Consider the following 144,179-nt stretch of genomic DNA (forward strand, 5'->3'; position numbering starts at 1 on the left):
CAGCAAGTACTCACCCGTTTGCAAGACTACGGGGTGCAAGTCAACGTCGACAAGTCTGTGTTTGGGGTCCCCTCCATCACCTTCCTTGGCCACACTGTCTCCTTGGAAGGCATCACTCCACTGCAAGAAAAGTGCGAGTCCATCCAGAACTTCCCCAAGCCTACAACACAGCGCCAACTCAAGCAATTCCTGGGGATGCTGAACTACTACAACCGCTTCATCCCCAGCTGCTCACTACTTCTTCAGCCGCTCTACGCGATGATCAAGCCTTGCAAGAGAGGACAGTCCATCTCCTTAGTCTGGACTCCAGCCACTGAGGAAGCTTTCACAGCAGCAAAACAAGCTCTCAGCTCCGTCTCACCTCTCAGCTTCCCCGCCCCAGATGCCATCATCTCTATCGCCACAGACGCTTCTGACATCGGCATCGGAGCAGTTCTACAGCAGTATGTCGACGGAGGTTGGAAACCGCTCTCTTTCTTCTCAAAGAAATTTAACAAGGCGGAATCCAAGTACAGTACTTACGACAGGGAACTTCTCGCCATCTACAAGGCCATCAAGCATTTCCAGTACTTCGTGGAAGGTCGCAGCTTCCATGTATACACCGACCACAAGCCACTCACTTCGAAGTCCCTGCACATCAAGACCTCCTGTTCACCGCAACAACTGCGTCACATCGACTTCATCTCGCAGTTCACCACGGATTTGCGCTACGTCAAAGGTGAACACAACGCCCCAGCTGATGCTCTCTCGCGCAACATCTCTGCTGTGTCATCTTCTCCCATCGACTACACTGCCATCGCTGCTGACCAGGCCAACGATGAAGAGCTGCAGCAACTCCAAGACAACCCTGCACTACAGATGAAGAAGATACAACTCCTAGGAACCACAGTGCACGTCTACGCTGACACTTCCACCGATTCCTGTCGGCCCTACCTGCCGAAGACCCACCGGTATCGTGTTTTTCGTCAGCTGCACGACCTCTCCCACCCTGGCATCCGAGCATCTCAGCAGATGATGACCTCACGCTTCATCTGGTCTGGCATCAACAAAGACGTCAGGCTGTGGACCCGCACATGTGTCAAGTGCCAAGCCTCCAAGGTGTGGCGACACACACGCTCTCCTGCGGCCACCTTCACTCCAGTCTCTTCACGGTTCGACCACGTGCATGTCGACATCGTTGGACCACTACCCTACTCTGACGGTTACCGGTACCTTCTCACCTGCGTCGACCACTTCACACGCTGGCCGGAAGCTGCACCTTTGGCTGACATCACAACGGACTCCGTCGCACGTGCCTTCATCACTACTTGGATCTCCAGGTTCGGTGTCCCTCTCAGCCTCACTTCTGACCGTGGCAACCAGTTCGAGTCCAGTATGTGGAACAAGGTGATGTCACTACTAGGCATCCAACGCTTCAGGACAGCCAGTTACCACCCGCAGGCAAACGGCACCGTTGAGAGATTCCACCGTCAGCTGAAGTCTTCCTTAGCTGCCTCTGCCACACGTGCAGACTGGTCCCAGGCACTTCCTCTCGTCCTCCTTGGCATACGGACATCACTAAAGGAAGACCTACACCACTCCTCCGCCGAGCTCGTTTATGGTACCAAGCTCAGGTTACCTGGCGAACTCCTTACTCCTGCACCTCGCTCTACTCCTTGCAGCGTTCAGGACTTTGCTGCCAACCTCTCTGACTTCATGCAGCGTCTGCAGCCTGTCCAGCCTCGCACGTCTCCCTCCAAGACTTTTGTCAGCCAGGATCTGGACACTTGCACGCACGTGTTCGTCAGGGTTGACGCTGCGAAGAAGCCCCTGCAGCAGCCCTACCAAGGCCCCTTCAAAGTCCTGAGCAGGAGGAGAAAGACGGTCACTGTGGACAAGGATGGTAAGGCTGACACCATCTCCATCGACCGAGTCAAGCCTGCCTACCTCCTTCACAGTGACCCGGCCGTCATCAACACCATCGGCCAGCACGTCGCCACCAACACCACTCGGCAAAAGAAGACGGTTATGTTCCTCCTCCCTCGTCACTAGGGGGGAATACTGTAGCGGGACACAAGTCACCTCTCCAAGCACTCCGTTTTCTATTGTGATATTCACCCTTCCGTTTTCACTCTCTCTACGGCACAGATTTTGTCTTTCATCTCTTCTTCCTCATTCTCTTACTTGTACACATTCTGTGCACGCTTTTCGACACATGTGTTACACGTCTTCTCAATACATCATATTACTCCTTTCTTCACACAGACATACACACATACATACGCTCTCTTTTCCATATTTTTATGTAAATCATTTTTTTATTTAGTAATTTCTGTATATATTGTTCATGTTTCTACTGAATAAACAGTCCCAGCAAGGGGGATCGCCCCTCACCTATCTACCTTCTACTTTACTTCATCCTTTCACCCTAACTACATCTTCCTTAGCTCTACTAGCTAAACTCTCTTTCACCCAACTGTCTATCCCCACAAAAAAAAAAAAAAAAGAATAAATAGTGAGAGAGAATACCCAGGCTAAATTTCCTTTGCCAGAGCTACACAGTTAAGACACTGGAAATTGTTACCCTTAAAGGACTAAACACTGCTATGACCAAGAGTCATAGTTGGGAGCCTGCACCTCTCGCTTGAGCAGCGAATTCCGGGCGGCCAAGTAGCACCTCACCTTCGCTACACCTTCATGTGCTGCAAAACATGTTCATGACTAAATTGTCCAAGTACTCCCACGTTCAGGCTATTCATGTTTATTGTGATGGATCAGTCAATGGCAGCAGGTCCGGATGTGAGGTGTTTATCCTGTTTATCCGCGACTACATTTCTGCCAATCACTACACTGACACTGAGATTTCCAGGTGGCTCCCTGCACACATGTCCTCCACTAGGGCTCCATATAGTGGCGCTCCATATAGTGGCGCCTCTCTTTAAGTATGTATACTTCTTTGTTGACAGTCAGGCTGCACTGTATGCTTTCCAGTCTACCTCCCCCATGGACATCTGGTCTTTCTCTTTCTCTTGCTTGTGACCTTTTGATCTTCTGTTTTACTCCTATCCTCTTTCTCTGTTTTCCCCTCTCTGCAATCTCAAGTCGTGCAGGCAGGATGAGGGGATGTATGGTGGCAGCAGTTTTATTTGCCATCCCTACTGTCGGGGTCCGCTTGATTATGGCGAACTTGCGGTTCCTGAACATAATTGCCTTACCTGGTGTGGCGGCACCTCCAGGCTCGACCTCGTAGTTCCGCTATTTTAACTTTCAGTTTTATGGGTTTTTATTTTATTCATCCTCTGACTGCCTTACTGATTTTATTGACCCTGGCGTTCTCATTGACCATGTTAGTTTTCTTATCTCTTGACCCTTATTCACATCTTTTGCTGCTCCGCTGTGGAGATGTTGAATTAAATCCAGGCCCTGTTAGATCACGTCGTCATACATGTAGGGTCTTGTACTCCAACATCAGAGGTCTCTTTGCCAACCTTAAGGACGTTTCTGTTGTCAGCCAATGTCATGACGTGATCATCTGCGCAGAGACTCTCGTTTCTGACTACCGACATGACTCCGAACTCATGATTCCCGGGTTCAGCAAGCCGCTTTTCATTCGTCGCAGTGTAGCTAAAAGGAGACGTGGCATGTCGGTTCACATTCGCGAAGGCTTCTCAGCTCATCGGAAAACGAAATACGAGTGTACCTGTCATGAAACTGTCGTCATTCGTGTATGTGCGCAGCTCCAGAATTTTTACATCCTTGGCTCTTACCGAAACCCTGACAGTGACGATACTATCTTTGACTGCTTGTTAATGGCAATGGCAATGATTCAAGATGAGGACCGAAAGGCAGCCTTTGTTTTTGCTGGTGATTATAATGCCCATCACCGTGAATGGCTTGAATCAGTTTCTCCAACTGACTCCCATGGTCGTGCTGCTCTTGATTTTGCGAATGTCTCTGGATGTTCTCAGTTAGTTGTGGGTCCAACACATCTGGCTGGCAATCGGCTTGATCTTGTCTTTACCGACGTACCAGAGACAGTCAAGGTAACCACTATGGCACCTCTTGGCACATCAGATCACTCTGCGATTAGTATTCAACTTAACTTGAGACAAAATATTCCCGCATACACAGTCACCAAAGAGGTCTTCTTGAAGGGGCGCATTAATTGGAGCTCTGTCAGAGAAGACGTTTCTCGTATTCGTCTAGGACCGGTCTTGAGCAACCCTGATCCTGTCTCAGCATTGAATGAGGAACTGAAGCGTATTATCTCTCGGAGGGTTCCTGTAAAGAAAGTTTGTTTGCGCTCCAACGACAAGGCCTGGTTCAACATTGATTGTCGTACTGCTAGAGACACTAAGCAAGCGGCTTATCGCAGGTGGTCACACTTAAGGACACGTGAAACTTGGGATGCGTACACTGTTGCCAGAGCTTCCTGTGCGGCAGTCTACAGGACTGCTGAGAGCGAATATTTTACCTCTGCGAAAGAAAACTATCCACTGCATCTGACCCGCACAAGTGGTGGTCCATGCTGAAGTCAGTTGTCTTTGGTTTGCGACCATCTCTCCCTGCTCTGCTTTCTGATACTGGACAGCTGATCACAAGTCCAAAAGGCAAAGCTGATCTGTTGATGAAACACTTTGACTCCAAGCTCTGTCGAGCTCCAGCCCCCACCAGCGAGTTGCCTCCCGCCATGCCAGTCTTGACAAAACTGGCTTTTAGGTCTAAGGAAGTCATGAGACTACTTTTAGCACTCGACTCCCATGGTGGCACGGATCCGCTTGGGATGTTTCCTATGTTTCTGAAGGAAACAGCTGCAGTTCTTGCTCCCAAACTGAGTGCAGTCTTCAGACGCCTAATCCTGACCGGTAGTTTCCCCATGTGCTGGAGAAATGCGAACATCACAGCGATCCCTAAAGGCTCTCCATCATCTGATGCCAGCAACTATAGACCAATCTCTATCACGCCGTTACTTTCTAAGATCTTTGAACATGTTATTTCTGGTCGTCTCTCTCGTTACCTTGAACACTCTCATTTGATACCAGCTAATCAGTTTGCTTATCGGAAGAACCTAGGGACTACGGATGCGCTACTCACTATCTCTCATAAGATTCAGCAAGCTCTTGACTGTGGGCATGAAGCCAGGGTAGTCCAACTTGATTTCTCTGCAGCTTTTGACCGAGTCAACCATGCCGGTCTTCTCAGGAAGCTGCAATCTTTTGGTGTCGGTGGCCCGGTACTGTCCATCTTGACTCAATTTTTGACCCACCGCACCCACCGTGTGTGCGTTGATAGTTGCTACAGTGACTGGTACAGCGTCCACTCAGGTGTTCCCCAGGGTAGCGTACTGGGACCTCTGCTGTTCAATGTCTACACTTCCGATCTACTACAAATCACTAGCAATCCTATTTACGGATATGCAGATGATGTGACACTTGTTGCTACTGTTGAGTCACCGAATTCACGTCTTGATGTTAGTACATCCCTGAATGAGGATCTCAGACGTATATCTGACTGGTGTCGCACCTGGAACATGAAACTGAATGCATCAAAATCAAAATGCTTGTGTATTTCACGCTCTCGCACGCTAAATCCCCTTCACGGCCCTCTGCTTGTTGATGGCGCGCCTCTGACAGTATGTGATGAGCTTGATATTTTGGGTGTCAGATTCGACTCAAAACTGTCTTTTGAACGGCACATCAGGCGTCTTGTCAGTTCTGCCTCGCAAAAGCTTGGCGTTTTGAGGAAGGCTTACCGGATTTTTGGTGACCAGTCTATCTCTGCCAGCTGCTTCCGGTGTTTTATTCTTCCACTGCTGGAGTATTGTGCTCCTGTGTGGTCTTCCGCAGCTGTCTCCCACCTCCGTCTCATTGACAGAGTTGTCTCCTCCGCTAGGTTCCTCTGTGGTGGCGAAGCAGCTTGGGATCTTGGTCACCGACGCAATGTCAGCAGTGTCTGCATGCTATATAAAATCCATGCCAACCAGCTTCACCCGCTGAATGCCTCCATCCCAAATGCATTTGTGCCCACCAGAAACACTCGACTTGCGTCAAATTCACATGCGCGCTGCTTACAGCAGGTTAGGTGTCACACCAGTCAGTTTCAGCAAAGCTTTGTTCCTTGTGCTGTAAGACTTTGGAACATGCTTGACGAGGGCACATGCACTGCGAGTGATGTGCAAAAATTCAAGTCTGCTTCGAACAAAATCTTGAAGAGTCTAGTCAATTAAACTCTGGTTGCTTTTGCAGCTATACCTGTGATAAATTATGTAACTATACCTGTGATTTTATTCCATCAAGTTTTAAGTAGTTATACTACATTTACTCGTGTTGTCTGACATATATTAAATAAGTCAGAATTGTTGATTTTTTTTGTTGAATTTTTTTGTGAGTTTTAATAATTCTCAGTTCGTTGAGGCGTTCTTTATAATTGTTTAACCTATTTTCTCCTCCTGCTCTGATTTCATCCTACTATTGTGCTAATTGCTTTTCCTTTCTTCTTTCTACGGTCAAGGTGGGTGGGGGTTGTCATCTGGCAACTTATAGCGTTTGCGCTCGTCCCACTCTGCCTTCTCCGTTATGTTTAATAATAATAATAATGACTGTGGTCTAGTTAATAAATGTCTTTATCTCATCCATTCCCTAGAAGGTGCTTGTGCCACGGTCCATTTCACCTGGATATCCCCTCATGTGGGTATCCCGCTTAATAAAAAGGCAGACTGCCTTGCTCAATGTGCAAGGGACCACTGGGTCTATCTTTGATGGACCCAGTGGACCCTGGCGCTGAGTATGCTCCGAGCTATGTTAAGAGTAGCATTAAGGACTTTGTATATAGTAGCAATAGTGATCAGTTGGAGCTTTGTTGTCATAGGGGCAGTGGCAGTAGTCTTCACTACGTACGTGTCTCCCAGAGCTGTGCTTACACTTATGGGAGACACACTGTGTTACTGTACATAAAGCATATGTACCTCACGTCATTATTCTTCGGTAATCATAAGTGAAATGTTCAATAGTTTTCTATTTGCATGAAGACGTGTAATATGTGTAAGTATCAGTATTCAATGCTATATTAAGCACCAAAGCCAATGCTCACTTGTTAGTAAAGTGTGGTCAACCCACTGCTCGCCTGCAGGCGTCACTCACAGCCAAGTCGCGCTCAGACAAAGACAGGCAGGATGATGACAGAGGTAAATACTTTAATTTTGTAGTAAAAAGTGATTGTTATAGTGCCAAGTTGATTGCATGTATTGTTAGTGAATACTATAATATGTTGAAAGTGTTTAATATCGGTGCATAATGTTATTTTGTAAGAAATTGAGACCGAGAACTTGTTCGCAGCTTTTACGGTCATGTCTACCTCATCAATAAATGTCAAGAGAGAGAACTGCCTTTCCTCGACCATCCGATGATGGGTGTGATCAGTAAAACATATCAGCTTAGAGCTAATGAAGACCTGTCGGTGCGGCTACACACTGCATCACACAACAGGGTGGTAATGTGGCTCAGATTAGGCTTTTAAATACTTTTGGGAAATCGGTGCTTCTCCTGGTGTATGCTGTGTGCTGTGTGCTGCACCAAGAGGACACACTCTGTGTCATTATGTCACGGAATGTCCTCCCATTGCTACATTTAGGCTGCAAGGTCAACATGACTTGTATACCCTCATTGACCATTTCTTAGACTCAGCCACTCTCAGAGATATACTCAAGGAATATCCTACGTTTGCTCCCAGACTGTAAGATATTTATGCAGTAAGATGTGCAATATCTGTATTTATTTACTTATGTTCTTGTAATGTATACTATATTTTTATATTTTTGATACTCTACCCTTACGTCTTTGCCCAGGGGGTGGGTGGCAAGGTCCATCCTCCTCCTTTGTTGTATTTCATTATTAATGCAACAATAAATGCATTAATCAATCAATCAATCATTTTGGAATAATTAAGGCAAAGGATGAGAGAGAGAGAGAGAGAGAGAGAGAGAGAGAGAGAGAGAGAGAGAGAGAGAGAGAGAGAGAGAGGTGTTCATAAAATTATGCCTGTCGACTATGAATGTGACACCAGTGTGGGACAGGAACGACCAACATCCCAAGTACCAAGTTAGTGTGGTTCCACTACAGTAGCAAGCACACTGGTAACGACACAATTTAAGAACATCATCGTCCATTGTGGTAATTGTTGTGACGCTGTTAGAAAAACAGAAACATAATCATCTCAACAGAAATGTTTGGACATGCTAGAACTCCTCTAACCCTTCACTCAAAGATATGGATAGATGTATGCCTTTTTCTCTAGCCTTAAGGTTGGAGCCTTAAAGGGGGTTTACACAGGGCAATTCGCGGCTGCTTGCAGCCGGGATTGTGCACCCGGTTGCATTTAGCAGCCGGGATTTGGTGAATTGCCGGAACAGCAGGGAAAGTGCTCGTGTGGGATCTGATCGGTTGCTTTCCTGGCAATTTTCCAGGGTCAAATGAGAACAACTATCGATGTAAAATTGAAAATAGGGAAAAATATTGTTGGAAAGTGTTTAGTAATAACTATTGATTGTACCATTATATACAATAAATAAATACAATATTTAAATTTATTTATAGAAAAAAAATGAAAAATAGACGCAGAATTGGTTTGTTTACATCGTCATTGAGGATGCAACTTCCCAACATGTATGTACCAAGAAGACATCACGAACACCACATCCTGCAAGGCTATACAGACCAGGAACGAGTCCACAATCATTTCTTTTGCTTTTTTAATCAAGCACAGCAAAATCGCAATTATAGTAACCAGCTCGGAGGAGGAGGACTCCATCTTGATTGCTTATTTTTCGATGCAGCTGGCTAGCGGGTTAACGGCTGCTCTCGAACGTGTGAATGCTTTCGACTGGAACCTGCCGGCTGTTACGGGTAGCTGCAAGCAGCCCCGTGTAAACAAGCCTTAAGGTTTCTGTTGACGAGTGTAACCGCGGCTTAAAAGAGCAGCTGAAATTCAGAATGATCCTGGTCAAGGATACTAAAAAATGCGAAAGAGTAGTGCAGCGATGTTATTTATGTGAAAAAATGGAACCAACATCAGAACTGCGACAAGCCATGACCATGCAGCTAAATGAGAGGCTCAATGAATGCACTCGTAAACTTGATGATGGTAAGCTTCTGGCTTTATTAAGTGGTGGAGATATGGTGGCCCTGGAACTTAAACACCACTGCTCTTGCATAACAGCCCTGTATAACAGAAAGAGGGCATATATTGCAGCGGAGAACAAAGAAAAACTTTAGTCGTTTCAAGAAAAAAAAACTTTTTCTTTGCTGTTCTCTGAACTTCTGACCTATGTCATTGAGACAAAAAAAAAAAAAAATCAATAATGAGCCCGCTATATTCCGACTTGCTGAATTAGTTAGTCTTTACAGGGAGAAACTTGAACAGTTTGGGACAGATATACCTGACGTGAACTCGACCCGACTGGCAAAAAGATGGTGAGGTCTGGCAAGTCCTCTGGACAACCCTTCCACCCATTGCTCAAACTTGTGAGTAGTTGACAAAATGCAGCTGCAAGACTGAATGTCAAGGACGATGCAAATACTATCTCTTCAGCCTGAAGTGTACACAATTGTGTGCCTGTAAATGTGAGGACTAAAAGAAGAACCGATCGAACTGTACAGCAACACCAAGTCGTTTCTTGACCCAAATAACACATAAGTCAATTTTTATTTTTTTTTTCACATTGTTTGCATACCATACACTATACTATATCACTGTGCCCGTCTGGTTTGTCAGATTGCTCTACCTTGAATGGGGGAGATTTACGTTCCTTTTTTTTGTTTATTTATTCATTCATTCATCCATTTTTTCTCAGTAAGGTTATCATTATCACTATTATTATAATCTTTGTTATTATTATTATTATTATTATTATTATTATTATTATTATTACATAATTATGTTTTCCTGGTTTTGTTTGTTCTTTTATTTATTCGTCCGTTTTATATTTTATTTTCCTGCTTCCCCATAATTTCCGTGATTTGTTTAGCAGTTTGTTTTATTGTTTATTTTCACTCAAAATGTCTGCGTTTGTTATAGTTTTCCAGTTATTAGTTTGTAGTATTTCATAGTCAATTTCTTTGTTGTTTATTATTTATTTTCTTATTTTCAGAATAATTGTAATTTTGATCCTCCCTCTTGGTTTAAGTGATAGATTTCTCTTCTGTGGTTTTCCATTTCTTTTCTTTAATAAGATTTTCTTTTTGTTTCTGTAGTTTTACGTATTTTCCTTTGCTTTGTTTTTATTTCTCCGCAGTTTCCACATTTGATTACTTGGGTGAATTTTCGCTATATATATATATATATATATATATATATATATATATATATATATATATATATATATATATATATATATATATATATATATATATATATATATATATATATATATATATATACTCGTATATATATATACATATTTTTTTTTTTTTTTGGTGTTTCTAATTTGGTCTGTTTCTTTTTTTTCTTTATAGTGTCTGTTCTACTTTTGCATTTGCCGATTGTCATTTTTATAATATTTTTAAGAATGTACTCGAATGTGTTACATTGTAAAACACAGAATCGAAGTTAACGTTACCCTGTATATCGGCAAAGTGTAATCCCCATTGTATCATCATAATATTCAGTAATTTTTATTTTCTAAAAGCAGAATTGGATTTCTCACACTCAAAAAAAAAAAAAACATACATTTCGATGTATAGACCATCAAGATAGAATTATTCAATCAAAATATAGTTCAAACACTTTTTAAACTCGCTTCAAATGGCGGCCATTTTGTATCTTCAAGTGGATAACGTACTTTTTTTTAAGAGAGTAGGTTTTGAAGCGCCAAATATGGCGCTTGTATCACCAAGTGAAAGATTGTTTGAGCAATCTGCCCCACTACATGTCTTACTAAATGTCCTTACTACATGGCCTTGTTGTGTCCAGCATGAATGGTGTCAGTAAGACAGCAAGATATTCGTATTTGGGTTTACAGTATTCAATGTCTGGTATATCGAAACACAAATCTTCTATATAATTCTCGCCTTAATTGGTTGCCAGTGCAGATCAAAGAGGACTGATGTTATTTTGATGTGATTTTGTAATGTGGTGAGAGACCTTTTATTAAGCTTGCTGCTTCGTCCATGATATTTTGCATTTTCTTAAGCTGATGCCTGGCAAATTATAGTACAGTGAATTACAGTAATCTGATCTAGTAATAACACAATTATATAGCTATGGACATCTTCATTGAGTGTTCACTTAAATATAATAAAAAAAAAAAAAAGAAAGCAAGAACTTTTGATAGAAATGATAGATTTAACGCTGGTCTATATGAATTTAGGCTCTGGGTATCCAGCTTACTCTTTAAGGTGGGTTAAACAACTGCCAGCTTTTCACTTTGAGGAAATATAAGTTCACTTAAATTTACAATACATAAAATGACCTATAAGAGCTCTGAGAGAACTTCCTCACCGACACAGGCATCGGGTCTCTTACATAATATACCTTTATAATTCCTTTCATTAAAGTACTTTACTTGTCGATGCTTATTTCGTTAAAACAGGATGGAATATCCGTATGGAATATCCGATAAATACGAGTATGCACGTGAAGCAAGTCTCTTTGTCGAAAATTATGTTACTGCTCTTGTTATTTTTTCATCAAAAAAATTCATAAATTTCTTTGCTAGAGTAGTGTCATTATAGCCATCAGGAAGTTTGTTACTACCCATCAAGGTGTTCAAGATAGAGTACAGTTCCTTCATACCCACACCAGCTTCCGCCATGGTTTGCTGATAATAAAGACATACCTTCTTTTAATCAATTTATTGACATTGTTTTTAGCTTTAACATAATCTTTGCGTGCACTCTGTCCGGAGATGTCACCATTTCTTCTAGTATTTTCTGATCCTTAATGCATTAACAATCTCAGTATTAAAACAAGGCGTTTTATCCTTCAGCACCACCTCGTCAAGACAGGACACATATTGTCATATTCGTACATCTTTATACAGGACAACCATACAGTTTAAACGGTCGTTCATCTTCACAACATTTTCATAGTGCACAATTCTTCATGTATCCCTGAATGAATTTTGTCAATTAAACAATTTTGTTAATTAAAGTATTGGTACCATTTACCAATACTTTAGCATCAAAATTTCGTTTCATTCTGTAGATAATGTTACTCTTATTGACATCTTTTCTATTATCAGTGATAAATCTTATCACTTTGTGTTAAGGTGAGACAGAGAAATCAGTGATTTATTTTATCCTCAACACTCAAAAAAAAAAAAAAAAAAAAAAAAGATAAATAAAATAAAATAAGATAACATAAAAAAAAAAAAAAAAATCTAGCATATGTGGCAGGATAGTGACGTTATCTGTGTCACTTTGAAAACTGATGGCAATCCATTATGGTCATAAACTCTACCACGTTGATCATTATCTTCATCCACTCAAATATTAAAATCATCACATATAAAATATGACGTTACATATTGAGGTAAAAAAAAAATAAATAAAATACAATGAAATAGAATAGATAGATAAATAAATAAATAAATAAAATAAAATAAATAAAAAAATAAATAAAATAAAACAAAATAAAATAAATAATAAAAATGAAAATAAAATAAGATAAATAAATGAATAAATAAATTAATAAATAAAGAATGAATAAAATAAATAAATGAATAAACAAAATAAACTAAAAAAGTAAAGGTGATGTGTGTGTGGGGGAACAGGTGAACAGGAATGGTGAAATGCTTGGAGAGTTTGTTGATGAACTGGAGCTGGAAAATCTGAACGTTACTTTGGCAGAGGGGCGTGTGACTTGGAGTGCAAGAGAACAGGAATCGGCAATTGAATACATGTTGGTGAATGGAAGAATGCGTGAAATTGTGTCGCACATGTGGATAGATGAGGATGGTTTGGTTGATATTGTGTCCGATCACAACATGCTGGTTGTGGAGTGCTTGATGCAGGGTGGGAATGAAGTGAAAGTGGCAAGTAAGAGAAAGAAGTGGAGACTGAGAGATGTAGGGTGGGAGAACTTTCAGGTTGATCTGAGTGAGAGAAGCTGGGACGACAAAAGTGTGCATGACGTGGAGCATCTGAATGAGAAACTGGTTGAGGACGTGAGGGGTGCTGCTGAGAACCAGATAGGGTTTGTGAGAGTAGGTAGAAGAAAGAATGTATGTAAACCATGGTGGAATGATGAAATCAGAGCGGCTAGGAAGGAGCGAAAGAGAATGAGTAGACAGTGTAGATGGCTGAGGAAAAAGAGGCATGAAAGCGATGAGGCAGAGAATGAGTATCAGAATGCATGGGCAGCGTATGTGAAGCAGCAGCGGTTGACGAGACGAATGATAATGAATGCTAAAGTGAAGAGTGAAAGGAGCGTGATTCAATCTTTAAGGGAGAAAGGTATGGAAGGTGGCCATGAATGGTACAAGTTCATGAGAGGTGAGAATATGTCAGGCAGTGTTGGTGTGGAGAGTCTAAAAGTGGAGGGTGTAGTTATAACAGAGAAGGATGGAATCAGGGAGGCAATCAAAGGGTTCTGGGAAGAAGTAGGTGAGGTAGGTGAGATGTTTAGTGTGAGAGAAGAATGTGTAACACTGGAAAGGAAGAATGCAGATGAACTGGATGAAAGAATCAGTAGGGATGAAGTGGAGAGGTGTGTGAGAAGGCAGAAGAATGGCAAGGCAGCAGGTCCAGATGATATACCCTATGAGTTCTACAAGAATGGTGGGGAGGTAGTGATAGACAGAATGACTGAGTTATTCAACCGAGTGTGGGATGAAGAGAGAGTGCCAAGAAAGTGGAATGAGAGCCGAGTGTGTCTGTTGCATAAGGGAGGATTTAAGAGTAAGAATGAGCTGAAGAACTACAGGCCAATTGCATTAGTGAATACAGTAGGTAAAGTTTTCAGTGCAGTGTTGAATGAGAGACTGTGTAAATGGATTGAGAGAGCTGGAGTGCTGGGTGAAGAACAGAATGGTTTTCGTAGGGACAGGAGAGCTGAGGACAATATGTTTGTGGTGAATGAAATGATTGAGAAGAAAAAGAAGGATGGGGGTAAATTGTACCTAGGTTTTTTGGATATAGAGAAAGCTTATGATAGAGTGAACAGAGAAATGTTAGGTAGAGTCTTAGAAAAGATTGGATTGAGTGCAAAGATAGTTAACGTAGTGCAAAGTATGTATGTGGACACAAGAGCTAGATACAGGCTAGGAGACATAGAAACAGACTGGGTGAAGAGTGAGAGAGGAGTTAGGCAGGGCTGTATATTGTCACCAACCCTTTTTAGCCTGTATACAGAGGAGCTAGCAGCCAGGATGAGAAGAATGAATGTAGGGGTAAGTGTGGGGAATGATAAAGTATGTGTGCTCCTTTATGCAGATGATGTAGTTGTTATGAGTGAATCGGCAGATGAGCTTCAAAGTTTGTTGGATGTAGTGGATGGCTATGGTAAAGACTTTGGAGTAAGGTTTAGCAGTGAGAAAAGCAAAGTAATGATTGTGAATAGATCAGAGGATGAAAGTAATGTGGTATGGAGACTTGGAGAGAATGAGTTGAGACAGGTGCAAGAATACAAGTACTTAGGGATGTGGATGAGTCCTAGTGGGTGTGCAAAGGCAAAGAATGAAAAGATAAGTATGGTAAACCAGTGGGTAGGTCGATTGGGAAGCGCGGCAAGGATGAGAGCAAGTAAGTATGATGTGTTGAGAGAAGTGTGGAAGAGTGTGGCTGTGCCATGTATAATGTATGGTATGGATGTGATTGCATGGAATGAAAGTGAAATTGATAAGTTAGAAGTGGGCCAGAACAAAGTAGCAAGGATGGCACTGAGTGCACCGAGGTGCACAGCAGTTGAAGCCTTGAGAGGTGACATGGGATGGAGCACCTTCAGAGAAAGACTGACAAAAGCCACACTTAGGTACAAGATTAGGCTTGAGAGAATGGATGATGCAAGAATAGCAAGGAAGGTGTACCTGTGGAATGAAAGTGGAAGCAAATGGAGGAAGAGATGCATGAGAATGACAGACAGGAATGGATTGCAAGTTGTGTGGGCGATAAGAATGGCTGGGAGGAATCAAAATGAGCGTGAATGGGTGGTAACAAGAGGAGGAAGAGTGGGAGCCGAATGGGATGTGAGAAAATGGAAGAATGAGATAGACAAAGAAGTGAAATGTGTGGGACTGAATGAATGGAAGAATGAGATGGAAAGAAAGAAGACCCTGGAATGGTACAAGGAGAAAGAGGCCCCGAGGTATGAAAGGTGGTATGATGGAAGCCTGGGCGGTGATCTTCTCTTCCGAGCGAGGGCACAGTGTATGGATGTGAATGCAAGGAGTTACAGGTGGTCTGAGTCCCGCAGCAAAGTGTGCCAGATGTGTGACATGGGAGAGGATGAGACGGTGGAACATGTGGTGCTGGAGTGTGTGCAGTATGCCAGAGACAGGAATGAGATGATGCAAGTGATACTGACTGAGTTAGGGCATGATAGGAATGAAAGAGTGGAGAAGACAGGAAAGGAATGGATGGTGTTGTTGCTGGGACTGGGTAGAGAGGCCAATGAAAGGATGATTGAGGCGGTGAAAGAGTTTCTGGAGAGAATGTGGCGTGCCAGGTGTATGAACAATTAGGATAGAGGATGCTGTTCGTTTCTCTTTTTTTTTTTTTTTCCCCTTTCTACAGGAGTTGCCGATCCAAAGGCCTGGCTCAGGAGTGATCCTGTGCCACCTGTACCATCAAGATCAAGATCAAGATGTTCGACCGCCATATTGTACAGGAGTTGCCGATCCAAAGGCCTGGCTCAGGAGTGATCCTGTGCCACCTATACCATCAAGATCAAGATCAAGATGTATGTTTGGGTAAAGAGGCTGCGCGGGAAAGCCAGTGTTCAGTGGTAAAATTATCACAGCATTGTGCCCGTGAAAGATTAGTGATTCATAATGAGTGATATAATGGACCCCAGCAAGCTGAAGGTGGCGGAGCTGCGAGCAGAGCTGCAGGCCCGAGGGCTGGACAGTAAAGGAAATAAACCGGTGTTGGTGGATCGGCTCCGGGCGGCGCTGGAAGAAGAGGCAGGTAAGGCAGACTGTGTTATGGTTATGTTTCTGAAGAAAAGTGTCCGAGGTGCGGGGCGAGTAGCTTTTAATGATACTTGTAGGAGACGGGAGCCTTAAAAGACAGGCAGCGCTGGGCCATTGCCAAAACCAAACAACCCACACTACCTGTAACCCCATGGTGCGTGGAAGGTTAGGGGGTGGGACTTGTACCGCGTGACTTAGTGGATACTCGAGAGACAAATTACTATACCTAATCACAGGTAACATTGCAGAAGTGCGATTAAGTTAATGTTTTGGTTACTCCATGAGTGCCACTAGTATTACCCTTTACATGGTAGCTTGTAAGGGGGTTCGACGTGTGAACGTGACCGTAGACCAGGGTGAAACATCTGCACTTTATATAAGATAGTTTAGGTTTGGTAAGGTTGTGCTAGATGCGATTAGGTGATTATTAAGAAGAGTCACACGGCTCTGTTTTCTATCTTTTTTCTCCTATCCTCTCTAATGTCAAACTGGTATTATTCTATACTTACTATATATTAATTTACATTTTCGTGACGTATCTCATTGGCTAGAGCTTCTTGTGCTCAGTATTTTGAAACCCAATGTTGCCAATTAGGGTTTTATTATAGTTTAAGCCATTACACACTACATGGTAATAACCTACCTCATTTTGTTCTTCTCACTATTCACTTAATTTCTAATGATTACACTACTTGTCGGAAATTAATAATAACGCCACAATAGGCCTAGGAATGCACAGCGCTCTCAACTTTTTCTAAGTCCACAGGTAAACATGAATGGTGTATTGTTGCCTGAACTTCAGTTGTTTAATGCTTTGAATTGTGGGTAGCTGCTGGATAGGATCACTGTGTTTATAATTCCTCGGGCCAATCACGTGCTACCACCACTTAACACCATGAGTTGCACCAATAGGAAGTCTCTATAAGTACCCATAAGCTGCGCGGGCAGGTTAGGTTTGGTTAGGTTAGGTTAGGTTCGGTTCCCCACAGGCCCCCAAGCTTGCTTGAGGGATTGGAGGGCCGTGGGTAGAGATTGGGGACATTGGCTTAAACTATAAATTTACCCCAATTAGTATTAATACCGTCAGCAATTTTTTTTAAATATTGGCTTTCTTTCAGATGTGTTAATGATAAGTTAGGTAGGTTTGGTGAGGTTAGGTTTAGTTAGGTTAGTTGGTTAGGTTAGATTAGGAACCCCATACATGTCGGAAACATGAAGTAATACTGTCAGCGATTTTTTTTATTTGTTTTTTATCAGGAGTGCTGTTGTGAGTGATCAAAACTGTGAACTGGGCAGTGTTGATGAGGTTACTAATGGTATTTACCATAGCTATGTGCGATAATGTAAAACATTATCGTAATAACCAGTAAATTAATAACGATAACCTTATTGGTGACAACTGACAATTGATAAGTGGTGATAAATTTATTGCTCAATAACTGATAACCAACAAATCGATAAATCCAAAATTCTGATACTAGCGCTAATGATACTGATATTTAAAAATAAAAAAAAAATGATAAATCCAAATCTTTATTTATATCTATATTAGAAAACTTAGAAAAAAACTTCAGATTTAATGTTTATCCTGTTTCTTCCTAATGAAAAACACTGTTTAAGTAAAGTAACTATATTTGATTTTGAAAGTTTAAAACTTTAATGTGCTTATGTTCCAAAAACTAAAATGATGAGTATTGCTTGTTTGGAACCTAAAGTATTGGCAGTACTGATAAATTGATAACACGAGAAAAGGAGAAAAATGATTATCAGATAATCAATGACCCAATGTCATTATTGCAATAATTTACCACAATAATATATTTTCTGATAAGTTTTGATGTTTTGACTAATTTGCAGTAGATTTTGTTGTAAACTACTCTGTTTATTATGGTAGGGGATGTAAAAAAAAACAGTAATTTGCAACAAATTGATGGCAGATTATTTAAAATTGCATCAAAATTTACCAGAAAATTAGTTTCATCCACCATATGGACTTTATAGGAGAAATGGAAATTTACCACTAAACCTAACCTAACAAATTTAACAAAACCTGACACAACCAAATCCTATTTAATTTAGGCATGAATAGTAGTTCATAAAAAAAACTTACTGTCCTGACAGGTCTGCACCTATTGTTTCTGGCCGCTGTCACGTAGGCTGTAGTCACCATGGCACCTCACACTCACGGCAGAACAGTGCTCACTTAAAAAAGCCAGGGAATCTTGGGTATTTTTGTGACATTGGGCAATTCTCACAGGGATAATTATTAAGAAGAGTAGGTTTAGTTAGGTTTACTCAGGTTAGACTAGGTTTGGTTTAGTTAGGTTTGTTTGACATTGTAGGTGGTAGGCTTTGAAAAATAGGAAATAGAACTGTGTGACTTCTTATTAATTACTGAGTTGAGGGTCGAATATAACCGGTCACCTGTTTCAGCTAACCCTCAGATAAAATTGTCTTGGAAAGCTACATCTTCCATTTCATTGTGTAAATCCTATCTCCAAATATTGTGATCGTTGAATGAGGTCAGCAAATTAAGTAATAACTATTGAGTTTTAAATATTTTGGGAGTCCATGGAGTGAAGCCCCTGATAAAGGTGTTTATTAAACTGGGTTTTATTTAATTTTTAATCCCTTCCCAAGAACAGGGAAGTAAATGAAAAAATAATTCTTGTATAGACTACCAACTCCCAGCAATATGTCCACCCATCTATGGTTTCCCTGCACAAGAGCATTCTAGACTGATGTCTGTATGGAGATGCCTGCAGATTTGAAGATCCGTGATGTCTTCATATATTTCCAGAAATGTTGCAAGATTCCTGTCTATTTGATCAAACTTACCTGAAATGCTAAGTAACAAATTATGGTAGTCGGAATCCTGCAAGTTGTCAGTTGTCTCTGGCTGTTTTAATGTAGGAATTGGCAGGACAATCCTGTACTAACCATGAACGTCTTTCATCTTCCCCTCATGGTCAGACTTCCTATTGCCACCTGTCTCTTATCCACATAGTTGTCTAACCTTCTCTTGAGACTACTTAGTGTGTTAGCGCTGACCATATATCTGCTAAGCCTACTCCACTCATCCACAATTCTGTTGATGAACCAGTTCATAATGATCTCTTTCCTAAATCTAAACTTATCTAGCTTACATCCATTGCCTCAGGAGTTCTGTCCTGATATGTTACCATGAGAATGTCACTTAAGTCATTCCTTTTACCAATTTAAATACTTCTATCATGACCCTGCACACCCTTCTCTCCAGGATGTGTGATATCTGTATGGTTTAATATATTCATGGATGGCTGTATGAGGGAGGTGAAAGCTAGAAAGGAGTGATATGGACTGTACTGCAGTCAAGATTGCTGTAATGTGTGTGAGGCGGCCCAGGACTCATCAGTGCTGAATGAAAAAAAAAACGTAATAAAAACAATATATCTTGTGGGGGAAGAAATACAAAAAGTAAACAAGTCAGAAATCAAGGAGAATATTTCCTCCCATAATTAAACAAAAAAATTACTGTACTATAGACACTATGCTCTACTCCAAGGTCTTCTCATATGCAGATGGAGTGGATTCACATTTATGCAATGATCCCTTATGTGCTAAGTGTTCTCACTTTGTGAGAAAAATTCATGTTGAAGCAGTGTGTAGGAGGCAATGTGACATTGCCTGGAAAATATACGGATCACAATTACTTAGTACTAGTGTAAGAGTTTCACTAGAATGGTGAAATAAATAGAAAAAAAAAACCTGTATAACAATTGCATCGAAAAGACTGAGTGTATTGGTGAAGAAATGGAGTGATGAGGGACGTAAGGATGTGTCTCATTACAAACGTGGTGGGGCACTCCAAATGTTTGACACCTTACAGTATCAAGAGACAGTTAAAGGTATATCCTCAGCTTACAACAAAACAACTACAAAAACAAACATTTTGGGATGGCCCACCACCTTGTTTGTAGTGAGGAACATCTTCACATCTCTCATTTCACCAAAACACTCAGTCTTTTCCCTGCAATATTAATACAGCTTGTTTTTTCTATTGATTTCACCTTTCTAGTGAAACTCTAACGCTCATGCTATGTAATCATGACCTGTATATATTCAAAGCATTGCACATCACCTCAGTAGAACACTGTTTAAAACAAACACAGCTGTTTTGTTAGCTGAAGCAGGGAGTGGTCACAAATGATAACTTTGCCTTATGTCAATATGTCAAACACTGAATCTGCTATTCTATGATTTCAGAAACATATGAGGGGCTAACCTAAGCTGCCATGAAGTTATTTTCTCTTAACAGATTTTTTCAAACTTAGAGGGGGGCAAGTTGCCAGTTTGTGCAATGTGACTCTCTCATCGGTGGGAGTTCTAATCTTGTATGTTGCTGACTGTACGTTGTTAGACTGGATGTTATGGAAATAACTCAAGCCTACTAATTTTGAGAAAGTGATCATATATTTCTGGGCTGAATTATGATGTTTTGTTTTTTAAATCATGATCTACACAATGAAAAGATTAGCAATTAAATTAATGAACTGAATTCATCTAATCCTCACCAGATCTAGTTCTCTGATGGAAATGGTAATGTGGTCTCAATATGATTCAATATTCCTCTTATATACCCAATGTGTATGTTGGGATTATTACAAGAGTTTGACCAAGGAGGCATACCAGATGAAATAAGGGTGACAGGTACTGAAGTTTTCATCAGCTAGAGTTCATGCTTCCATCCAAATTCTTCTTAAATTTTGTTATGTTACCATTATAGCTCACAAAGTGTTGCTGTATTGTTAAATAATTTTGATATATAATTTAGGAAATAATTCAACTACAAGAGAATTAGAACTTGTGCTATTTGCAAAAAAAATAAGTACATTGGTAAGCTCCTTTGGGGAAGCCACCCAGCTCCCAAGCCAGTGTTACCAAAGCCTCCAATTTCTGGTAAGGATAAAATCAACGTCATGAAAATGACTATGGAATCAGGATTGTTGTTGTTGGTGGTGATCACCACTCTTTGGTAACTATCACAACATAAGGAAGCAACTGTGAAATTGTCTGTAAATAACTGTCACAGCCCTCAGAGGTGTTACCATCGGACTCAGGTGATCTTGTTAAAGCCTTGGTGCAATGGTGTAGGAAGTGGGTTGTCTTCCATTACTGGTGGAAATTGATGTGAGCATGGTATGGGTCCTCATAGCCTTCCAGTCCCTTATGAATGTGGGAGCACCTTGCCTTACTGTTGATGGTGACGAGTTGCTCAAGGAGGTGCTCTTACCATCTGTTGCTGCTGATTGATTAATTTAATTTCAATTCTTTTATTGTCATAACATACACATTATATTACAAGGTTGAATTATATGCATTACATAAACTTTGCTTGACAATGAGGACTGATACCTTATTGTATATTTTTCCCTCCTCTGTACAATTTACTCAATTTATAATTTGAGGGCTAATTTATTTAACATAATTTTTAAATTTTATGCTACCTCCAATAATTTTGATTTATAATAAAGCTACCTGTTGTTATTTACATATTAATTAAATACCTTTTGATTCTATACTTGTATGTTGGTAAAGAACAATGATGATCTACCTTCCCTGCCATTTCATTCCACACGAGTTGCTTTAAATCTAACTGTTTTGTGCTTCATCGCTGTTCTGCCTTGTGGTAGACGAAGATTAACTCTATGTCTGGTATGGTAAGAGTGGATATCTTCACTGGTGGTAAACATGTCTCTCAATGCTCGTGAAACCAATTATAATATTTATAAATAATTATGTAAATGTAATTTGAATATACATAATTTACATAATTATATTTATTATATTTATAAATGAAATTGATATTTATATAAAAGATTATGTAACTTTATAAATTCTTGTAGCCTTTTGTTCATAATTTATTCCAATATTTTAGAGAAAACACTGAATATGGAAACTGGTCAATAATTATTCATCAGTGTACAGTCACCTCCTTTATATATATGGGAATAACCTTACCAGTTTTTATTTCCTGTGGAAATACACCTTGTAAAAAAGACTGGTTTATGTGTCAGAGCCTTTAAGAAAACTAGATATGTCCTCTTAATGATATCAGCTGTTATGTTATATCCTGGGCTCTTTCTCTCTTAGCATTTGTATTATGTTAGTGACCTCATGGTTGTCCATATGGTGCTAAAAAATTGAGTTGCGGTTTGGTGCTGGTAAATCAATAGTATGGACAGTATTATCCTAATTTACAGTATTACAGATTTCAAGAAATTTCTTTATCCTAGACTCATTAAAAATCTTCTCTGTTGTAGTCTTGTTTTTTTTTTTTCACTAGGTTTTCTCAATACAAAATATAGGAAGGTGATCTGAGATATGTGTACAACACACTATTAACAAAACTGTTACTGTGAGCATTATTACAAAATATATTGTCAATAAGTGTGGCTGAAGTACTAGTAATTCTTGTTGATTTATTGATTAATGGTAAAAAGGAGTAGCTTACCAAAGTATTTATGAGGTTTGACATTGGTTGATGTCTTTTATTTCTAAGCAAATCTAAGTTAAAGTCTCCCATAATATATTTCTCCTTTCGTTCCTTATTCACAATATTTAAAATTTCATTTATGGACTCAAGAAAGGGATCAATTGATGCATCAGAAGGTTTATAGACAACTCCAATTATTGTTTTTTTTGCCTTGCAGTTCTGAACTGCTTAGTTCTATAAATGATGATTCGACATTATTATTATTGATTGTTAAGTCATTTCTATTATTAAACACTATATCTGATTTGTATATGAGGTAGATTTTTAATGGGTTGCCAGCAAGAAATAAGGATTTATAATATATGAAATGTGTGTTTTATGATCATTATGGTGAATGACACTTCTTGATCTGCTGTGAGCGGCTAGGGCAGCCAATCACCAAGCAAATGGTGTACTGATATCGTGACCAACCATGGAGTAAGGATGCAGAGCCCCATTGCATGGGAACTTTGTATTTTTAGGTGTGCCATAGCTGTGATTTTGTGTGTGATAATGGTATTTGGGCATATTATTAAGTATGATAGTGATGAAATGCTGTAGCTGAAGTTGCAGGAGCAGAGGTGCACAAGATTTAGTCAAGTAAAACATATCTTCCTTCTCAAGAATTATCACCTTACATTTTCTTGCATGCTCCTTGATCCACCAATTTGAAGTTCTCTTTTACTCTCTGCAAAGAGAACAGTATCATATGCAAACAGATGAGTTATCACAGCCCACCGTCTCTATATATTGTTTTGTATTTACTTTGATGTTAGTGATGAAAGTAATGCATATTGTTTGTATATTTACAGCTTGTGAGGAAGGGGATGAGGTGGCTGGAGGAGAGGAAGAAGAGGAAGCGGAGGGAGAGGAAGAGCTTCAGGAAGAAGTAGCAGAACCACAAGCAGAAGTAGAGGAAGAGCATGATGTACCTGTTGCTGCCAAGGAACCAGAACCACAACAGGAACCTGAGGTGGCCAAGAGGAAGTCTGAGTCTCCTGTTAAGAAAACAGCATCACCTCAGAAGGAGTCAGAGCCTTCACCTAAGAGACCTGAGCCAGAACCTTCAAGAAAGGAACCAGAACCAGTACCGGAGGTCAAGACCGAACCTGAAGACTCAGCCAAATTGGGCTACGAAGATGCTCCGATGGAAGAATTGGGTGAGTTTTTTTGCATATTCACTCTTTTCTATTTACTTTGGTTACTGTAAAATATAGTGAAAGCAATGGTTGATAAAGTAGAGAGAGGGAACATTTACAAAATTTGAAATGTGGATCTAATTTCTCAAAATTTTATCCAAGGAACTATATTAGCATTACTGGGAGTCCTTTGGTAAATTTATGGTAGTCTTGAGCAATGCCATTTTGTGGTTATGGGCATTCTCCTTTGAATTTTTTTTCTTCAGTGCTACACTTACACTGCTCTCTAATACACTCATGTCTTACTTTTTGTGCTACATCATACATGTTACACCAAACACAATCTTTTACATATTAAATAAAGAAAGCAAACAAAAGATAATTATGTATTCCATTTTGATAAAAAAAATAGAAAATACAAAGAACTTGTCAGTGAGCATGCTGGAGGAATACACTGTCATGTGGCGATGGACTGAGGAAGGAAGCGTCAGTCAGTCTCATTTGTGTGCCATGTTAGATTAGTCCTTGTTCTCTAACTTGTGTTCCTTTTTTTGCCCTTCATTACAATTCTGAGGCATGAGGCTGACTCTTCATCTTCAGGTGGCAGTGCATTGAGTAAACAGAAAGCACTCTCAGTGGAAGTTGGATAAGACTTAGTGAAATGGTTGCAGAAAGGAGAAAGGCTGATAACACTGGCCGGTTGCTTGGCTTGAGCCATTGGACTGTAACTACAATGGGGAGTTTGCGGAACTATACCGCTAGATGTCGTTGCTGCTCATCTAACTGTAGGAAAGAGAGCTAAAATATTGTTGTAGTAAATCCCAGGTGTGTAAAGATGCATAGAACATTGATCATCATGATACTATTGAAATGATGTATCGACTTTTCAGTATCCGTTTTTTTTTTTTTTTTTTTTTTTTTTTTTTTTATGTAGGAAGGACACTGGCCAAGGGCAACAAAAATCTGATAAAAAAAATGCCCACTGAAATGCCAGTCCCATAAAAGGGTCAAAGCAGTGGTCAAAAATTGATGGATAAGTGTCTTAAAACCTCCCTCTTGAAGGAATTCAAGTCATAGGAAGGTGGAAATACAGAAGCAGGCAGGGAGTTCCAGAGTTTACCAGAGAAAGGGATGAATGATTGAGAATACTGGTTAACTCTTGCGTTAGAGAGGTGGACAGAATAGGGGTGAGAGAAAGAAGAAAGTCTTGTGCAGCGAGGCCGCGGAAGGAGGGGAGGCATGCAGTTAGCAAGATCAGAGGAGCAGTTCACATGAAAATAGCGGTAGAAGACAGCTAGATATGCAACATTGCAGCGGTGAGAGAGAGGCTGAAGACAGTCAGTTAGAGGACAGGAGTTGATGAGACAAAAAGCTTTTGATTCCACCCTGTCTAGAAGAGCAGTATGAGTGGAACACTCCCAGACATGTAAAGCATACTCCATTCATGGATGGATAAGGCCCTTGTACAGAGTTAGCAGCTGGGGGGGGTGAGAAAAACTGGCAGAGACGTCTCAGAACACCTAACTTCATAGAAGCTGTTTTAGCTAGAGATGAGATGTGAAGTTTCCAGTTCAGATCATAAGTAAAGGACAGACCGAGGATGTTCAGTGTAGAAGAGGGAGACAGTTGAGTGTCATTGAAGAAGAGGGGATAGTTGTCTGGAAGGTTGTGTCGAGTTGACAGATGGAGGAATTGAGTTTTTGAGGCATTGAACAATACCAAGTTTGCTCTGAAAGGTTTTGACATTTTCTGTTAATGAAGGAGTTTTTGGCAAGTTGGAGAACAGACTTGGCATGGTTCTGGGCAGAAATATAAAGTGCATGAGATTCTGGTGATGGAAGGCTTAAGTACCTTTTGTGGGCCCTCTCTATCATGTATAGCACGAGAACAAGCTGTGTTAAACCAAGGTTTAGAAGGTTTAGGACGAGAAAAAGAGTGAGGAATGTATGCCTCCATGCCAGACACTATCACCTCTGTTATGCGCTCAGCACACAAAGACGGGTCTCTGACATGGAAGCAGTAGTCATTCCAAGGAAAATCAGCAAAATACCTCCTCGGGTCCCCCCAACTAGCAGAGGCAAAACGCCAGAGGCACCTTCGCTTAGGGGGATCCTGAGGAGGGATTGGAGTGATAGTACAAGATAAAGATATGAGATTGTGATCGGAGGAGCCCAACGGAGAAGAAAGGGTGACAGCATAAGCAGAAGGATTAGAGGTCAGGAAAAGGTCAAGAATGTTGGGCGTATCTCCAAGACGGTCAGGAATACGAGTAGGGTGTTGCACCAATTGCTCTAGGTCATGGAGGATAGCAAAGTTGTAGGCTAGTTCACCAGGATGGTCAGTGAAGGGAGAGGAAAGCCAAAGCTGGTGGTGAACATTGAAGTCTCCAAGAATGGAACATTGAAGTCTCCAAGAATGGAAATCTCTGCAAAAGGGAAGAGGGTCAGAATGTGCTCCACTTTGGAAGTTAAGTAGTCAGAGGATTTCTTATAATCAGAGGAGTTAGGCGAGAGGTATACAGCACAGATAAATTTAGTATGAGAGTGACTCTGTAGTCGTAGCCAGATGGTGGAAAACTCGGAAGATTCAAGAGCGTGGGCACAAGAGCAGGTTAAGTCATTGCGCACATAAACACAGCATCCAGCTTTGCATCGAAAATGAGGATAGAGAAAGTAGGAGGGAACAGAAAAAGGGCTACTGTCAGTTCCCTCAGACACCTGAGTTTCAGTGAGGAAAAGAAGATGAGGTTTAGAAGAGGAGAGGTGGTGTTCTACATATTGAAAATTAGATCTTAGACCGCGAATGTTGCAGAAGTTAATGAAGAAAAAGTTTAGGGGGGTGTCAAGACACTTAGGGTCGTCGACAGAAAGGCAATCCGACCTGGGGACATTTATGGTCCCCTCCCCAGATGGGGACTCCGAGGCTGGTGTAGGAGTCGCCATGATGATTTTAAAATTTTTGAGTGAATGGTGTGTGTGTTATTAGATGCTTGTAGTTTTGTGTGGAGGAAGAGAGTTGTCTTTAGAGGGCAGGCTGTGACTGGCCCCTTGTGTTGTGAGACACAAAGGGAAACGTTCAGTGAGGTCACAGCTGGGTTTAATGATAAGTTCACAGCACCCCCTGAACAGTGCTTTAGACCTCACTGGGAGTAATTATCATTTCGGCAGGTGTCTACTGCCTCCTCCTGTTACGCTTAGGGCGTAGTGGAGATGGGCACCGCAGCAACATTCAACTTCTTATCCAACAATGTGTTTCTTAAGTTCAACCAGCGTGGCTGAGTCATGTGTTTGTTTTGGTTAGAGATACAGCATTACTATCGCCAGGACATTTAAGTTGCCAATTTTTTTATTAAAATTGCCATTTCCATAAACTAGGAAGGAGATCTATGTAATTTGGACTTTTGACTGTCACAGACATGTTGCCTTTATGTTTACTGTCGTCTAGATTAAGACATTTCCAATCAAGAGTGTATTCATTTGGAAATCTTAAGATGACCAAATAAATCTAAATGCCGATTCACTAGAAAATCAACTTATATACATTTGTGCATGAAAAGAGTTTGATTTTAATTGTTACTACTTAGAAGGGATTATGTAGAAAATATATTATATAAGTCCATTGCATCATGTAAATAGAATAACATTGTAAGTATATCTGATATTGCTTGTATGTGAGAGAAGAGTTTGTGTCTGTGCTGTCACCTGGTGACAACCACTAGTTCTGAAAACTCCCCATTATCAAAGATAAAGATTGCATCATTGAATATGTGAAAGGCTCTGCTCCTTGAAAATCAACTGTGATAACCAAGCAGTGTAATGGTATGAGTATTGGTATGGAGTGGTTAATATTACTTTGGTTACAAGACCAGTATAAATAGTGTATTCCGGTGAGCCTTCTGTTAATTCAGAGGCTTAAAAGTTTGTGTGAAGCCTTGAAAAGTGGAAAGGAAGAAGGGAATGAAAGTGAAGAGTTTTCAGCCACTAATTTGTGGTTTATGCAGCTTAAAGGCCATATTATTAAATTCCCTCCTCCCTTTTCCCATCTGCTTCCCCTTCCCTTTGCCATTTGTGATATTATTAATCTCAACCATCCCCGTGGGTGTGGTTAAAACTGGCTACAGGGACGGTGTGGGGTAGAAAAGTGTTGGCTGGATGAGAGACAAAACACCTTTGCCTTGCCTTTGTATATTTTTGGAAACACGCTTACTGATTTGTTTTTTTATAGAAGGTAATGTGTTTACAGAGATAGGAAAAAAAACAATGATGTAACATTTCAGATTTTGCTTAAATTGATGTGTTTGTAATGTTTCTGGAGATATTGGTGCATTACACACACACACACACACACACCCGAGCAGCCAAGCTGGAAGGATCCATGGTAGCAGCTCTATGATCACCAAGATAAGCCAGTTGTGGTATAGGGAGTTTGGAGCAGTACTGTTTCTGTCTCTGTAATGAAATAGGAAAAAGGAAGATGTGATTCTAAAAGTAGAGTTGAAAGAAAATTAGAAGGGGAAAATGGAACTGAACTGAAGTGGTTTGTTTATGCTGAGCGATGAGTTGGCAGCGGGGGAAAACAACTTCTCGGGGTTTTCTGCTGGTGACAGTGAGATTAGCACAAAACTATGGCACAGAAGAGTGTTGGCCCTGGAAAGTGATGTGGAAAAACTTATGGAGAGATTCAGAGCTATGGAAGAGAGCCAGATAAGCCATATTAAAGAACTGAAGGGATTGAGAGCCAAGAACATAGGGCTTAGAAATCAGTACATTGCTCTGGAGATAGAGATTAAGGAGTGCAGTAAGAAAGTGGAAGGAAGGGCCATTAAGTGAAAGGCAAGATGCATGGAAAAAGCTCCAAGAAGGAGATAAGGTAAAGTTTGAGAGGAAAGTTAAGTTGGAGAAACAAATGAGTGAGCAAGAGATCATACAAGGAGAGGCAGTAAACTTTGAGAAAATAATAGAGCAATGAAATATGGCCAAAATAATGCAAAAGGTGATTAATGTTATCAAGACAAATGAGTCTCTTATAAGAGAGACAGTTGACAAAAAGAAATGTATAATTGTCTTTGGGGTTAAGGAAATTAAGTAAATCAACAAAGCAGTAAGAGAGAAAGAACTGAAAGAGATAGTAAACAAAGTTTTGGGAAAGGTACAAGAGGAGGGAAGATGTCTGGTTGATGAAGTGGAAGAATACCACACAGTTGGGAAATTTGCAGGTGAAGGGCACAGACCCATAAGAATAATATTTAAATCACAGAAGGAAGCTGAGAAGGCTCTGACAGGGGCCTGGAGATTAGCAAAAGATGAAGTAAAAAACATATGGCTGAGAAGAGACTTAAATGAAAAGGAAAGAAAAGAGCTAATTAAAATGAGGGAGGAAGTAAAGGCAAAAAACGGAAGAGCAGGAGATATTCTATTGGTGGGTGTTGGACATGAAAGTGAGGAAGTGGTAACTGAACAGGAGGGAGAACAGGGAAACAAGCTAAGGAGAAAAAAGGGCATTTTGAAGGTAGCTTACACTAACATTAATGGACTCATCTCGGGATTAAGGGAATTAAATGTTTATTTAAATGAGAAAAGTCCAGATATAATGGGCCTCACAGAAATAAAATTATATGATGGGTTAGAGGTAAAGAACATTGGGCAAAATCAATACAATTTATAGAAAAGAAGAACATATAAGAAAGGAGGAGGAGTGATGTTTCTAGTTAAGAAAACCTTAAAGGTGGTTGAAATAGAATATGGCAACAGATTAGCTGAGGTAATAAAAATTGGAGTGGAAAATACATAAGGCAAAAAGAGGTAATACAGTGATGTATGTACCACCAAAAACCAATGTCTGGTCAAATGAAGAATATGAAATAATGATAAAAGACACAGTGAGCTGGACAGAGAAAGTGCTAAGTGGTGATAAATTGATCATGATGGGAGACTTTAACTGTAAGGAGGTGTGCTGGGAACAGTGGTACATGGAGGGAACAGAATCATCTTGGGGTAATAAGTTATTACAACTGGCAATGGATAATATATTAACTCAATGGATAAAAGGTGATACAAGATTTGGAAAAGATGGAGAAACATCAAGACGATCTGTTATTTAGTAAGGAACCAAAAGGAATTGAGAATGTTCACACAGAGTGTCTATTAACCAAACATGACCATGCTACAATAGAATTCAATGTAAATGAAGAAATAGAGAATCAAAGGAATGAACAACACTATGCTGGGAGATTAAATTACTGTAAGGCAGACTTTGATAACATGGATTTTTTCAAGAGGAGAGATGGGATAGATTCCATAAGGCTACAGGGGTCCAAGAGAAGTGGGATGAACTTCTTAAAATATATAAAGGTAAAAGAAAGTTTGTGCCTAAAAAGCAGACAGTAATAGCTGGTAAAAAAGAGTGGTTTAATAAAAGATGCGAAGCAGCAAGAAGGATGAAAGAGGATACGTGGAAAAAATGGAGGAGAAGTAAAAGAATTAACTTGTGGAATAATTACAAACAAGTAAGGAATGATTATGTGAAGATCCTGAGGGATGAACAAAGACAGTTTGAAAAAGATATAATTGACAGGTATAAACATGAGCCCAAACTTTTCTATAGATATGTGAATGGTAAACTGAAAAGCAAAGTGAGTATAGGAAAGCTAATGATAGATGGAGTGGTTTATGAAGACACGAAAGAGATAGCAGAAATGATGAATAAGAGCTTCAAGGAAGTTTTTACAAAGGAAAAGGAATGTATAAGGCCATTGCGCACACCTGAAAATGGAAAAATAGAGGAATTTCAAGTAACAAAAGAAGAAGTTGATGAAATCATCAAAACGTTAGGAGTGAGAAAGGTCACAGGACCAGATGGAGTGTCAGGATGGGTAATAAAAGAATGCAGTAACCAGCTTAGTGATAAATTACATACCATCATATGTACCTCTATTTAGGCCGATTTATACACATCAGTGACGTATCGGTGCCATGTCCGCTCAGTGCTTCGGTGTCAGTGAAAAAAAATATCGTTGCTTTGAATTCAACTGAAGCATTTATACACATCTGGAGCAGTACAGTGTTTTAACTCTCAGTGACCGTTATGTCTCCGTTCCGTGAAGCTGAGTATCATCGCCACCGATATAATCATATCACACCGCACCACACCTCATACCACATCACACCACACCTCACCTCACATTGCATTTTTCTTTTTTATTGATGTATTTAATATATACTTAATTTTGTAGTCACACTAAATGTCAGGTTTATTTTTGCTGGGTTTTTTTTTTTTATATTTCTCTGCCTTTCATTTTCAAATCTGCAGTCATGAAAACTGCCATGGTACAGATCCAGCCTCTGAATTAAAGTAATCTTTGTACAGCTCTCTTACAGTTAATGCATCTCTTGTTGCATTTCCACCCTGCAAAGGCAGATTTTCAAGTCTTGCTTCTGCTGTTTTAGGCACGGTTGCATTTACCTCATATGGGCGTGTTTTTACATCATATTTTCTAATGACATTATGCAGAACACAGATTGCAAGTATCATGTGATCAACATTTTCTGGTTTTGTTTGAATTCTTCGGTTACATATTCTAAACATCGGTTACATATTGCCAAACGTATTTTCAACAACTCTTCTGACACAAGACAGTCTATAATTAAAGACATGCCTAGAATTATCCAAATCTTGCCCAGGATGTGGTCACATCAAATAAGTTTTTAGAGGGATGGCTTCATCATCCACCATTACGTACAGAACCTTAGTATTTGTGCCTGGCAATGTAGCATTGCCTGGTACTGATAATGTGCCTCGCTGTAGTGCTTTGCTTACCAGAATTTGCAAAAATTCCACCATCACTGCTTTTTCCATATGCACCAACATAAATTGTGATGAAATTGTAATGTGCATCAACAAGTGCCAACAAGACAATTGAAAATGTCTTCTTATAGTTAAAGTACAGAGAACCACTATTTGGGGAAGCTTGTGAATGGTAAAATATTTGCCGTCCAAAGCTCCCAAGCAGTTAGGAAAATTCCAAAGTGTTGAAAAGTCATTAGGCCGAGCGCACATTGAGACGCAGGCAACACAGGCGACACAGCACAGAGCAGGGCAGAAAACTGCATCTCACTGGTTTAAACCTAAGCACGCATATTGACACGCAGGACAGCACAGCACAGATGCAGCCTGTGTTGGCCTGCGTGATGCAGTCGTTCGAACGCAGTTTCCTGTGCCACGTGCGGCGCAGCTTGATAGCAACTCACTCTTTAGTACTCACAATGTCGTCCACGGAGCAACTCATAGAGGCTGTTCGCCATCAAAGACTGCTGTATGACACTAGTCATCCTGATTATATGAGAGGAACTTATAAGGACGAGTTATGGGCTGACATTGCATTGAGTCTACAATTAAAAGATGGTGAGTATGGGATTATATATATATATATATATATATATATATATATATATTGGCAGTGTTATTATGAAAATCACTCTTGAGATGTACATTTATTGTAATTAGTAATTATCGGGTTTTTTCAATGAAAACTAATATCTGATGCAGATTTTATTACACAACAAAATTTATACAAAAAATATTACCATGCCTACTGTCTATGTTCTCACTATGTTTTTTTTTTTTTGTTCACATCATTAGCATTACCTTTTTCCAGTTATTTCTTCCTCTTGTCTTTTAATATTTTCCTCGACGAACACTCTCTGTTTGCCAAGGCAGACTTCCTGTTGCTGAATTGAAATAGAGTTTGAACTGCTCTCTCACTTGAAATGCAGAGACAGTACATCTAGATACATTTGGCAATGTTTTGAGTTCCTCATGCGCATCTGTTGACATATGTGTTCCCAAGTAATTGTGAAGAACACAAGCTGCCTTTACCATGTTATCAACTGTTTCTACCTTTATAGTAAATGGCCGCATGAATACCCTGAATTGAGAAGCCAATATACCAAAGGCACACTCAACTGTTTGCCTTGCTCGTGACAGTCTGTAATTAAATACTTTATTTTCAAAATTATCCTTTGTCTTTGATTTAGGATATGGACGCAATAAATTATCTAGCAGTGGAAATGCAGCATCTCCAACAAACATAGATGGCAATTCTCCTTGTACATCTTCAATGGGTTTTGGTTTAGGTATATTCAAAGATTTGCTTACAATTTTCTTTCCCAGTGCAGAGTTGCTAAAAACATGTCCGTCACTAAAACGGCCCATGGACCCCACGTCTATTGTAGTGAATCTATATGATGAGTCAACAGTGGCCATCAACACAATTGAAAATGTCTCCTTATAATTAAAGAAGGATGACCCACTGTTTGATGGTTTTCGGATGCATATACGTTTTCCATCAATTGCTCCCACACAATGTGGCAAGTGCCACTTTTTTTCAAAATCACATGCCACTTTCTCCCATGTTTCCATTGTGGGTTCTGGTAAATAGACAGGTTGCATGTTGTTCCACACAGCAGTTGCTACTTGACTGAATATATTTGACACGGTCCGATCCCCTATTCTGTAGCTATAGCCAATGCTTTTATAGGAATCTCCAGTAGCCAGATATCTGAAAAGATATTAAGCTCGACTATAGTTTTACCCTGTTCTCTCTCTCTCTCTCTCTCTCTCTCTCTCTCTCTCTTATAGTGTTAATTATGTTCTATTTTGTACAGGGGCTGCTGCAAAGGAGGCATGGCTAAAAATACATAATTGTCATTGTGACGCCCTTAGGAGGCAAAAGAAATTAAAGGGTACGAGTGGATCATGTGCTGTTGTGATTAAGCCATGGAAATATCAGCAGCAAATGGAATTTCTGGTACCATACATGGCCAACAGAGAGACAAGCTCAAATGTAACTGGGACTGACAATGACACTCAACGGACTGTTGAAGGTGATATTAGTTCCGATGAAGAAAGGAGTACAGAACCCACCACTGATTTACATGAAAATGTGCCCCATGACAACGTTCATGATGATGATGATCGCGATGATAATAGTGAGAGTATTGTGGACCCTTCAGCTCATTCGAGAACAATAAAGAAGAAAAAGATTGTAGACAATCGTAAAATGAAAGCAGATATTAATTCTCTACTGAAACAATCCATTGCAAATCATGAAGAGAGAGCCAAACACAGAGCACTTGAAAGGAAAAAGCTGGAAGACAAATTAGGACAGGAGGAAAGAGATCCCCTATATCAGTTTTTCATGGCTATGTATGCAACAACGGCTAAAATGCCACCAGCATCACAGCACATGATCAAGCGGGAAGTATTCCGTATAGTTTCGGACGCTGAAGAGACCTTGTTAGGCATGTCTCCTCATTCCCAAGGTCACTCCTCTCACTCCTCGTATGGTTCTACTCCTCTTGTATGTACTACACCTACTGATCCATCTACTGCTGATACATCACAATCTCACCCCATGTGTTCGCAAGAGCATCAGGATGCATCCCATGATTTCACATCAAATTATTTTATGCTCTGAAAGCCATGTGTGATTACGTTGTTTATTGGTGATGAATGTACTCTCTCTCTCTCTCTCTCTCTCTCTCTCTCTCTCTCTCTCTCTCTCTCTCTCTCTCTCTCTCTCTCTCTTTGAGTATGAAATTAAAATTATTTTTCCTATTATTTTTATTTTTACAACTCTTTATTATGTAGGCTAATAATGGAAACATTATTACGTATGAGCAGTAAAGCGAAAATGTTTATTTAGAGGATTTCTGCCTCAGTCCCTATTATTTTTCTTTTACAATTCTTTATTGAAACATTATAATGTATGAATAGACAAGCGAAAATGTTTATTTACAAAATTTTTGCCTCAGTTCCTATATTCTTCAAAAAAGGATTTGCAGAAAAATAAACTCACCTTAAAAACACAGCCAGTTTTTCTCTACTCCCGATTGGTTTCTGGGCGTTGCATCCTTCAGAGAATATGTCACTGTGTATCATTGTGTGCATATCTTCAAATTGATCTCGGCTTAATCTGAAATAGTTCTTGTATCTTGCATCAGACAGCTCAGAAGTTAAAGCAAATTCTCCATGTGTTTTCCTCTTCTCCATGTATTCACTCCTCCACACTGACCTCTTTGCTCTACAAATGTCATATAATAACTTTACTTTCTCAAACTCGTTTTCTGAGTCGGAATCGGAACTAAGGTTTCCAAAGTAATTTTTGGCAACAGCCATGATCAACACTACCGCACAGGACGACAGCCTGCTCCTCAATGTGCGCACCACGCCTGTGCTACGCTGTGCTGCCCTGCCCTGCCCTGCCCTGCCCTGCGTCTGCCCTGCTCTGTGCTGCCCTGCGTCTCAATGTGCACCTTGCCTTAGCAATGGATTTCTAGATCTCTGTTGAAGGTTTTGGTAGTACTTCGCTCATGAGATTTTCTGTTATTATCCTGCAAGTGTCCATGACAATTTTGTACACTGTGCTATGCCCCAAGTGGTAGCTGAACGAAATTGTCCTTAAGGAATCCCCCGTAGCTAGGTAGCTGAAAGAAGGAAATTTAACTTATATTAAAACTTTTTTTTGTGGGGTTCATCATGTAAAAGCAGATGGAACAGTATAAGGGACAATTACAGAAAATCCATGAAGAAGACTTCAACTAAGGATGGGCAAAGTGCAAAGAAAATTAAACTGTATAAATTTTCGGAGCAATTAAACTTTTTAAAGATATACATGCGCGAGAGGGAAACCTAAGGGAACATCGCAAGTGAGGAACATGAAGGAAACAATCATGATGATGTTGTAGAACAACAGGAGGACAAAGAAGAGAACATCCTGAAAGATGCAGGGGAACCAACAGTATTGGACAGAGGCCTACATGAAAATTTGCAGACAACCATTGCCCTCACCAAAGCCTACTTTTGAAGCTAAAGTTAAAATCATCAGCAGGAAAATCAAAGAAGAAAGTGGCACCTCTACAAACAGCTTCTGCAAAATTAATCGAGTACTTGATCAGTAAATAAGAAAATCAAACTGCTTCCACCTCATCACACCCTGTTGACACATTTCTAGCAGGCATTGCTCCAACTCTGAAAACTTTAACCCCTTATTATTTGAATGTAGCAAAATCTGAAATATTTGCCACAGTACAGAAATATGAAATGCAAATGCTTATCAGTCAACATTCATTTGAAAGACTACCTGAGCCTTCAGCTTCTACATCATCAGCCTCAACTCCACATCCCTCACCTCAGCCATTGCAAGAACATACATCAGTAACATATGAAGATCAGCAACAGAAGCTATCTGCTTATCTTATCTTATCTTGTCCTATTGCTCCAATCCCTCCTCAGGATCCCCCTAAGCAAAGGTGCCTTTGGCATTTTGCCTCTGCTAGTTGGGGGAACCTGAGGAGGTATTTTGCTGATTTTCCTTGGAATGACTACTGCTTCCGTGTCAGAGACCCATCTTTGTGTGCTGAGCGCATAACAGAGGTGATAGTGTCTGGCATGGAGGCGTACATTCCTCACTCTTTTTCTTGTCCTAAACCTTCTAAACCTTTGTTTAACACAGCTTGTTCTCGTGCTATACATGATTGTGGTGGCCCACAAAAGATACTTAAGCCTTCCATCACCAGAATCTCATGCACTTTATATTTCTGCCCGGAACCATGCCAAGTCTGTTCTCCAACTAGCCAACAACTCCTTCATTAACAGAAAATGTCAAAACCTTTCAAGATCTAACTCCTCTTGTGATTTCTGGCATCTAGCCAAAAGTATCTCCAATAACTTTGCTTCTTCTTTCCCTCCTCTATTTCAACCAGATGGCACCACTGCTATCACATCTATTTCTAAAGCTGAACTCTTCGCTCAAACCTTTGCTAAAAACCCTACCTTGGACGATTCTGGGCTTGTTTCTCCCTCTCCTCCACCCTCTGACTACTTCATGCCACATATTAAAATTGTTCGCAATGATGTTTTCCATGCCCTCGCTGGCCTAAACCCTCGGAAGGCTTATGGTTCTGATGGGGTCCCTCCTATTGTTCTCCGAAACTGTGCCTCCGTGCTTGCACCTTGTCTAGTCAAACTCTTTCAGCTCTGTCTGTCAACATCTACCTTTCCTTCTTGCTGGAAGTTTGCCTACATTCAACCTGTTCCTAAAAAGGGTGACTGTTCTAATTCCTCAAACTACCTTCCTATTGCTTTAATTTCCTGCCTATCTAAAGTTTTTGAATCTATCCTCAACAGGAAGATTTTTAAACTTCTATCACTTCACAACCTTCTATCTGATCGCCAGTATGGGTTCCATCAAGGCCGCTCTGCTGGTGATCTTCTGGCTTTCCTTACTGAGTCTTGGTCATCCTCTTTTAGAGATTTTGGTGAAACTTTTGCTGTTGCCTTGGACATATCAAAAGCTTTTGATAGAGTCTGGCACAAAGCTTTGATTTCCAAACTACCCTCCTAGTGTTTCTGTCCTTCTCTCTGTAACGTTATCTCAAGTTTCCTTTCTGACCGTTCTATTGCTGCTGTGGTAGACGGTCACTGTTCTTCTAAATCTATTAACAGTGGTGTTCCTCAGGGTTCTGTCCTGTCAGCCACTCTCTTCTTCTTATTCATTAATGATCTTCTAAACCAAACTTCTTGTCCTATCCACTCCTATGCTGATGATACCACCCTGCACTTTTCCACGTCTTTTCATAGACATCCAACCTTTCAGGAGGTAAACATATCATGCAGGGAAGCCACCGAATGCTTGACTTCTGATCTTTCTAAAACTTCTGATTGGGGCAGAGCAAACTTGGTATTGTTCAATGCCTCAAAAACTCAATTCCTCCATCTATTAGCTCGACACAACCTTCCAGACAACTATCCCCTCTTCTTCAATGACACTCAACTGTCCCCCTCTTCTACACTGAACATCCTCGGTCTGTCCTTTACTTATAATCTGAACTGGAAACTTCACATTCTCATCTCTAACTATAACAGCTTCTATGAAGTTAGGCGTTCTGAGACGTCTCTGCCAGTTTTTCTCACCCCCCCAGCTGCTAACTCTACAAGAGCCTTATCTGTCCATGTATGGAGTATGCTTCACATGTCTGGGGGGATTCCACTCATACTGCTCTTCTAGACAGGGTGGAATCAAAAGCTTTTCGTCTCATCAACTCCTCTCCTCTAACTGACTGTCTTCAGTCTCTCTCTCACCGCTGCAATGTTGCATATCTAGATGTCTTCTGCCGCTAGTTTCATGCTAACTGCTCTTCTGATCTTGCTAACTTCATGCCTCCCCTCCTTCCGTGGCCTCGCTGCACAAGACTTATTTCTTTCTCTCATCCCTATTCTGTCCACCTCTCTAATGCAAGAGTTAACCAGTATTCTCAATCATTCATCCCTTTCTCTGGTAAAGTCTGGAACTCTCTGCCTGCTTCTGTATTTCCACCTTCCTATGACTTGAATTCCTTCAAGAGGGAGGTTTCAAGACACTTATTCGTCAATTTTTGACCACTGCTTTGACCCTTTTTATGGGACCCAGTGTCCTTCCTACATAAAAAAAAAAAAAGTTCCAGACAGCATCAATTCTTTGCAGAACTACTTTTCAACTTTCAGGATTCTTAACTATTCAATATACAACTTAAAACATTAGAGTAATCACTAACATGAAGAAACACACATAAGTAAGGATGAATTTTGGCCGTTTAAAACAAATTAATGTACTGTCACTTAGTATAAAAATAAACTAGTAAGAGTTGTTAAAGTCTGTGAAATCTCCAGCATGGATTTAGATAAGTACAGTAAATAATTCTAAAGTACTGGAAAAATTTTGTTTCATCATCAGTTTATTCCTTGTACAGAGTCGCAAACTCTCCTTCAGTTTCTCTTTTCTGCCACACTTCATGTACCCACTTTCTCTTCTTCACTTTTTGTTCTGCCTCTTCCTCTTCATCAAGAATTATGGCAATCATTGCCAGCTCCACGTCTGAAAACTTTGCCATCCTGGAAAACACAGATTTCATGCTGTACAGCATCACCACGGATGTATGTGCGTAGACGTCACGAAAACAACACGGATTTCACTGACACTGAGCGGACACGACACTGATATGTCACTGATGTGTGTGAATCAGTCTTTAATGAAGGAATAGTTCTACAGGATTGGAAAAGAGCAAACATTGTACTCATATTTAAAGGAGGAGACACACAAGACCCACTAAATTATAGACCAGTTTTGCTGAGGAGTGTGGTTGCAAAAAATATGTGAAAGGATAATAAAGAACAAATGGACCAAATTTTTGGAAGATAAGGACATTCACAACTTGTCAGTTTGGCTTTAGAAAAGGGAAATCTTGTGACACTAGTTTATTATGCTATTATTCAAGAGTGATTGATATCATACAGGAGAGAGATGGGCAGACTGTATTTAAGAAAGATTTAAGAAAAGCTTTTGATAAAGTGCCATATAATATATTGCTGTGGGAGCTGGAAAGATAGGTGTTGTAAATGAAAAAAATGCTGAAATGGATGGACGATTTCCTTTAAAACAGAGATGCGAACAGTAATTAGGGACCTGACATCGGTGTGGAGTGCATTATTAAGTGGGGTCTCTCAAGGATCATTGTTGGCACCAATAATGTTTGTGGTGTATATAAATGATATGGTGGAGAATGTATCTGGTATATGAGTCTTTTTGCTGACGATGCAAAACTTATGAGAAGAGTGAAGGGAACGGAAGATTGTGAAGAATTACAAAGAGATATAGACAAGGTGTGGGAGTGGAGCAACAGATGGCAAATGGAATTTAACTCTGGTAAGTGTAAAAAGATCGAATTTGGAAAAAAGTAACAGAAGGTTACATGATAAGATGGGAAATGAAATAATAAATAAGACAACAATAGAAAAAAGATCTGGGAGTGATTTTCTATTAGAATTTATCACCAGAAAAACATATTAACAAGATAACAGGTGAAACTCTCAGCCTACTAAGAAACATAAGAGTTGCCTTTGCTTATCTGGATATAGAAATGATGAGGAAAATAATCACCACAATGATACGTCCAAGATTAGAATATGCAGTGATAATTTGGCCACCTCATGAAAAAAAAAAAACAAAGTTGGAAGGAATACAGAGAGCAGCCATAAAAATGATAACAATTGCAAGATTTTTCATATGAGGAGTGACTAGCTAGAATGCAACTCCCAACCTTGGAAAAGAGATGAGAGAGAGAGGTGACTTGATTGCATTGTACAGATTGCTGAATGGGATGGAGAAGCTAAATAGGGAACATCTCATTATAATGAACAAAAGAGAAATAGGAGGACATAGAAGAAAACTAAAAGTAACCACCTGCAGAAGGGAAGTTTAGCTTCCCTCATAGAAGCATAGAGGCATGGAATGGACTGGAAGGGGAAGTGGTGTGTGCTACAAATATTCATGACTTTAAGGAAGAGTTGGATAAAAACAGTTATGGAGACAGGACAGTATGGGCTTAGCTCCTCTCCTGTATGTCACAACTAGGTAAATACAACTAGGTAAACTAGGTAAATACACACACTGTCTGTAAAAGTGAGCATCTCGTGCCAGCAGTGTGTGTGGCAGTGTGATAGAGAGCGTGATTCGGAAACATTAGATAATGGTTTATATAAATGCATGAGCCATTCAGGGTGGCATAACTGGCAACTAATACTGGTAGGCCTAGTCAGCCTCTGGGACCACAACAAGTGATCTTCAAGGTCACCAACATATCTGATTTTCTTCATTTGTTATTTACTTGTAGATCATCAACTTTATGCATTATTTTACATTATATAATGTATATTAGTGAAAATGTAAGTGAAGAATTCACTCATTGTCTCATTTCTCAGAATTATTGGTTTGAAAGGGCTACCAACATTAATCTTGGTCACTGTGGTGAACCCCATGGGTGGGAATGGGATGGAGTTGTTCTTATCTACTACACACCCGTGGGTGGGGACGGGAAGAACGGGGAATTTAATAATATGGCTATAAGGTTTGTGCTGATTTGCATAACCTTGAGGCAGGAGTGCCATGTGACTGATGCTGTGGCATCTTTCTTTTGTTTTATTTATTTATTTTTATATATTATTCAATCTTAAGGTGTAGGGTGAAGCTGCTGGTGGTTATGTGAAAGCAGCAAGTGTAGAGTGAGCCAACCATAAGAGTAAAGGCAAGGGTTTTTATTTATTTATTTATTTATTTATTTATTTATTTATTTATATATTTATGTATTTTATTGATTGATTGATTTTTTACATACTGTAGATGGTTACTTAGGTTCTGACCCACCGAAATTTAGTTTATGACGGTCTAAGAGTGGAACTCTGGCATAACCCAAGGACCCCCTGTATTATTATTATTTTCAACCTTTAATTTGCTTTCTTCATAAATACTTGTTCTTCAATTTGCTTTCTGTCTTTCAGTAATGCTATCACTTCTCTTTACTTAAATCTGATTTTGGGTGTTACTGTGAAAATGGATTTTTAACATTTTTGTAGCTTTTTTTTTCATTTACTCATGATATTGTGTATTTAATTTATCTATTTATTTAAAGTCAGGTTCTTTTTATTTGTCTTGAAGTATGGACAAAGTGCAGATTTTGCCTCTTGCTTTCTTTTGTCTAGTATTGCAGACAGATTGAAAGTAATTATGGTTTTTAGAAGCTAATATTCATGACAGTAAGAATTTTTTTTTTTGTCATACTAATATAATATGTTTATTATAGTGAATAAGATTTTGGACATTATAATTTTTGTTAAGACTTTTAACAAATATTTTAGAGCTTCTGGCACCATCATCCTTTATAAAAGGATGATGATGCTTAAGTGTGCTGTTTCATAGGAGCCACCTCTCTTTTGCAAGGATGCAATCTCCCGGGTACCAAGTGTCCTGTGCATACCAGTTTGTCTTAATGTGGGTTTGCATTTTTTTTGCATGTGAAATTCCATTGAGAATTGTTGGAAGGAAAATGCACAAACCATTCAGTACATGTCTTCCCACTTCTATTGCCATACCTGGTGATGATAGTGAAATGAGATCTTGTCAGTCTTGCTTACAAAACTTAACTGGGTCATCATTTACTAATTCATTGCACCATGACATTTATCTGAAGGATTTTCATTATTTCTTTACTTTTTAAAAAAAAGATTGGTGGAGTGCAAAGAATATTTGTATAGTGGTTGTTGTTGTGGGTGTTTCAAGTCACATGTGAAGATGTGAAGGTTTTTCTTGAAATGGTTGCATTAAACACACTGATAATGTTTAGATATGTTTGAGTACCATTATATCTTTTAAGACTACTACTCTCTCTCTCTCTCTAAAAAACCCTTCAACCAAATTGCCATCCTCTTAAAGTGCCTTAAACATCCATTATCCTCTTATATTCACTATTCAACATGCATATGTATTATGATCAAGTGATGCCTTGTGTATTTTATATTTCTTTGACTTTGCATGTATAGGAGAGTTTCCTGGAAAAATATTTAATCTTGACATCTTTAGTCCAGATTTCTAGACCTAACTGCTGTGTATGGTTTCTTGTCATATGTCTACTTTATTGTTTAGCATTTTGCTTCTACATTGTGAACTAAAATATCTTGTCTTACCACAGCTGATAAGAGTGATGCTGGCAATGGGATGGACGTGAATGTCAAGGAGGAAGAATTAGAGATAAAAGAAGAAGCTGTGGAGGTGAAGCAGGAGGTCTCAGAGACTGAGGAGTCAGGAGGCACAAGTAGACGGGGAGAGAAGAGAGCCTTGTCCCGCTCCCGCTCTCCAGAGCCTGCACCAGATGCTAAGAAACAACGTCCAGAGGTGAAGGAAGTGAGGATTGAAGATGAGCCCGAGTTTGACAAAACTGTAGTTGCCCTTGATTGGTGTAAGTGTTTTCTTTTTTTGGTTAGTATAGCTGGAAGAACGGATATTAAATAACAGTGGAAATATTAAAGTGTGGAGGTGATGTAGTAGTAAATTGGATGCATCTCATATGTGAACTGGGTTGGAAACAAAAGTACATGTGTTTCCTGTTCTCCCCTTCCTTTTTCAACTCTATGTATCCTTCAGGTAACTAAATTCCTCAAGACTTACACTATACTGATGTGCCTTACTTTTTACCTGTAATGTTGATTGGTGAATACTATTACTTGAACCTTTCCTTACATTTATAGACACTTCCTTTCATAACCCTTGCTGGTGATCCTATGACGTGAAACTTTTGTAGCAAATTTCTATCCATAGCACCTTGTTTACATATTCCTGCCCCAAGGTAATTAAACTCACCTCCATTCCCTCTGTATACATAACCATGCCACATCTTTTCACTGCTGATACACTTATCTGTATACTCTGCCTAAGTTACTTATCTCTATTTCTCCCATACCCTTTTTTTTCTCCCACATTCGCCTGTTTCTGTTTTATACACACACAGACTGGAATTGATCCACAGCTCTGAAGTTCCCTTTTGCTCTATAAGCAACAGTTTCATCCATAAACAGCCATGCTATCATAGTCCATTCTCACTCCATTCAGTTTGTCTTACACCAACATTTCCAGTTTTGGCATTCATCTCATAATTATTCATAGAAAAATAAGACATCACAAATCTGTCTGACTCTTATAGCAAATTTTACTAAACCCCTTCTCCACCCTCTCACAAGCACTTGCCTCCCTATATATAAGAAGAGATAAACAAATTGATTTTGCTTGAATTAATAGTTTGACCATTAATTATTATTAATGTAGATTGGATCATATATTTATTCAAAATTTAATTATTATTAATGTAGATTGGGTCACATATTTATTCAAAATTTAAGTTTGTGCAATAATTCTGAGATTGAATGATGGAAGATGTAGTGAATTATGAGTTTATAATGTGTTTTTTCATGTAAGAAGGAATCTGTCAGTATATTTTTTTATGAGCTTGAAATATTTAGGATCAAAAGCACTTTAACTTAGATTGACTGCTTAACCCGCTAAGTGCCAGGTCCATATATGTACGGACTCATCTTTAAAAAATGTTGTCGTCTATATGAGAGTGAAATACCTACACCGAATTGAGAGAAATGGCAAGCCTTATGTCGCACCTTCTCTCTCCCCAAGGACTTTACTGCATGTTGTCGTCTATATGACGATGATACCCTGATGCAACTTATTGCATCTACATTTTCTTCATCCTGGGTTGCAAAACTGCCTAGTATAAAACTATGTAGGCTGCATGAGGCAGTAAGCCAGGCAGGCTTAGGGTACGAACACACTGAACGCGTGAAAGGCGCGAGCGGGCGTCAGAGCGAGCGAGCGATAAATTATCCTTCGGTAAAATGAATGGGAAACGCAGACAGTGTGCACATTTGACGCGAGCGTCAAAGCGAGCGAGCGTCATTTGTAAGCGACAAGCGGCAAGATTTTAAATTTTATAATTTCAAGCGACAAGCGTCAAAGCGTCAAAGAGTCAAGGGGCTATGTTGATGATCTTAAGATATTGCTTCTATGCATATTTCAGTGAAAAATAAAAGTATCACAATCTTCTTAGGGCGTAATGTGTTTATCATAATTTATAGTGATGAAATACCGAAATAAACCCATTTATATGTTATTAAACATATTTTGAGGGTGTTAATTTAAGACAAATACACACGCTAGTCCTCAGATATTTTACACACACACACACACACACGGACAGATGGACAGACGAACGGGCCCGCTTACAGAAAAGTGGTGCAATATCTGCTTGCTAAGTACAATCTAGAGTTGTGGACAGTCAGTCTGCATCCAGCTGCCGTCCAAGCGGCACGTGTGCTCTTCTTTTCCCTCCATAAACTCAAGATGGACATTGAAAAATTAGCATCCCTTCTTTTAAAAGAGCCAGCGATATGGTGCGCCAAGGACCCACGACACCATGATCGCAATTATGTGGCTACGGCGTGGAGAAATATAGCAAGTGAACTTGAAACAACCGGTAAGTTATCGTATTTGTATTGAAGTATTCTTTTCCTGTGCCCCTTTGAATTTTAACGAGCCACCAGACGTAAGTTGTGGTCGCTATTTATTGGCAAAAATATATCAGTCTACTTAGTAATATTTTCCCTTACTTTGGATATTCCTGTATACAAAAAACAAGTATATAAACTTTATAACAAATATTTGAGTTGACATGAGTAAAGGTACACAACCTGTTTCTCTGTGCAGTTTGTACATACTACCCAGGCTATACTTAAATTACTTAATCCCAACATTTTTTGATTATGTAGTTTTATTATTTTTAGCGTTTTTTTTTCATTTTAGGTGTTCTTATCTAGTTCTAAAAGGGTAGATAGGAAAAATAAAGATTTTAGATTTAATAAATGCATATTATATTTATTCTGCCAACACCACAGATCACATAAATGTCATAGTAAATAGGAAATTTATTTGTCATGGAATATCATTGAAAAACCTTGCAAACAACGTGGGGACTCGAACCTGCGTCGCCCGAACGCTAAACGCATGGGATGGATGATCATGCGCTTATCGTTTCTGCTGACTTTGGATACCGGGGGCGTAGGTCCCCACGTTCGCTGAAAGGAATTTTCAATGTTCTTCCATGACACTTATTATTGTGATATTTACTATAATAGCATTAATAAATGCGTGTGTTAAAACCTACTGCATGACATCCTGCCACGGCAAAGACCCCTGCTCAGATATGAAGAACTCTTTCAACGTATTCCGCAAATTAAGAGCTACATTTCTTGACTGGCGCTTCCTTGAAGTAGGGAGGGGGGTAATGGCGCTTGTTGATGTTTCATCGAAAAGGTCATAATCTGTGCCTTCCTTGTCGATTATAACGTTGTGCAAGATACAACATGCTTTCACAATATGTTCAGCAAACTCCACTTGAGTTTCAATTGATTTGTTCAAAATGCGAAATTTACTTGCCATGATGCCAAAGGCGCACTCAACACTACGACGGGCACGTGACAATCTATAATTAAATATCTTGTTAGGGATGTTTAGGTTTGAGCGTGGGAAGGGTCGCATCAAGTATGGTAGTAGAGGGTAGGCCTCATCACCTACAAGCATCAAAGGGGTTTCGACATTTGTGTTTGGGATCGGCATGCTTTCAGGGAGATTAAATGCATTTTTTTCTAAACACCTAAAAAGGTCACTGCTGCTAAACACCCCCCCGTCGCTCTGCTTTCCCATGGCACCTACGTCAATGGTTAAAAAACGGCACCGCGCGTCAGCGACACCTTGTAGTACAAGGGAAAAAAATTGTTTGTAATTATAATACTGGGAACCGGATTTGGTGGGACACTGGATACGGATGTGCTTGCCATCAATTGAGCCGAAGCAATTTGGGAAATTCCACTTCGTCCAATATTCCTCTGCAGCATGTTTGCAAATTTGAGCATCCGGCACCGGCATATGCGTAGATTGCAATATCTTCCAGAGTGCGTCGCATGTTTCTAGCACGATCATTCGCACAGTTGTCACTCCCATGCGGAATGTGAAGGCGAGTCCTCTAAACGACAGCCCAGTCGCCAGGAATCTGCAAAAAAAAAATACTATTTGAACTCCTATATGTTAAAATATTTCATTATCTCGTTTGATGCTATTGAAAGTTATCGACCTGGTAACCCAAAAGCATTGGAATCTATAACGAGGCTCTACCCCCCCTCCCTTTCCCTTTCAATGAGATGACTGTGTGCTCAACGCAAGCTCCCCCAATATGGAAACTAGTGTTCTTTGACAGTTACACGAAAACTGTATAGACCCTTTATTTTTAGACATTTAAAGTCCAATTCTTTTATTTTTAATGTAATTGTTTTTCTTTTCAGTTGAACTGGTCCAGAAGAAATACAAATCTTTGCGGGATCAATTCCTTAAGGAACTAAAAACAGCGCCCGCTGGCAAATCGGGGGACCCTGGACTGGCCAGGGAGGAGTATACCAGCCGGTGGAAATATTTCAATCTCTTTTTTTTTTTGAGAGATGATATGATCGGACGGAAGTCGTCCGGTAATACGACTGCTGCTGCGGCTGCTCTACAAGGTGTTCCGCAGGAGACACAAGAATCTACGGATTCCGCATCAACCGATAATACCCCCCTGTTGTCCCCTTTGTCTCCTGAGGCTGGACCATCCAGTGTTATTCCTTGCCCCTCCCCGTCTCCGTCGATCTCGACCCCCTCCAGCCAAACTCCGTCCTTTCGTGACCAAGAGTCGCAGCAGAAATTAGGGGGAATGGCCAAGAAAAAGAGGGTCACAGCCCTCAACAAAGATCCCGGGTGGTTCTCCTTAGAAGAAACCAAAGTGGACCTGCTCAGAAAGATTGCAGGGGGGCAAGATGATTCAGAGGATATTGACGAAGACAAAATGTTCCTGCTTTCTTTGTTGCCATCGTTGCGAAAACTCCCTCGGGACCAGGCTTGGGATCTCAAAATCAAATTTGCCCAGCTCCTGAAGGAAGAGCTAGTGAAGACAACAAGCACCCCGTCTCAAGGCACCCTCTCCTATCAGCCAGACGCCACTTCTCAAGGCCCCTACTCCCGGCAAGACGCTCCCTCATATCAGCCATACGCCACTTCTCAAAGCCACTACTCCCGGCAAGACGCCCCCTCATATCAGCCAGACGCCACTTCTCAAAGCCACTACTCCCGGCAAGACGCCCCCTCATATCAGCCAGACGCCACTTCTCAAGGCCCCAACTCCCGGCAAGACGCTCCCTCATATCAGCCAGACGCCACTTCTCAAGGCCCCAACTCCCGGCAAGACGCTCCCTCATATCAGCCAGACGCCACTTCTCCAGGTTCCTATTACCAACTAACCAGCCCTATGAATAATATTTAATTTTTGTGCATTTTGTAATTTTTGTTATTATACTGATTACTGTTTTCATAAAAAAAAATGGATTATACTTATTCCTCTGCTTGCATTTAAAATATTTGGATGAAACTTATTACTTAGAATAATTTTGTGCATTTTGTGATTTTCCTATTGTACTTATTACTCTGTTTGCAATTAAATTAAATGGATTAAACTTATTCCTCTGTTTCCGTTTAAAATAATTGGATTATACTTATTACTTTGTTTGCACTTGTATCAATACCCTTTAAATATTTAGTAAACTTTAGTAGGCAAATCAAATATGGTGGAACTTACCTTAATGTCACAGAAAGCCTTTCCTCTGGGGATACGGGTTTTCTTAAGTTGGTTGTTTGCTTGTAGATGACTGGAGAAATAAGTTCCAATATATAGTCAAAGGTTTCAGCTGACATCCTGAAATATTCTTTGAATTTTGGGGGGTCGTTTCTCAGTTGTGGCATCAAATGATGATATTCCCCATGGGTCTCGCGCTCCTTATTGATGGGATGGACCCACATGCTGGATGAAGATGGGACAGCCGGACTAGTTTCACTCAATAACAGCAATAATGCACGCTTCCTATTACTTTTAACATTCATTTTGAATTTGGGATGAACTGATTAGGAGGAACAACAAAACAGACCACACGCCTCGAAAGATGACAACGAACTAAAGTTCTCCCATCAATGAAGCGGCCTATTTGACGCTCGCACCGGACTCAGTGTACACACCCTCACATTTTGACGCTTTGACTCTTTGACTCTCGCTCGCTCTGACGCCCGCTCGCGCCTTTCACGCGTTCAGTGTGTTCGTACCCTTATCTACTGTGCTACCATCACTTCCACCACCATGCCACTCCTCAATGGGTGGTCTCTCTACAGCTGTCTCCAAAAGTACTTAAGCCTTCCATCACCAGAATCTCATGCACTTTATATTTCTGCCTGGAACCATGCCAGATCTGTTCTCCAACTAGCCAAAAATTCCTTCATTAACAGAAAGTGTCAAAACCTTTCAAGATATAACCCCTTGTGACTTCTGGCATCTAGCCAAAAATATCTCCAATAACTTTGCTTCTTCTTCTTTCCCTCCTTTATTTCAACCAGATGGCACCACTGCTATCACATCTTTTTCTGAAGCTGAACTCTTCGCTTAAACCTTTGTTAAAAACTCTACCTTGGACGATTCTAGGCTTGTTCCTCCCTCTCCTCCACCCTCTGACTACTTCATGCTATCTATTGATATTCTTTGCAACGATGTTTTCCTTGCCTTTGCTGGCCTAAACCCTCGGAAGGCTTATGGACCTGATGGGGTCCCTCCTATTGTTCTCTGAATCTGTGCCTCCATGCTTGCACCTTGCCTAGTCATACTCTTTCAGCTGTCTTTCAACATCTACCTTTCTTCTCTTCATCTTCTCTTGCCATCTGGTTGAAATAAAGGAGGGAAAGAAGAAGAAGCAAAGTTATTGGAGATATTTTTGGCTAGATGCCAGAAGTCACAAGGGGTTAGATCTTGAAAGGTTTTGACACTTTCTGTTAATGAAGTAGTTTTTGGCTAGTTGGAGAACAGATTTGGCATGGTTCCAGGCAGAAATATAAAGTGCATGAGATTCTGGTGATGAAAGGCTTAAGTACTTTTGTGAGCCACCTCTCTATCATACATAGCACGAGAACAAGCTGTGTTAAACCAAGGTTTGGAAGGTTTAGGTCAAGAAAAAGAGTGAGTGATAGTGTCTCCATGCCAGACACTATCACCTCTGTTATGCGCTCAGCACACAAAGACGGGTCTCTAACATGGAAGCAGTAGTCATTCCAAGGAAAATCAGCAAAATACCTCCTCAGGTCCCCCCAAACTAGCAGAGGCAAAACGCCAGAGGCACCTTCGCTTAGGGGGATCCTGAGGAGGGATTGGAGCGATAGGACAAGATACAGATATGAGATTGTGATCAAAGGAGCCCAATGGAGATGAAAGAGTGACAGCATAAGCAGAAAGATTAGAGGTCAGGAAAAGGTCAAGAATGTTGGGTGTATCTCCAAGACGGTCAGGAATACGAGTAGGGTGTTGCACCAATTGCTAGGTTGTGGAGGATAGCAAAGTTGAAGGCTAGTTCACCAGGATGGTCAGTGAAGGGAGAGGAAAGCCAAAGCCGGTGGTCACTGAAGTCTCCAAGAATGGAGATCTCTGCAAAAGGGAAGAGGGTCAGAATGTGCTCCACTTTGGAAGTTAACCTCTTCTGGCCCAATGTGCCATATTTGTCACATACCATATTTAAGGCTGCAATTGCTTTAAACTATAAGTTTTGGAGCTAGAGACCAGTGGGACACATGTGGCACACACTCGGCTCCCGTTTTCTAACATCACTGCCACCTACTGGACGCTTATGTAACTACTAGATGTAAACAGACGGCGGCTCATCCGGTGGTGGAAACACGCAAGTTTGCTCCTGCAGTTCTCTTACCTGTAATGTTTTTTAGACTACATATGCCTGTCATTAGACTATATTTTTATTGTTTTGAACAGTTAGGCCCTGTTTATACGAGGCGTTTCCAACGCGCGTTAGCAAACGCGGCGTTAGCAAAGTCAATGGTAGTCTATATAGGAACCGGTCACACGTGACGCGGCGTTTTGCCTGACGCCGCATTAACGTCTGGGTCCCTTGCTAACGCGCGTTTGGCGAGTGGCTCGAGATACATTGAAGCATATGGGAACGGTTACACACAGCGGTAAACGCCGCGTTTTGAAAGCAGCGCGCTCTCTTATTGGCTGGGCTGCTACCAATGAGGAAAGAGAATGTGCGTTACTATGGCAACCCCTGGGTTACTCCACGTGGAGGAATTTTTTTATCACGTGACACGCACACAGCTCTTCAGTCCCATCACTGGCAGTCATGGCGGAGCAAAGGCTTGAGGCAATAGACACTGACCTTCTCATTAATGAAATAGAAAAACGTCCAGCCTTATGGGATATGCAGTCCCCGTACTATAAAGATAGGAATTTGAAAAAAAAATGCTGGGAAGAGATTGCAGATATCTTCTGTAGTTCAGGAGAGGTTAAGGAGAAACAAGCTATGGGTAAGTTAACAGAATAACTTTATTATTTATTTTTTTAACTATTTCAACTTGTATACTACATCTGAGCAGCAACATGGCTTTCTCCCCTTTCCCCTGACATTAGCAAAATTCCTTCTCTCTCTACCTAGTAGTTTTCTATCTTCGAAACTTTTTTGTTGTTGCTGTTTTTGTTGTTTAGTGTAATTCTAAACCATTCCATCCTGCCATGCAAGTTTGCCTTCATTTATGAAGTAATCTGCATATTTATCCCTTGCAGTGTTGGCAGACATGCCTCCCCTAGGTGCATTTCTGTCATGTAGGCCTACCAATGGTGCTTGGAACAGTGTATCTTCATACCTGTAACCATCTCTTGCCCTAACATAGTTATGTAGTATGCAGCATGCCTTTATTATCTCTTCAGCAAAGTCTATATTAACATTGATAGGTCTGTGAAATATGCGCCACTTGGTAGCTAGGATACCAAAGGTACATTCAATGTATCTACGTGCTCTTGATAACCTGTAATTAAATATTTTCTTCTTGTGTGCTAGGTGTCTTTCACTGTAGGGCCTCATTACATTTTCCATGATTCCAAAGGCCTCATCTCCAACAATTACATGAGGGAAGCATGTTGTCTCAGCAGTGGAAATAGGCTTTGTCCCTGGTATATCTAGTTTATTTTCCACAAGTTTTTGGTACAGGATGGAGTTGTTAAATACTGCTGAGTCACTACTTTTCCCATATGCACCAATATCCACACAGAGAAATTAATAGTTAGCATCACATACAGCTAACAACACAGTTGAAAAGAAGGACTTATAATTATAGTACAAAGATCCTGTACCAGTAGGCTGGATTAGCCTTATGTGTTTACCATCAATTGCACCAATGCAATTAGGAAAGTCTGCATACTTCTGGAATCCTTTTGCCACGTCTTCCCACTTCTGTTTTGTCATTTCTGGCATGCACATCGTCTTCAATCTATCCCATATTGCTGCACACACTTGCCGCAATATTCTTGAGATTGTTGACTTCCCGACTCGATATCCATAGTGCAAGTCAGCAATAGAACATCCTGTGGCCAAGTACCTACAGAGAAAGATAGCATTATAAATGTTATGTCTAGGAAAGGCTATTTTTTCTCACATAATCTCTCTCTCTCTCTCTCTCTCTCTCTCTCTCTCTCTCTCTCTCCACACACACACACACACACACACACACACACACACACACACACACACACACACACAAGGAAATATTTTTCTTATACACTATAAATATTCAAGATTCAGTGACACTTTAGTATTTTGTACAATTATTTTTCAGGCCTGTCCTTGCAAAGAAAGTGGAAGCATTTGCGAGATAACTTCGCAAGGGAATTAAAGAGACAAAAGACTCTACCATCCGGGTCGCAGGCAAGAAAGGGCACCTACATATATTTTAGGAGACTACAGTTTCTTGAAGGTTCAATTTCCAGTAAGGAAACTATCAGCAATATTGAAAATGAAGGGGAAGGACTGTGTGATGACGTTGATGTGACAGGAGAACATCGCGAGAAGGGAATTACATCTACATCAGCAAAGAAAAAACTGAAACTAAATCCAGGTGATCTGCATATCGCTAATATTTTGGAAAGAAGTTTGTTGGCGAGACAAATTGAAGAAGAAAAACAGAATGATGAGGATAAATTATTTTGCTTGTCACTCTACAAAGAGATGAAAAAGGTGCCAGAAAGCAGTCGTTTAATGACAAAAATTGAGCTACTAAATGTACTTCATCGTGCTCAGACACTTGGAACTCACCATCCCATACAATCATTTCAGTATGCAAACTCGTATACTCAACCATTGCCACATTACTCAGGATTCACTGCTCAACCACAGACACCATATACCCGCGTCTGCCCGACACCTTCACCGGTTGCTACAAACTCAGTTCATAACATACAACCAGTCCACCAGGCACACTCACACAATCCACCAACTGCAGGTCCATCAGGATACAACCCACACACACCATCATCACCTTCAGTAGTTCATCCCATGACTCCTTCACCAGGGGGTGCAGCAAGCCAAGTTTCTGACACGCAGACTACATTGATATGTTTGACTAGTAATTTGTTGAATAACAAAATAGTAAAAGTGTGTGCCAGGTGAGTGATAGGGGTGCTTTCTCAAATCTAGGAAATTTTTTGAACTGTTAAGTTCTCACCCAATGTTCTGGAAATATGCAAACAGAAGGAATGTCTTATCTTCTCCCTCATATTTCACTCCATTTTCACCTGGTGTTATGATTTTTTCACTTTCATAGGAAAAAAAATTAAATTGTAAATAATGGTAATTTTCAATAAAGAACTCACCTTACTGTAATGACAAGTTTCTCTTCTGGGCAGATAGCATCCCTCATCAAGGTGTTGGTTGAAGATATTTCTTCCTGGATAAGTCCAAGCAGCTCATCGAATGATTTCACTGACATTCTAAAATAGTTGAAAAACTTGTCTTCATGTTCTCTTAAACTCGGGTACAAGGTTGTATACATGCCATGGGTAAGTCTGTCTTGTAAAATTGGATGAACCCAGTATCTTCTTTCTCGCCGCTTGCGCCGCTTCAAACGGCGATGCAAGATCCAAGCACATGCTACCTCTTCTAGATCCATCCTGGTTGAAACTGTCTGTTGCTCTCTGCATTCAGTGCATTGTTTGGCACACACATATGCACGCACAAACACAAGCGTCGCGTTAACGCCGCGTTTGAAAGCGCCTCATGTGAGCGGTAGTTTCTAACGCCGCGTTTGCTAACGCGCGTTGGAAAGCGCCTCGTGTAAACAGGGCCTTACTGGTTCTTAGGAATGCATATTCACCTTTATAGGAAGTAAACAATGTGTGTATGGAATAAATGTTTACTGTGGGTCATATTTGGGTCTTTGGGCAATGAGTGGTAAATATTTGTCTGGGTCAAATATGGCACACACCTCTTGTGTGAAACAATTATTTGTACAATTGCACTAATTTCAGACGAAATGGAGCCTAGCAGATTTTACTCCCATACCAAAGGAGGAAGGAGTGTTATTGCACAAGAACTGCCATATGAGAGTGTAGATGAGGATTCTAGTGATGGTGAAGTTCTCTACCAGCCAAATGAGGAATCCGACACCTCAGATGATTCAGAATCAGGTAAACTAATATATTTGTTTATTTTACATTGAATAAATTCTAATTAAAATTAAATTAGGAACTAAAAGGGTATCACTGCTCAATCAATCAATCAATGAGGGTATAAGCCGAGGGGCGCGTCTCCATGCCAATACTACATAGTACCAACTTGTACTCAGTCCACACTGGATTGAACTCAAGGGATACTATGTAGCCTAGTATAACCAGACGTAGCCTAAACTAAACTAAACAAACGTCATATCAGCATTATTTAACGAAAATGAAAGTGAACAGGGTCCTGTTTGGCTTGAATAAGACCACTCGCACCTTTCTACACATAATAAGAATTTTGGGTAGTTTACATTCACTTACATGTATTTTATTTACAGAAAATGATGCAACCAGTGCCAATAGGGATGATCCACAGCCATCTAAAAGGGGCAGAAAAGAAAGACACATAATCTGGAAGAGTGTAGAGGTTGGACAAAAGAGTACGGAAGTTCCTGAGTGGAAGGGGAAATTGCCCGACGCTACAACAATAAAAACACCACTGGAGTATTTCAAACATTTCTTTGATGACGATCTACTGCAAATGATCATTGATGAATCAAATTTGTATGCTACTCAGGAGCGAGGAAGTTCTCTAAATCTCACAGTTGAAGAATTAGAGCAGTTCATTGGCACAGTATTGTATTCAACCATTTTCCATTTACCTAGAACCCGCATGTACTGGAAGAAATCGAGTTGGGTGCAACAAATAGCTGAGGTGTTTTCAAGGAATAGATGGGAAGAGATCAAGAAATACATACACTTCAATGACAATTCAAACATGCCTGCACCTACAGATGAGACAAGGGACAAGCTTTTTAACACGTTACCCGCGTTATGGCAACACCCAAGACTCGCCCCAGCGCGGCAACCTTCACACCGCTCTCCCGCCAGTCTCAGTGAAGCTATCGGGACGAAAACACGTACGTACCTTCTCTTCGTCCTGATGACTCATATGCATTCATAAAAGTGGTGTCTCACCGGTGGCCCAATACGCGAAGTCACAATATTTTTTTCTGCTATCGCGTGTTGGGCCACCGGTGTACAACTCACCCCTTGTACCACCCGTGGCCCAATTCGCCATACTGGCATATATTATTGTTCTATTGCGTCTTGTGCCACTCGTGTACCACTTTTGTTTTTTTAAATAATGTGAATGTCAATAAATATATATGTCAATTATTCAATTAGTTGTGAATAAAATAGATCATATTTGATGTGTAAGTACTATGTAATGATCCTAGTCTCATTAGGATGATTTATTGATATCCTTACATGCTTTTTGTGTACAGAAATGGATCCCTCGTCATTCTATAGCAGCCGTATTGAAGAGGAAGACAGCTCTGATGAAGATTTCACCATCTCCAATGAGAGTGACTCAAGCAGCAGTGATTCCAGTGAAGAAAGTGATGAAGCAGGAGACACAGAAGGTGATGGACCGGATGAAGCAGGAGATACAGGTGATGGAGCAGATGAAACAGGAGAAGCAGATGATGATGATGATTCTCTATCTGCTAGTAGTCTTGCACCTGCACTTGTATGGGGGACTGTTTCTCCCAAACAACGTTCCTATGCCTTTACTGGTAAAGAAGAGCTGGCCATTTTGCCTCATGTAAACTCAGTCACTGGAAAACCAGAGCCTGTTCATATGTATGAATTATTCATAACTGATGATATTTTGGACACAATAGTTTCTGAGACAAATATATATGCCCAACAAAAAATAAATGCAACACCACTGACAAGGAGGTCAAGGCTTTGTGCATGGAAACCCACAACAAGGAATGAAATTAAGAAATTCCTTGGTATAATTCTATACATGGGAATTAATGGTATGCCAGAAATTTCTTCCTATTGGAGTAAAAACAAGCTGTATGCTGGCTCTTATATTAGCAGTGTGATGACCAGAGAGAGGTTTGAAATCCTTCTTAGGTGTATACATTTCAGGGATAATACTGATGTTAATGGCCCACCTGATCCAATATTCAAATTGAGACCCTTGGTCACTGCTATCAGAGATCGCTGCCGGACTGTTTACAAGCCAGGCTCCATGTTTGTGATTGATGAGAGTATGGTTCCCTTTAGGGGCAGAACTAAGATTAGGCATTATCTTCCTGGTAAAACACATAAATATGGCTTCAAGTTGTACAAGGTATGCACTCCAAGTGGGTATACATGGAATTTCAAGATTCATTCAGGCAGCCAAACAAAGCGCCAGGGACTAAACTCCACAGAAAGTCTAACAGTAGAATTATGTGAAGAACTATTTGACCAAGGTGCCACTCTTTATGCTGATAACTACTATTGTTCACTGCCTCTAGCAGAGTACCTATTGGATAAGAAAACTTACCTTTGTGGAACCATAAAGAGCACAAGAAAGTACCTTCCCAAGGAAGTCACTGAAAGCAAACTTAGAAAGAATGAAATGAAAGGGCAGGAAAACAGTAATGGAGTGAAAGTTTTCAAATGGAGGGATAAAAGAAATGTTCTGACTATCTCAACTCTGCCTGAACACAGTGATCAATTAGTTCCCAGCGGCAAGGTAAACAGACGTAAAGAAGAGGTTTTCAAACCAGAAAGTGTAATGGCATACAACAAGGCAAAAAAAGGTGTGGATGTCTCTGACCAGTACGCATCCTACTACAGTCCGCTGAGAAAAAGCAAAAAATGGTACAGAAAGTTGGCCTTTGAACTGATTACTGGACTAGTAGTTGTAAATGCTTGGGTTCTTCATTGCCAGTACTTCCCTAGGGCTAAGATGAGTCAGCTGCAATTTCGAGAGGCTTTAGTTTGTTCACTCATTGGAGATGAACCTGATAACATTAGACCTGGAAAAAGTCCTGGAGTCATATCAGGAAAAAGAGATCTTCATAAACTGACTGAGAAAGATGGACCTAAGAGAGCTACAAGAAAAAGGTGTCGTGGCTGCTATGAAAAAATATCTCTTTCTGAAGGATTCAAGGTAGCTAGAAACAAAGCTAGAAGAGTAAGCACCTTCTGTTTTCAGTGTCAAGATAAACCACACTTGTGTATAACATGCTTTGCTGAGAAGCACAGTGCATAAATGACATGTCAGTAATACTTTCTTTTCACTATTAGGAAAACTAGTATGTTCGGGATGTATGTTACTTTACCAAATATTAATATTTTGTCTTTGGAGATTATTGAAAGGATTTCAATGCTATAATGCTTTTTCTATAAATTTCAGAGATTTGTTCATTTACCTAAAATGCTAATTTCAGTATTAAAGGAATAAAAGCATCCAAAGTGTAAAACAATGAGTGATATTGCTCACAGGAGTTACAGCAGTCATACTAATCACTTATAATATAGCTAAAAATTCCTATAAATTTAATTATATTGTCAGGATATGTATTTTTCAATTTCTCTTATCCAGTTCTGCATGGGAGATTGTGTTTTTTTAATATTCCATATAATTTTTTACATTTTATTTTTTAAATGAATTTAATATCGAGTTTTTGAGTCTCAACATTTTGTATTAAAAATATATTGAATTACAAATTACTGTGTTTAATTTTCCAATTATTTTCCACTTATCCATACCCTTTACTAATGCATGAAACACAAAGAAAATGATCACTCAGTATTTAGAAATGAGAAAAAAATATTTAAATTTATACTCTTGTTTAATCTTGCTTGGGCCACCGGTGTACCAATTCCCCATAAAGGAAAGTAGTCAGTGGTACACTGGTGTACCAAGACGCGGGTAACGTGTTAAAATAAGACCTATAGTAGATAAACTGCTCCACAAGTTCCAGGCCATTCCACAACAACAAATGTTGTGTATCGACGAACAAATTGTACCATTCAAGGGAAGATCAGGCCTAAAGCAGTATAATCCAAAAAAACCTAACAAATGGGGCTACAAGATTTTTGTACTTTGTGATACAAATGGCCTGGTACATAATTTTGAAATATACACAGGCAAAATAGAGCCCGCACCCAATGAGCCAGACTTAGGCGCAAGCTCAAATATTGTACTAAGACTAACCAGTATAGTTCAAGTCAACATGTCACACCTTCTTTTCTTTGACAATTGGTTCTCCTCGCTTGACCTTGTGATTGAGTTACACAAAAAGGGGATATACACATTAGGAACAGTCAGACAGAATAGACTAAAGGGCTGCAGGCTCATTGATGACAAAAGAATGAAGAAACTTGGACGTGGCACCTATGATGAGAAAAGTGCTACTGTGGAAGGTATAGAAGTCGATGTTCTGAAGTGGTGTGACACTAAATGTGTAACATTTATATCAACATATGCTGCTGGAGATCCGCCTGGTGTAGCAGAGAGATGGAGCAAGAAAGAGAAACAATTCATTGATGTGGCATGTCCTAATGTTGTGCTGGAGTACAATAAGTTCATGGGAGGCGTGGACCTACTAGATGGTCTTGTGTCATACTATCGAACTAAGCTCAAGTCAAAGAAGTATTACATGAGATTTTTCTTTCATTTTCTGGATATGGTGACAGTCAATTGTTGGCTACTCTATAGGCGGGATGGGAGAAGCCTTGAAATCCCCCCTAAAAAGCAGATGGATTTGTTAGATTTTAGAGCAGAAGTTGCAGAAGGTCTCCTCAAGTGCAAGAAGGATACAACAAGAAAAAAATCACGTAGGAGTAGCTCTGATGTGGAGAAGAAACTCTTGGCCAAGAAAAAGAAGGGTCGTGTCGCCCCAACCCCAGCAAAGGATATTCAGATGGACAGTGTTGGACACTGGCCCATCCCTTCTGAACGTCAGAGATGCAAGCACCCAGGTTGCAAGAACAAAGCAACAATAAAATGTTCAAAGTGTCAAGTTCATTTGTGCCTGAACAAGAAAAGTAACTGCTATCTTCTGTTCCACACACAATAAATCCAGCATTCGGCAAGGCTATTATTGTCTTAGGCAGTAGAGTTGGACATCTTTCAGTTCTGCATATAATTATGTATTTCATATTTATTTTACTGAACTAGTTATTTGGACAAATGGACCAATGGGTCATATTTGTCACATACCAAATATTACTATATAGGAATTGAATATTACAACTTTTATACATATTATGATTATTTTGGCCCAAATAAAGAAAAAAAAAACTAATAATTTGTTTAATTTCCCCATTGCATAAAGTTTGGTCCTTAAGAGGTTAACTCTATTCACTACTCCTCACTCCCTCATTTCTTTTTGTCAATAATTTCTTAACACTTCTCATTTTTTCTGTTCTTTTCTTGTTTACATTCCACACCTCATTTAGGCTTTTCATTTTTCTTCATTGCAATATTCTTCCATTTCTATCCAATATTTCAATCTCTATCAAATAGCTACACAATCCCTTACTCTCATTCACTCACTCCTTTCATCCACTTCTCTTTTTCCTGCTCCAGTTCATCCATTCATCCCACAAGCTCAAACTAATTTGCTCTGAAGGTTATGCCTTTAGTGCTAATCATCACAGCTCCTACATTTATACACACAATTCTATCCACTCCTTTTTCTCCTACACCTCCGTGAGTTCCCATAGTGTTAATCATCATATTAGTCCTATCAGTGCTAATCATCTATTTCTTCTTAGTTCCACCAGTGCTAATAGTTTACTCTTGCAACAGTTCCCATAATGCTAAGCTTATACTTATTAGTTCTAATATCAGTGCTAATCATTAATTTTTCCTTAGTCCAGCTTGTGCTAATCATTTACTATAAAATATGTATTCTTTCTTAGCTCAACCAGTGCCACTAATTTTCTCCCACAATAGTTCACTCTGGTGCTCATCATTTATTCCTTAGTTTCACCAGTGCTACACATGCATTCCTTTCTTCCTACATTACTAATCAAGCATTCTTTCTTAGTTCCACCAGTACCAATAAATTTCTCCTACAACAGTTTCCTATAGTGCTCATCATCACTCCCAAGTTCCACCAATACTGGTCCCTTTAGACCAAGCTGATCCTCATAGGGTAAGAATAAAAGTATTTTCTTTTCTCCACTGAGGCCAAGGGGCTAGGAGAGTGGTGTGAATGGGTGTGAATGTAAAAGTCATGTGTCTTCTCTTGGCTATCTGCCTTTTTGTTTGAGATAGCTTTGGTATGTGTGTATATGCACTAATCATTCACTCCCTCCACACTCACACCAGCTTGTTCTGTAGATCCTTCTGTCTCCCATCAAGGTCTGCCGTCCTCAGTGCCTTGAAGACAGGGTTCACCAGCCCCACCTGCAGGGCCATGTTGGGGGCGGCCTTGATGTACACAATGAGCATGTCGCACACCCTGGGGATTGAAGAGGAGGTGAGGTGCTGGGATTGTGGATGGGTGAAAAGGGATGTGGTTTAGATACAAGGAGAGTAGGAGGTTATAATGTGGAATGTGGCAGCGTAGTGACTTAGTTTACCAGATTTGTAGTCAAGTTTATACCCTGTCTTTATTATTCATTCTTATATATCTTGTTCTCGAAATAATGGAATAGGGGAGGTATGAGATGAAGGAAAGTGATAGTAGATGGGGATAATGTGTTGTTCTGTAAAAACAATGGCACAATTTCCTTTGCATAAATTTTCCTACTGAACATTTCATCCACAAAATCCCCCTCAAAATATTTTTTCCCAAGATAAATTAGGTTAGGTTAGGTTGGATAAATCTATAATGGCCTAATTTTTCACAGTAGAATCTTTGAGGATGGAATTTACCATATATTTTGGCATATAAGACAACACTTGAACTTGTAAAGACACAAAACACTGGGCTGTCCTATACAACAGATAGAAAAAACAATGACCTTAAATTTTTACATAAAATACCATTGTGAATAAACAGCAACCTTATATTATGACTTTTGGGGAAGACAGACATAGGAAAATAAGAATCCGTTTAGAGAAAATGCGCTGAAATGTATTCCCATTGAAAAATGTGTAAAAAAATTTGATGTAGTACAACTACAACCCCCTTCTGGCATTGTATACAAATGGACAAAGCAGGAGTCTGCAAATATTCCCCAGTTTTTCCCAAAGATAAAGAAGGAGCTACATAAAGGTCTTCAAGACATGGAACCCCAAGCTAAGAAGCAAAGGAAAGTACAGTGGGGAGATGAATCTCTCCAGCTTACAATGTTGTACATGGACGAAGTCCTTATACTGAAAAAAAATCCAAGAATGTTGGTGTATCTAATCAAAAGAAACACGATACATAAAAAGAAGATTATGGCTGACAGCCAGACATGCTGGTGGTGCAAAGCAAGGATCTGTTTATGTTTAGGAAAACTGACCATACTGCGCATAATTTTACACCATCTTCATCCATCCATCCCTTTTCATGAAAATGTACAAAAACACCTGGTGGGAATTTTATCTTAGGTTTAGTTTTGCACTTGAAGATGATGATACCTTATTACATTCAAGGTATTTTATTAATTGTATTGGTGTATCTCTGTCTCAGTTGTTGGTGCTCAATGACCTAAACTTCACCACAGATGGTTTAGTAGTTTGGGTGTTATCTTATACCACTGATATCAGCTAAAACCATTAAATTCTAACTGAAATTTGGGGTTCATCTTACCTGAAAGTCGTCTTATCCATCAAAATATGATATGTAGAAATAAGTGAGTCAGTGAATAAGTAAGCTTTATCAACATATTAGACAAGAAATGACGAGTTAGGATAAGGTATCGTGCTGTGAGTTAATCTATGAAAGAGTAGGTTTCATCAACAAATTAAAGAAGGAATGAAAGGTTAGAATAAGGTGTTGTGCTGTGAGTGAGTCTATGAAAGATTAAGTTTCATCAACACATTAAGGAAGGAATGAGAAGTTAAGATGAGGTGTTGTGTTATGAGTGAGTGACAAGCTAGAGATGAAGTGTTGTGCTGCAAGTGAGTGAGTCTACACATAAATAAGACCTACACGGACAAAGCATGAGTCTAACCTGTAGTCTCACTCATCCTTCTCACCTGGTCTGGAAGTGCATGAGGCTTTGTTCGACTGCTGAGAGCTGTGGGCCATCATTGCCACCACCGACCTTCTTCCTCTTCTTCCTAGTGGGATGCTTCCCTCGGTACTCAGCCAGCAGGGCACCCAGACGCTCGTCCAGGCGATCCAACTCCTCCTGAGGCACTGTGTCCATGTCCACGTCCACCTGCAGAAAGGAAGGTATGGTGGTGGTGGTAATTCAATTGCTTTACGAGGTTTGCAATTCCTAATCCTACAATTTAGTTATGCCTTAATCTCCCCTCAACTCTCTCCTTGATACTAAGCATGCATCAGTACAAAGTGACAAAAGGAGAAGAAAAAAGCAACAAGAGTATAATGGATAGTGTGATACTAATTGTTACACAGATACTGCAGGTGATGGTGGTGACAATAACCTTAAAGCAAAATTAATCTTTCTGCCAGGACACTTAACAAAATGAGATATATATAAAAATGGAAAAAAAAAACGAAGAGGAACAGTAGAAAGTAGAATGTAATAATGCAGGAGAAAGATACAAATGAGAGAGGAACAGGAAAGAAAAGAATGCAGAAACTGAGGAAAGTGTTCGAGAATAGGTGGATACTCTGGTGTGTGGGGGGGAGGGGCAGAGAGAGAGAGAGAGAGAGAGAGAGAGAGAGAGAGAGAGAGAGAGAGAGAGAGAGAGAGAGAGAGAGAGAGAGAGAGAGAGAGAGAGAGAGAGAGAGAGAGAGAGAGAGAGAATAAAAACACTCACATCAATACCACCAGCAACATCAAGCATTTTCTTCTTCAGAGTAAAGAGGTTTGAGTCCTCTCCTTCACCATCCTCATTCTCCTTCTCCTCTTCCGCATCATCATCTTCTTCGCTCCCTTCCTTCTCTTCATCATCATCATCATCATCATCATCATCCTCCTCCTCCTCCTCCTCCTCCTCCTTCTCCTCCTCCTCCTCCTCCTCCTCCTCCTCCTCCTCCTCCTCCTCCTCACCATCCTTCTTCACCAGTTCCCGTGCCTTCTCAGTATCCAGGACATCAGTAAGGAGGCTGAGTGCTGTGGCTGTCATCAGGGGTGTCAGTAGCCTGGGGAGGAAGACAGGAGAGTGTGTTAAGGTGTGTCATCTGTCCATCTCTCATTTCTGTAAAGTAATGGCAGGAATGCTTCCTCTTCTCCATCACCGGCAAGGGGATAAGAAAGTGGTGTGAATGAGCATGAATGTGATAATTGTGCGCTTTGTCTTGGCTATCCACTTTGTTGGGAAGACAGCCTTGGTATGTATATGTATGTATGTATCTCTTTGAGTGTCAAAAGCATGATGTGGAGGATGGTAATGGAGTGTGTTAAGGCATATCATGTCTCTCTGGGTGTTAAGGCATATAATCCATCTATCTTTGTGTGTCAAAAGCCTGGATGGAAGATGGAAGGTGTGTGTGTGTTAAGGCATATCATCTGTGTCTCTTTGGGTGTGAGAGGCCTGGGGTGGAGGATGGAAGGAGATTGGTAAGATATATCATCTGTCTGTCTTTGGATGTCAGAAGTCTGGGGTGGAGGATGGAAGGAGTGTTTTAAGGCATATCATCTGTCTACATCTACTGTCATTCTTTTTGGTGTTAGGGAAGATAGATGCTTGACAGAAATGAGTATGGTAAATGATAAGCAAGGAAATGTGTGCCTTCCTACTGCTCTTATCTTTTTTTGTTTATCTGTCAATATATATGTACCATGTTGATGTCTATGGAAAGAGAGATGGCCAAGGTTTACGTGTTCACTCACACAAGCACACACACACACACACACACACACACACACACACACACACACACACACACACACACACACACACACACACACACACACAATGTAAATAGTGAAGAATAATGATACAAAAGATAAAGAAAGAAAAGATGTGTGTGCCTCAAATAAAATTATTGATTTGTAGAGCCTTCCACATCATTTCCCATTTGTAGTGTGTGTGTGTGTGTGTGTGTGTGTGTGTGTGTGTGTGTGTGTGTGTGTGTGTGTGTGCCCACTCACACACACACACAGCATTTGACACATTATCTTATTCCTAATATATACATACCTTGCTTCCCACATTATTCCCCATTCTTTACACACACATACAAGCATACAGGCTCCCACACCAATCTCTATCCCTAACACACACACACACACACACACACACACACACACACACACACACACACACACACACAGTCTTTCCAACAATTTTCAATTCCAACAGCCTCTCCTATTCCTAAAACATACATACACTACCTCCCACATCATTCCCCATTCCTAACACACACATATAAGCATACAGGCTCCTATTTAATTTTTCACTATTTATGTATACGGAGACACACATACAAACAGCCTTCCTATAACTTTAGCATGCAAACACTGAAGGCCTGAGCCACCCACCAAAAGAGTCCCTGCACAACACTGCGGAAGAGGTGCATCTCCTGTGTCATCAGGCTTAGCAGCAGCTCCGTCACCACTTCCACCCAGTTAGGTTGCCCTTCTTCCTCATCGTCATCATTATCTTCATCTTCATCATTGTTGTCCTTCAGCATGCCAAGTTTCTTCACCTCTTTGTGGCATGTGATGAACTCTGTGATGCTTTCCTTGGCCACCATCACGTCAACACCTGCACAACAAAGGGAAGTGAATAATAAACTTGAATGCCACAGGTCATCACCAACTCAAAAATGCCTCATCAATGCATTCCAATAACTCACAATGGGTTGAACTTTCTGTGTCTAAAGATCATATTAAACAAGTGGACTAAACTTTACTTGGTCAAGACATTTAATTTTATTTCTTTGAATGTTTGGTAGATAAGTTTATTCCCTCACATGCTAGAAGGGCTACAGTGGCAAATGAACCACTACTTTAAATCACTGAATCAAGGTAGAAATATTTGAAGCCACACAGTCATATGAGAAATATTGCAAATTACAATATACCATGAAAAATGTAAAGTCAGAGGACAACATGGAAAAGCATACTGAAACCACTTATTGAAGAGAGAAATGCACCTTAAACTAAGAGATGCAAGAAAAACAACAGAAAATCACATGAAAAAACACACACTGAATGCTAACCTGAAAGACAGTCTTGGCTATCTCTGTTTCTGTTCCCTCCTCACACTCTTTTTCCTTGAGGGTTGCCAGCCTAGAGATGACCAGTGCCCAATGCTCCTTCCCATCACCACTCAGGCAAGAGGGGGAATCAGTAGCTTCCAGTATCTTCAGCTCCTGGTCCACCTCCTCCACCAGACTCAGCAGGATCCTACAGTATTCCCTGATGTGCCCCACCTGCTTACCAAGAGCCCTGCAATACAGAATAAGAATAAACAAAGTCCTTGCAAACACCAGTATGTGTCAATGCAAAACATTAGACAACTTGAGTGAAGCAAAATGATGGAGTGTTCAAGTTTTATTAAAGGGGATTAAATGGTGACAGAAACTTCAACCTTAACAATTTTTGTATCAATTCTCACTTAAATGCACAACCACTTTTAAATGCTTAAAAACTAGAGCTACAAAAAGAGAAAATAGACAAATTTTTTTTCTTTATATATTGCAGTGAAGTGGCATGAATGCACTCACAACTTTACAGAATCACAGAAAATAAAAGAAAAAAATTAATGAACAAACTAACTGGTCAGAAGATTAAGACATCCACACAACCCTCACATCAAGCAAAGACAAACAGAGAGATAGAAAAGAAAGAAGTCAAGAACAGGACATAACTAACTTGAAGAAAGCATCCTTAGAGGTGTCCCCTTCCTCCTTCCCTGGTGAGAGGATCACTGTCTTCAGGAGTGCCATCAGTTGGTTTTTCTTCCAGGTTGCTGCCTCAGGTGTGCATGCTTTGGGCTGTGTTAACAGGTTGCCAATGATGTGGGCTGCATAGTTCTTGTTGGCCACCTCCAAATCCTTGGCCGGCTAGAGGTAGTGAGAGGGGAAAACTTTGGAGTAGCAGTTTGTCTGTTTATGCATGTATCTCTCCCTAAAAAATAAAATAAATAAATAAATAAATAAACAAAACAAAACAAATAAAATCTATTCTGTGTAGAGTTGCAGGACTGCGTAGCCATGTGTGGTTTTGTTATGTGGCTGCATCTTGCTTTCTGACTCTTTTCTGTAAAAAGCCCAACATCCTCTCTCTTAGGCAAGATCAAGTTTACACACACACACACACACACACACACCATTTTGCTGTGCTCTGATTTACAATTTCACAGTCATATATATATATATATATATATATATATATATATATATATATATATATATATATATATATATATATATATATATATATATATATATATATGACTGTAAAATTACAATCACCTCAATCAAAGCACAGCAATATGATAATGAAAATGTACAAGACATTCCCACACATGTGCCTGTTTGGTATGATGTGTGCATGTGCACACGCACACACACAGTCACACACTCACCTTATTCACCACCTCTAGGAGGGTCTTGGTGAAGCCCTTGAGAGTCTTGAGGGTGAAGTGTGGCACCATCAGTGCCAGAACCTTGTGTCCTGTCAGCTGGTCAAACCTCACACTGCCTGGTGGGGTGACCAGTGCCCTCACCACTGCCAGCTGCACCTCACTAGTGAAAAGTAAAGCAATTACATAAATATGGCATTTCAAATTTCACAAGTGCTGTTGTTTTATCTTCACTATCATTGTTCCTGCTAATACAATGCCAAACCCAACAATTATTGATTTTTTTGGGAGAGAAAAAAAAAAAAAAAATGATGAACCAATCTCAAAAGAAAGGTCAAAAGTATTGATTCAATCTTAATCGAAAGAGTAAAAAGTAATGGGGAGCAGATCACAACCATCTCTGGAACAACTAGAGATGAATTAATACAACGTTGCATTATGTAGTAACTGAGAATCAAGCTACACCAGACACACTGAGACACTAGACTAGACACACAAAGGCACCAGGTCATCTCATTACCCATTTCTGACACTCCTTACCCATCCTCCTGCTGACTGTCCTTGACCAGCTGAACCAAGACAGCAGTGACCCCTCTGGCGGCATTTTTCAGGTCCTGAACATGCTGGGTGAGGGAATTGAGCAGCAGCGCCACAACAGAGGGTGTCACCACCTCCCGGAACTCTGATGCAGTCCTCAAAAGTGGCACCATGAACTGGGAAGGGAAGAGATGTTATCATCAGAGCCACCTACTGCTGTGTAGGTTTAGATATAATTCTGTGGACAGAATTATATCTAAACCAAGACCATGAGAGAGAGAGAGAGAGAGAGAGAGAGAGAGAGAGAGAGAGAGAGAGAGAGAGAGAGAGAGAGAGAGAGAGAGAGAGAGAGAGAGAGAGAGAGAGAGAGAGAGAGAGAGAATGAATATTAACCTATGTGGTACTGTCCTGTTTAACCCTGGATCCACCCATGATGCCAGCTGTTTTTCATTTTTTTTATGTGCTGAAAAATCCCAAACAACATAAAGATATTAGGAAAATATCTTTATATAAAAAGGGGTTTAGCAGTGTGAAAAAAATTTTGAAACCCACATAATAAGTTGCCTGGCATGGATGCATATAATATGATGAACAGCAATGCCAATAGTGCCTGTGACTTGTGACCACCACCAACATTTATCAGTGTTACGACACAGCACAGCAATGCCACTGTACATACAATTGGTAGGCTACTTGTAATTAGTGAGGGAATGAGGGTTGGCATTACATTAATTATTCACCTCACTGAACAATCAGTAGGCTGTTGCAATTTGCATGTGTTTGAGTGCACAGTGTTTTTTTCTGTCAAGATCAATTAACAAATAAAGTCTAGACTTTTTAAAGTTGCTGCCATAAATTCATAGCATTGGCAATGAGTGTAGATATGTGAGATGCCATAAATTCAGTGTTGGCATTGGGTGGGTTAATCTGGGACCACACAACTAGCTTTTCTGAATCTTAACACTTATTCTTAAAATAAAACTTACATCCAACTAATTCTAGGTTTCATACTTGATGCTATAACTGTTTCCTATTTGTTTTAAAAATCAGCTTTAGACAAGGATAACTGATAATGTAACCAAAAAACTTTAAACAAAAAATTCTGGGAAGTGAGAAGAGCATTATGAACACACTAATCACCAAAACAGGGGAGGAGGCAGGCAGGGAGTGTGCCCTCTAGATGAGTTTGGAACAAGGATAACTGATAATGTGATTGATGAGCCATAAACAAAAAATCCTGGGAAGTGATGAGAGCATTACAAGTGCACCAATCACTGAAAGAAGCAAGGAGGCAAGGGGTGTGGCCTATAGATCAGTTTATGTTACAGTAACTATAGTTTGTAATTTTCTCCTTTTGCTGTTTCCTTAGAATGAGGAACTGGTAACATGTATGAGTCTCCTCTGGTTGTTTCTGTCCCTTGTATCTTCCTGTGACTCCCATCCTTTGCAGTTCTAACACAATTTCATCCCTCCATCTCACTCTCTGTCTTGCCCTCAACTGATTTTCTCTACGCTCTTTTGATCAGTTACTGGTCTTATTTTTTTTTATCTTCTCATCAGTTGGTGATGAGGCATCTTATATCTATCTGTCAATACCACACTCACTCTCAGGAGCTGGAAAAGGATCTGCAGTTTTGCTGGAGAAGTGTTTCCCTGCAGCGGCTCCAGGATCACTTGCCAGAACTTTGCCAGCAAGGAGGAGGAGGCGGCCCGGGATGCTGCCAGGTTGGTCACCAACTCCTCTACAACTGGATGGACTTTTGGCAGATCAAATGTGGTTTTCTGCAGGATTACAAATCAGCTGTCACTATAATGCATTGAGAAAGGTGACCCTGACTGATAAATTAAACCACAAATATGACAAAATGATGATAAACTTCTCTTCTCCCTAATAAACCTCCTTTGTAAACACTCATGCAGGTTCCCTTTATCCATGGGTAGTCCCCTTCACTCAGAGTGATAACACAATTCCCTTTCCCCATACAGGCTCCCTCACTCATAGTCACACAATATGTTCCCCTTCTCTCACAGTCACATACTTGTCCCCCTTCTCTTACAGTCACATACTCTCCTTTTTCCCACACAGCTTCCCTCACTCATAGTCACACATGACAAGGAGTCCACTGCATCTCTCATGCTCCCTTGTCCCCAGCCAAGGACAAGGAGTCCACTGAATCTCACATGCTTCCTTATTTCCAGCCAATCTCACCATGAGTGTCTGGACGAGTGCCTCATGATTCTTGGGTGCCACCGTAGAGGTGAGCCAAACAGGGGGTGATGCACGGTGTTTCCTCAGCAATACCAGTCGTATCCACAGCTGGCTTGGTGACAGCTCCTCCACAGGGCCCTTCAGCTCGGCCTGAAGACTCTCCCACACCACTGCATGCATGCTGTCTCCATCACACTGCACAACATGGGGGAAGGAAGGAAGGAAGAAAGGATAAGATGGATAAATGAAAAGTAAAAATTGCTCTACAGGAGTTTTCACTCAGGAGAGAAAGCTTGTATGAGAGGTAACTTTAAACTGATCTTGTACTAAATCAGTGCTACTTATATTAGGTCCAATATAGCCTCTCTACTCATAAATACACAGTAACAAGAGCTTCAACTAATAAGATAATGTTCTATGAGATACAGCCTTTAAACTAATATTATAATAAATTACTTATACTTTTGTGCAGTTCAGTCTCAAATACATATTACCCCAACCCATTCATAAAATAACCAAAACAAAGTTTTCAAGCATTTCCAATGCAACTGGGAGTGAAAACTAACACTAAATTTTATTCACATTGAATAAGAATTGACATTAAGTCAAAATAATTCCATAATCAAGGATTCTAGAATAAAGTGGTAATGTTATATAAGTTTGTCCTAAATCAATTTCCAGATGCATTTCTTCTCAAGCTAATATAAGAGAACAATGTAACATATTAAATCCACATCAAATAAAGTAACACATCCAACACTCACATTCTCCATCAGGTTGACAAGGAACTGTGAGGCGGTGATGTCCAGGTAGCTCTTCTTGGCCCGCATGGCACACAGTGTGTTCACCACCCGCTGCAGCACCTCAGGACCCACAGCACGACCTGACCGCACTACTGCACCGCACAGCAGCAACTCAGCTAAAAGTTGGTCCCGAATTTCCTGCAGCATGACTCTCAGTAAGTTGGATGGAATGTGAAGATGTAAGAGACAATTTTTTCACCATGTTTTTACATTTTATTTAAATCCACACCAGTTACTAATATTACTCAAACAAATACATTATCGGACAAAAAATCTAGTAATAACTTCAGCCTTGGTCAAAAATTAGATATCTTTCATCCAAAACTGACAGTATTCCCCCACAGTACATTCATTTTCCTTCAAACAAGTAAGGCAAAGTCTGAGTTTATGCTATAACAAAGGGATCTCTTACTGCTGCTCTATTGAATGCTACATAACCAAGCAGAGGCAGACTAATGATGCCTCTCTGTACACACTTGACACCAAAGGCAAAATCCTGCCACCTCACACTTTAGACACACTTACATCCTTGGTGACACCTTTCATGGTAGAAGATTTCTTGTTTGTCAGGAGGGAGAGGACAAACTGAGGTGTGAAGAAAGATGGATGAAGGCGGAGGAGGTAGCAGAGGGTGGAGAAGTAGCCTTCCCTTGCCTTCAGGCGGGTGGAGGCAAGGCCAGACACCAGCCTGTTCACGATGTACTTCACACCTGCTGGTATCTCCTTCCCCTGGAGAGAGAGAAGCATATCTCATATAACACAGCATGTAAATATAAATTTGTTAGTTAGGTTGAGCAATTTAGCAATGCTTGTGAGAATATTGTGTATCTTCCATTTCTCAGGCTTCAGTTTTGCTAAATTTTGTAAAATTTTTATAAAATTTGGAAAAGTATAAGAATATTAACATTGAAATAATAAACTCTCAATTTCATCATATGCATGATTTTCACATTAACATTAAGAAAAAATAATGCACAACCATTATAGTTAAGAAGAGTGCATATAACAGTTATCATGTAGTACTGGTTGCATGTCAGAAACTGGGCATTTTCAGCAAAGAAAATCCTCAGTGGTTCAGACAGTTTCCACAGGTTTCAACACCTGGTGCAAGGATGCAAGTGGTTTCACTATTTTATGAGAGTCCAGTTTGTTAATAAAAGATTTTATTATTAAAACATTTCACTATCAATGGCAATGATGAAGCCACAGAGGTACAAACACTAACAGGTGAACAGATAACTGATAAAACCTCTAGCATCTGTTCAGACACCATATAAGTTGCAGACTGGTGGGAAGGATTAGGTATATTTTCACCGTTTGCTATTCAGAGACATTTACATGGCAGTGCGGAAATTAACACGAGGCAGTTAGGAGAGTATACCTGATTTGTTGAGGCGTTATCCTTTCTTCCTGACAAAAATGAAAAATAAAACATAACTTTGCACAGAAATTGGTTCTTATCAAATTAATTATAAACACATGATAATTTCATCAATCTGGAAATTACTGATACATTTCACCAAAAATAAAGACACAAAATGATTTGCTAAGGGAAGATTTCCAGACACTTCTCAAATTTTGGATAATCCTTTCCACTGCTCTCTTTATGGACTGGCACCTTCACTGGGCCTTTCTTCAGCCTTTTTGTTGTCATTGGATGCCTGACAATTTACACCCCAAATTACTCAATTATGTTCAGCATTGGCATACCCTATGCTGAAAACATTCAATTTAAGTTTGCGTGAGTGTGTTCTGTCAACCACATGAAAATTATCTGAAATTGTGAGTGTGTTCTGTCAACCACATGAAAATTATCTGAAATTGTGCTATTATTCAAGAAGGGTTCCTGTTCCACTCCTTTGAATCACTAGCCTATAAAGGCAGCATCACACAGGGCAAATTTCTACCAGCATGCTGCCCGTTTTCGCTGGCAAGACCAGCAGCACAGCAAGTCTGGCATCATACAGGGACAACAATGACAAAGATAACAATGCTTGCCAGTGGAAGCTGTAAAGGTAAAGCTTCAACAATACTGGAGAAAAATTTAACAAAAGCATCCTTGCCACATAAGAGACATGGAACCAAGAGAATAGAGAAGCTTATGTTAGAGACTTCATACTACATGATTTAAGTAGTATACACTTAACAATACAAGGATAGACTCTAAACTTTTCTAGACACTTACTGGAGCACTTATCAGCCATAAAATCAGATACCCCATCCAGTATCATCAACATGAAACTCCCAGACCTCCAAAACACAGAAATAGTACAATCCCTTAAAAAAAAAAAAAAAAAAAAAAAAAGGTTGCAGGACCAAACATGAAAAGATAACTCAAGATATTAGCAGACAGCACAATCTTTATAAACAGCATAAAGACATGATTCAACAATGTTCTTACAAAAAAACAAATACCACAGAACTGGAAGTTGTCCAAGACAATTCTGATTGGGAGAAAAAAAAAAAAAAAAAAAGTAAATGACCTATGTCCCATTGCTCTCCTAAACACTTCATACAAACTACTCATGGCAATTGTGAAAACCAAAATAGAGGATCACATGCACACAAACAGACAAGACAACGAATTACAAGCAGACGCATAGAAGACAACCTATTCCTACTTAACTACTGCAATGAAAAACTTTTAAGATGAAAAACCACTAGTGGCCATTGCTATATACTTCAAAAAAACTTTAGACAGTGTGCAAAGAAAATCCCTCATAGAATGTATGAAGAAATTTAGAATACATCCCCACATAATTGGTCAAAAATGAAATTTATCAAAACGACACGGTTCTCCTCTGCCTGAACAATGAACTTACAGCAAACCTAAACGTGTCCAATGGCATCAGACAAGGTTTATCACTGTCCCTGCTGCTCACCTACTTGATCATCCTACATTTGAATGAAACAAACATTGGCTTGAGGGATGAGATATCCCGTATACCTGCTCTATTCTTTGCTGACAATGGATTACTTCTGGCACAGAGTGAGGAGGAAGCACTGAATATGATTATCATCCTAACAGAAGCAGCCCAAGCAAGTGGCCTAGAAATTAACAAAGACAAAAGCTTTATTATGTTATATAACCACCAAAGAAATCATGACGATCTAAATGGCATTAAAAAAGCTGCAGAAATAAAGTACCTTTGGAGTTACACTAATAAATAAAAGATGTATCAATCACATCAGTCATAACAGTTATTATTATTACACATATTCATCATTCATATATTTCATACCATGTGCCCACATGGCCAGCCTCAGTCTATTTTAACCTTTTATCCTTCCTATCGCTCTCTCATGGGAATACCACACCTTCCCTACAATCAAGCCAGTCCTTAGGGAAAACACCTACATTGTCTTCCTGTCATCCTTTCCTAGCCAGAATAAGAAGCTTTGTGATTGGCTCCTTCACTAAATTTCCAGGCACCTCATTGGTCATTTCTTCTCAGATTCTGAGCACTGATCCACTTCATTTCACATAAATAGAGCCGTATGCATAGCTAGAGATCAGTCCAGAGTTCAGTCTCTCCAGAGTGAGGGCACATCAGTTTATCAGTCAGTTCACAAAGTTCACAGAGTTCACAGTCAGTCTTCAGAGAGAGAGAACCAAGTATCATTATGCCCGTCATAACCTGTGTCTCAGTATCATGTGTGCACATTCTGTCCATCATTACATCAAGAAGAAATTTTATAAACTTGTGTTCTTTTACTAGCACAATCAACCATAATCAAACCACTACCCACGACCTCTACGCTACCAGCAATATCCAGCTACTACCAGGTCTTCCAGAGCAATCGCCACCATACCAAGGATCTCATCGAACAGTGGTGTATTGCATACACAGAAAATGTTTTGCAAAGTACAAAAAAGACAATCTCTTAGAGGCCAAAAAAAATCAGCAACACAACAGCCACAGTAGTGGCAAAGAGCTCAAATAGACTCCTGATTGGAAAGATATATTAGAAACTAGTAGCCTTACCTAGAATTCTCTATTGGCAAGGCGTCATCACATACACTAGAAATGAACAAGAAAACTACAAGCTACTGAAAACAAAACCTTCACAACAATATTAAGAGTATCAAAATACACACTGAAATGTTTCCTGACAGGAGAAATAGGCTCATCATCAATGAATAACAGAGGCAAGAAAGCCAAGCTGTCCTACATAAGACACATCATGACATGCTCAAATAATGACCTACTTAAACAATGACTGCTTCATAAAATGGAAAATGACAAGGACAGATGAACCAAAACTGTCAAGCAATACCTACAAACACAAGACATCAATATTTACCAGCTAAGCCACATGCCATCACGAACACTCTGAACTGACAGACATTCTGAACAAAAAGGAGACACAAGAATGGAAACAGGACTTAGATAACAAGAAAAAACTTACACTATACAGAGCATATACAACAGACATCAAAGAAGTACTTTTTATGAAAACAATGAAGCTTTAACACTTCTAATATGTTGTCAAAGCAACAAATTTAAACTAAATTACAGAAACACACACACAAATGGAAACACACACTGCACACAATGCAGCTCACAAGATGAAACCGTTGAACACTTTATTTTACTGCAATGCATAGACACTTATCAGACAAAATTTAAACTTTCTATAAGACAATACAATCACCAACATAGAGAAACTTGTCAACTTCCTACTCCTATCCAATGATCATGATGCTGAGACTAAAAAGATGACTTTATTACAGATATGAAGAGAGATCACAGTAGTTATATTTCAGAGTAGCCAATGCAGGGAAACCTAAGGAGAGGGATGATTCAGCAACCAGCAGTATAACGCAGAGGTTACATAGATACATCACCATTACAAAGGTGTACCCCCAGACTTCATCAACTTTGGGACTCGACCATTGTGTTGACGCCTCGTCATTCCAACAACAAATTCCAAGCCAGCATTTCTTCAGCCACTTTATTTTACCTTAATTATTCCCAAATTATGTTATCATATATGACTGCATGTCATTTTTTTAAGGGTTTTGATCAATGATGGAACAAGGATGCTGTAATAAATCTTTCGCTCCATATGGCAACTCATATCGGCATGCTAGCTGTGGTCATGTCACTCCAGGGTTGAGGTGACAACAGTGTAAGCAGGTCCAACAGCCAACACCCTGAGTACCAAGTAATACTCTGGATCCACTATAGCTCAGTTAATTTGTGCTAAACTTTCACACTCCAGCAAAACTTAGCATGGGACTCCATCATGACATATTGTTTATCTCACCAGCTGCAGTTGTCAAATAGGCACAGAAAATAATTTCACACACCACACAATCAAATTACATGCACACACTACCACATATACTTCATTTTTCTAAGTTTTATAGTACAAAATTTAAATCATAAAGTACGACAATATATTTCTATGTATAGTTTCTATGTATAGTTTCTAGTACGACAGTCATTTGACTTCAAATACTCCCAACAAGTCAGGCACCACAGCCATTTTCCATTCTTCCTGACAGCAGAAAATGAGCAGCAAGATGTTATTTGCTGCTCATTTTGCCCAGCTGCAGTAAAAATGGGTAGCATGCTAGGAGAAATTTCCCTTGTGTGATGCCACCTTCAGTCTGCTATAAAACACTGGAGAGGATTATGACTGAATAAATATATGAATATCTTGAACAGAATGCTTTACTCACTGATAAACAATATAGCTTTAGGCATGGCAAGACTGTGGCTCATACTAACCTATGACTTCATCACTTCTAAAACTGACAAAGGATGTTGGTCTGTTTGACCTTTCTAAACCTTTCAATATAGTGAATCACTCTCTACTACTGGATAAACTCGAAGTATATATATCAGAGGCACATTATTGAAATGGATATGCTCCTTTTTGTAAGACAGATGTATGTGACTGTATCAGGCATCAATAGCAGCACCAGAGATGTCACAGGTGGAGTGCCTAAGGTTTCTGTACTTTTGCCCTTGTTATTTCTTGCACTATCATCTATTCTGAACAATTACAAAATATTTGCTAATGACTTCAAGATCTATCTAAAGATTCGTCCTTCCACATCACTGTCACTTGCTGTAGGCGCATCCTCATGTCAAAATGATTTAGACAACATATGTTCTGTACCCACTTCTTGGGGTCTTGATCTCAACAGAGACAAGTGTGTTATGCTAAGATTTCAATAGGGCTCAATAGCTTGGCAAGATATTGGCACCTTATCTGAACACTACCTGACTGGCCACACCATATCTTTTGTAAATTATCAAAAGGATCTTGGTGTCTTAGTGGATACCTCTCTCAGATTTCATCCTCATATAAGATACATTGTCAATAAGGCCTCAGGACTGTCTTCTACCCTCCCAAGAAGTACTCTCTGCCAACAACAAAATTTTATGCTCACTCTATACGACTCATATTAAACCTGTAATAGAGTATGCCTCGTGTGTATTAAGCACTGGTGATCTCAAATTGCTGGAATTGGTTCAGAGATCCTGGACTTGGCATATAGAAAGAATCAATCACCTCTCTTATGATGAATGACTCAGAGCCCTAGATCTTTATTCTGTTCAAGGTTGCTTACTCCATGCAAGTTATAAATTGCTGGAAAATTTTTCACAATGAATATAGTATTAAACCGAATTATATTTTAATTTGGCACCTTCTCTGGGCCCAAGGAACCGCAGATTTATGATCCTTCTCTCTCAATGCTCCTTGAAGGTTAGGAGGAGGTTCTTATCAATAAGGTCTGTTAGCCTGTGGAACTCCCTGCCAGATGTAGTTGCTCTAAACTCTACTAACTCTTCTGTATCAGTTTGTGGATTAGACTACCATCTTCCTCTCTCTCTCTTATCAATATTAACCTATACCAAACTTTTATTGTTACTAGATTTATTTAAAACACTGCATAAGGTGCATAACTCAGTCCTTATTATCAGTGCACTATATTTTCAGCCATACTAAAGCATGAGAATGGCGTATCTGCAGATCTGTGCTACCTCATCATACCTATGTTAACTCACTTATTACCTACAGAATCAGGGTAGCCAACCAGGTGACCCCCCTCTTAGGTAATTAAAGGTTGAAATATGTGGTCTCATCTTAGGGCTCACCTAGGCTACATTATTTTATGTTAAGTTTAGATTAATTCAGTTCATTATTTTCACTGCAGATATATTCATTGTTAGATCATGATTAAAAAAATAAAAAATAAAAATAAATAAATAAAAGCATTTTATTTTAACAAGAAAAACAGCCCATGTCTGGAGATTAGTAGGCTAAGGTTATTTCCACAATGGCCATAAAGGTTAGGTGAAGAACGAACTATCAATCGTGCATCAAGTCATCCAGTCAGTAAATACAAACAAGCACCTGCGGTTCAGCGGGGCCTCTAAGGATCTGCTGACCTGGCACCCACCTGTCCCTCTCCCCGCAGCACTTCCTCCACGTGCTGCAGGATTAGCATTGCCGCGGCTGTTCGCTCCTTGTCCCCACTCGCCACTAGGCCATCGAAGGCGTCCAGCACGTGCCGGGGAACATTCATGGCAGGCCGCTGGGGCGTCCTACTGTCCTGCACCGCCACCATCACGCCTCCTATGCTGCTCCCAAGGATTTGTCTCAACTCCTAGTGCAGTCTGACCACTTTTTTTTTCTTTCCTCTTGTATGCTACTTCGGTTCAGGGATCAGTGTTCTAATTGTGAGCAATGGTCGCGCCCCTCAACAGCCACACACAGGTCACAGCCACCATACCATGCCGCTGCCAGCGTGTTGTTTCAATGTTTTGGTACCGTCTGCCTCGTGCAAGTGTGGTGTTATTTTCACCACACTAATTATACAACTATTTTGACCTATCATGATACTTTACCACCAACTATATTTTTACATATATGATTTTGTGATTGGAGTGAAATTATACTGGGTTCTGGATAGAGTTGATCATGTGATTTCCAAGTGAATCCAGCAAAGTTACCGTCTTCATTCAGGGACCAGGTCCCAGGGTATTAGAGCTGGCACGGTGGAGCTTGCAATCCCTTGGCATGCCCCTCCTCCTCCATTAACTCGTGTTCTTTTTATTGACACCATTGTTTTGTCTGAGTAGCTCAATTCTACAGAAGATACGAATTATATTTCATTGGGGTAAATACATAGAATGGGAGGAGTAGGCATGACGTCACGAATGTGAAGCCAACGGGCTACCGGCTATTGGTCCGCTGTCACCCCTGTCCCCTTAACACCCAAAACATTACATCTGAGCATTGAAAGTATAGGGAAACGCTGGTGTACCGCTCTTTTTTTTTTTTTTAATGTTGTTTCCTGTTCTCCCATCATATTTATGACCACTAACGCTGCGTTTACACCGAGCGAGTCGCGTCGAGTCGAGTCACGTCAAGTCGATTCATGACGCATCATGAATCGCCACCCCAGCTATAACATTGATTTGTATGGGTTTCTGAACGAAACCGTTTACACCGGATGCTTCGAGTCACGTCACGTCCTCTCGCGTCGCGTCACGTCGAGTCACATATAGGGCCGCGTTCACACCAAGCGAGTCGCGTCGCGTCAAGTCAAGAGCGTCATTTGATGCGATTCATTTTGACTCATCTCCGTTCACACCGACTGCGTCAGCCCGCGTCAAGTCAGCACTCAGTGACCTGGGTAATTTCATGGAGAATGGATGCATGTTCCCTGGCTGAAGTAGCTGCTTTGTTGTGGCTTCGTCGTCGCAGACGTAAGAAGAAACAACGAATATGGATCCATGAACTGAACATCAAGAGGCCAGATTTTGGAAACTTCTCTCATCTATTCCCAGACCTGGTGAACCATCCAGAAAAATTCTACAACTACTTTAGGATGACACATGAAAATTTTAAGAAGCTGGTGGAGTTGACTGGATCTTCCATAAAGAAAATTAACACAAACTACAGGGGTGCAGTTGGAGTTGAAGAAAGAATGACCATTTTTTTAAGGTAAGAAGTATTTTATTGAACATTACAATAATCATTCCATTATTAGGCTTCTGTGTAGGGCAATAGTAAATAAATATAACATAAAGACAGCTCATGTATATGGGAGGGCTTTCTCGAACTAAATTTATCAGGAATTCCACTTCCATCATGCTCCCGCAACGACGGACTCGCTGTGACTGATGTAGAAAATGGGTCCAGCCCTATCTGTGACTCGACGCGACGCGACGCGCCGTGACTTGACGCGACGCGACTCGCTTGGTGTGAACGGTTTTTTCAAATATACATACAAATTAATGTTAAACTCGGGTGGCGATTCATGACGCATGATGACTTGCCTTGACTTGACGCGACGCGACTCGCTTGGTGTGAACGCGGCCCTAGGGCTGGGCCTATTTTTGACGTCAGTCACAGCGAGTCTGCCGTGGTGTCTGCAAGTATACTGGTAGAAGACCTAATCAACTTAGTTCGAGAGCGCCCTGCTATTTATGATCCCAGTAACCCCAACCACCGGGATCGTGATGTCATTGCTTCCCTATGGAAGGAGGTTGCTGCTGCATTGTCGTGTACAGGTAAGACAACTGTTTCATTAATTTTGATCCATTTATTAGGCTATGAACTATACATTTATTGTATTCAGGTAAGACAAAAGTTTTATTAATTTTGATCCATTTATTAGGCTGTGAACTAAATGTATACATACGGTTCATGTTACAGGTAAGACAACAATTTTATTCATATTAGGCTATGAACTATATATTTGACTAATTCACTATGAACTACACATTACGATGGATCGCTCGGTCTTGCCACTCAAGAGCTCCACCTGGGGAAATGAAATATTCCTTCAAGCTGTCGCGAACTGCCATAGCCTCTGCTGTAGCCCTATTGCTTCTTGTTGCAGTCAGGCTCGAGTTTGAAGAATGGGAATGTGTTGCATCATGAACATCATCACTTGGAAAGTAGTTGAAACTGTTTTCATGTTGGATGAAATTATGGAGTACACAAATGCTTTTCACCACTGCTTCAGATACTTCAATACTTGTCTCCATTGACGTCTGAAGTATACCTGTAGGGTGTTAGGAAGACGCAGTGCTTCCTTAAGACCTTTATTCCCTGGACTGCCTCGAGAGCGGCAGAGCGTACAGTGGTGCCGGGAGGGCCAACATATCGTACCGTATCCGATAGATATAACAGCTATATCCTACATCTCCCCCCCAGTTAAACATATGGTAAATAGCATATGGGCTTAACGGAAATACATAATGGATTATAGAATAAACACAGCCGAAAGAAGGATATACATGAGGCAACATAAGTTGGCATGCTTCCACCTGAGAAACATAAGATTCCTTAATAACATTGCATAAATAAAACAGGTTGTACAAGGGATTATACCAATAATTACAATTAAGGTGGAGAGGACTCGTCGTAGTCGGCTAACCACTGGGGACGACGAGAAGTCCTCCGTGGGCGTGATGGGGTTGACTGCCGGGGCTGTGGGGTGGGGCTGGTTGCGGGTGTGGGTCCCGCGTGAGACGGTGCGGGGCTGGCGAGGGTTGCCCCCCGTTTCACCCTCAGGTGCCGACGGTTGCGGAGCGACAGACGGCCACTACCATCCAACCTGACGGTATATTGGCGGTGTGGGAGTGCCTCAGCTACCACTCCACTCCTGTCCCATACCTTAGTCATCTGGTTCTGCACCCACACTCTAGAGCCCGGGGAAAGGGGTTCAAGGGTTCTGACTGGCCCCTGGCGTTCCACCCTCTCGTCCCCAGACCGGGCCATGGCTAACTCCCTACGTCGGAGGGCCCATCGCCAGTGCTGGTCCACCTTGTAGTTACACCGGGCTGTGGGGACGCCGTCTCTGAGGTGGCGGCCCGTGGCGAGCTGAGCGGGTGAGCTGTCGGCCCCTCGCAGGGGCGTGTTGTGGTACTGTAGGAGAGCGGCCGACAGCTTGTCCGTGTCGAGGCTGCCGGTGGGGCCAATGTTAAGTCGTAGCATCCTCTTGGCGGACTTGACTGCCGCCTCGGCTCGGCCATTGGACTGGGGGTAGTGGGCTGACGAGACACGCACTCTAACCCCCCAGCGCCTGAAGAAGTCTTGCATCTCCTCACTTACGAGGTTGGTGCCGCCGTCCGTAGACACCTCCTCTGGTGCCCCCCAGCGAGCGAAGAAGCGGCGGAAGTGAGCCATGAGTTTACTGGAGGAGGCACTACTGGGGAGGTGGCCGATCTCCAGCCATCCTGTGAGCCTGTCGGCGTACACTAAGTAGGTGTTGCCCTCGAGCTGGAACAGGTCCGTCACTGTGCACTGGAAGGGATACTCTGGTGGCGGGGTGATGACTAGGGGCTCTGGTGACTGGGAGGGGGCGTGGGCGTTGCAGGCTGAGCATGTCGACCGCAGGTGCTGAAGGTCCCCGTCCATACCGGGCCAGTAAACCGACTGGCGGGCCCTGCGGAGCATGGAGTCAAGCCCCTGATGACCCGCGTGGAGGTGAGTGGCCACCTGCTGGCGTAGGGGCTCGGGAATCACCAGCCTAACGGACCCCTGGTCGAAGGTGTACGTGACCAGTCCCTGAGACACTGACAGTCTGTCTCTGACCCCGTAAAACTGGCGGAGGCAAGCCACTTCTCGGGACCTCTGCGGGCTCCAGTCACCCGTCAGGACCTTGGCCACCAGCAGCTGGTATACTGGGTCGTCTGCGGCAGCGCTAGTGACTGACGCCTCATCCAGTGTGATGCAGCCGTTGTCGGTAAGGGCGGCCGTGGTAGCCGCCGCTGTAGCCACCTCCAAATCCACGGCGAGGTTCTCGTCGCAGCTGTCTGGTGAAGTGCGGAGAGCAGGGTAACGGGACAGGAAGTCTGCAGCACAGTTGCGCTTCCCTGATAGATACTTGACGGCGAACCTATACTGCAGCGTCTTCTCCTTCAGCGCGAAGAGCCTGGGGTTAACGATGTCCTTCAGTGCCGTCCCCCAGGAGCCTCACTAGGGGGCGGTGGTCGGTGACCAGCACCAGGTTTGGGCACCCCAGCAGGAACAGGCGTGCCTTCCGCAGGCACCATACCACCGCAAGGGCTTCCCCCTCAACTGAGGCGTACCCAGCCTCGGCCGCTGACAGGTGCCGGCTGCCGCAGAGCGCAAGACGCCACCCGCTCCTACAGCAGAAGGGAGCCTCCGCCGTCCCGCACCCGCAGTGCTGCTGGAGGACCACGAAACCGATACCCTCCTTGCTGAAGTCGGTCATGGCAATAGTGGGCCTGGAGCGGTCGTAGAATGCCAGCCCGTCCTTGGCCAGCTGGCAGACCGTCTCCTTAGCTTGCTGGAATTTTTCCTGTAGGTGTTCGTCCCAGTACACTCGTTTACCCTGCGGTCTCTTCAGTAGGTCTCTGAACGGCTCCATGATGGGGGCAGTGGCGATGAAGGGAGCCAGCTGGTTCACGAACCCGAACCACGACCTGATGTCGGTCAGGGTGGGCTTGGCTGGCATGCTGAAGTCCCGCACTGCTGCCAGACGCTCGTCGGTGGGTTTGTAGGACTCCCAGCCCACATGAAAGCCCACGAATTCCACTTCCCTCCGGCCAAACCGGAACTTCTCGGGCTTCAACGTAATGCCCTGCCTGGCACACGCCTCCAGCAGCTCGTAGGCGTGCCAGAATGCCCCCTCCACGGACTCGTCATGTAGGAGGGTGTCGTCGATGCACTTAAACTTGCGTTGGATGTCCACTAGGGCGTCGTCGAAGCGCTTGGTGTAGGCGTCAGGGGCCGCGCAGTGGCCCATGGGGGTCCGCCGGTACCTGTACCACCCCCAGGGTGTGATGAAGGTGGTGAGTTTCCGGCTTTCCTCTTCCAGTTCCACCTGATGGAAACCCCAGTGGGCGTCGGCGACGGTCTTGAACGTGTGGGCAGGGATGGCCGCCACCATGTCGAAAGGGGTGGGCGTGTGGTGCGTCTCCCGGAGGCAGACGGCGTTAAGCTTCTGATAGTCGACCGTGCGTCGCGGCTGGCCCGACTTCTTTGCCACGACGACCATCCTGGCACACCACCTTGTCGCCTCCCCGGCTGGGACCGGCTCGATGACTCCCATGCGTACGTCCTCGTCCAGCTGTTTCTTTACTTCCGCCTCCCAATGACGTGGTACGGGGGCCGGGGTGTGGCAGGTGTGAGGTACGGCGTCGGGGAGCAGGTGGATACGGTGTGGCTCACCTGCCATGACAGGGAGTGGGCAGCGGCCTACGTTGAAGATTGATGATGAGAAATGGCGAAGGAGCCACTCCTCCAGGCGGCCCACGTTCTCCTCCAGGGGTGGCAGGGGGATGGCCGCGGGTCTTGTCGGCGCCTCCGTCAGGCCAGGCTGGCGAGCGGGCGGCGCCTGGGATGCGCCCGCCGCAACCTGTGTGTGACGGGGAAAGTCCCGGGGCACGAGTCCAAGCTCCATGCACGTACTGAGTGAGAGGAAGAGGTGACGTGCAGAGTCCACAAAGCAAATCTCCTGGGTGGACGAGCGGCCCCTGTGGGATATGGTGCACACTGCAGAGCCCAGCAGCTGGAGGGGCATGTTGGCGATGTCTCTCAGGCCAGCCCGACGCTTCAACTGCGTAGGCCGTAAAGAGAGGGAGGTGAGAAGCCCCCTGCCGCCCACACACACCTGGGCCCCTGTGTCGGCCACGGCCATCACCTCGCACGTTGCACGCCCCCCACTGGTGACGGAGACGTGGAGCGTCGGGTGGGGGCACGGAGCGGTGCCAGCCACCAGCACGGCCCCAGACGTCAGCTGGGGGACCGAGACAGCCGCCTCCAAGCCTGGGGTCGTTGATCTCCTCCCGCCGCTGCGACACATTTTCTCGACATGTCCGGGTTTCCCACATTTGTAGCAGTTCAGCGACCTGGCGGGGCAGTGTACTCTCCCAGGGGCGTGAGTACCTCCACAGTTGCCACAGGGCTTCTCGACGGGGGTGTGGGGGCGGTTGGCGGGTGGGCGCGTGCGCACCGAGGCTGGCGCGGGGTGGCGGTGTGCTCCAGCTACCACCTCCTGTGCCACGTCTGGCAACGGCGCGTCAAGCTCAGCCCCCGCCACTTCCCGCGTAAAACTCCCGCCAAAATTGGCGTCCCTGGCAGCGGATTCAAATGTAAGGCAGAATGTTCGTAGCTTATCAACACTGGTAAACTGTTTACACAACAGGAATACCTCTCTCTTCATCACCGGATCGCTTAGACCGCCCATCAACTTCCGCAGCAGCATGTATTCCGCCAAATCATCACCACACGAAGGGCACTGAAACCCGCAGTCGGCGGCAGTCTGGGAACACTGCCTGAAGAAGTCCGAGACTGACTCACCGGGCGCCTGACGGCTACTGAAGAAGGTGCTCCACACGGCCGCCTGGTTGGTTCCCTTCAGTACCAGGTTCTCGATGGCGTCCAGTGCCTCGGTCGTCGACAGGGCCTCCCATTGCAGCATGGTGTACCTTGTGTCCAGCGTGCGTTGCAGGGCCGGTGTGCAGAGAAGGTGGATGTGTAGCACGGCCTCCGGCGCGCCCCATTGGTTCAGCCTAACCCAGCACTCGGCAGACCTCCTCCAGGAACGAAACGAGGCTGTGGACATCTCAGCCTCACACTTCTCCGGCGTGGCAGAGGTCGGGACTCTGGAGGCAGGCGACCGGCGTGCGAGGGCTTGTTGCATGGCCATCAGCGCCTGCTGCATCTCCAGTGTGGTGGCGAGATGGCTGCTGGGGACCCCAGGTGTCCTAGGTGTCCTGGGAGCCCTTGACGTGGTTGTGTGGAAGCGGGGCCGGCCAGCCATGGTTACTCCAATCACTGCGCCATGTAGGGTGTAAGGAAGACGCAGTGCTTCCTTAAGACCTTTATTCCCTGGACTGCCTCGAGAGCGGCAGAGCGTACAGTGGTGCCGGGAGGGCCAACATATCGTACCGTATCCGATAGATATAACAGCTATATCCTACAATACCAAATTTTTTAGCTAAAATTTCAAAGGCACGCTCTACTGTTATTCTAGCCCGGCTGATCCGATAGTTATATACTTTTTTAGGGTAGTCCAAGTCTTTTCTAGGATATGGCCTCATAATGTTAGGCTTCAGAGGAAAAGCTTCATCTCCCACAAGAAAGGTGTTTTGGTTACAGTATTTGGTATTTCACGTGATGGTGGAATGCCTAAACTACCACAGAGAAATGACCTACCCATGTTTGATTCAGTGAAAACTGAACTGTCACTGTTTCGTCCATATTGCCCTACATCAATCAGTGTGAAACAACAATTGGCATCAACAATAGCTAGCAGAACAATGGAATGGTAGCCTTTATAAGTGTAAAAAAGTGATCCTGCTTTAGCTGGGCATTTCAGGCGACAGTGTTTGCCATCAATACTCCCAATACAGTTAGGAATATTCCATTGTTCAAAAAACGTTCTGGCTATTTCTTCCCACTGGTGTTCATCAGGTACAGGCAAATACTGTGGTTGTAGTGTTTCCCATATGGCTTTGCTGGTTTCCTTGACAATCTTGTGTACTGTGGCCTTGCCGACACGAAACTGGTAACCAAGGGAAGTCAAAGATTCTCCAGTAACCACATGCCTAAAAAGAAATATAGTAACAAGGTACAATAAATAACCGTTCAGTAGTGACATTCATTACTTACCATATAATATAATCCTGTCGTTTTTAAGGTACTTAGATCTATCTATCTATCTATCTATCTATCTATCTATCTATATATATATATATATATATATATATATATATATATATATATATATATATATATATATATATATATATATATATATATATATATATATATATATATATTATTTATTAATTAATTAATTTATTTATTTTATTTAACTCTTTTACAGAACCCGAATGTAAGGACAAATGTCGCCACCTAAGAAGCAATTTTATGAGGGAAAGAAGAAAGAATAGTGAAAAACCATCTGGATCAGGTAATACACAGGCAAGGAGGTGGGTGTACTACGATGCCATGCAATTTCTGATCCCTTATGTGACGCCACGACCAACATCTTCAAACGTCCCTAAACCTCCTGATGAAGACACCTGTCATGAAACGGAAGATGCAGATCAAGATTCTTCACTTTTTGCTGTCATCGAAGCATCCGAAAATGCATCTCCTCAAGAGGCTGCCAGTAACGTCAAAACTTGTGAGGATCGCAGCAATGACAAGCCTATTCTTCCCAAATCAAAGAAGCCTTGTATCGCAAAAAAAAAAATAGCAAGGCCAGTGCAGATGAGATAGATTTGCTTTTCTTAGACAAAATAAAACAACTGAGAGGAAAAGCGTCGTCACAAAATGACGGAGATCGCCAGTTTTTGTTAAGCCTGCTGCCTATGATGAAACAACTGTCGCCAATTGACAACATGGACATAAGAATTGAAATATATGAAGCCTTTCGTAGGAAGATGTTCAAGCCCGCACCCTCTGTCCAGTATGGGTACTGGACTGAACATAATCAATCACATACACCAACACCGTCACCAGGTACAGAATAATGAACAGTTTTTTAACCTCTGAGAAGTAATTTAGATGATCATGTTTCACTCACCATCAGGAATGCATTACTGCCATCAGCTCACTAATTTACTATTGCCGTACGTGTAATGATTTTTGAAATGTTCAATAAAAATACCTCTTACCTTAAAAAAATGGCCATTCTTTCTTCCGTTCCTATTGCACGCCTGTAGTTAGTGTTAATTTTCCTAATGGAAGGTCCAACCAACTCCACGAGCTTCTTGAAGTTTTCATTTGTCATCCTAAAAATGTTGTAGAATTTTTCTGGATGGTTTACCAGGTCTGGGAATAAATGACTGAAGCTACCGAAATCTGGCCTCCTGGTGTTCAGATGATGCATCCAGATTCGAGTTTTATTTTTACGTCTGCGACGACGAAGCCAGAGCAATGCAGTTACTACAGCAAGAGAATATGCGTCCATTCTCCCTGAAATCAAATGGGTCACTGTGTAGTGACTTGACTCGGGTTGACGCATTCGGTGTAAACGGAGATACGTCGAAATGAATCGCTTCAAATGACTTGATGCGACTCGACTCGACGCGACTCGCTCGGTGTAAACGCAGCGTAAAGGCTGCAAAAGTTGTGTTGTGCCTTGCCACCAGGATTTGGACGGGAAATCATACATACAAATCAAATCAGTATTTTTCAACTTGTATAAGAGGTGAGAAGCTGTCTCTGGGACGAATGTATGGGTGGACGAGATCACGTCCACATATACATGCGTATGTACGTACATATAAATGTGCATATAGATGAAGGGGAAGCAATAGACTGTATCAGGTGAAAGATGACCTGATTTATCTTAGTAACCTTTAATTGACTGATCTCAAATAGAATATATATATATATATATATATATATATATATATATATATATATATATATATATATATATATATATATATATATATATATATATATATATATATATTGTTACTGTATGTAAAGCGTATGTACCTCACGTCATTATTCCTCGGCATTTATAAGTGAAATGTTCAATAGTTTTGTTCCGGGGTGGTTTTGAATTATCAATTACCACTGGACACTGTTCATTAGTATCTTACCTTTATATAATAGGTAAAGTCACTCTTGGTGAGTTTCTGTGGTTTTCAGGTGAATGTCAAAGGTGAACGTATAAAAATAGGTATATTTAGATATATGTACAGAGTTCTGGAGAAGGGTGTGGCGCGTACGGGACAACGGATGTCCTTTGCGTGGTACAGCGTTACACCCTGGCAAGAGACTGCCGAAGCCGGCACAAGGGACGCTTAGCGCCTTCAAAAAGTGCTGACATTAGAAATAGGGGCGGGTTGACCGCACTCACAGTACATGCATATATTCATAATTATTACTCTCTAATTACATAAATAAGGCAAGGGAAAAGCTACTTATAGCTAAGAGTAATACATGCCAAAATACATTAGGGAGAGATTAACTATGGAGAATACTTAGATACTGTAATGTAGGTGCTATCGATTACTTATCGATGGCAATAAAAGGAGTATGGAAAGTTCCATGGTGTGTGTGTGACGTAGGGTGGCGTGATCATATCCGCCCCACCCTTATGCGCCAACACCCACTATTTGCACTTATGCATATATGTATACATACACTTATATTGCTAATCAAGCAAGGCATTATAAATACAATACACATTATTATTAATTATGTGACACCGTTACATCGCTCGGTCACCTACTTGACGCGTCCTCGCGAATACAGTGTACCTAACCATGTTATGTGTATGAAACTCCTTCATTAAGACGTTTACGTCTACTATCAAGATATATATACAAATTTAAGGCTTTCCTAACACACACATATAAGAATATTAACAAAAACATTAAAATAAGGCAAGGTGTCAGGATACTTGGATAGAGAATCCCAGGTTTCAGATATACTGGTAAGGATGTCTCTAGAGCCTCTGAAAACTCTTCTGTGTTTGAGAAGGAAAGAGTGGATAAGGAGTTTGTTATAAAAGAAATCCTTGACTTTGTCAAATTCTCCAGGGAAGTAACAGGGAAAACTCTATATGAAAGGTCTGTTGTAAAAGCTAAATTAATCCTAGAAGGGTAAGTGGTTAGTTTACTAGAACGTACATGACAAGCATCTTGTACCGCATAATGTCCTATAACCTCCTCATAGGTGGTCCCTTCTGGGCAAGTCACTGAGACGTAAAAGTTTTCTGTGAAATAAAAGTAATGATATCCATGAAAATTGCAATGGAAAATAGGTTTTGAAACCACATGCTTGTATGGACAGAGTGTTAGAGCTGCAGACGCCTCTGAACGTATCAAGACGACTTCACAAAAACCTTTTACTACAGGTAAGAAAGCAAATTGGATACTTGAACAATGGTACAAATGCAAGTATGAAGATTTACAACGTTTTAATTCAGTTAAATCTCCAATTGTATATAATGAAAAATCCTTGGCTATTAGCACTAAGGAAGGATTCATGTCCAGTGTCATCACAGAATTATTAACGGAAAATGGAAAAGGTTTAATCTCATAAGCCTCAAAATGATCCTGAGATTTAAAAGGTATGTTTACAATTATTGCATCTGTGGTCAAGGTAGCTTCCAGCAATGGGTAGTAATACTGGATCATGTCCGCTGCATACACTGGTGTCAATTTGTAGGTTGACTGACCAATTTCTATTGTGTGAAGCAAATCCTCTACAGGAAATAGTGAAGTTGTTACCCTGCCATTGACAGCATCTACCATGTTGCGAATTATCGCTTCATTAATGGAGAGAACTGAACCCAAGGAAGCTTCAAATACATGCAAAGCTTGATCTATAACCACAACGTGATTTATCACATCTAAACTATGTAAGGCATTATCAAGCACAGTTGTTAAATCATTTGAATACTGTAATAACTCATTGAGATTAGTTTCTAATTTAACTATTTTATTGTGATGTAGGTTCAGGACCTTCTTATTAGTAGCTGCAACCGTTATTAGTTGATCATAATGTTTCCTTAAATCCTGTACATCCTCGTCCAAGGCGGTGCCAAAAAGATATTGAGACAGTTGTCCCAACCCATTTATGAGTCCTCTTTTGGTACGAGCGTGCACTGGATGAAGGTTGTAGTCATGCTGAGATTGGTTCAATTTCCCGTGTAAGAATTCTACCCTTGCTTTTAAAGCTTTGATTATGGTTTGTGAGAAAACTTGTGTCTGGCTATGCGTTTCATCAGCAAGTAAGGATTCCAGTTCCTGTAAGGAGTTATCCAAAGTTTCTGAGACAGCGTCGAGGTCCGAAGTTACGGAAAATAAGGTAGAAAAAGGATATCGAACCAGAAGAACATCTTCTATTAAGGTTACTTCCCCAAGATGTGTGGTGAGAGCCCCCGGTTTGACATGCAACGCAGTGGACGCTTGTAGCACTTGCAGCATGCTCAAGAAGGTAACCAGGAGGCCCAGTGCCATCTGTAAGTAATGCAGGCAATTAGCTGCGTGAGCGAAGGTTATACCTATGCGTCTTTATAGTATTAGTAGAATTAAGGTTTGTAACCTGATCAGTAGTACTCTCTGTTGATGACTGGAGCTGAGCGTTAGTCTTCACAAGCCGATCACTATGTACTATCTCAGCAGTGTTAAGAAGAGGGTCATGCACCTCAAATTTGTTACCATGTAACTGGCGGACAACCGAGCATGGACCACTAAATTTAGGGGAGAGTTTGGAGGTCCTGTCCGGATAACGAACTTTAACTGTGTCTCCAACCTGTATCGTGACAGGGGTCGCACGCTTGTGTTGTCTAGCCATCATTTCTGCCCTAGAAGCTTGTAGCCTACTTCGGACTTTAGCATGAATGTCCTTGAAAACATGCATATGTTGTTTAACATAGTCATCTACGTTGTATACTGGAGTTTGTGGACTTGCCAACAAATCATAAGGAAGATTTTTATCTTCACCATATAATATACGAGTATAATGTGGGGATTTCCCAGTACTTTCACACATTGAACTGTTAATGCAGGCACCAACGTGTGGTAACCAGTCCTCCCAGTCATCATGGAGACTGTTTACAACTGGACGAAGAACCTCCAGGATTTTCCTGTTTGCTCTTTCTACTAGTCCGTTTGAAGAAGGATGGTAAGCCACAGTGTATGTGTGTTTAATGTTGTACTGTGTACATATTCCTTGTAGGATTTCATTGCGAAATTCAGATCCATTATCACTTAACAACACTCGTGGTGCTGAGTATGGACAAAACAACTTAGTTACTAGCGCATGCGCTACATATTTAGCAGATTTTTCCTTTAAAGGTGAGAGAACCACGAACCTTGAAAAATGGTCTACACACACAAGTAGATACTGCGAGCCATTTTGACTCTTGGGTAATTGAAGAAGATCAATGGAGACAATGTCCCAAGGTCGCTCAGGTAGTGGATATTCCAGTATTGGGGCTGGTCCTTTTACCGCACCCTTGTGCTTTGCACATGATATACACCTGGCAACATAATCTTCTATGTCAGTGCGCATGGTAGGCCAATAATAGCTTTTACGCGCTGCTTGTAGAGTTCGCTCTCTTCCTGGATGTCCTGCACTTGGCATGTCGTGCACTAAGATAAGTATGACATGGACTAAACTCTCAGGAATGATGTGTTGTTTACTAGACTTTCCCATTTGGGGATTATGTCGACACAGAACATTGTCTGGTGACATGAAAAATTGAGAGAATGGTATATGTAGACGTGGAAGATTATCTTCTTCGCCTGACTCCAGAGCATGTATGACCTTAGACCATATTTCATGCTCTCGCTGTGCTTTACTTAATTCCTTCAAGGTGAAGTTATTTACAGGGAGCGAGTCACTGACAGCTCCCACAGGCACATTTCGTGAAAGTGCGTCGGCTACTACATTAGCACGACCTGGCAAGTACTTGACTACTGGAGCAAATTCCTGCATGGTACAGTACCATCTTGCCACTCGTCCAGTTAAATTTTTCCCTTTGAAAAGTTCAATTACGGGTGCATGATCCGTGTAGACTGTAATTGGATATCCAAGGATAATGTCCTTAAAATGTTTTAAAGCCCAAACTACAGCAAGTGTTTCTTGATGAGTGACAGAGTAATTAGACTCTGCTGGATTAAGCACACGACTTGCATATGCTATTACATAGTTTTTGCCTCTGGCATCTGTCTGCATCAGTACTGCTCCCAGTCCTAGAGAAGAAGCATCCGTGCAAATAATGAACGGCTCTGAATGCTCTGGGAAAGCAAGTACAGGTGCATTTGTTAATAGTGATTTTAATTCATTGAAACTTTGTTCATGAGCAGCCTCCCAATGGAAAGCAACATCCTTTTTAAGGAGTTTAGTAAGTGGGGATGCAATTGCCGCAAAATTCTTGATGAAAGGACGGTAATATCCCGCAAGACCTAGGAAAGATCTGACATTCTCCACCGATTTAGGTTGAGGAAACTTCTGTACAGCTATGACCTTTTCATCCACCGTGTGGATTCCTTCACCATCGACTACATGGCCAAGGAATTTTATTTTGGCTTTTAGAAATTCACATTTAGAAAGCTTTGCTTTAAGTCCAGCTTCTTCAAGCTTCTGGAGGACTAATTTTAAACTCTCCAGATGGGATTCTTGATCCTTACTAGCGATGATTATATCATCCAGGTATGCAAACACGGTTTTGCCAAGTAAACCCGTGAAAATACTGTTAATCATTCTCTGGAATGTTAAAGGAGCGGATTTTAATCCAAAAGGCATGCGTAACCATTCGTAATGGCCACTAGGCGTACTGAACGCCGTTATTTCCCGTGAAGTGGGGGCTAAGGGAACCTGCCAGTATCCTGACAACAGGTCTAAACTAGAGAAAATTTTGTTTCCACGACCTAAGGACATTAGAAGGTCGCTCAGGACAGGTAAAGGATAATGATCATCCACTGTGACATCATTAACCCGCCGGAAGTCGATTACCGGCCTGAAAGATTTATCTTTCTTGGGAACCAAAAAGATTGGTGAATTCCAAGGAGAGCACGATTCTTGAATCACTCCCTTGTCAATCATGTCATGAATCATGTCATCTACAGTCGCCCTCTGACTATGAGGAAGACGATAAGCTGGTATATATACTGGCTTAGTGTTTGGTTTTAACCTAATGTGGTGTTCCGCTCGATCGGTCACACCTAAGGATTCTCCAGGTAGTGCCAGGACACTGCGATACTTCCCCAATAAGTCCAAGAGCGCGGGCCTCATTTCGGGGTAGTCCACAACATTGACAAACGAACATAGGGTTGGCGCCTGCCCCAGCTCGGTGTCAACAGCAGACTGACTCACCGAAGAGACGCAGGCTCCAGGCAGAATACTGGGTTCTGGTACCACTTTCTTGTCATAAACCAGGCACTTTCCAAGGAAAAGACCTTGTTTGATCCTTACAGAACTTCCAGTAGTGTTCACCACCAAAGCATCAGTGACATGACCCTTTCTAATTATGGAAAGAGTCGATTCAACAGCCAATCGCCTAACATTACCTATACCTTCAAGACAGATGTCACTGCCTACAGGAGCTTCTGGAACACGAATTGTAATCCGTTTTGCCACACGAGCAGGAATGTCATAACTGGCATTGACAATTGCTTTTGCTTCCCTCCATGCTTCTGTTATATCCTTATCTCTCGTAGGAGACCGGACAGATGGAATCGTTTGAGGCTCCCCATTGGATCTTTGTCCCTTCCGTGATAAAGAACCGTTTCTGGGTTGCCTGGAAACCAAAGGTGCAGGATGTTTCATCCCTTCCAGATGTCGTCCGCAGTCCATGACTGTATTTTGCTTTGGATAGATTACTATCTGGTGAGACTTCATGGCTCTTAGCCCTAATAAGCCGTCAGAAGGAAGTTTAAAGTTACTGACTACATAGAAATCAGTTTGAATAAGCTGAGTATGCTTAGATAGACTTATTGGTAAGGAAATTTTTCCTAAGATTTTCAGGGCTGACCCTGTGACACCAGAAAGATTCAAGTCACTTGGACGGAGTATCCATTTACCACCGCGTGAATTCCGTTTCAGAATCTTGTAAGATTCTTCAGAGATCACGTTTACTGTGGCTCCAGTGTCTACAGCCAAAGATAAGCGATGCTTACCTACCCTAGTTGGTAATGCCATTATGTCTGTTTGGTTGTTGGCAGCATTTATGGTTGAATACACTGACATGTCAGAAGAATCTGCTGCCTCAGCGTCTTGCGCATTTAGATGTTTTAGTCGGGTTTGTTTACTACTGTGCGCTGGTCTTCCCCCGACTGCCTTGTACTGTTCAGGTTAGCTCTGGCCTGTTTTTCAATTCTCATATTGATTATATCTTTACATTGCTCTGATGAGTGTTTACACTGGCCATGTATGAGGCAGTATTGGGTAGCGACGTCCCTGTAGGATCTTGTCCTACCAGTTTTCACTTGGGGCGATGCACCTGGTTTTGGTCTAACAGAGAGATTACCCCCTTTTGTTTTGTTCTCCAAGTCGGATTTATTTGCTGCCAATTTCTGGTCCTTTTGTTTCTTATAACATCTTTTTTCAACATGACCTATTTTATGGCAGTACGAACAGACATTTCCAGGCCTCGCCATGGCTGCCGCACAAGGTTGAGATTGGTCATCATCCATGAGTGGAGCAACCAATGAGGTTTGAGTTTCCGGAGAGGCACCAGATAGCCCTCTTTTCTCCCGAATCAGGACTGCAAGGTCAGCTACTGTGTCTCCCGGTTTAAAGCAAAAATGACTTGCGGTTTTCTTCACTTCCCCATTCACCAATGATATGTAAAAGATGAATTCCAGAAGTCTTCTGAAATCTGTTTCTGTCATACTGTTTCCTTGGAACCAGTTGTTAAGTCGTAAGACATCCATGAAGTCCGTTACGAACTGGTGTGTAGGGATTAAGGCTTTCATTTCGTGAAGAGAGTTAATTTCAGCTGCAAATCTAAGACCCACCTTGGAGGCTAGTACCATTAGGTCAGTTTGACTCTTACCCCCAAAAATGTTCAAGAAATTTTTCTTGAAATTTGCATAACTAGTCCCTATTTCAAGCGGACTAAAAGCGCTGGTATTCATCATGTGTGCTGCTTCTCCAGCCAATTTAGATCTGACGAAAGAGATCTTGTCTTCATCGGTGATAGTATTTGCTCTTGTCATAACATCCTCACACAAACGGATGAAGTCATGAGCCCTTTCTTGCGGGTTTTCTCCGCGAAATGCTGATATTGTTTCAGGAATAGGAAGTACCTTAAGTGTAGTAGATGCATGCAAGGCATAAGGAGAGCCAGTAGAGGCTGAAGCAGAAGCATTAGGATTAGCCATGGTTGCTGCTGATAATGATGGGTATTTATTCCCTGATCTTGTAATCAACACGTTTCCGTCCTCATGAGGCACGTTATTTTCCACTGTAGTGGCTTTTGGTTCCGTTGATAGTGCTTCTGTTGATCTAGTGTCACTATTATCCGCTTGGAACTGACACTCCAGTTCATAGATTTCAGCTAACTTATCAGCTTTATCCATAAATGTAGTATTATTACTATCTTAATTAGGTATTAATTACACACTTAAATTACGTTTCCATCGTCCAAAGGCGTTTCCACTCTTAAAGGATGAATGGTTAGTATTTTGAGAAGTGTGAAAATTTTAACAGAATTGAAGGTTTAGGGACAGAAATGGAATTATCCTAGTTATCCCTGAACACTTAAAAGAAAACGAGAGCGAGCGCTCCGTCCAGCCGAAAAAGAAAACGGTGTTTAAGAGGCAAACTAAATTATTTTAATTTCCACATAAGTAACATCACTGAAATAGGTGAGTTATACATGAACCCTAACAGTGTTTGCGTTACCACAAGTGTTTTATTTAATATTGGTGTGGTGTACCACTAAGTGTCTGTACTCACGACTGTAGCCGGAGAAATTCACACTTAAAAAAAATATATATATATATAGATATATATATCTTCTTCTTAGGAAGACTCCTTCCGTCTTGGGAAGCTCCTCTTAGGATAGTAGTGTTCTTGTAGAATCCTGCAGGATTCCTGCAGGTGGAAGATGTGTTGGTCTGCGCCGAGAATGTCTGCGCCGATGATGTCTTCGCCGAGAATCTACGACGAATAATTAGACCGAGGGGAAACCAAAGAATTGTTAGGTTTCTCCTCGAATCTTTTAAGTCTCCTCCTTTAATAACAAAGAGAAGTGAGTCTTGGGAGTGGCAGGCTGGGTGAGTAAGGCGAGACCGTTAGGTGCGTCGCTCTTGGCTTGGTGCGAGTGTTTTGGTGTGTCAGCGTAAGTTCTGTAAACAACGCCGGCTCGCTCCTCTGCTCTCCTCACTACCCTGCCACTGGTTGCCGTTTTCTCCGTTCACTGTGTCCGTTCACCACTTCACTTTCAACCACTGTTTATTGTTGTTGCACTTGGCACTGGAGTTAGTTATTCGTATCTCATTAAGCTGCCACCAAATGTTCCGGGGTGGTTTTGAATTATCAATTACCACTGGACACTGTTCATTAGTATCTTACCTTTATATAATAGGTAAAGTCACTCTTGGTGAGTTTCTGTGGTTTTCAGGTGAATGTCAAAGGTGAACGTATAAAAATAGGTATATTTAGATATATGTACAGAGTTCTGGAGAAGGGTGTGGCGCGTACGGGACAACGGATGTCCTCTGCGTGGTACAGCGTTACACCCTGGCAAGAGACTGCCGAAGCCGGCACAAGGGACGCTTAGCGCCTTCAAAAAGTGCTGACATTAGAAATAGGGGCGGGTTGACCGCACTCACAGTACATGCATATATTCATAATTATTACTCTCTAATTACATAAATAAGGCAAGGGAAAAGCTACTTATAGCTAAGAGTAATACATGCCAAAATACATTAGGGAGAGATTAACTATGGAGAATACTTAGATACTGTAATGTAGGTGCTATCGATTACTTATCGATGGCAATAAAAGGAGTATGGAAAGTTCCATGGTGTGTGTGTGACGTAGGGTGGCGTGATCATATCCGCCCCACCCTTATGCGCCAACACCCACTATTTGCACTTATGCATATATGTATACATACACTTATATTGCTAATCAAGCAAGGCATTATAAATACAATACACATTATTATTAATTATGTGACACCGTTACAGTTTTCTATTTGCATGAAAACGTGTAATATGTGTAAGTATCAGTATTTAATGCTATATTAAGCACCGAAGCCGACGCTCACTTGTTAGTAGTGTGGGGTTAACCTGCTGGTCGCCTGCGGGCATCACTCACGGCCAAGTCGCGCTCAAAGACGGGCAGGATGGTGACCGAGGTAAATACTTTAATTTTGTAGTAAAAACTTATTGTCATAGTGCCAAGTCAATTGCATGTATTGTTAATGAATATTGTAATATGTTGAAAGTGTTTAATATCAGTGTATAATGTTATTTTGTAAGAAATTGTGACCGAGAACTTGTTCACAGTTCTTACGGTCATGCCTACCTCATCAATAAACGTGTCAGGGAGAACTGCCTTTCCTCGACCCTACGATGATGGGTGTGATCAGTAAAACAGATCACCTGAGAGCCAATTGATGCCCAGCCGGAGCGGCTACAGTAAGAACTCGACCTACAACCAAGAAATTGGCTCCATGTGAAACTGTAGCAAGAGTGAGTCACAGGACGAGGGGACGCTGACGTAAGCCTATAGGTTGACCTCTGAGGCCCCGGGGTCAGCTCTACCCTTGACGACAACCACTCCCTTCTACCCACTGTGCCTCGCCACTATTTTGTAGAACCCATGGTCACAGGCAAGAAAGTATAATAGTATGTATGTGCACTGAATTGAGTAGCTTAAGTGAAAATTACCCACAATTAGCTAGTATTAAGAGTGGTAATTTAATTGCTCTTTCAGTGTCTCAGTATTGACACAATTAAGTTGTTAGATATGTCTGATACTGGGGAAATTAATGCCGTAGATGGCCTTAGGGAAGGTGAGGGTGAGCAAGTGGACAGGGATCAAACTTGTATTGAAGAAGTTAGTGTCAGGGAGCGAGTGCTGACCGACAAAGGAAGAGAATATCAAGTCAGTGTAACCCAGGGGTGTCAAACACGCGGCCCGCGGGCCGCATGCGGCCCGCCACACTACTATGTGCGGCCCGCGGCACGTCTCATATTTCAGTCTTACAGTTGGTCTTTTTACAGGAATGATTAAGCCAGCCAGCCCTTTGCATTTTAAAGTCATTATATAAAGATATAAAGATACTATTATATTTTTTGGGCGGTGATGTTCCTCTGTGGTATAGTAACTCCCAACCTCGTCAAGTGTGTGTGTGTGTGTGTGTGTCCGGCTCGCCGCCACCCGCCAACATTCTCTCTCTCTCTCTCTCTCTCTCTCTCTCTCTCTCTCTCTCTCTGTGTGTGTGTGTGTGTGTGTTATTGTTAAAAGTATTTTTTTTAATTAAAGTAAGTGATTGCAAACACAATGTCACCAGCAGGAACTTTACCATCTGCTTCAAGTTTTCTATCGTGTTTTGTAGTGAATGAATTATTCTCATATATTTTTACGTAAATCATGTGACCATTTCGTCTCGTCGACTGCGTTCCAAAGCCAGTGACTATAGGTGACGAGAATACACGTAGTCGTACGGGCCCTGCTCCGTAATATACATGTATTAGACGTGACCATAACTCGTCATTCCTCCGTCTCACCGAGAATCGGCCTTTGACTTCAGTCCTGCTTTGTCCTTCGAGAGCGTCACAGCGTCAGATTTTGGTGTGACTCTTACTGCATATCATCTCATCATGATTTCCAAGAAGCGAACAGTTACTGAAGAACATCGTGTGATGCAGGAAAAGTGAAAAATATCTTACTTTTTTGCTGAAGTGAATGGAAAACCAACTTGTTTGATTTGCAACCAAATTATAGCGGTGTCAAAAGAATATAACATTCGGCGACATTACACAAGCACTCATGCTTCAAAGTATGATGTGTATAGTGGAAAACTTCGTGAAGAAAAAGTAAAGACGCTAGAACAGTCTCTCAAAAGGCAGCAGTCAGTGTATCAGCGTGTTCATGAAGCCAGTGACACTGCAGTACGGGCAAGTTATAGGATTGCACGGGAAATAGCTGTGTCATCGAAACCATTTTCAGAAGGGGACTTTATAAAGAAATGCATGATGATGGCCGCAGAAGATATTTGCCCTGAAAAACGTAGATCATTTGCAAACATAAGCCTTTCAAGAAATACAGTTGCAGAAAGAGTAAATGAACTGTCAGAAAATCTTAATAGTCAGCTCAAAGAAAAAGTTGCTAAATTTGTAGCATTTTCTGTAGCAATCGATGAAAGTACAGACATTACTGACATAGCTCAACTAGCAGTGTTCATACGTGGTGTTGATGAAAATATGCAGGTAACTGAAGAATTTGTGGAATTAGTACCAATGAAAGGAACAACAACAGGGGATGATATACTCGTATTTGTGAGTTTGACTGGTGCACTTGATAGGATAGGTGTTGACTGGAAGAAAACTGTGAGTCTGACAACAGATGGAGCATCTCAAATGGTTGGAAAGGCTGGCGTGACAGCAAAGTTAAAGGAAAAACTACTCACCCTGAATTCAGACCATCAAATTCACAGTGTTCATTGCATAATTCACAGGGAAGTGCTTTGCAGTAAAATATTAAAGATGGATCACGTTATGGATGTTGTTGTCAAGGCAGTAAACTTTATACGAGCGCGAGGTCTGAACCACAGACAGTTCAACTGCCTATTGGAGGAAACTCACTCTCACGGTCTGCCTTATCACACTGATGTTCGTTGGTTAAGCCGGGGAATTGTGCTGAAGCGCTTTTATGAATTAAGAAGTGAAATACAAAGTTTCATGCATAACAAAGGAAGAAATGTCCAGGAACTGAAAGACTATGATTGGCTTCAAGATTTAGCCTTCATGGTAGATATGACAGAACACTTGAATTTGCTCAATACAAGACTGCAAGGTCGCAATAAATTGGTGACAGACATGCATGAGTCCATTCGTGCTTTTGAGGTGAAGCTCTAACTTTTTGAACGTCAACTAGCAGCGAATAATGCTGCACACTTTCCTACACTGAAATCATTGCAAAGCACACCTGAGTTTCGTGGAATTATCAGCAGAGAAAAGTACTGCAACATGATTTCCAAGTTACTGAACGAATTTGGAGAAAGATTTGCAGACTTAAAGAACCTTGAGAGTGATTTCTCGATCTTTCGAAATCCTTTCGCTGCAAATCCTGATGAGACACCAGAGGATATTCAGTTAGAACTAATTGATCTTCAGTGCGATTCTGCGTTGAAGGAAAAGTTCTCAAGTGTTGATATTGGTACATTCTATCAATATGTTGGGCCAAGATATCCTCGAATCAAATGTTTGGCATCAAAGATTATGTCAATGTTCGGCAGTACCTATGTCTGTGAGCAACTCTTCTCACTGATGAACTTGAACAAGTCTGGACTCAGGTCTCGGCTCACTAATGAACACCTCAACTCAACACTGAAAGTAGCCATTGCTCAGTCTCTGGCGCCAAACATAGACGAACTTGTACAGACCAAGAGGTGCCAAGTTTCTGGGAGCAGCACGACCAGGAATTAAGGTAAATGATGCTTCCTTTTCTTTACTGGTTTATCTTTTGGTTACGTGTGTGCAAACGCGAGTGAAGGTAGGATATATTATTATTATTATTATTATTATTATTATTATTATTATAATATTACCTATTATTATTATTATTATTATTATATAATTACCTATTATTATTATTATTATTATTATTGTTATTATTATTATTATTATTATTATTATTATTATTAATATTATTATGGTCATACGTGATTATCTGGCCCGCACATTGAATGTGAAGGTGAAATCTGGCCCCTTGGGATAAATGAGTTTGACACCCCTGGTGTAACCAAAGAGCAGAGTCCTGTAAGCGTAAATGGAGCAGTGTTACCAGCAAAATTAAGAAAGGATTAAAAATTGTAATTAGCCCCTTTGAATTAGAGCCCATGTCAAGTGAAGTAATAGAGGCATTTCATCAGTATTATGTGGAATATACAAAACTGGTGGAATTAGAGCCAGAAAAGTCAGAGGAGCTAAATGAAGAACTGGAACACAACCAACGAGTTCACCATGAAATATTAGAAAGTATAGAATGTAAAAGAAAGGAGTTAAAGAATGACAGAGGATCAATTTGTTCTAGCAAACGGTCTAGGCATTCTAGAATCTCATCTACTTCATCACGTTCATCAGCAGCACAAAGAAAGCAAGAAGCAGCAGCAAAAGTAGCCAGACTTAGAAAGGAAATGGAATATCATGATAGTTTAGCAGAGGCAGAAGTTAGGTTAGCAAGAGACCAGGCAATGTTTGCAAAGAAAAAGAAAGAGAGAGATTTAGCAGTTGCTAGTGCAGAACTTAATGCTCTTAGCTTAGTTGAAGAAGAAGTAAAAATGCTTCCAGGTAATGATGAAAGTGTAGAGAAGCAAAGTTATCTTCAACAATACATAGAGTCACAAAATGAAATGAAAGCACAAGCAATTGCAAATCAACAAAGTGACAATGCCATGCCTCACAAATATGTTACATTCCATGACCCACAGGAACCTTCTTCTTGCAACAGAGATAATGAATTGATGACAAATGAAGTAGATGGAGAAATATTTAGTGAACCTCAGGTAATAAATCTCAACCCTACAGCTCAAAGTCTTGTACCAAGCTCTCGTAGACACACTCATAATGGCAACATGCCTAATAATGTGAGACAGAATCATCAATCCTTTTCCCATCCTGGGGGAACCTTTGCAATCAACATACCTGATCCCAAGTGGAGCCTCCCTCCAATAGAGCCTAAGACTTTTGATGGAGAACCCATGGAATTTCCAAGTTGGTTGAAAAACTTTGAAACTTATGTAGAGTCTAAAACTTCTATTGGTAAAGAAAGACTTGCCTACTTAGATAGATATACAACTGGTGAGGCAAAGGATGCCATTCAAATGTTAATGCACTTTAACTCTGATGCTGACTATGTGCAAGCAAAGAAAATTCTTAGTGATAGATTTGGAAACAAAAGCATCATAGCTGATGCTTACATAAAAAAGTTAATGAATTGGCTACCAATCTCTCCGCATAATGGTCCAGCATTAACAGCATTCTCAGATTTTTTGAAGTGCTGTTTAGCTGCAATGAAACACACTTCTTATTTGTCATTTCTGAATGATCTGAGAGAGCAGAGAAAGGTGCTAGCAAAACTCCCTGAACATATTGTTCATGACTGGAGAAAGCAAGCGATGATATATCTTGATACTAACAGTAATAACAACACTCCTAGTAGCAATGAAGAGCACCACCCACCCTTTGAAATGTTATGTGAATTTGTCCAGAAAGAAGCAAAGGGAGCAAGCAATCCATTTTTTTCCTGGAATTCAGTAAGTAAGGAAGTAAATGACTGGATCAAAACTCACACAAGGGCAACCAATTGGAAACCAAGGGAATCAAACATCATGACAAAGAATAGAGGGAGTAGGACTTTCATGGCTAAAGCAATTGAGGAAAAACCAATGTGGTCATTCCAAAGTAAAGTAAATGTACAAGCCAACAAACAGTATCCCAAGAACCAGGAAAGGAAAGGACAATTCTGTCACTACTGTACAAAGGATCATGATTTAGATGATTGCAAGGAATTTGCCAAACTTGATGGTAATACTAGGTATAAATTTGCTAAAGAAAAATGGTTGTGTACAGGGTGTCTTAAAATGGGTCACAAAGGAAGGGATTGTAGAAGAAGGAAAGTTTGTAAAGTATGTCAGAGATACCATCCCACAGCTCTTCACAATGATGATATGACAAGAACTGAGAGCCAAAGGGTGCCACCACAAGCAACTCAGCCTAAAGATGATAAACCCACAGTAGTAGCAAATAAGGTCAAAGTTACAGAATCAGTGACACATGACATGCACACCATGATAGTACCTGTATGGTTACATCATGTTAGTAATGAAGAGAATAAAGTTTTAGTGTATGCCCTGCTGGATGAGCAGTCTGATGCTTCATTCATCAAGGAAAGCACTCTGAATAAGTTGGGAGTTAGTGGACCATCAGTGTCACTTAATATCCACACAATAAGTGGAAAACAAATCACTGATTCTATCAAAATTCATGGACTTAAAGTAAGAGGTTATAATGAAGAAGTGGAAATACCAATCCCTTCAGCATATTCAACAGAAAACATTTCAGCTGGACGGAGTCAGATACCAAGGCCCGAGACTACTTGTGACTGGCCCCACTTAAAGGCAATCTCTGACAAACTAATGAAATATGACCCAAACAGTGACATAGGACTCCTCATTGGTCTTGATTGTGCAGAAGCCATTATGGCAGAAGAGCAAATAGCAGGTGATAGCAAGAAGCATCCCTATGCTCGTAGGACAGAGCTAGGTTGGGGGATCATTGGTAGAATCTCACCTCATTCAAGTCCATTAGAGGATACAGTGGTAGTCTACAGAACAGTGACACAAGAAGTAGAAATCAATGAAGAAAAGAGGGTTAATTTCTTAGTGTTTCCTACTAAAACCAAAGAGATGATTAATCCTTCTCAAGTGAGAGATATGTTTGAACTTGACTTCAGTGATAGAAAGTCAGCTGACACTCCATTATCATATGAAGATAAAAGGTTTATGAGTAAGATGAAAGAAGGAGTACATCAGCTGAAGGATGGCCATTATGAGTTGCCCCTTCCTCTTAAAGATGATAACGTCAAGCTTCCAAATAACAAACTATTAGCAGAGCAGAGACTCAAGAAGTTAAGAGCTAAACTTGAGAAGGATAATCAACACAAAGGTGATTACAAAGTGTTCATGGATGATATGATTACAAGGGGTTATGCAGAGGTTGTACCGACAAAGGATTTAGTTAGGAATGATGGTAAGGTCTGGTACATTCCACATCATGGAGTCTATCATCCGAGAAAGCCAAAGAAGTTGAGAGTTGTATTTGACTGTAGTGCAAACTACAGGAACCAGTCATTAAACAGTCACCTGTTACAAGGCCCAGACCTTACCAACAAACTTATTGGAGTGTTGTGTAGGTTTAGGCAAGAAAGCATTGCACTTGTATGTGATATAGAAGCAATGTACCATCAAGTGAAGGTCAACCCAGAACACAGAGACATGTTAAGATTCCTTTGGTGGGACAATGGTGACCTTAATAATGAGATAGCTGAATACAGGATGACAGCCCACCTGTTTGGAGCTACATCATCTCCAAGTGTAGCTAACTTTGCACTTAAGAAAGCTGCAGATGACTACGGGTGTGGATCTGATGCAGCCAAGTTTGTAAGAAACAACTTTTATGTTGATGATGGTTTGAAGTCAGTAGCTACAATGGAGGAAGCTGTCACTCTTATTCAGCAGAGCAAAGAATTATGTTACAAGGGAGGTTTTAACCTTCATAAGTTCTTGTCAAACAACAAAGATGTATTAGCTGCAATTTCTCCTCATGAGAGAGCAGATGGAATTAAAAGTTTGGATTTTAGTAAGAATGAAGACACACTGCCTATAGAAAGAACTTTGGGAGTTGAGTGGTGCATAGAATCTGACACATTTCAATTTAGAATAAAGCTGAAAGACAAGCCACTCACCAGGAGAGGCATTCTGTCAACAGTGAGCTCTATATATGATCCATTAGGTCTAGTGTCACCTCTCATACTGACTGGAAAGCAAATTTTACAAGAATTATGTAAGAATGCAGTTGAATGGGATGATGAGGTGCCAGATTATGTCAAAACTAAATGGATAAAATGGAAGGATGAGCTGCACAAACTAGATCAGTTAAAGGTACCTAGATGCTACAAACCTGATGACTTTGGGGAAGTAGAAAAGGTTGAACTCCATCACTTTTCAGATGCCTGTCAAGAGGGATATGGCCAGTGCTCATATATTAGATTAATTAGCAAGACTGGCCAAATTCATTGTGCATTAGTAATGGCAAAGTCACGTGTCACACCTCTAAAAACCATGACAATTCCCAGACTAGAACTAGCAGCAGCAGTGGTGTCAGTTAGAATCCATAAACTCTTGAAGGGAGAACTTGAGTATAATAATGTAGAAGAAATATTTTGGACAGACAGCAAAGTAGTCCTTGGTTACATTGCAAATGAAGCAAAGAGATTCCATGTATATGTTGCAAATAGAGTAGAAACAATAAGAGATCACACTTCACCAGATCAGTGGAAATTTGTAGAAACACATATAAGCCAGTAAATGTAGCAGAAGTGTCAGAAGCTGAGAATGTAATTATAAAACAACTGCAAGCAAAGGCATTCCAGAAGGAGATAAATGTACTGGAATCATCTGCTAACCATAATTCTTTAATTAAAGGAGACAATGGCAAGGGAACAAAAGTGATAGACAAGACCAGTTCCCTCTATAAGTTAGATCCCTTCATTGACAAAAATGGTATCATGAGAGTAGGAGGAAGATTGAGGATTTCTAACCTGACAGATGAATCCAAACATCCAGTCATCCTCCCCAAAATGTCACACATAACCCAGCTGATAATATGCCACCATCACAAAAGAACAAATCATCAAGGCAGGGGCATAACTTTAAATGAAATCAGGTCATGTGGATACTGGATAGTAGGAGGATCATCCCTAGTATCAAGGCACATCTCAAAGTGCATTATCTGTCGTAAAGTTAGAAGTACAACACAGGGACAGAAGATGGCAGACCTGCCTATTGACAGACTAGAACCATCACCTCCTTTTACATACTCAGCAGTAGATTTCTTTGGCCCTTTCTATGTCAAAGAAGGGCGTAAAGAGCTTAAAAGATATGGAGTGCTCTTTACTTGCATGGCATGTAGAGCTGTGCTCATAGAGACAGCCAACAGCATGGATACAAGTTCCTTCCTAAGTGCATACCGTCGCTTTGTAGGACGAAGAGGGCCCGTAAGACAGTTGAGATGTGACCAAGGAACTAACTTTGTAGGAGCCAAATCAGAGTATGAGAAATGCTTGAAAGAATTAAATAACAATAAAGTTAGACAAGAACTCATGAAAGATCAGTGTGACTGGATTGTTTTTAACATGAATGTACCCAGTTCCAGTCACATGGGAGGTGTTTGGGAGAGGCAGATACGCACAGTGAGAAATGTACTCTCTGTGTTACTTGATCAGCATGGTACCCAGTTAGATGACCAAGATCTGAGAACCTTCTTAGTTGAAACAGAAAGTATAGTTAATGGTCGTCCCCTAACCGTGGACCATCTTAACTCCCCAGAAAGTCCTACACCGTTGACACCTAATAATTTGTTAACTATGAAAACAAAGGTAGTACTGCCTCCTCCAAGCATCTTCATTAAGAAGGACATGTACTGTATAAAGAGATGGCGCAGAGCACAATACCTGGCCAACCAGTTCTGGTCCAGGTGGAAAAAGGAGTATGTGCAATTCCTACAACTTAGAAATAAGTGGACAACACCAAAGAGGAATCTCAGTGTAAATGACATAGTTATCATCAAAGATCAGAATTTAGCAAGGAACCAGTGGAAACTGGGAAGAGTAACAGAAGTATCTCCTGATCATGATGGCCTAGTAAGAAAGGTTAAGGTCCTGGTTTCAGACTGTAATCTCGACAACCAGGGAAGACACACAAAGGCAAACAGGACCATCATAGAGAGGCCAATACATAGTCTAGTATTGCTGTTAGAAGGTAATGCATAATAATAGACCGGAGCATCCCCGCCAAGGAGCCAGTGTAACAAAACATATTATGTGCTAATCCTAGTTTTAAGGTACATACTAATGTTAATTTAAGGTAAATTGTTACACAATTTAGGGGAGCCATGTTACTGTATGTAAAGCGTATGTACCTCACGTCATTATTCCTCGACATTTATAAGTGAAATGTTCAATAGTTTTCTATTTGCATGAAAACGTGTAATATGTGTAAGTATCAGTATTTAATGCTATATTAAGGACCGAAGCCGATGCTCACTTGTTAGTAGTGTGGGGTTAACCTGCTGGTCGCCTGCCAGCATCACTCACGGCCAAGTCGCGCTCAGACAAAGACGGGCAGGATGGTGACCGAGGTAAATACTTTAATTTTGTAGTAAAAACTTATTGTCATAGTGCCAAGTCAATTGCATGTATTGTTAATGAATATTGTAATATGTTGAAAGTGTTTAATATCAGTGTATAATGTTATTTTGTAAGAAATTGTGACCGAGAACTTGTTCGCAGTTCTTACGGTCATGCCTACCTCATCAATAAACGTGTCAGGGAGAACTGCCTTTCCTCGACCCTACGATGATGGGTGTGATCAGTAAAACAGATCACCTGAGAGCCAATTGATGCCCAGCCGGAGCGGCTACATATATATATATATATATATATATATATATATATATATATATATATATATATATATATATATATATATATATATATATATATATATATATATATATATATATATATATATATATATATATATATATATATATATATATATATATATATATATATATATATATATATATATATATATACTGTTTATTGATCATATATGAAATTTAACTCACTCTATGTGTGTGTGTGTGTGTGTGTGTGTGTGTGTAATATTAAGCTTTAGTGCATTTGTTTAGAATTATGAGTAATATCATGTTACTATACACTTAAAAAGCATCGGATTACTGAATTTTCGTTTTACTGTTTGTGCCTTGTCATGCATTAAACAATGAAAAACAATCTTTTCACTACCATTTCTCCTGGAAACGTCTGGTGTATGGCTTTCGATATCGTGGTTATTTGGCATAAATACTAGTGATAATAGGTCTACATAACATATTTAAGAAACTATAATGTATTTTGCGTAGCTCAAACCATAAATTCTTTCTTATTTTTCGCCTAGTATGCGAAAAGAAAGTGGTGAATTCCCATAGCTCAACATGGGATAATGGGAGATCGCAATGTTTTGGTTGTATCTACCGATCGTTAGTTCCGCCCACATACTCGATAAGCTCCGCCCACTGGCTTCACTTGTCTTGATGGGAGCCAAAGGTCGTCTCCTTGGGTGAATATTTATCTGTAAGTCTCTATAAGAAGGCAATTAAACCAAGTAAAACAGATCTTCGCTCCTTTCCCACACTTTTTTCTAGAATTTCACAGACGCCTTTCAACAAGATTTCCTATTTAATTAAGGGAGAAAATGTTATAAGAGGGTGCAGGAGAGAGAGGGTACTTTGGAATATTAAACACTGACCTAAAATTGTGCTGCTGTATGTATTTGTATATCATGAATAAAGACAACCTTCCAGATAACAATCCCCTCTTCAGTGAGGCTGGAGGCTATAGACATTACAACTAGTGAAATACATGACAAACTGAAAAATGTCAAAGTGGACAAGTCTCAAGGCCCAGATGAAATTCACCCAAGATTACTTAAAAAAAATTAAGCAAGGGAGCCGCTACAACGCCTATTTAATACATCAGTCAAAACAGGGAAAGTACCAGAGATGTGGAAGAGAGCAACAATATCTGTATTATTTAAGAAGGGCTGTAGGAAAAATCCAAATAACTATATACCCGTAAGCCTCACATGTGTTATTTGTAAAGTTCTGGAATCTATAATAAGAAACACAATATTGAATCATTTACTAGAAAATAACTTATTAAGCCCTAATGAAAAGGCAGATCTATTACACTGCAAATGCTAAATGTGATGAATGCTTGGACTGAAGCACTTGACAGAGGAGGTGAGCTAGATGTAGTGTATTTGGATATTAAAAAGGCCTTTGATACAGTGCCACACAAGATATTGATTTTTAAATTAAAAAGTTATGGTATCGGTGGACAACTTACTTCGTGGATTTCAGCATTGCTATCGGGGAGAAAACAGCGAGTTGTCGTGGATGGTTCATCATCGGAATGGAAAGAGGTGTCGAGTATCTCGAGGTAGTGCCACTGGACCACTGTTGTTTATTATATATATCAATGATTTGCCAGATAATATAGCCTCAACTTTATACATGTTTGCGGACGATACAAAGTGCTTCACAGAGATAGTGAATTCCACTGACCAAGTAATACTCCTAAACGACATAAACAGACTTCAAGAGTGATCAGAGAGATGGATACTTCAGTTTCACCCTGAGAAGTGCAAGATTATGAGTGTCAAGATCTAAGTCATATAATCACAGGCAATATACAATGAGGAACGAAGATCAAGTAGTATCTTTTAGAGAGCTGACGTGGAAAAAATCTGGGCATAATGGTGGAAGAACAATTGAATTTTGAAAATCATATAAATGAAAAGATTAACGAAGCAAGTAGAGTAATGGGGCTTATCAGAAGATCTTTCCTCTATTTAAACCAAGAAAATTTCAAGAAACTTTATATTGCATTAGCGAGACCTGATCTTGAATTTGGTAACAATCTGGGGCCCTCCCCCCACCCGCCCCCCCCCAAAAAAAAAAAAAAAAAAAAAAAAAAATATATATATATATATATATATATATATATATATATATATATATATATATATATATATATATATATATATATATATATATATATATATATATATATATATATATATATATATATATATATATATATATATATATATATATATATATATATATATATATATATATATATATATATATATATATATATACACACACCTGCCGAAACGATAATTACTCCCAGTGAGGTCTAAAGCACTGTTCAGAGGGTGCTGTGAGCTTATCACTGAACGTTTCCCTTTGTCTCACAACACAAAGGGGCAGTCACAGCCTGTCCTCTAAAGACAACTCTCCTCCTCCACACAAAACTACAAGCACCTAATAACACACACACCCTTCACTCAAAAATTTCAAAATTATCATGGCGACTCCTACACCAGCCTCGGAGTCCCCATCTGGGGAGGGGACCATAATGTCCCCAGTTCGGACTGCCTTTCTGTCAATGACCCTAAGTGTCTTGATACCCCCCTCAACTTTTTCTTCATTAACTTCTGCAACATTCGCGGTCTAAGATCTAATTTTCAATCTGTAGAACACCACCTCTCCTCTTCTAAATCTCATCTTCTTTTCCTCACTGAAACTCAGGAGTCTGAGGCAACTGACAGTAGCCCCTTTTCTTTTCCTTCCTACTTTCTCTATCCTCTTGAATCTTCCGAGTTTTCCACCATCTGGCTACAGCTACAGAGTCACTCTCATACTAAATTTATCTGTGCTGTAGACCTCTCACCTAACTCCTCTGACTATAAGAAATTCTTTGACTACTTAACTTCCAAAGTGGAGCACATTCTGATCCTCTTCCCTTTCGCAGAGATCTCCATTCTTGGAGACTTCAATGTTCACCACCAGCTTTGGCTTTCCTCTCCCTTCACTGACCATCCTGGTGGACTAGCCTTCAACTTTGCTATCCTCCATGACCTAGAGCAATTGGTGCAACACCCTACTCGTATTCCTGACCGTCCTGGAGATACGCCCAACATTCTTGACCTTTTCCTGACCTCTAATCCTGCTTATGCTGTCACCCTTTCTTCTCTGTTGGGCTCCTCCGATCACAATCTCATATCTGTATCTTGTCCTATCGCTCCAATCCCTCCTCAGGATCCCCCTAAGCGAAGGTGCTTCTGGCGTTTTGGCTCTGCTAGTTGGGGGGACCTGAGGAGGTATTTTGCTGATTTTCCTTGGAATGACTACTGCTTCCGTGTCAGAGACCCGTCTTTGTGTGCTGAGCGCATAACAGAGGTGATAGTGTCTGGCATGGAGATGTACATTTCTCACTCTTTTTCTCGTCCTAAACCTTCTAAACCTTGGTTTAACACAGCTTGTTCTCGTGCTATACATGATAGAGAGGTGGCCCACAAAAGGTACTTAAGCCTTCCATCACCAGAATCTCATGCACTTTATATTTCTGCCCGGAACCATGCCAAGTCTGTTCTCCAACTAGCCAAAAACTCCTTCATTAACAGAAAATGTCAAAACCTTTCAAGATCTAACTCCCCTCGTGATTTCTGGCATCTAGCCAAAAATATCTCCAATAACTTTGCTTCTTCTTCTTTCCCTCCCCTACTTCAACCAGATGGTACCACTGCTATCACATCTATTTCTAAAGTTGAACTCTTTGCTCAAACCTTTGCTAAAAACTCTACCTTGGACGATTCTGGGCTTGTTCCTCCCTCTCCTTCACCCTCTGACTACTTCATGCCACGTATTAAAATTCTTCGCAATGATGTTTTCCATGCCCTCGCTAGCCTAAACCCTCGGAAGGCTTATGGACCTGATGGGGTCCCTCCTATTGTTCTCCGAAACTGTGCCTCTGTGCTTGCACCTTGCCTAGTCAAACTCTTTCAGCTCTGTCTGTCAACATCTACCTTTCCTTCTTGCTGGAAGTTTGCCTACATTCAACCTGTTCCTAAAAAGGGTGACCGCTCTAATCCCTCAAACTACCGTCCTATTGCTTTAATTTCCTGCTTATCTAAAGTTTTTGAATCTATCCTCAACAGGAAGATTCTTAAACATCTATCACTTCACAACCTTCTATCTGATCGCCAGTATGGGTTCCGTCAAGGCCGCTCTACTGGTGATCTTCTGGCTTTCCTTACTGACTCTTGGTCATCCTCTTTTAGAGATTTTGGTGAAACTTTTGCTGTTGCCTTGGACATATCAAAAGCCTTTGATAGAGTCTGGCACAAAGCTTTGATTTCCAAACTACCCTCCTACGGTTTCTATCCTTCTCTCTGTAACTTCATCTCAAGTTTCCTTTCTGACCGTTCTATTGCTGCTGTGGTAGACGGTCACTGTTCTTCTCCTAAATCTATCAACAGTGGTGTTCCTCAGGGTTCTGTCCTGTCACCCACTCTCTTCTTATTATTCATTAATGATCTTCTAAACCAAACTTCTTGTCCTATCCACTCCTACGCTGATGATACCACCCTGCACTTTTCCACGTCTTTTCATAGACGTCCAACCCTTCAGAAGGTAAACATATCACGCAGGGAAGACACAGAACACTTGACTTCTGATCTTTCTAAAATTTCTGATTGGGGCAGAGCAAACTTGGTATTGTTCAATGCCTCAAAAACTCAATTCCTCCATCTATCAACTCGACACAACCTTCCAGACAACTATCCCTTCTTCTTCAATGACACTCAACTGTCCCCCTCTTCTACACTGAACATCCTCGGTCTGTCCTTTACTTATAATCTGAACTGGAAACTTCACATCTCATCTCTAGCTAAAACAGCTTCTATGAAGTTAGGTGTTCTGAGACGTCTCCGCCAGTTTTTCTCACCCCCCGAGCTGCTAACTCTGTACAAGGGCCTTATCCGTCCATGTATGGAGTATGCTTCACATGTCTGGAGGGGTTCCACTCATACTGCTCTTCTAGACAGGGTGGAATCAAAAGCTTTTCGTCTCATCAACTCCTCTCCTCTAACTGACTGTCTTCAGCCTCTCTCTCACCGCCGCAATGTTGCATATCTAGCTGTCTTCTACCGCTATTTTCATGCTAACTGCTCTTCTGATCTTGCTAACTGCATGCCTCCTCTCCTTCCGCGGTCTCGCTGCACAAGACTTTCTTCTTTCTCTCACCCCTATTCTGTCCACCTCTCTAACGCAAGAGTTAACCAGTATTCTCAATCATTCATCCCTTTCTCTGGTAAACTGTGGAACTCCCTGCCTGCTTCTGTATTTCCACCTTCTTATGACTTGAATTCCTTCAAGAGGGAGGTTTCAAGACACTTATCCACCAATTTTTGACCACTGCTTTGATCCTTTTATGGGACTGGCATTTCAGTGGGCATTTTTTTTTTTATTAGATTTTTGTTGCCCTTGGCCAGTGTCCTTCCTACATAAAAAAAAAAAAAAAGCTATCTATTAAAATTCTTCACAATGATGTTTTCCATGCCCTCGCTGGCCTAAATCCTCGGAAGGCTTATGGATCTGATGGAATCCCTCCTATTGTTCTGCGAAACTGTGCCTCTGTGCTTGCACCTTGCCTAGTCAAACTCTTTCATCTCTGTCTGTCAACATCTACCTTTCCTTCTTGCTGGAAGTTTGCCTACATTCAGCCTGTTCCTAAAAAGGGCGACTGTTCTAATCCCTCAAACTATCGTCCTATTGCTTTAATTTTCTGCCTATGTAAAGTTTTTGAAGAATCTTCCTCAACAGGATGATTCTTAAACATCTATCACTTCACAACCTTTTATCTGATCGCCAGTATGGGTTCCGTCAAGGCCGCTCTACTGGTGATCTGGCTTTCCTTACTGAGTCTTGGTCATCCTCTTTTAGAGATTTTGGTGAAACTTTTGCTGTTGCCTTGAATATATCAAAAATTTTTGATAGAGTCTGGCACAAAGCTTTGATTTCCAAACTATCCTCCTACAGCTTCTCTCCTTCTGTCTGTAACTTCATCTCAAGTTTCCTTTCTGACCATTCTATTGCTGCTGTAGTAGACGGTCACTGTTCTTCTCCTAAATCTATTAACAGCGGTGTTCCTGTCACCCGCTCTCTTATTATTCTTCATCAATGACCTAAACCAAACTTCTTGTCCTATCCACTCCTACGCTGATATCACCCTGCACTTTTCCACGTCTTTTCATAAACGTCCAACCTTTCAGGAAGTAAACATTTCACGCAGGGAAGCCACAGAACGCCTGACTTCTGATCTTTCTAAAATTTCTGATTGGGGCAGAGCAAAGTTGGTATCGTTCAATGCCTCAAAAACTCAATTCCTCAATCTATCAACTCGACACAACCTTCTAGACAACTACTAACCCCTCTTCTTCAATGACACAACTGTCCCCCTCTTCTACATTGAACATCCTCGGTCTGTCCTTTACTTATAATCTGAACAGGAAACTTCACATCTCATCTCTAGCTAAAACAGCTTCTATGAAGTTAGGAATTTTGAGACGTCTCCGCCAGTTTTTCTCACCCCCCAGCTGCTAACTCTGTACAAGGGCCTTATCCGTCCATGTATGGAGTATGCTTCACATGTCTAGGAGGTTTCCACTCATACCGCTCTTCTAGACAGGGTGGAATCAAAAGCTTTTCGTCTCATCAACTCCTTTCCTCTAACTGACTGTCTTCAGCCTCTCTCTCGTCGCTGCATTGTTGCATCTCTAGCTGTCTTCTACCGCTATTTTCATACTAACTGCTCTTCTGATCTTGCTAACTGCATGCCTCTCCTCCTCCTGCGGCCTCGCTGCACAAGACTTTCTTCTTTTTCTCATCCCTATTCTGTCCACCTCTCTAATGCAAGAGTTAACCAGTATTCTCAATCATTCATCTCTTTCTCTGGTAAACTCTGGAACTCCCTGCCTGCTTCTGTATTTCCACCTTCCTATGACTTGAATTCCTTTAAGAGGGAGGTTTCAAGACACTTATCCTTCAATTTTTTTATTACCGCTTTGGACCATTTTATGGGACTGGCATCTCAGTGGGCTTTTTTTTTTTTTTTTATTGGACTTCTGTTGCCCTTGGCCAGTGTCCCTCCTACATAAAGAAAAAAAAAAAGAAAAAAAAAAAGAAAAAAAAAAATATATATATATATATATATATATATATATATATATATATATATATATGTGAGAGCACAGGGACACTAGATTTTGAGAGGGCAATAAATTACCGCCCCGTCATAGGAGAGAACCATCCGCCATGCGGGCAGGTGGGCGGAGCCTGTATCAATGCGCGCGGGCCGAGGTGAGCGGGGCACGACCTTGCTCGGCCTCACTCCCAGCCAGGTCACCCAGCGCCCAGGACGTGCCCTCCTCGACTCCTCCCGAACCAGCCTGCAGAAAGGACAGCGTGGTGCAGCGGTAAGCCGAAGCCCTGACCAACGAAGCTGGCTTTCATCGAAGCAGACTGGAGGAGTGAGTACACCAGTGGAACGCCTGGGGTGAGTTATTTGTGGTAAGGCCTGTTAACAAGATTTCATTTCCAGTCACCCAGCGACCACGTGGTCGTCGCTCCTTGCCCGGCATAAGTGATACAGTGCATAGTGCCGACTAATTACCTCCGTGACCCAGTAATTTAACGTCAGGCTGTGCTCTCACAACGCAAAAGGACCGCGCATTGGCCTCACTTCCGAAGGAATAGGTATTTCTTTGTGTGCGGCCCACGCGCCACTGAGTGTAGCCATAGCTAGCCAGGCCTTTGTTGTAATTACTGTGTAAATATAAGTCAAATATTTACGACTGTGCTTTCTTTTGAGTGTCCCACCCTAGTCTACCTGGAGACTCAACCAGGAGTCGCATGTGATCGGCAGGGGTAACGTAAAGGAAACACCGATCCATGACAATTGGCGCCCGAACAGGGACCTCATACTAAGCGCAGTCACGGTAGAGTAATTCTTTGGTGCCGAGTACCTTGCTGATATCTTTTGCTGCAGACAATGGCGTCCGAGGGTCACAGTGAATCTTTCGATCCCTTTGCGAGATTTAGGCCTGAAATCGCGGCGCTGAACATAACAGCAGCGACGAAGGTTAGTGAGTATATACAGAAGCGGCTAGCTGAGGAGAGAGAGGACCGCTTACGTGTCGAGGAACGTGAGAGAGAGGACCGCCAGCGGGAGGAGGAAAGGCAGGAACGTGTGAGGCAGGAAATGATTCGTGGTGAGGAACGGGAACACGAGAAGGCGATGGCTGAAATGGAGCTTCGCCGTGTGGAGGCAGAAGAGACTCGATCTCGAAGTTCTGAGGGAAACACTCTTCGTGCCTTACATAGGGTGAAACTAAATGCTTACCGTGAAGGGGAAGACATTGATGCTTTCATTTCCCGTTTCGAGAGGCTGGCCAAGTTGTATCAGATGGAGTCTGAAGAGAAGGCCATCGAATTTTACAGCCTGTTTACAGGCAAAGCCTTGTCCATCGTACATGGGCTAGGGCCTGAAGATAACTCGTACGAGCACATGAAATGCGCTCTTTTGAAGGCGTTTGGCAGAACGGCAGAGGCAGCCAAGCAGGCATTTCGCAGTGCCGCTATCAGTGATAACGAAACCGCCGTTCAGGCTCACGTCAGAATTTCTCGTCTCTTTGACGAGCGAGTGCAAAAGGAAGGGATTTACCTCACGTATGAAGTGCTACGGGAGTTAGTCATACGCGATAGGTTTGAGGAAATGTGCCCGCCTGAGTTTGTGGCCACCACTAAGGCCACGGGGAACGTACAGGCAAACAAAATGGCGGAAAACCTGGACCTCCATTTTTCCGCACATGAGCGTAAAAATGTTCCCCGAGTTCGTTCTGCGGGGAGCGGCAACAAGGCGCAACCCAACGATCCGGAGCCAGTAAGGAAGGAGCAGACACCGTCTCCCTTCCGGCAGAATAAGCCACAAGGACACCCCAGGGAGGGTAGTAAGTTTCAACCACCACGTGGGTGGAATACCGGCTCATGGCGTCCCACACCACCTATGAGAGCTGCCTCACACACGGGCAAATATGCTGCCGCGCTACTCGATGCGCCGGACGATATTGTACCAGCGGCAGACACTACCCCAATCACAGCTGTCCAGAACCACCCATTTTGACTAGCGGCCACCTCTTCAGTACTAGGAGGTTCACCGCGGGGATTGATAGTGAAAAACGGTAGAGTAGGGGGCAGGTTGGTAAGGGTAATGAGGGACAATGGTTCTACCGGCTGTGTAGTGAAAGAAGCCCTGGTTACCCCTGCTCAGTTCACAGGAGAACACGTGAGAGTCGTCATGATTAACGGCTCTATGGCTACTTGCCCGATAGCTGTAGTCGACGTCGAGACGCCATTCCTCACTGGCAGAATCCAGGCCGCTGTGATGAAACAGCCTATCTATGAATTGATAATCGGTAACGTTGAAGGTGTGAGGGACGTTCGAAACACGGACGCCGCGACCCAAACCGAAGATCAAGTAGGTGCCGCCCTGACGCGAGCCCAGGCACGAGAGACACGGCCCGTGGTCCCTCTCAAGCTCACATCACCTGACGAGCTGCTCAATAGCGCTAACGTCACTGCCGCACAAAAGACCGATCCCTCCCTTGCAAACATTCGGAAGCAAGCCGCTGAGGGGGTATCGAGGGTAAATAAATACGGAACGACTCGCTTCTGCCAACACAGAGGAAAGTTGTATAGAGAAGTCATCTCCGACCTCGGTGAGACTCGGTCGCAATTCGTGGTGCCTGCACAGTACCGCCACGCGGTGATGGAGATGGGGCACAGCGCGGCCTTGGGTGGTCACATGGGGCGACAGAAAACACAAGACCGCATTAGTCACACATTTTTCTGGCCTGGCGTGATGGCCGATATCGCGAGATTCGTGAGATCCTGTGACGTGTGTCAAAAAACTGTAGACAAGGGCCGTGTGAAACCTGCGCCGCTAAGACCCATGCCCCTTATATCCGAACCATTTGAGAGGGTAGCCGTAGATATTGTTGGGCCGATCACGCCACGCGCGACTGACGGATCAAAATATCTACTCACGTGTGTGGACTTCAGCACCCGTTGGCCTGAAGCAGTACCTCTGAAAAATATAGAGGCCACCACAGTGGCTGAAGCGCTGGTAGGGATATTCTGCCGTGTGGGCATTCCCAAGGAGGTGCTGAGTGACCGAGGCACTCAGTTTACGTCTGCCATGATGGACGAGACGTTTAGGATTCTTTCTGTGAAGGGCCTTAACACGACACCCTGGCATCCCATGGGTAACGGTCTGTGTGAGAGGTTCAACGGCACACTGAAAAAAATGCTCAAGCGGCTGGCCGCCGAGCAACCCAAGGAATGGCCGAGATTTGTGGCTCCTCTCCTGTTCGCATACAGGGAAGCACCGCAGAGTACTCTGAAGTTCTCGCCTTTCGAGCTACTCTATGGAAGAGCAGTGCGCGGTCCACTCCAAGTGCTGAGAGAGCTATGGGACGAGGACGTGCCAAGTCCGGAGGTACGTACGACATACGAGTATGTTATAAACCTGGCTGGCAGACTTAGGGAAACCTGTCGTATGGCCAAGGAAGAACTCCTGAAGGCCCAGGAGGTACAAAAGGCCCATTATGATCGCAATGCGCGACTACGCACACTGCAGCCTGGCCAGGAGTGCTTAGTACTCCTACCCACTGCTCATAATAAGTTGCTGGCGCAGTGGAAGGGGCCTTATGAGGTCCTAGAGCGCGTCTCCGACTTAAATTATGTAGTATTGATTGATGGGAAACGGAAACGTCTTCACATTAACATGCTTAAGGAGTATCATGCGCCTACCATCTCTGGTAGCGCTGGCGCTCAGGAACCAGCATATGCTGAGGATAGGGCCACATGTTTGAAAGCCGTGCGTGATATTTTTTCCCTCTCAACAGCTGCGAAGGAGGAAGGTGAGATCAAATGTAGTGCAGCTGTGATTCACGATGCAGAGGACGTAGGAGATGGTCCTCTCACTGTACAAAAGCGTCAGACGGAGACTGTAGATGACGTCACATTATCTGAAAGGCTAACACCTGAGGAAGTATCGATAATAAAGGATCTTCTAGGTGAATATGCGGAGGTCTTTTCTGACAAGCCTCGCGTGGCCCGGGTGTCGCCACACAAGATCACCCTAACGAACCGAAAGCCAGTGAAGGTGAAACCCTATCAGGTCCCTCTGCAGCTTAGGGACGCTGTGGCTGAGGAAATACAAGAAATGGAGGACTTAGGCATTATCGAGAGATCCGATTCTCCGTACTGTAGTCCTATGGTCGTCGTACGCAAGAAAGGCGGTAGTGTTAGGATCTGCGGTGACTTCCGAAGGATTAACGCAGTAACACAAATAGACGCAGAGCCCATGTTCGACCAACAGGAGATATTTAGCCGGCTGTCACACTCGAGGGTGTTTAGCAAACTGGACCTCACGAAAGGATTCTTTCAGATCCCGCTTGACCCCGAGTCAAAGAAAATAACGGCTTTTGCCACCCCCAGCGGCCTCTATCAATATCGGGTCCTTCCTTTCGGCCTTGCCAATTCTCCCGCGGTCTTCAACCGCCGAATAAGACAGGTACTAGGTGACCTGAATGGGGTCGAGGTTTTCGTAGATGACGTACTGATTCATTCTACGGATTTGGAGGACCACGTAAGACTGTTACGTATGGTCCTTGATAAACTCAGAGACGCCAACATGACGGTTAAGCCGAGCAAGTGTGAGTTGGCCAAGGCAGATGTCGAATTCCTAGGCCACAAGGTGAGTCAAGGACAGTGCCTCTGCTTGGAGGACAAGGTTCAGAAAATAAAGGAAGCTCCTGTTCCCCACACCAAAAGACAGGTCCGATCGTTCCTAGGGTTGGCAGGGTATTACCGCAGGTTTGTCCCCAACTTTGCCGCGGTGGCGCTGCCGCTCTATGAGCTTGTTAAGAAAAGAGCACCAAATAAGGTTGAGTGGGGTCCCCACGAGGACAGATCATTCAAGGCACTGAAGTCCTTGCTGTGCAAGGACCCTATCCTCCAGTTGCCTGACCCTACAAAGCCCTTTGTGCTTAGGACCGATGCTTCCTGTGAAGGTTTGGGTGCTGTGTTACTGCAGGAGAAGGACGGCGACATCTTCCCCGTGGCCTATCACAGCAGGAAGCTCAAACCGGCAGAGAAGAACTACAGCACGGTAGAACGTGAACTACTCGCCGTAGTAGATGGGATAAAGAAATTCTACTTCTACTTATACGGGGATGAGTTTGTATTGCAGACAGACCACATGCCCCTGGAGTCACTGCGTACCTCTAAGAATGCAAACTCCCAAATAATGAGATGGGCTCTGTATTTGCAACAATTTCAGATGCGAGTTCAGTACATCCGTGGCCGAGACAATGTCGGGGCCGACGTGCTGTCTCGCCTTTTAGAAGGGACTAGCGCATCGTCTGAGACGAGCGAGTAGTACCTCTTCACCTCAGTAAAGAGATGATCTTGCCATGCGTCTGGTTAGGTAACTAAGTTATATTCTAGATCGGTCTGAAGGAGTGTGCCTATGTTTACATGTCATGCATAATGCCTACCCATTCCAGCACCAGGTGTCCCTACTTTGTGGGGTACCTGCACATAATCACCCCAGTTTCGCCCCTAGCAGCAGCATCCTTAGGGAGGACGCCTTGGGTGCCTGGAGAGGAAGAGTGTGGACCAGGTTATGTGGTGGCCCAGCGAGACGAGTAACCACCCACACTACTACACCCCAAACTACAGGATGAGTTGTCACTTGTGTTCTGTGTTTGAATATGGGATGTATATGGTACTATGAAGACACTAAACTTTCTCTTTGTTGGCAGAGGGGCTCTGGGGGCAATCCTGACCTGAAGGCCGTTCAGAACACGCTCGTGTCTCCCAGAGAGGGGTGACACCACGCTGCGTCTTCCCCAAGATGAATCCGAAGACACCGCTCCGTGTTCGTGTAGCGTCTGCGTATCTCTTACACATATATTACGTACGCTCGAACACCTACACTCCGTTATGTTATACACAGACATACATAACAATGGGAGGGCGGTTTAAGTCTGACGATATTTCGTCTTGCAAAAGGAACGGGAAGGTTCAGCTGGTTCAGGAGTTTTCCCCCTAAGCGAGATTCTTAACGTAAATACGGGGTTTTACCCTCATGAGCCACCTGAGCTTCCACCCGAAGACCCCTTTTAGTCTACACACACAACCGTTAGTAGCTAGTAAGGCTTAGAATTTTTTTTTCCCGAAAAAAAAATCCTCGTTTGTATGGGGTAATGTGAGAGCACAGGGACACTAGATTTTGAGAGGGCAATAAATTACCGCCCCGTCATAGGAGAGAACCATCCGCCATGCGGGCAGGTGGGCGGAGCCTGTATCAATGCGCGCGGGCCAAGGTGAGCGGGGCACGACCTTGCTCGGCCTCACTCCCAGCCAGGTCACCCAGCGCCCAGGACGTGCCCTCCTCGACTCCTCCCGAACCAGCCTGCAGAAAGGACAGCGTGGTGCAGCGGTAAGCTGAAGCCCTGACCAACGAAGCTGGCTTTCATCGAAGCAGACTGGAGGAGTGAGTACACCAGTGGAACGCCTGGGGTGAGTTATTTGTGGTAAGGCCTGTTAACAAGATTTCATTTCCAGTCACCCAGCGACCACGTGGTCGTCGCTCCTTGCCCGGCATAAGTGATACAGTGCATAGTGCCGACTAATTACCTCCGTGACCCAGTAATTTAACGTCAGGCTGTGCTCTCACAACGCAAAAGGACCGCGCATTGGCCTCACTTCCGAAGGAATAGGTATTTCTTTGTGTGCGGCCCACGCGCCACTGAGTGTAGCCATAGCTAGCCAGGCCTTTGTTGTAATTACTGTGTAAATATAAGTCAAATATTTACGACTGTGCTTTCTTTTGAGTGTCCCACCCTAGTCTACCTGGAGACTCAACCAGGAGTCGCATGTGATCGGCAGGGGTAACGTAAAGGAAACACCGATCCATGACAATATATATATATATATATATATATATATATATATATATATATATATATATATATATATATATATATATATATATATATATATAATCTCTGGAAAATGTACAGAGAAGAGCGACAAAGATGATTCCAGGACTCAAGAACCTATGTTATGAAGAGAGACTGAAAATGCCCACACTTGTATACAGGAGACTGAGGGGTGATATGATAGAGGCATATAAACTAACAATTGGAAAGTACGAAACGGGGATAGCTGCAGTGCTGCAGCTCGATGAGGGTGCAGGCCCAGCTACATGAGGACACAAATGTAAGTTAATGAAAAAGAGATGTCATACAAGGCTAAGACAACACTTTGCGGAAAGAATAGACATGGAATAACCTCCCATCAATTATTGTAGAAGTTCCGAGTGTATTTGAATTTGAAAGAAGATTGGATCATTATTGGAGACATCAAGATGTGAAATTTAATTATGAAGCTGCGCTGTCATTCATCTGCCAACTAACAACTATTAAAAAAAAAAAAAAAAAAAAATCTGGACATATAGGCTTAACAGCCTGTGCCCAGTATTTACCTAAGAAGACCTAATATGACACTGCAACTGTCCACCCCCTTCTACATAGCACATTCTCAATCTATCCTTTACTGTTACCGTATGTAAGGGTATGTGACTTACATCATTATTCCTCTACAGTCATAAGTGAAATGTTCAAGTTTACTATTTGCATGAAAACATATGTAATATACGTAGGAATCAGTACTCAGTTATTTATAAAGCCTCGAGCCGATGCTCATCTGTTAGTAAAGTGTGGTTTACCCACCCATCGTCATCGCCCATGTGGGTCACTCAAGAGTCACGACTTGCATACAGCCGTTCGAAGATGGATGGGCAAGGCGACAGAGGTAAATATCTTAATTTTGTAGTAGAAACAATGTCACAATACCAAGTTGATTGCATGTGTTGTTTATGAATATTGTAATATTTTGAGAGTGCTTTTATAACAGTGTGTATGTTATTTTATAAGAAATTGAGACCGAGAACTTGTTCGCAGTTCTTACGGTCATGCCAAGGGTCTTGTCTGCCTCTTCAACTAATGTCGGAAGAGAATTACTTTTCCTCAACCCTACGATGATGTGTATGATCAGTAAAACAGATCACATAATAGCTCGAGAAGGCCTGCCGGTTCGGCTACAGTAAGAACTCATCTTACAAGCAAGAAATTGGCTCCCAGTGAGACCGTAACAGCAGAGTTACAGGACCTGCCAGGCGACGTGAATCTTCCATTGTCAGTACCTCTACCCTTGACGACAACCACTTCCTTCTGCCCACTGCGCCATTGTGTAGAACCCATGGTCACAGGCAAGAAAGTATGTAAGTATAAATGTGAAACTAGGACGTTAGCCTAACCTAGCATAACCTAACCTAATCTAACCTGACCTAGCATAACCTAACCTAATCTAACCAAACTTAGCATAACCTAACCTAACGAGGGACCTCAAAAATTATATTGTTATGCCTTACTGGTATGGTGTGCAGATTCCCAGGGTGATGGAGATCGGTACAGTTTGGCAGCTTCCTTAATAAACACATGGAACCTTTTCCTTATGTCTCTATATCGCATCTTAACCATTGCTGTTGCTAAATATCTCACATAATGACTTCTTTTCTCGCTGAACACTGGTACTATTCGGTCTACCTCCCTCCAATGGGTAGCCATATTAACAAATGACAGTGAGCTTATATCAGAATGCCTGATATATCTAAAACAAATGAAAAGTGTAACTGAACCTATCGTGGAAAGTTGTAATTCGTGGCCTTAGGAATGGCCTCACCAGTGGCAGGCGTGATTGGAGGGATCAGCTGTATAAATACCCTGAAATCCTAATATGCCGCTACCCACAAATACCAGTTATAAACAAAAGAAAATCATTTCAGTGTTTACTCTTGACTGGTGCAGAGGTCACTGGACTTAAAAATATTGAATTTCTCCACACCTGCGAATGCTATTACAGTCATACTAAACTGGTGTCCCCCAATTTTTTTTTTGTTTACATTTATGGCAAGGTCACCGAACCCTTTTCCATGACATGTGAGTTTCATGCTTGTAGGTAACACGGACATGACAACCAGGGCCCATGCCAACCAGGGCCCGTATACACAAAACTTGTTAGCACTAACAAATAGCTGTTAAAGGTAAAAAAATTCCTGTTAAGGCTAACATTTAGCTGTTAAGCACTGACAGTGGATACAGAAAACTTGTTAGGGCCTTAAAAGTACTGTTAAGGTAAAAGTGCTGTGGAGGACCATTAAGCTCTTAACAAATTCCCGTTAGTAGAGAAGATAGCGGAGCAACAACAACTTCAAAGACGACAGCGAGTGTGTTGACAGCGACAGGACGTATTCAATGAGTACAATGACGACGAACTCATCAAATGCTTCAGGATGAACCGTGCTGGTATAATAACAGTGGCTGATTTAGTGAGGGGCAAACTTCAATCCCGTACAGAACGGAATCAACCACCGAGTCCTGAGATGAAGGTGGCAATTACCCTAAGATATTTGGCCACAGGTAAAATGCAGCAGTGCAGCAGTGATGACTTTGGGACCTCACAAGCAACAATCAGCCATGTCATTACTCAGACAATTGATGCACTGTCAGAACCAGACATTGTCCACCCCAAGCATGTTAGGGTGGACAATCTTCATGAGAGCCAGACTGGGGGTGGACAATCTTCAGCTGACCCGACCATTCCCTAACCTAACCTAACCTAAACTTTGGTGTTGGATGCTGAGAGCAGCTGAGGTGGACAATCTTCATGAGAGTGCGGCTCGGGTGGACAATTTTCAGTTGGGTACTCTGGGGTGGACAATCTTCATGAGATTCAATCTTGTTAATAATACTGCAATATACTGTAAAATCTTAATAAATAAAATAATATATTTTTATTTCCTCATCATAAATTTCTACTGTATCAAAAATGAAGCCTATACAATTCAATTATTAATTTTTCATATTTTTTGCTGTCAAAGACTGGTAATATTCAATTTCAGCCATCATTAACTTTTGTTTAAGTTCAATGTTTCCCTTCAATGCTAACAATTTTACTTTCCTTTTTTCAATTTTTAACTTTTCCTTTTCAAGTTTCAATTTGCGTTTTTCAGCTTTGTATTGTTCATACTCATCACTGACACTTGAACACTTTCTTAGTTTTGGTGTTGATATGCTTGGTTGGGCCTTAGAGGTTTCAGGTTCAGCTATGGTGCATTCTATAAAGGACCCATCCTCCAAGAGTTCTAAGTGCTGGGCCTTGTGCAAAGATTGTTGTGGCTGGGGCTGGACTTGGACACTTTGCCAATGAAGCTGAGGGAGTTCACTATCATCCTCTACCTGTTGCTGGGGTGGTTCTTCTCCCAACTCTTCAGTGTCTTCCTGCCGTTGTTGGGTTTGCAGCTTCCTAAAACCATTGCATAAATTTACCACAGTTAAAAACATGCAACTAATTTAATCTCACAAGGAGAAAAGTGCATATCAACTACAGTACAGTATGTAAAAATGCCTTGCTGAAGGATGAACTATCTGATAAAATTATATCAATGCAAATGTTAGGCTAAAATTGTGGTACACTACACAATAGAAAGTCCAATACAGTACACGGGACAAAAAAATTACAAGAATCTTACCTCAACGTATGAAAGCCGAGATCATTCTGAATCACACCTATCACAGTTGCATTCTTCTCCCCTAATAATTCTTCAACCTTCATGTCTACTGGGTCAAGTGGAGGAGCTTGGGGGCCACCAGCACCTTGAAGAATAGTTAATCTTATTTTAGCACAGTACTGTAAAGCTGCAAATATACAATATCACTACACATTACAGTACAATATAATTTGTATGTATGACTAAGTTTGCACTGAATTTTGACTGTTATAGTACTTGCAACACATCTTTGTTAAATGATATGCATGTTATTAATACTGTGAGAAGGAACACTCAAATGCTAAATTTCTACCTTAATGAAAGTAATTGTGACAAGTTGATTGAGGTGAATGAGCAATAGGAATAACGTGAAAGCTATTTCGCTTATGTTAACTTCTTAAAACGGAAGAGTATACAGTAATAAGTTAATCTTACCTGATTGGTTATATTCAGCCTTTATTGCCAAAATTTTCTTCCTCGATTTTGAGAGGACAGAAAACCATTTGGTTTCAACTTCTTCTACAGTCCGCTTAGTCAGTGGATTTGTTCCATTAATGGCATCAGTTATGCTTTGCCATGCTTCCCTCTTGTCCTTGTGGCTGAAACTTAGTTTAACCTAACCCATTTATAATCAATTTTTTCTCCATAATCACGTTGACCAAGACGTCATTTTAATTGTTTTTTTTTCTGTGTAACTTGACTCAGTATTTACACAATGAAGTTGTTAGAAATGTCTGATACTGAAGAAATTAATGTCGTAGATGGTCTTAGGAGATGTGAGGAGGAGCAAGTGGGCAAGGATCAACACATGAGTGATGACCAATAAAGGAAGGGAATATTAAGTCTGTAACCAAAGGAAGGGCGGAGTCCTGTAAGCATAAATGGAACAGTGTTGCCAGCAAAATTAGAAAAAAAAAAATGTAATTAGCCCTTTTGACTTAGAGCCCATGACAAATGAAGAAGTAGAGGCATTTCATCAATATTGTGTGGTATATACAAAACTGGTGGAACTAGAGCCAGAAAAGTCAGAAGAGCTAAATGATGAGCTGGATCATAACCAACAAGTTCACCTTAAAATATTAGAAAGTATAAAATGTAAAGTGAAAGAGTTAAAAGGTGACAGGATCATTTTGTTCTAGTAAACTCTCTAGACATTCTAGAATCGTCTACTTCCTCATATTCACAAGTACAAAGAAAGCAAGAAGCAGCAGCAAAAGTAGCCATACTTAAAAAGGAAATGGAATGTCATGATAGTTTAGCAGAGGTAGAAGCATTGTTAGCTAGAAGCCAGGCAGTGTTATCAAAGAAAATGAAAAGAGAGATCTAGCAGTAGCCAGTGCAGAACTTACTGCTCTTAGTTTAGTTGAAGAAGTGAAAATGCTTCCAGATGATGACAGTGAAGGGAAGCAAAGTTATCTTCAACAATACATAAAGTCACAAAATGAAATGAAAGCACAAGCAATTACAAATCAACAGTGACAATGCCATGCCTCAAAAATATGTTATTACATGACCTCCAGGAACCTACCTCGTGTGGTAGAGATAATGAATTGATGACAACTGAAGTAGATAGACAAATAATCAACCTCAAACAATGAATCTCAATCCTCCAGCTCAGAGTTTTGTACCATGTTCCCATAGACACTCATACTGTCAACATGCCAAATGATAATGTAAGACAGGTTTGTCAAGCCTCTTCCCATCCTGCAGGAAATTTTGCATTTAGTGTATGTACCTGATCCTAAGTGGAGCCTCCCTCCAATAGAACCTAGCATTTTTAGTTGAGAACCCATGGAGTTTCCAGTTTGAATAAAAGCTTTGAAACTTGTGTAGAGTCTAGAAGATTTAGTAGTGCAGAGAAAGAGGCTTGCCTACTTAAACAAATATACAAAGGGTGAGCCAAAAAAAAAAAAAAAAAAAAAAATGCCATCAAAATGGTAATGTGCTTTAATCCAGCCTTAACAGCATTTTCAGACTTTATGCAGTGCTGTCAAACTGCAATGAAACACACTACTCACTTGTCACTCCTGGATGATCCTAGGGAGCAGAGAAAATTGCTAGCAAAACTCCCTGATAATATAGTTAATGACTGGAGAAGGGTAGTGATAGATTATATCCAAACTAAAAGTAACAGTAACTCTCCTAATAGTAATAAAAAGTCTTTCCCATCCTTTTTATGTGAATTTGTCCAGGAGGAAGCAGAAGAAGCAAGCAATCCCTTTGTTTCCTGGAATGCAATAAATAGGGAAGTAAATGACTGGAATAAAACTGAAACAAGTAACCAAATGGAAACCAAGGGAATCAAACACCTTGACAAAGAATAGAGGGAGTAGAACTTTCATGGTTAAATCAGTTGAGGAAAACCTGTTTGTTCTTTCCAAAGTAAAGTAAATGTATAAGCCAACAAACAATTTTCCAAGGAGCAGGAAGGAAAAGGACAGTCCTGTCACTACTGTAAAAATAGTTGTAACTTAGGTGATAACAAGGAATTTGCCAAACTTGATGGTAACACCAGGTACACATTTGTTATGGAAAGAAGTTTATGTGCAGAATGTTTAAAAATAGGTCACATGAAGAGATATTGCAGAAGAAAGAAATCATAAAATATGCTAGAGATACCATCCCACAGCTCTTCATAATGATGACATGATGAGAACTGAGAGCCAAGAGGTGCCAGAACAAGCAATTCAGCCTAAATGTGATAAAAAAAACCACAATTGTAGTAGCAAATAAGTCAAAGTGACAGAATCAGTAACACATGATATACACAGCATGATAGTTCCTGTATGGTTACACCATGTTAGTAATGAAGAGAATAAAATTTTAGAGTATGCCTTACTGGATGAGCAGTTTGATGCTTCATTCCTCAAGGAGAGTACTTTGGATAAATTGGGGTTAGCAACCCAACAGTGTCACTTAATATTCGCACAATAAGTGGAAAACAAATCACTGACTCTACCAAAGTTCATGAACTTACTTGAGGTAAGAGGTCATAATGAAGGGGTGGAAATACCAATCCATTCAGCATATTCCACAGAAAACATTTCAGCTGGATGGAATCAGATACCAAGGTCTGAGACTGCTTGCAGCTGGCCCCACTTGAGGGCAATCTCTGATGCACTAATGAAATATGACCCAAATGTTGACATAGGACTCCTCATTGGACTTCATTGCACAGCAGCCATTAAGGCACAAATACCAGCTCATAATGAGAATTATCCCTATGCACGCAAGATAAAACTAGGATGGGGGGATTATTGATAGAATCTCTCCTCATACAAGTCCAATCAAGGATATGGTGGTAGTCTTCAGAACGCTAACAGAAGAAGTAGAAATTAATGAAGAAAAGAAGGTTAATTTCTTAGTGGTTCCTACTAAAACTAAAGAGGTGATTACTCCTCAAGTAAGATATATGTTTGAGCTTGACTTAAATGATAGAAAGTCAGCTGATGCTCCATTATCATATGAAGATAAGAAGTTTATGAGTAAGATGAAAGAAGGAGAGCATGAGCTGAAGGATGGGCATTATGAGTTACCCCTTCCTCTTAAAAAGATGATAATGTCAAGCTTCCAAAGAACAAAATGTTAGTAGAGCAGAGACTCAAGAGACTGAAAACTTAACTTGAGAAGCATAATCAACATAAAAATGATTACAGGATGTTTATAGGTGATATGATTACCAAAGGTTATGCAGAAGTTGTACCAGCTAAGGATTTAGTTAGGAATGATGGTAAGGTCTGGTACATTCCACATCATGGAGTCTGTCATCCAAGGAAGCCAAAGAAATTTAGGGTAGTATTTGACTGTAATACAAATTATAGGAACCAGTCACTAAACAGTCATCTGTTACAGGGCCCAGACCTTACCAACAAACTTGTTGGAGTGTTGTGCAGGTTTATGCAAGAAATTATCGCACTTGTATGTGATATAGAAGCAATGTACCATCAAGTGAAGGTCAACCCAGAACATAGAGACATGTTAAAATTTCTTTGAATGAAAAAAGGTGACCTCAGTAATAAGAGACTTGAATACATAAATGACAGCTTGTTTGGGGCTACATCATCTCCAAGTGTAGCTACTTTTACGTCAGCAAATAACACCTCTGCTAGAGGTCGCTTCCTCATGATATACGAGTACGCTTTGCCGTTTCACGCCACCAGTTGCTGTGTTTCCTTCGCGCTGTCCAGACGGTTTTCAGCAACTGCGAGTTTGGCAGCCTTCTTCCCGTGATCCTTCTGGAGCGGAAAGGCTTTGCTACAGCCTGTGACCCAGTTTAGGGCTGGCTGCAACACCACCCGTGATCCGTTTAGGAGCGGGGAGGGAAGTGCTTTGTTGATGTACTTGTGGAGCTAGCTGACGACTCTCACACTGAGCTGCACCGCCGCCTTGCTGTCGCCGCCGCCATGTCGGATGTCACGGGCAGTTCCACCAGCAAACGGAGGTCGAGTAAGGAGGGCGATTCTGAACATGCCAGGCATGTGAGGAAAGAATCCTCGCATAGGACTAGCTCCAGGAGCAGCCCTTCTCAGCGGGAGGCTCTTCAGGGCGCAAACAAAAGGCCCCAAGATCACGTCTCTGGTGATGGCGGTGACTCTGCTTCCCAGCACACACGTTCCTTGCCTTCTGCCTCACAGGATGAGGCATCTGCGCTGCCCTGGCACATGGTGATGGACGCTTTGGCTGCTTTACGTAGCGATACGGAGAAATTGAAGGAGGAAAGAAACTTAGGCCCCAGTCGGGGGGCTGATGATGCCGCGGCGGCCGCCGATGTAAATATTGACCCTGCTGGCCGTGTGGTGCCTGCAGCTGCATCAAAAGCCAAAGCCATGGCTCTACCGATTGGACACATCATGGCAAGGGCTGGGTGGTCCAGGACTGCCACTTTTGCCAAATTCTATGACAAGGAGATTGTCCCCAGTCATGATCCTTTCCAAGATGCTGTCCTTCAATAGTCTGTTCATTTTTGCATATGAGATGTCTCTTGTCACCTGGTCCATGGCTATGTGAATTTCTTATTATGTTGAAGTTTGGTTACTGCATGTCTACAGTACGACACCCACATGGCTTCAAAACCTCATGGGGAAGCGATCTCTAGCAGAGGTGTGACTTGCTGACGTAAAATTAATGAAGTACATGAGACTTACCGTAGTTCAGTTGAAGTGTGCTTCGAATTTTATGAAGCAAATCGCCTCTGCTAGAAGGGAGCTTTCACATGCCCGCCTCTCTCACCCTACGCTCTGTAGCGTCTTGTGGCTTACATATTTCTAGCAGTGCAAAATGTTCAGTTACTTTCATGTGGTTGGTCGTACTCTTTAAAGTCTGGTGGCGTAAAGCGACAAAGCGTATCTCATGTGAAAGCTCCCTTCTAGCAGAGGTGATTTGCTTCATAAAATTCGAAGCACACTTCAACTGACCTACAGTAAGTCTCATGTACTTCATTAAATTTCACTTAAGAAAGTTGCAGATGATTATGAGTGTGGATTTAAGAAAGCTGCAGATGATTATGGGTGTGGATCTGATGCAGCTAAATTTGAGAAAAAATTTCATGTTGATGATGGTTTGAAGTCAGTAGCCACATTGAAGCTGTCACTCTTATTCAGCAGAGCAAAGAATGGCACCAATCTCTAACTGGATAGTTTTTATTGTTTGCCAACTGGTTTAATTCACAGGTTGGTAGCTGCCTATCATGCTGAATTGTTTTTGTGGAAACCCTGTTAAAGCATTTGTTTATTGATATCCATGCCTACATTCCTCTTAATATAAATGTTTGATTATTTCACCGTGTGTCTCATTGAAAGCGACAATAAAATATGCAAATATATTTTCTTATGGTGCAAAAGTATGGATGTACCAGTGTCTCATCAAAATATTTTTTGTAAGTCTAATAGTACATGTATACCTGATCACAATATTGTCATAGTTTCTGCATAGGATAATGCTTCACTCAAAAAGTGTAGAGCAAATATCACTTAGTAGCATTAAAAAAAAAAAAAATTGTCTACAGCCGAAATAATCCGCTCAACATCCCTGAAACTGAATTATAATTGAACCACAACCGGCTTTCCCTGAAACTGAATTCTCCTAACTGAACCACAACCAGCTTTCCTGCCATGACGTGTTGCTGGATTCACCAAATATGCCATTGTACACTTGTGCAGTTGCAGACTGCAAATTGACTTAACACAAGTGAGATAGAGACGTGAAAGGCTGGAGTGTTTTTCCAGGAAGAAAGATGCACCATGGAGACAACTTTGGAGAACAAGGTGTAAGTGTGGACCAACGTGGAAAAAGCATCCAAGTTCCATGCAGTTTGCTCAGAACATTTTATAAACTGGAATAAGGGACTGTCACCATTTCATCCTGATCTTGAGTTATTTGAATACAACGAATGGAAACCAAAAAATAATCGAGTGAGTGTGTGTGAGTGGGCAAAGGGTATATTGTGGCCAGCATGCTGTGCCCCAGTGCTTCACTCTTCACCTTCAGAACCAGCCATACCAGTTAATATAGACTTCTTCATAACATCAAACTGATGTGCATGTGAAAGTGGAGACCTGGAGTCAAGAATCACTCATATAAAGGTGTGTAAATATACCAGTTTATTTTTAGTTCTGGTTTTCAGTATGATTATGTACAACTGTTTAGTGACTGTAAATATGTGTGGCTACTTGGAAAAAAAAAAATCTAACTACGAGAGCGATTGCACATGTGTTTTGAAATAATACCAAAAATATTTATCTTCAGAACAAACATCAAATTATTAACTGATAATCTCCGGGTTCTAATTTCTTACAGATGCTGGTGAAATGTCTCAAGAAATGCAGATGGTACAAGAATCACAGAAAGACCATTCATATTCAACCCCAAGTATTCAAAGCACTTCTGCAGCCATGCCACATGATGTTGCAGTGCAAGTTGATGTGGTTAGTGCCTGTATACTCTTAATAATAAATGTTTATGTAATGGGTCATTACACTATTCAGCTTAACTTTTCAGAAAAAAAATTAAAAACCCATCATACTTCAGTGTGATGTGTCATTGACTTTTGTTTTCAACCTTTTGGAACTTTCCCTTAAACATTCACTTGCAGCATTTATTATGTAATTCACTGGCAGATCCTAGTATCAAGAGGCTGTGGTCAGACCTCATTGTACACAGCTAAAAATGTTAAAACTTGTGTACATAGTTTAATTTAACACACACACACACATACACACACACACACACACACACACACACACACACACACACACACACACACATGATCCAAAACATGATTCTTACCAGTGATAAAAGTGTGAGTGCAAACCTTACTTGTAAAAATGCTTTGACACCCATCTATGATGTCAGTAACAAAAGAGTAAAAAAATAAGGGATCACCTGAAGATCTGCCACCCCAGCCGCACTCGGGGTGGCAGATCTTCAGGTGAGACAATCTGGGGTGGCGGATCTTCAGGTGATCCCATACTTTTAATGAAGTAAACTTTTTTCTGCATTTTTTATATCCACTCAGTTTTTTAATGCGTTCATGTTAGGTTAGGTTAGGTTAGGCTAACCTAACCTAACCTAACCTAACCTAGTGAGAGAGTCTGGGGTGGCGGATCTTCAGGTGAGACAATCTGGGGTGGTGGATCTTCAGGTGAGACAATCTGGGGTGGCGGATCTTCAGGTGATCCCTGTGGGGTGGCGGATCTTCAGGTGATCCAAAATAAGTATTGGAAAGGACCAAAGCATTTCAAAAAGAAAATGCTCAAGAAAGGTTCAGGTGCCAGGAAAAACATTATGGATAATTTTGATGAGTACCTGCTGACTTCAGTGTATATGTGTCAAGGCTTAACAACATGGCTTTTAGCAGAATTGTTTGGAATCTGTCACAGTCGTGTCACCTGCATCACCAACACTTGGATAAATGTATTATATGAGATATTGCAACACTGGCTATTATGGCCTTCAGCTCAGCAAGTAAGAAACAGCTTACCTGCATGGTATCTTGCCAGATATGTAGTTACCAGGTTGATCTTGGACTGTACTGAGTTTTTTATTGATAAGCCAAGAATCTGTACTGCTCAGGCCATGACATATTCACTTTACAAGCATCACAACACTGCAAAAGTTTTGTTAGGAATAACACCAACTGGAATTATTACTTTTATTTCACATCCATATGGAGGCAATACGTCTGACAGGCACACAGCAGAAGCAGAACTTCTAGATAAAATTTACCCAGGAAATGCTGCAATGATGGATAGAGGTTTCAATATTGGAGACCTATTGCTGCAACATGGTGCAAAGTTCTACATGCCACCCTTGACTAGGAAAAAAGCTAATGGTAAAGGAAGAGCATTAAATGCTAATGAGATTGTGTAAACACAAGAGATTGCTTCACTGAGGGTACGTGTAGAATGTGCCATTGAGAGAAAAAATTAAAAATATTGACTGGGCAAATAAGGAATACCCCATGGCCCTTATTGCATCAAATTTTGGTTATTGTAGCTGTTTTCTGGAACTTCATGCCCGTGCTTGTAAAATAGGTGTTGCTGACTGAGCCCCACGTGTGTGTGTGTGTATATATATATATATATATATATATATATATATATATATATATATATATATATATATATATATATATATATATATATATATATATATATATATATATATATATATATATATATATATATATATATATATATATATATATATATATATATATATATATATATATATATATATATATTCTTCTAAGATCTTAATCAGACTCTTTGCCCTATTCACTCCTATGCTGGTGACACCACCCTGCACTTTTCCACATTCTCCAGACGATCAACCCTTCATGAACTAGATGCATCATGCAGAGATGCCACAGATTGCCTGACTTTTGATCATTCTAAGATTTCTGATTGGAGTAAAGAAAACTTAGTGGTTTTCAATGCCTCAAAAACCCAGTTTCTCCACCTATCTACTTGACACATTCTTCCAGATAACTATCCCCTCTTCTTCAGCGACACTCAACTGTCTCCGTCTTCTACACTGAACATCCTTGGACTATCCTTCACCAGAAATCTAAACTGGAAACTTCACATCGTATCTCTTGGTAAGTCAGCTGCCAAGAAGTTCAGTGTTTTGTGCTGTCTCTGCCACTTTTTCACTCCTTACCAACTGCTAACTCCGTACAGGGACCTTATCCACCCATGTATGGAGTATGGCTTACACATATAGGGGGAGATCCACTCATACAGTTCTCCTTAACAGGAATCAAAAGCATTTTGTCTCATCAACTAACCTTCTCTAATTGAGTGTCTTTAACTTCTCTCTTTGTCACAATGTTGCATCTCATGCTATCTTTTACCGCTATTTTCATGCTCTTTGCTCCTCCGAACTTACTAACTGCATGCCTAACCCCCTCCTGTGGCCTTACTGCACAAGACTTGCTACTTCTCACCCTTATTCTGTCCACCTCCCTAATGCAAGAGTTAATCAGTATTCCCAGTCATTCCTTCCTTTTACTGGTAAACTCTGGAACTCTACCTACATCTGTATTTCCTTCTGCCTATGACTTCAAGAGAGTGGTTTCAAGACACTTGGGTAACTGATTGTGATATGTCTTGGCCTTTTTCACTTTTTGGGACTGGCATTCCAGTGGGCCATTTTTTGGGGGGCCTCTTATTCCCCTTGACTGGAGCCCTTTACGTAAAAAAAAAATATATATTTGTGTGTGTGTGTGTGTGTGTGTGTGTGTGTGTATGAATAGCTCTGTGGGAGAACGACCCAAGCGCCATCCCCAGCGGAAACGTGTATTCTCGCGCAAATGGGAGCTCAAGGCATCCTCTTCCTCTAGATGTTGCTTAGATTATTCTCTCTCTATGACAATATGGTCTAAACTTGAATACAATGTTGCGTATTTTTTGCTTCTGTTGACATGGAGGTTCCTGGGTTAATGTACTCTGTGGGAGAAACATCCAAGCACCCTGAGCTGTGACGTCATGGCAGCCAGCCAACTTGCACGCTGGGCGGTATGACATGGATTAGGCACCAAGGCTGTGACGTAGGCAGTGTGTGGCCAATGAGCTAGCTGCCTGCCCTCCCGGAGACTCTCCTTTGAGCTACGCCACTAGTACAAACGTTTCCTGGATTGTACTACATTTTCACGTTGATTTTGATGATGGCTGCACATGGTTCCAACAGTGATCTTGATGACCCACAAGCTGTTGATGTTGTGCAAGGGACAAGTGAGAGTGAAAATGAATTAGACACGAGTAGAGGCAGAAAAGGCCTCGAAATGTGGAAGAATGGGGAAGCCATGTTACAAAGAAAAAGTGTAATCTTGGACAGGCATATGTAAGTTACAAAACAAAGAAAGACGTGCCAGCACATGCTGTTGGTAATTTTTTGGTGAATTTTGGGCATTCGGGTCGTATGATTCTCAGAATGCTTACATTCAAAAAATTGTGGAAGTGGTTCCTGTGAAACGTAAGCATAGCAAGGAGGAACACAGCAAACAAAGCAATACTCTTCAGTATTTTGTAATGCACAATAATAACAAGACTAAGGTGTGCAAGCAAGGGTTCATGGCCATGCATGCCATTGGCACCACACAGCTGATTGCAGCATTGGGTAAGGTGACAAGCACCGGTACTCTTATTGGTGACCAGCAAGGATGCCACACACCAGCAAACAAGATAGTCAGGAACAAGAGTCCTGCTGCCTGCCATGACATCCCACTATAGCAGGGCAAACGCTCCTCACAGAAAGTACCTGGAATCATACCTGACGATCAAAATGCTCTATGTGTTGTACATGGAGTGGCTTCATCAGCAGTATCTGGATGAACAGCAGGTGTCCTTGTATTACTACAGTGATGTGTTCACCAAGCAATTTAACATCTCCTTTGAGGCACCATGTACAGACACCTGCACCACCTGTGATAAACTCGACACATCAGTAAAGAATGCAGCTGTGGACCAGGGTACTATTGACAACCTCATGAATCAGAAGGAAGAACACCAGCAGTTGGCACAACAGGCACAGGAGTTCATGAAGAAGATGCAGACTGATGTCAGCTCAGATATTCATGCCATCTGTGTTGACCTCCAGCAGACTCTACCCACGCCTAAGCTCTCTGCTAGTGTGGCATACTACTGACGAAAGATGTGGACTTACAACCTGTGCATCCACAACCTAAAAACCAACACCAGCATGATGTACATTTGGGATGAGACTCAGGCCAAGTGTGGTTCATGTGAAGTGGCCAGCTGTATTAAGCACTGGGTGTATGAAGAACTAGTTAAGGATGACTTCACACAGCTGGTGGTCTTCTCAGATAACTGCACTGACCAAAACAAGAACATTAACTTGGTGCTGTACTACCTCCGACTGCTCCATGCAAGGCAACTTTTCTCAGTTGACCATATTTACTTGATCCCAGGCCATAGTTACATGGCCTGTGATCATGCATTTGGCAACATTGAGCAGCATCTTAGGTGTGTGCCAAACTTATACAAGCCAGATTCGACTATGTTTTCCACATTAAAGCATTGGTGTCAGCTGGGTACAAAGTGGTGTGCATGACTCAGTCCATGTTCCTTAACATTGGCGTCATGAAGGGCCACATCACCAAATGTCAGGCACCAGGGTTAACATTCAAGGAAGCACAAAAACTGCTCTTCCGCCTGAATTTTAGAGAAGGTTGTTACGTCATCAAGTCAGACTACGCACTCAACAACAACAACGTCACCGAGGTCTGACTGATGAAAGGGAGAGGAGTCCTGTGAGAGGTTCAACCTGAGTACTGTCCCCCTCCCACTCTTGTATGATGCCCCCCTAAGCCTCAGTGAAGAGAAGCTCAGTGACCTAATAAGCTTGTTATGCCTCATGCCAGATGACAAGAAGGCCTTTTATCAGGGCCTCCAGGCTGGCGCAGTTGAGCACAACGTTGTGCCTCCTGATGAGGATGACGACAAGGTGCTTGATTATGACAACTAATCATGAGGTTAGGGTAGAGTGGGCAGGGGCAGGAAAGGGGGAATCAACATTCAACAGTCAACATTTATCCAGTGTGGTAAGCACACCTGTAATTTTACCTCATATTAGAGTTACAGTCATCTCTGTTATCTTAGTTTACAATAATACATCAAATTGACTTGAACTCCACAAGTGACTGGACTGTTTTTGTTATCAATAATCGCTGAATATATGATTGGATCAAAAATATTTTTCATGCCATAGGGAAGCTGACGTGTCAAGGAGTGTTTTGATATATGTTTCGCAAAAATTGTATGGTTGGTTTTTGAAATATCAAAATGTAAAACTTTAGAAGCTATTTTTTGTAGTTTTTAAGAAATGGCACTAGGATCATTCTCTCACAGAGCTACTCATATATATATATATATATATATATATATATATATATATATATATATATATATATATATATATATATATATATATATATATATATATATATATATATATATATATGTATACTTTTACACGTAGATGAATGCTGAGTATTAAGGTTCATCAAGGTCTCGCAATTCAGTGGCTCATGTGTCCACAGCTCTATAATGTTACATGCCCTGAAACCTCCCTCTATACCCATCAAAATGTAAAACTGTTGAATTGAGTCCATTTTTCTCATAAGATACTTAAGAAAATAAAACTGAATAAAAGGATATTTATACAGATGCCTTTTTATTACAACTCTTTATTTTCATCATAACATGAAATGAGATCATTGAGAACTTCTGGGATATGCATTATGTAACAGAGCCACCATAGGTTAATAAGGCTAACACATGCAAGCATGGCTTGAACTTTAAAATGAGGGTTAAGTTTAATAAAGAAAAAAAACTGCCCTTTCCTAATATTAACATATGTACAGATAATAATACTCCACAAGGTCTGGTAGGCTGAAGTACATTAAATGTTGCAAGATGCAAGAGGTATGTCTGTCTTACTTGTTGTTTATGTCTCTCCTGGTACAGTTGGTAGCCAGATTCCGTTTCAAAAGCTTGAATTCTTTGTGCCAACCATCCTCTGTTCATCAACAGATATACATAGCAGTTTGACTGTGTAATGTAAGGGATGGTTGCTAAGTCTTCCTGCCACTCTGTAAGTGTTGTAGGGTCTGGGAAAACAGTTTCTTGGTTATGTATTTGTACTGTTCTCCTTTTCTTGAGGACATTTTCATCTTCCAGGGGTTCAGTGTCTTCCACCAGTTCTGGGTGCTGGACTGCTTGTAACACCACATCCTGGAGCTGTTTCTTGGCATATCCAGAACTTGGTATGCCTTTTGATTTCAGAAATTTTCTCAGAGTGGGCACTGTCCATTTTCTTAGTACATTTTTATTAGTATCCATAGTGTCGTCGTTGTGTAGTGTAGTGTAGTTCTGGCAATGGCCTCTGACATGGTCCCCTCTTGAAGTTATTGTTGTGTATCTTGTGCTGTGATGGTTCAGCTTCCCATTCTCCAAAGTTTCTTGATGAGCTGCTTTCCTTCTTGTATGGTATTAATTCTTGTTTATCTTTATATCTTTGTTGACCAATGCTGTGCTCTGCTGGACTCTGCAAAATGCCCTTAACATGCTGGATTGTTATTATTTTGATGGGACAATCTCAGTGCATGTTAGACAACATGCTCTATGTTGTTAACTTATTAAGACTATTAATTGTTATGATTTTCTGTATGAATATAATTCATCTTAATTTTTACGGAAAGTAAAAGACATGAAAACTATGCTTTACTTATTAATTATTACTATTATTATTATTATTATTATTATTATTATTATTATTATTATTATTATTATTATTATTATTATTCATTTATTTATTTTTCCCAGAAATACAGATGGTATAGAAGAACGCTCTACATATATATCAGTATTTCCACTTTTAAGCTTATATGCCACAAGTACATTCTTAGAAAGATTATAACTATTTTATTAAATCATTTAATATTTACAGAATGTGCAAAAATGTATGTTCCAGTTGACTAACTTGCAATGAAATAATTATTCCATCTGGTGGTTGAAGGCATCTATAATTCAGTTAGAGATTGGTGCAGTTATGTCACAAGGGAGGTTTTAACCTTCATAAGTTGTTGTCAATCAAAAAAGATGTATTAGCTGCAACTTGTCTTTGTGAGAGAGTTAAAAGTTTGGATTTTAGTAAGAATGAAGACACTGCCTATAGAAAGAATTCTGAGAGTTGAGTGGTGCATGTAATCTGACACATTTTAATTTAGAATAAAGTTGAAAAACAAGCCACTCACTAGGAGAGGCATTGTCAACATTGAGCTCTATTAGGTCTCCATTATGTCTAGTGCCACCTCACATATTTAGAAGAAAAATTTCACAAGAATCGTATAAGAATGCAGTTGGTTGGGATGATGAGGTGCCAGATTATGTTAAGCCTAAATGGATAAAATGGAGAGATGAGCTGCACAAGCTAGATCACCTAAAACTACCTAGATACTATAAACCTGATGACTTCATCACTTTTCAGGTGCTTGCCAAGTTGGATATAGCCAGTGCTCATATGCAGTTGTGCATTAGCAATAGCAAAGTCTTGTGTCACCTTTAAAAACCATGACAATTCCCAGACTAGAACTAACTCCAGCAGTGGTGTCAGAATTCATAAACTTCTTAAAAGAGAACCTGGATATGAGAATGTTGAAATATTTTTGTATAGGAAGCAAAGTAGTCCTTGGTTACATTGCTAATGAATCATAGAAATTCCATGAACATATTGCTAAAAAATAAATAAATAAATAAAAATAAATAAATAAATAAATAAGATATTTACCTCAATTGCCTTGCTTGCCTGTCTTTATGTGGCTGTGTCTAGGTCATGAGTGATGCCTTTTGGGCAGTGAGTGGATAAACTGCAAGCAAGCATCAGGTCGAGGCTTTATATAGAATTGAGTACTGATATTTATGTATATTACATACTCGTATGTTTTTATGCAAATATTAAACAACTGAATATTTCACTTATGATTATAGAGGAATAATGATGTGAGGCATATACACACCCTTACAGACAGTAACATGGCTCCCCTAAATTGTGTAACAATTTACCTTAACTAACATTAGCATTTACCTTAAAACAAGCATTAGCACATAATAAGTACTTTGTTACACCAGCTCTTTGGCGGGGATCCTCTGGTCTACACTATGCATCACTTTCTAGCAGCAATATTAGATTATGTATTGGCCTCTTTATGATGCTCCTGTTGGCCTTTGATTGTTTTTCCTGATTGTCAAGATTACAGTTTGACACCAGGACCTTAACTGTTCATAATTACAGTTTGACACCAGGACCTTAACTGTTCATACTAGGTCATCATGATCACGATATGCTTCAGTTATTCTTCCCAGTTTCCATTGGTTCCTTACTACATTCTGATCTTTAATAATAACTATATCACTTGCACCGAGATTTCTCTTTGGTGTTGTCCATTTATTTCTAAGCTGCAGAGACTGCACATATTGCTTTCTCTGCCTGGGCTAGAACTGACTGGCCAGGTATTGTGCTCTTCACCATCTCTTTATGCAGTACAAGTCATTCTTAACAAAGATGCTTGGGGGAGGCAGCACTACTTTTGTTTTCATTGTTAACAAGTTATTAGGTGTCAGTGGTTTAGGACTGTCTGGGAATTAAGGTGGTCCACAGCTAGAGGACAACCATTAGCATTATTTTCAGGTTTAACCAAAAAGGTCCTCAGTTCTTGGCCATCTAACTGAGTACCATGCTGATCAAGTAACACAGAGAGCACATTTCTCACTGTGCATATGAGGAGCTGCCAACAGGAGGGGCTCAACTGATTTTTTATAGTTTTGAGTAAATTGATGTTAAAGTTAGGGAGCTCTTATAGATAGAGTTCAAGTATAAAAATAATGTGTAATATATCATTTTGAAGCTAAAGAACTTGTCTTTTTTGCTGTTTTGGTGTCATAAAAATCCATTAAATTTTCTTGTTGAAAATTACAATTTTATCCACCTAACTTACATAGCATTTCACAATATTGAAAAATTTAATTTTAATTGATTATCACTATTAACAGATCACTATAAAAACATCAAATTCACACACTGTTTAAAAGTCAAACACTCACCAGTCAAAGGAAGAGATTGTGCTTGCATTATGTATTTGAATAGGGGATAGGGGATGAAGGTCTTAGTTGTAGTCGAGGCAGTCATCCATGGAGTTGTCTTCCCTCCACACTCTTCTTTCCTTCCTGGGCCTCGAAAAGGTTATTGTAGAAGGTCCTGTACTCTCCAGGAATTAACCTGAGCAGATCCTTCAGGTCCAAAATCTTGCCCTTGGTAAGGTCAACGTCATGGGGTGGGCCTTGCTAAGATCAAATTTCTTCGGATCGTATGAACCTTTCTTTTTCTGCATTATCCAGAGATCGTCATCCATTAAGTCACCAAAACCCTTCCTCACTGCAATGCCCCTGGGTTCCTCCTGAAGTCTTGATGACTTTAGCAGCCTTAAAACTTAACCTAGCCTGCTTTGCCTTGGACACCGACCCTCCAAGGATGTCAAAATAAAAAAATTGGGTGGAGTCCATGGGCACCACAATGAAGGGCCTCTTGTTACTGGCAGCTTCCATGATGGTTATGTAGTGTGCTGGAGTATACACTTGAAGGCCACAGAGTTTCAGCTCCAAGTAGCTAAAGTCTCTGTCACAGGGCATGTATGAGTGACCAGACTCCATGTATCGGTGTTCAGTCCTAGTCAGACGTCATGAGTAGATGAGCCTGAGGCAGTACACAACAAGGTTCATGTTTTTATTTTGACTCAAGCAGTTGTCTGAGAAGATTATTAGCTTGTCAACCCCTTTGTCGACAAAGTTGGAGAAGTAATAGTGCAGAGAACTACAGATCTCCAATGACCCCTCCTAGCTTGTCCTTCATGCCACACAAAGAAATAGCCCTGCTTGGTCTTGAGGTTGTGGATGTCAAGGTTGTAGGTCCATAAGTTTCTTTTGTAATACTGTGCACCAGAAGTAAGCCTGGGTGTAGGTGGAATCTGTTTCAGGTTCAATAGCAATGCAGGCTATCTTCAGGTTCTTGTCAATAGCATACACCTTCATTCATGGAGAGTCTTGTGTACTTTCAAGACCTGCAGCTCACCAACATTATTCACCTCCTTCAGCATCTTGACTTGACCTCGTACTCACTGCAAAAATTGGACTTCTGGAATTTCTTTAACTTATTATATTCTCTGGTACTACTTCTGTTAGTACTTGTATCATCTCTAACATCATTAGCATCTCTCATGACTGCTGATACATGGCCTTCTATTTTTTTTCTAACATATCTGTCTCCTAGTGCATCATATGCATCAAATAATCTGCTATAAGATCTTCACCTGGTATGTACTGCACAGGGAAGTCATATTCACTCAACAATGTCTGCCACCTGGCAACTCTACCACTTGGTGTTTTAACCTTTAACAACCAAGTAAGAGGTCTGTGATCTGACATGATTTCTACCTTGTAATCCAGAATTAAGGATCTGTTTACCTTCAAGCCATGGATAACTGGTAAGGCTTATCTCTCTACTGCTGAGTAATTCTGCTTTGCTATATTTAGGGTGCAACCAAAATATGTTAGTGGTCTTAATTTTCCTTTGTTATCTTCTTATTGAAAAGCTCCACCTACACAATAATCAGAGGCATCTGTAGTCACCACAAATGGTTTACTAAAATTAGAAAACGTAAGAATGATTCCTTCAGCCAGTTCAAATTTTAATGTCTCAAAGACTGTTTGAGCTTCATTATTCTACTCCAAGGACTTACTTTGTCTCTTATTTTTGTATTTTTTTTTGGCCCACGAGTAATTTATTTAAGGGTGCTGCAACCTGAGCATGATTTCTGACAAACTTCCTGTAATAGTTACATAATCCTAGGAAGTTCTGTACATCCCTCACAGTCTTAGGGATTGGTATTTCTTGGATACTAGCTATTTTCTCAGACTTTGGTCTAATACCTTGCTTACATAATATATGACCCAAATATGAGACTTCTCTTTTAAAGAAATTACATTTATCCAACCTGAAGGACATTTTAGCATAGCATATATGACCCAAATATGAGACTTCTCTTTTAAAGAAATTACATTTATCCAACCTTAAGGACATTTTAGCATCTGCTAGTCTTTTTAGTACTTGCTCTTAGGTTTTCTACATGACTCTGGAAGGTTGGTCCTAACACAATGGTATCATCTAAGTACACCTGTGCGACTTTACTAATTAATCCATGCAAAATATTATTTACTATTCTCTGGAATGCAGCAGGTCCAGTCTTTAAACCAAACAGGATGCAGGTATATTCCCACATTCCATAGAAAGTACAGAAAGCAGTTTTTCTTTAGCTGCTTCTGCCAAAGATAATTGGTGATATCCCACTCTCAAGTCTTGGGATTTGAATATTTTACTTTCACCCAACTGTTGCATGAGTTTACATATTAGGCAAAGGATGCTTGTCATCTATTATTTCTTTATTTAGTTTACAAAAATACAGGCATAACCCCATGCATTCATCTTTTTTAGTTATGGGGACAAGAGGGGAGTTATAGGCTGAACAACTAGGTTGTATTAAGCCTTGTTTATACAATTTTTGCAATTGTTCCTCTATCTATTGATGAAATTTAATGGGAATGTGATAGGGTTTGCTATAGATGAGCTGTTATTTTTTTTCTTTTTTTGTCTAATAGTGTGGCAATAATAAGGGGTAATAGTCAAAGGTTTTCCCTTCAATGCAAATACAGTAGGGTATTTGTACACCAAGTATTTCAGTGCTTCATTTTCTTTACTGTTTTGAGGAAACAAGGAATTTACTAATATCATCAAACCTTTTTAATTTAGTATCTGCTGGGACATTATCACTTGACTGTTGTTACTCCACACTGGAATACAGGAAGGTGGTACCTGATATGGTATAGCTTCACATGGATCCAAATGACCAACAACAGCCTCTGTTTTTAATTCTACATATTCAGTACTTGGATTAGCATAAGGAATAATAAATTTATTTCTACTACTTTTGATCCGGCTCACAATACACTATCCATGGGTACAAGTGCTGATGACTCTTGTTAGTCTCATTTGGAAGAAAAACACCTTCAGTACATTGGGTACCAATCTCTAGCTCCACATAACCTATCATCCCAGGAGCCAACCATGTATCTTTGACCACTTTTACCTTGTAAGACTTCTGGTCCCCAGCAGCTTCCTCTGTTAGTCATGCAGGAAATTTGCCTATACACCCATCTGGAGCCTGCTCTACCCCAACTGCTTTTCCACCAGAAGTTACTTTGAAGACTTTACCACCATCTTGTGTGTGAGTAGGTTTTATTACCACCATTTTCCTGAACATGAAGTCCTATCCTAACACTGGTAGTTGGGAGTGTAATTTAATTTCCCTTAAAATTACTATGCATGGTTCTTTTTCTATACCATGTCAGACGTCTATTTCAATAAAACCTTTACCTAAAGTTGGTACCAGACTCTGTGTCACACTGCTCAGTCTATACACCATGGAGAAACTATATGTTTCATTTACTGCTGTAAAAAGCTTCTCTTTTTTGTTTCACCTGATTTGCTATCCAACACTGCAGCTACAGGGACCTGAGTTTTTCCTACCCTTACTTTTAAACAAAAAATCATGTCTGATCATGTTAGAATACGCATAACTTTACATTCTCTCTCTCTCTCTCTCTCTCTCTCTCTCTCTCTCTCTCTCTCTCTCTCTCTCTCTCTCTCTCTCTCTCTCTCTCTCTCTCTCTCTCTCTCTCTCTCTCTCTCTCTCTCTCTCTCT

General features: G+C 41.2%; 8 protein-coding genes and 3 long non-coding RNA genes across 11 annotated transcripts; 8 read left to right on the top strand and 3 right to left on the bottom strand.

The window, feature by feature from the left end:
- The first annotated feature begins 15,820 nt into the window (after nucleotides 1–15,820).
- Nucleotides 15,821–57,313, top strand: LOC135102730 (uncharacterized). Its single transcript, XM_064008233.1, has 6 exons — nucleotides 15,821–16,097; nucleotides 23,429–23,776; nucleotides 42,313–42,579; nucleotides 53,605–53,763; nucleotides 54,132–54,713; nucleotides 55,083–57,313. The coding sequence occupies exons 1-6, from the start codon at nucleotides 15,962–15,964 to the stop codon at nucleotides 56,852–56,854; spliced, it is 3,264 nt and encodes a 1,087-aa protein (XP_063864303.1). The 5' UTR covers nucleotides 15,821–15,961; the 3' UTR covers nucleotides 56,855–57,313.
- On the top strand, nucleotides 44,524–47,771 carry LOC135102733 (uncharacterized). Its single transcript, XM_064008236.1, has 2 exons — nucleotides 44,524–44,658; nucleotides 46,520–47,771. The coding sequence occupies exons 1-2, from the start codon at nucleotides 44,526–44,528 to the stop codon at nucleotides 47,527–47,529; spliced, it is 1,143 nt and encodes a 380-aa protein (XP_063864306.1). The 5' UTR covers nucleotides 44,524–44,525; the 3' UTR covers nucleotides 47,530–47,771.
- Nucleotides 44,654–48,413, bottom strand: LOC135102732 (uncharacterized). Its single transcript, XM_064008235.1, has 2 exons — nucleotides 47,842–48,413; nucleotides 44,654–46,230 (listed from the first exon to the last, which is right to left on the bottom strand). The coding sequence occupies exons 1-2, from the start codon at nucleotides 48,141–48,143 to the stop codon at nucleotides 45,342–45,344; spliced, it is 1,191 nt and encodes a 396-aa protein (XP_063864305.1). The 5' UTR covers nucleotides 48,144–48,413; the 3' UTR covers nucleotides 44,654–45,341.
- A 508-nt stretch (nucleotides 57,314–57,821) lies between the features above and the next one.
- LOC135103177 (piggyBac transposable element-derived protein 3-like) lies at nucleotides 57,822–59,938 on the top strand. Its single transcript, XM_064009270.1, has 2 exons — nucleotides 57,822–58,520; nucleotides 59,927–59,938. Exons 1-2 carry the CDS (start codon nucleotides 57,822–57,824, stop codon nucleotides 59,936–59,938), a joined length of 711 nt encoding a protein of 236 aa, XP_063865340.1.
- Nucleotides 59,939–59,941: 3 nt separating this feature from the next.
- Nucleotides 59,942–62,190, top strand: LOC135102735 (uncharacterized). The gene is made up of 2 exons (XR_010269755.1): nucleotides 59,942–60,077; nucleotides 61,818–62,190. It is a non-coding gene; the product is annotated as an uncharacterized LOC135102735 (long non-coding RNA).
- On the bottom strand, nucleotides 61,775–77,553 carry LOC135102731 (uncharacterized). Its single transcript, XM_064008234.1, has 12 exons — nucleotides 77,169–77,553; nucleotides 70,274–70,477; nucleotides 69,710–69,886; nucleotides 68,946–69,140; nucleotides 68,342–68,518; nucleotides 66,740–66,912; nucleotides 66,203–66,362; nucleotides 65,488–65,678; nucleotides 64,833–65,061; nucleotides 64,150–64,375; nucleotides 62,716–62,807; nucleotides 61,775–61,914 (listed from the first exon to the last, which is right to left on the bottom strand). The coding sequence occupies exons 1-10, from the start codon at nucleotides 77,334–77,336 to the stop codon at nucleotides 64,364–64,366; spliced, it is 1,686 nt and encodes a 561-aa protein (XP_063864304.1). The 5' UTR covers nucleotides 77,337–77,553; the 3' UTR covers nucleotides 61,775–61,914; nucleotides 62,716–62,807; nucleotides 64,150–64,363.
- Nucleotides 68,428–70,456, top strand: LOC135102734 (uncharacterized). The gene is made up of 4 exons (XR_010269754.1): nucleotides 68,428–68,562; nucleotides 68,936–69,249; nucleotides 69,722–69,903; nucleotides 70,319–70,456. It is a non-coding gene; the product is annotated as an uncharacterized LOC135102734 (long non-coding RNA).
- Nucleotides 77,554–78,282: 729 nt separating the features above from the next.
- LOC135102727 (uncharacterized) lies at nucleotides 78,283–87,075 on the top strand. The gene is made up of 2 exons (XR_010269749.1): nucleotides 78,283–79,287; nucleotides 85,584–87,075. It is a non-coding gene; the product is annotated as an uncharacterized LOC135102727 (long non-coding RNA).
- A 12,309-nt stretch (nucleotides 87,076–99,384) lies between these two features.
- Nucleotides 99,385–99,843, top strand: LOC135103178 (general transcription factor II-I repeat domain-containing protein 2B-like). The gene has a single exon (XM_064009271.1). The coding sequence runs from the start codon at nucleotides 99,385–99,387 to the stop codon at nucleotides 99,841–99,843; it is 459 nt and encodes a 152-aa protein (XP_063865341.1).
- A 16,033-nt stretch (nucleotides 99,844–115,876) lies between these two features.
- LOC135103179 (uncharacterized) lies at nucleotides 115,877–119,564 on the top strand. Its single transcript, XM_064009273.1, has 3 exons — nucleotides 115,877–119,056; nucleotides 119,238–119,342; nucleotides 119,496–119,564. Exons 1-3 carry the CDS (start codon nucleotides 115,877–115,879, stop codon nucleotides 119,562–119,564), a joined length of 3,354 nt encoding a protein of 1,117 aa, XP_063865343.1.
- A 3,545-nt stretch (nucleotides 119,565–123,109) lies between these two features.
- On the bottom strand, nucleotides 123,110–124,954 carry LOC135102736 (uncharacterized). The gene is made up of 3 exons (XM_064008237.1): nucleotides 124,784–124,954; nucleotides 124,331–124,454; nucleotides 123,110–124,104 (listed from the first exon to the last, which is right to left on the bottom strand). Exons 2-3 carry the CDS (start codon nucleotides 124,411–124,413, stop codon nucleotides 123,651–123,653), a joined length of 537 nt encoding a protein of 178 aa, XP_063864307.1. The 5' UTR covers nucleotides 124,414–124,454; nucleotides 124,784–124,954; the 3' UTR covers nucleotides 123,110–123,650.
- Nucleotides 124,955–144,179: the final 19,225 nt, after the last annotated feature.

This window comes from Scylla paramamosain, chromosome 8 (genome assembly GCF_035594125.1).
Source record: "Scylla paramamosain isolate STU-SP2022 chromosome 8, ASM3559412v1, whole genome shotgun sequence".
Lineage (NCBI taxonomy): Eukaryota > Metazoa > Arthropoda > Malacostraca > Decapoda > Portunidae > Scylla > Scylla paramamosain.

Bases quoted from the DNA above. Each gene is read 5' to 3' on its own strand.
- LOC135102730 (XM_064008233.1), top strand. From the start codon at position 15,962: ATGAGTGATATAATGGACCCCAGCAAGCTGAAGGTGGCGGAGCTGCGA. The intron at 23,777-42,312 runs GTGAGTTTTTTT...GTCTTACCACAG, and splicing joins TGCTCCGATGGAAGAATTGG to CTGATAAGAGTGATGCTGGC. The intron at 53,764-54,131 runs GTAAACTAATAT...TTTTATTTACAG, and splicing joins CTCAGATGATTCAGAATCAG to AAAATGATGCAACCAGTGCC.
- LOC135102733 (XM_064008236.1), top strand. From the start codon at position 44,526: ATGGACATTGAAAAATTAGCATCCCTTCTTTTAAAAGAGCCAGCGATA. The intron at 44,659-46,519 runs GTAAGTTATCGT...TTTTCTTTTCAG, and splicing joins AAGTGAACTTGAAACAACCG to TTGAACTGGTCCAGAAGAAA.
- LOC135102732 (XM_064008235.1), bottom strand. From the start codon at position 48,143: ATGAATGTTAAAAGTAATAGGAAGCGTGCATTATTGCTGTTATTGAGT. The intron at 46,231-47,841 runs GTAAGTTCCACC...TTTTTTTTGCAG, and splicing joins AGGCTTTCTGTGACATTAAG to ATTCCTGGCGACTGGGCTGT.
- LOC135103177 (XM_064009270.1), top strand. From the start codon at position 57,822: ATGTCACACCTTCTTTTCTTTGACAATTGGTTCTCCTCGCTTGACCTT.
- LOC135102731 (XM_064008234.1), bottom strand. From the start codon at position 77,336: ATGGTGGCGGTGCAGGACAGTAGGACGCCCCAGCGGCCTGCCATGAAT. The intron at 69,887-70,273 runs GTAAGTGTGTCT...GTCATGCTGCAG, and splicing joins TGAAAGGTGTCACCAAGGAT to GAAATTCGGGACCAACTTTT. The intron at 65,679-66,202 runs GTGAGTGTGTGA...CACTACCTCTAG, and splicing joins TCCTAGAGGTGGTGAATAAG to CCGGCCAAGGATTTGGAGGT.
- LOC135103178 (XM_064009271.1), top strand. From the start codon at position 99,385: ATGATTTCCAAGTTACTGAACGAATTTGGAGAAAGATTTGCAGACTTA.
- LOC135103179 (XM_064009273.1), top strand. From the start codon at position 115,877: ATGAGGGACAATGGTTCTACCGGCTGTGTAGTGAAAGAAGCCCTGGTT. The intron at 119,057-119,237 runs GTGCTGTCTCGC...TACCCATTCCAG, and splicing joins GAGACAATGTCGGGGCCGAC to CACCAGGTGTCCCTACTTTG. The intron at 119,343-119,495 runs GTGTGGACCAGG...CTTTGTTGGCAG, and splicing joins TGGGTGCCTGGAGAGGAAGA to AGGGGCTCTGGGGGCAATCC.
- LOC135102736 (XM_064008237.1), bottom strand. From the start codon at position 124,413: ATGAAGGTTGAAGAATTATTAGGGGAGAAGAATGCAACTGTGATAGGT. The intron at 124,105-124,330 runs GTAAGATTCTTG...CAATGGTTTTAG, and splicing joins CTCGGCTTTCATACGTTGAG to GAAGCTGCAAACCCAACAAC.